The 144,179-nt window shown below is 37.5% G+C and overlaps 6 protein-coding genes across 9 annotated transcripts in view; 5 read left to right on the plus strand and 1 right to left on the minus strand.

The window, feature by feature from the left end:
* Positions 1-6,149: 6,149 nt before the first annotated feature.
* On the plus strand, positions 6,150-22,014 carry LOC148077711 (CD82 antigen-like). Its single transcript, XM_087794431.1, has 9 exons — positions 6,150-6,332; positions 14,450-14,522; positions 15,092-15,164; positions 18,041-18,162; positions 18,329-18,403; positions 19,465-19,563; positions 19,733-19,906; positions 19,986-20,069; positions 21,114-22,014. Exons 2-9 carry the CDS (start codon positions 14,460-14,462, stop codon positions 21,189-21,191), a joined length of 768 nt encoding a protein of 255 aa, XP_087650557.1. The 5' UTR covers positions 6,150-6,332; positions 14,450-14,459; the 3' UTR covers positions 21,192-22,014.
* Positions 22,015-25,144: 3,130 nt separating this feature from the next.
* Positions 25,145-29,134, plus strand: slc35c1 (solute carrier family 35 member C1). 2 transcript variants are annotated; one of them, XM_087794416.1, is made up of 3 exons: positions 25,145-25,406; positions 25,640-26,151; positions 28,264-29,134. In XM_087794416.1, the coding sequence occupies exons 2-3, from the start codon at positions 25,671-25,673 to the stop codon at positions 28,842-28,844; spliced, it is 1,062 nt and encodes a 353-aa protein (XP_087650542.1). In that variant the 5' UTR covers positions 25,145-25,406; positions 25,640-25,670; the 3' UTR covers positions 28,845-29,134. The 2 variants fall into 2 exon arrangements, with proteins under 2 accessions (XP_087650542.1, XP_087650541.1); XM_087794415.1 differs by lacking the exon at positions 25,145-25,406 and having other exon boundaries at positions 25,569-26,151.
* Positions 29,135-48,010: 18,876 nt separating this feature from the next.
* slc1a2a (solute carrier family 1 member 2a) lies at positions 48,011-54,789 on the plus strand. The gene is made up of 10 exons (XM_087794418.1): positions 48,011-48,147; positions 48,232-48,384; positions 48,725-48,975; positions 49,070-49,178; positions 50,281-50,407; positions 50,815-51,048; positions 52,174-52,368; positions 52,479-52,613; positions 53,672-53,882; positions 54,627-54,789. Exons 1-10 carry the CDS (start codon positions 48,018-48,020, stop codon positions 54,696-54,698), a joined length of 1,617 nt encoding a protein of 538 aa, XP_087650544.1. The 5' UTR covers positions 48,011-48,017; the 3' UTR covers positions 54,699-54,789.
* Positions 54,790-57,389: 2,600 nt separating this feature from the next.
* On the plus strand, positions 57,390-61,318 carry apip (APAF1 interacting protein). Of its 3 annotated transcripts, none has more exons than XM_087794419.1 (9): positions 57,390-57,632; positions 57,711-57,771; positions 58,286-58,354; positions 58,810-58,910; positions 58,985-59,033; positions 59,096-59,213; positions 59,424-59,559; positions 60,862-61,029; positions 61,093-61,318. In XM_087794419.1, exons 1-9 carry the CDS (start codon positions 57,616-57,618, stop codon positions 61,190-61,192), a joined length of 819 nt encoding a protein of 272 aa, XP_087650545.1. In that variant the 5' UTR covers positions 57,390-57,615; the 3' UTR covers positions 61,193-61,318. The 3 variants fall into 3 exon arrangements, with proteins under 3 accessions (XP_087650545.1, XP_087650546.1, XP_087650547.1); XM_087794420.1 differs by having other exon boundaries at positions 57,714-57,771; XM_087794421.1 differs by lacking the exon at positions 57,711-57,771.
* Positions 61,319-64,876: 3,558 nt separating this feature from the next.
* On the minus strand, positions 64,877-69,060 carry LOC148077715 (uncharacterized). Its single transcript, XM_087794422.1, has 5 exons — positions 68,931-69,060; positions 66,054-66,623; positions 65,906-65,950; positions 65,743-65,821; positions 64,877-65,653 (listed from the first exon to the last, which is right to left on the minus strand). Exons 1-5 carry the CDS (start codon positions 68,989-68,991, stop codon positions 65,485-65,487), a joined length of 924 nt encoding a protein of 307 aa, XP_087650548.1. The 5' UTR covers positions 68,992-69,060; the 3' UTR covers positions 64,877-65,484.
* A 32,992-nt stretch (positions 69,061-102,052) lies between these two features.
* lrrc4cb (leucine rich repeat containing 4C, genome duplicate b) overlaps positions 102,053-144,179 on the plus strand; it is a 47,017-nt gene continuing 4,890 nt past the window's right edge. The window contains exon 1 of the mRNA XM_087794423.1: positions 102,053-102,709. The gene's annotated coding sequence lies outside the window, so the exon portion shown is untranslated. The remainder of the gene's footprint in view (positions 102,710-144,179) is intronic.

Raw genomic sequence — 144,179 nt, forward strand, 5'->3', positions numbered from 1 at the left:
ATGATATCAGACGCATCATGTGAGCGCAAAAGATTGTTACGAAAATGCGTAAAATGTCGTTTTTTGAAGGCTCGAAAAAAGGTCTATTTCGACCGATTTTTTTTCTCAAACTTTAAAAAATGGCCCAAAATCGACGTGTCCGAAAATGGAAAAAAAGGTCGGAATACTTAAGTATGATATCAGACGCATCATGTGAGCGCAAAAGATTGTTAAGAAAATGCGTAAAATGTCGTTTTTTGAAGGCTCGAAAAAAGGTCTATTTCGACCGATTTTTTTTTCTCAAACTTTAAAAAATGGCCCAAAATCGACGTGTCCGAAAATGGAAAAAAAGGTTGGAATACTTAAGTATGATATCAGACGCATCATGTGAGCGCAAAAGATTGTTACGAAAATGCATAAAATGTCGTTTTTTGAAGGCTCGAAAAAAGGTCTATTTCGACCGATTTTTTTTTTCTCAAACTTTAAAAAATGGCCCAAAATCGACGTGTCCGAAAATGGAAAAAAAGGTCGGAATACTTAAGTATGATATCAGACGCATCATGTGAGCGCAAAAGATTGTTAAGAAAATGCGTAAAATGTCGTTTTTTGAAGGCTCGAAAAAAGGTCTATTTCGACCGATTTTTTTTTCTCAAACTTTAAAAAAAAGCCCAAAATCGACGTGTCCGAAAATGGAAAAAAAGGTCGGAATACTTAAGTATGATATCAGACGCATCATGTGAGCGCAAAAGATTGTTACGAAAATGCGTAAAATGTCGTTTTTTGAAGGCTCGAAAAAAAGGTCTATTTCGACCGAATTTTTTTTCATAACTTTAAAAAATGGCCCAAAATCGACGAGTCCGAAAATGGAAAAAAAGGTCGGAATACTTAAGTATGATATCAGACGCATCATGTGAGCGCAAAAGATTGTTACGAAAATGCGTAAAATGACGTTTTTTGAAGGCTCGAAAAAAGGTCTATTTCGACCGTTTTTTTTTTCTCAAACTTTAAAAAATGGCCCAAAATCGACAAGTCCGAAAATGGAAAAAAAGGTCGGAATACTTAAGTATGATATCAGACGCATCATGTGAGCGCAAAAGATTGTTACGAAAATGCGTAAAATTTCGTTTTTTGAAGGCTCGAAAAAAGGTCTATTTCGACCGATTTTTTTTTTCTCAAACTTTAAAAAATGGCCCAAAATCGACGTGTCCGAAAATGGAAAAAAAGGTCGGAATACTCAAGTATGATATCAGACGCATCATGTGAGCGCAAAAGATTGTTACGAAAATGCGTAAAATGTCGTTTTTTGAAGGCTCGAAAAAAAGGTCTATTTCGACCGATTTTTTTTTCATAACTTTAAAAAATGGCCCAAAATCGACGAGTCCGAAAATGGAAAAAAAGGTCGGAATACTTAAGTATGATATCAGACGCATCATGTGAGCGCAAAAGATCGTTACGAAAATGCGTAAAATGTCGTCTTTTGAAGGCTCGAAAAAAGGTCTATTTCGACCGATTTTTTTTTCTCAAACTTTAAAAAATGGCCCAAAATCGACGAGTCCGAAAATGGAAAAAAAGGTCGGAATACTTAAGTATGAAGCAGACGCATCATGTGAGCGCAAAAGATTGTTACGAAAATGCGTAAAATGTCGTTTTTTGAGGCTCGAAAAAAAGGTCTATTTCGACCGATTTTTTTTTCATAACTTTAAAAAATGGCCCAAAATCGACGAGTCCGAAAATGGAAAAAAAGGTCGGAATACTTAAGTATGATATCAGACGCATCATGTGAGCGCAAAAGATTGTTACGAAAATGCGTAAAATGTCGTTTTTTGAAGGCTCGAAAAAAGGTCTATTTCGACTGTTTTTTTTTTCTCAAACTTTAAAAAATGGCCCAAAATCGACGAGTCCGAAAATGGAAAAAAAGGTCGGAATACTTAAGTATGATATCAGACGCATCATGTGAGCGCAAAAGATTGTTACGAAAGTGCGTAAAATGTCGTTTTTTGAAGGCTCGAAAAAAGGTCTATTTCGACCGATTTTTTTTCTCAAACTTTAAAAAATGGCCCAAAATCGACGTGTCCGAAAATGGAAAAAAAGGTCGGAATACTTAAGTATGATATCAGACGCACCATGTGAGCGCAAAAAATAGTTGCATAAATGCTTAAAATTTTGTTTTTTGAAGGCTCGAAAAAAGGTATATTTCGACCAATTTTTTTCACTCAAACTTTAAAAAATGGCCCAAAATCGACGTGTCCGAAAATGGAAAAAAAGGTCGGAATACTTAAGTATGATATCAGACGCACCATGTGAGCGCAAAAAATAGTTGCCTAAATGCTTAAAATGTCGTTTTTTGAAGGCTCGAAAAAAGATATATTTCAACCGATTTTTTTCTTTCAAACTTTAAACAATGGGCAAAAATTGACGTGTCCGAAAATTGAAAAAAAGGTCGGAATACTTAAGTATGATATCAGACGCATCATGTGAGCGCAAAAGATTGTTACGAAAATGCGTAAAATGTCGTTTTTTGAAGGCTCGAAAAAAGGTCTATTTCGACCGATTTTTTTTTCTCAAACTTTAAAAAATGGCCCAAAATCGACATGTCCGAAAATGGAAAAAAAGGTCGGAATACTTAAGTATGATATCAGACGCATCATGTGAGCGCAAAAGATCGTTACGAAAATGCGTAAAATGTCGTCTTTTGAAGGCTCGAAAAAAGGTCTATTTCGAGCGATTTTTTTTTCTCAAACTTTAAAAAATGGCCCAAAATCGACGAGTCCGAAAATGGAAAAAAAGGTCGGAATACTTAAGTATGATATCAGACGCATCATGTGAGCGCAAAAGATTGTTACGAAAATGCGTAAAATGTCGTTTTTTGAAGGCTCGAAAAAAGGTCTATTTCGACCGATTTTTTTTCTCAAACTTTAAAAAATGGTCCAAAATCGACGTGTCCGAAAATGGGAAAAAAGGTCGGAATACTTAAGTATGATATCAGACGCATCATGTGAGCGCAAAAGATTGTTACGAAAATGCGTAAAATGTCGTTTTTTGAAGGCTCGAAAAAAGATATATTTCAACCGATTTTTTTCTTTCAAACTTTAAACAATGGGCAAAAATCGAAGTGTCCGTAAATGGAAAAAAATGTCGGAATACTTAAGTATGATATCAGACGCACCATGTGAGCGCAAAAGATTGTTACGAAAATGCGTAAAATGTCGTTTTTTGAAGGCTCGAAAAAAGGTCTATTTCGACTGTTTTTTCTTTCTCAAACTTTAAAAAATGGCCCAAAATCGACGTGTCCGAAAATGGAAAAAAAGGTCGGAATACTTAAGTATGATATCAGACACATCATGTGAGCGCAAAAGATTGTTACGAAAATGCGTAAAATGTCGTTTTTTGAAGGCTCGAAAAAAGGTCTATTTCGACTGTTTTTTCTTTCTCAAACTTTAAAAAATGGCCCAAAATCGACGTGTCCGAAAATGGAAAAAAAGGTCGGAATACTTAAGTATGATATCAGACGCATCATGTGAGTGCAAAAGATTGTTACAAAAATGCGTAAAATGTCGTTTTTTGAAGGCTCGAAAAAAAGGTCTATTTCGACCGATTTTTTTTTCATAACTTTAAAAAATGGCCCAAAATCGACATGTCCGAAAATGGAAAAAGAGGTCAGAATACTTAAGTATGATATCAGACGCATCATCTGAGCGCAAAAGATCGTTACGAAAATGCGTAAAATGTCGTCTTTTGAAGGCTCGAAAAAAGGTCTATTTCGAGCGATTTTTTTTTCTCAAACTTTAAAAAATGGCCCAAAATCGACGTGTCCGAAAATGGAAAAAAGGTCGGAATACTTAAGTATGATATCAGACGCATCATGTGAGCGCAAAAGATTGTTACGAAAATGCGTAAAATGTCGTTTTTTAAAGGCTCGAAAAAAGGTCTATTTCGACCGATTTTTTTTTCTCAAACTTTAAAAAATGGCCCAAAATCGACATGTCCGAAAATGGAAAAAAAGGTCGGAATACTTAAGTATGATATCAGACGCATCATGTGAGCGCAAAAGATTGTTACGAAAATGCTTAAAATGTCGTTTTTTGAAGGCTCGAAAAAAGGTCTATTTCGACCGATTTTTTTTTCTCAAACTTTAAAAAATGGCCCAAAATCGACGTGTCCGAAAATGGAAAAAAAGGTCGGAATACTTAAGTATGATATCAGACGCATCATGTGAGCGCAAAAGATTGTTACGAAAGTGCGTAAAATGTCGTTTTTTGAAGGCTCGAAAAAAGGTATATTTCGACCAATTTTTTTTCTCAAACTTTAAAAAATGGCCCAAAATCGACGAGTCCGAAAATGGAAAAAAAGGTCGGAATACTTAAGTATGATATCAGACGCATCATGTGAGCGCAAAAGATTGTTACGAAAATGCGTAAAATGTAGTTTTTTGAAGGCTCGAAAAAAGGTCTATTTCGAGCGATTTTTTTTTCTCAAACTTTGAAAAATGGCCCAAAATCGACTTGTCCGAAAATGGAAAAAAAGGTTGGAATACTTAAGTATAATATCAGACGCACCATGTGAGCGCAAAAAATAGTTGCATAAATGCTTAAAATGTCGTTTTTTGAAGGCTCGAAAAAAGGTATATTTCGACCAATTTTTTTCACTCAAACTTTAAAAAATGGCCCAAAATCGACGTGTCCGAAAATGGAAAAAAAGGTCGGAATACTTAAGTATGATATCAGACGCACCATGTGAGCTCAAAAAATAGTTGCCTAAATGCTTAAAATGTTGTTTTTTGAAGGCTCGAAAAAAGATATATTTCAACCGATTTTTTTCTTTCAAACTTTAAACAATGGGCAAAAATTGACGTGTCCGAAAATTGAAAAAAAGGTCGGAATACTTAAGTATGATATCAGACGCACCATGTGAGCGCAAACAATTGTTGCCCAAATGTGTAAAATGTCGTTTTTTGAAGGCTCGAAAAAAGGAATAATTCGACCAATTTTAATCACTCAAACTTTAAAAAATGGCCAAAAATCGACGTGTCCGTAAATTGAAAAAAATGTCGGAATACTTAAGTATGATATCAGACGGACCATGTGAGCGCAAAAAAATGTTGCCCGAATGTGTAAAATGTTGTTTTTTGAAGGCTCGAAAAAAGGTATAATTTCACCGATTTTAATCACTCAAACTTTAAAAAAAAGGCTAAAAATCGACGTCCGCGATAGATGGATGGATGGATGGATAGATGGATGGATGGATGGATTCATAAAAAACAAGAACAAAGTGCAATAAAAAGAATGTGCAAGATTACGCAATCTAAATCCAAAGATAAAAGATCAAAGGGAAAATAACAAAGACAAAGAATACAAAGATTAACATAGAATAGATTCATCTTTTCACTCCATTCCTGCCCCCGATCTCAGAGTTTTTAAAGTCTAATAGCACGAGGAATTAATGAGTCCCTGAGTCTATTAGTTTTGCATCTGGGGAGGAGCATTCGTGCTCCATCTGCCTCTCTGCTCACCAAAGACAGTGTTTAAAGGATGACTGTTGAAAAACCTGTTGAAAAAGTTGTTACTATTTGCCTCCTCCATTGTGTCCACTGCAGTCAGAGAGGACTTGGTCTTGTGTCCAGTGACGTTTTTAACACCATCCCAGACCTCTTTTATTTGTTTCTTAATTTGAACATTTGTTTGTACATCAAATACTCCTTATTAAAATGTATTTTTCTTGTACATAGCCATGTTCTTATTGAGAATAACCAAATTAATCATGATGTTTGTTTTTTTTCTCATGTTTTAACAAATCATTCTGGTGAAAAACACAAACATTACTAAGCACTGTACATGTAAAAAAAATGTATTCTGAAAAAATAATTGGGGGACACCCCAAAAAGAGTGCCAATCCATCCGGGTGGAAACACACGCTCACACACTTTGGTCAATACTCTCATCATCCCGAGGAATCACTTAATTATTTAATAAGAATATATAAGAATTATATAAAAATATATTTGTATATAGATTATTAAGTTTCTTATCTATTTAATCTTCAAATATTTAAATATTCCTTTTATCGAAATAATCTCGGAGCATAGTCGGACATATTTGGAGGCTGCACCGGACCAGCAGTCCATAAAGCGCCGCACCGTTGGTTCCTATAGCGACCACACGGTGGAGACGGTTGGAGTGTGTTTATAGTTCTGCTGCATCTGGAGCTTCTTCCTACAAACGTGCTGCTGCTGCTTCATTGTTCTCGCCGTGGAGACACAGGAGGCCACACCAGACTGACCTGAGACCAGTCGTCCCAGCACCAGCCGCGAAACTCACCGCAGCAAACTTTTCTCTCCTCGGACCACAATCACACAAGTAAGTTCCACAAGCGTCAAGACTCGCACTGTTGTTTTCCTCTCGGTTTAACGCTTTTTTTATATGGAAAATGATGAAACAACATGCGTACATTAGTTTAGTCTCATTTTACTGTTTCATTTATTTAAGAGGAAATGGCAGGCGATTGCTTATGTGGCGTTTTACTCTTTACTCCCTTTACTTTTTGATAGTTTCTCACTCTTTTTGTTCTCTAAATCGAGTTTGATGTAAAAAAAAAAATTAAAAAAAATGAACATTAAACCTGAAGTCTGATCGACTTGACTGAATCATCCAGTCACTGTCTCTTAAGATAAGATAATGTGATTTAATCATCATTGAAAGGTCGTTTGATTTGTGATGAAGCTCTTATCTTGGCGTTCACCTTAACTCATTTATTTCATTTAAAGTGTCTTAATAAATATAGTACATTATTTATTATTTATTAGGAGCCAAGCCAGAAGAATAGGACCCACTTTTTTAACTAGTTGCCATTTGCTACTTTTCGATTAGTATGGATTACAAATGGAGGTGATATTTTATTTGAATCTGGTTTGGAACTTCTAAGGTTAAGGTAAGGTAAAACTTTATTGATACATAAATTGTTTTTTTCCCAATAGCCACAGAAAATACAGCAATTTTTCATAAAAAAAATAAGGCTGCTTATTTACTTTAAATCCTTGCACGTATTATTTACGTTCAAAATCTTTTTTCTCACGCAAACTGTTGTTTTTAGTGATTGACCTCGTCACAAATGAACAAGGGGATCAATGCGTCCGTGACTCCTGGGGTTATTTATTGAGCTGTTAACAGACCAGTAATGGTGTTTGTGTGAACACGGTCGTGACAGATCGTCACGTGGGTCACCGGCTTCACACTCGTCCTCTTTTTCCATCTTCTTTTCAACGTGCGAGGCTGTAAATCAGCCAGTTTCCTTTCCTCGTCCATGACCTCAATTACCTTTCCATGCAGCGCGAGCAGAGATGCTGCTGAGTATCCGTCACAGCTGCTGTTAGTTAAAGTTTGGACAGTTTTCAGAAGGGCGCATGTTTTCAGAGGCGCCTACGAGAGCTTTGGACCAGTTTGACAGCATTCTGGGCCTCTGTGCTGTCAAGGACTTGTCTAAAGGGGGAAACTTCTGCCATTTTAAACATAGTTTCTACATGGCCTCCTCATGGTTGTAAATCCAACTGTTAGTCAAAATATTCTGTAAGATTTTGTGAAGTTATAGACTTTATACTTCAGGTATGATTTATGTATCACATATGGTCTACTAGTTAAAATATTTTGTCTCAAATGATTTGCTAAGTTGGTTTTTCGAGAAACGACTGTAAAAACACGAGGGTCTGTCTCATTTTAATGTTTTGAAGAAGCATTTACTCAGTTTGATCGGAAAAGTAGGCTAGACAGACTTGGAGACACACGGGATAGGATAGAGGTGCAACATTATCACATTGAAGAGGTGAACAGAAATCCAATTGAAAATAATGAAAGTCTTGAAGCAGACCCTGCAAAACTGTTTTCTTACAATTGGATTGAATTATCATGGAGGTTATTATGACAATAAACAAGGGTGTTTATCTGATTTGATGCATTTACAGCTGCCGGTTCATTATATTTCTACCACTTGCCTCAAAGCACAGTGAAGCCAGTTGTGTAGTTGCTTCTTGGTCACATGATTCCCCTTTTTTTGTTTTCATCTAATAATGAATCTAGTCAAAACGGTTAAGTGACGAGCAATGAAAGAAAAGTATGTGTATAACAAGTATGCATATTGCAATACTGTAGGAGCAAGGATATATGTGTTGTATTGTCCAAGTACTACTGATAAAAAAAAATGACATGAAGGCAAAAAGAAAAAAATCGATCCTGTGCTGTTGAATAGTGAAAAAGTATGGAAACACACCGATGTATTGACATTTTTTGTTACACCTATTATTTTTTTTTTCATTCTTGAAACTGAAATGAACGGATGAAAAGGGCAGATTAAAATCTCAATTTGGATGAAGTTAAATTACATATTCTCTTTAATAGTTTTGAATCTTGATTAAAGCTCCACATACTTCCAAATGTTGTGAATCTATTGTTATTCATATACATTTAAATCAAACTCTTTATTCAGCAAAAACATTAAATTGAGCTGATAAACGTAGAAAATACAAGAATAACATCCAAATAAATTAACTGGATGACGACATAGACGCACCTTGAAAACATGATTACACTAGTCTTGTGCATCAAACCCAATGGTTAATTATTAAGACTAGATAGACTCTATTAATCCCTCTGGGGTTCTCCTTCCGGGAATTCTATTTCCAGTTCAAAGCAAACGAAAGAAGGTACAGCAATTTTGTAAAGGCAACAACAAAGTTCAAATTAAAAGAACACATGCAAAGAGATAACAAAGTGCAAATATAAAGAGCATAGATTAAAGGAAGTAACACAAAGACTTGAAAGGATACAAACATAGAATAACAGGTCATTGGTCACCACAGACTGATGGAACATGCAGAGGAGTTTCCTGTAGATGGATAGATGTTAAATGATTATTTATCATGTGACTGTGAATCATGTGACATGAAGAAAGGGAAAGCATGGATGCAAAAAAGTGACTTTGACTAGTGACTGTGACTAAAGAGTATCTGATGTTATTAAGCATGAACATACAATTACATGGATATATTTAACAAGACTTGCAAAATTGAGGAAGTGAGATAAATGGTGATGAGACGAATTATTTAAAAAATATATTCTATTAAATTATAGTATTTTAACCCCCCCCCCCCCACACACACACACACACAAGTCACTGATTTAGTATTAGAACAATGAACAATTAAAATATTTCTTCATGGTCATCCTCAAAATGACTTTTAAATGTTAAGCACAGACAAAATCTAGAATAAAGGTCAAGTCTTGAAGGCAGGAAGTGAGGAGCTGCCTTGACATTGGTCTGCTGGCGAGTGATTTTTCATGTACACAAAATTGTGGCACAGGAAATGCATATGTGTGGGTTCAGGTGTTGAAAAGATCGAGCAGTGATTTCCAAATCCGCCTTGTTGATGGAAGAAATCCATCTTAAAGCGAAAGCTAGCTTCAACCTGCCTGTTTGAAAACAACACCTTTAGATAAATCAGCGACGTTTGAGTCACTCACTGTGATGCACAGGCTCATAACCCGTTTGCCTGGTTTGGTGGAATTAGCCTGGAGGTGATGGATCGGGTGCAAGCTGCTCATGTTACGCCTCCTCCTCCCAACGCATTTCCTTCACGACCAAACAATTCAGATGAAGCAGAGTTTACTGCAACGTTCTGTTAATGAGGATTGTGAGAATTTCAAAGAACGGGAGTTATTTAGGGTGACTCCGAGTTCAACCATGTCACAATGGACACGGTCAAGTCAAGTGTGAGTCTCGTTGTAAAATCGAAACCCTTTTGTTCTCCATGCAGCAGATTTCTGTTTACATGCCACACACTGGGAACGTCTACAAAAGCATTTTTTTCCCCTCACAAGGTTTCTCCTGTCTGTGGGCAATTGCCGTCGTCATGGAAACTTGCACAGCTTGCTCTTTATTCAACCTCTTGTGCAAGGCCTGTACGTGTTTGGCCACTGAGCGTAGGAGCCAGGGCCTCATTACGTTGATTTGCTTCTGGACTCATCTCTGGCAATCGCCCGCATACACGACATAGTTAAACGTCGCTGGCGCTTGTGGATGACGAGCGACCAGTGTTGGGTTGGAATCCTTCATCTGTGGTCTGTGCAAAAACAGTGGGTCTTCTCATCGCTATTGCAGTTTATAGGTGATTACTAATCTGGTTTTATGAAGATTTACAGCTGGTTTTGTACCGTAAAGCACCACAATCCTTGACAAATGAACTCCCCCAAACTGAAAAAAAAAACTTTAACTCCAATTACCATTTACATAAGGGTTGTAAATTACAGACTTATGTAGCTGAAGAGGACCGAAATGTAACTCGATCTCGTTTTAAAAAGATCAAATTTACTTTGACCACTTCATAATGATGATAAACATAAATAAGGCTTTGAAAAAAACAATTAATGCAAGAATTGATTCTACTGATCTACTATTCTGGATAGAGCTGGGCATCGATCAAATCAAGATCAACTTTAAACATAGAAAATGACAATATATTTGCTTTGGTAAAGTTACACACGTAAACATGACTGCATCTGTAAATGTATGAGCATGCACGTGGACTCTATTATGACAAAATAAATTCACATAAACTCTATTCAAGTCTATTAAAAGTGAAGGTAACATTTGGGACCTCTCAGACAAGGAGTCCAGGTGCCATGAGGAAAAGGCTCTGATATCCTGGGGTTCCTGGTTGTCTGCATTTCAGAGCAAATTTAAGTTTCTGAAATTACTTGATTGTATATAATTATGGATGATAAAATATACTTGTCACAGGATTGATACTTCAATAATTACCAAAAAGGCAACAACAAAATAAACACAAATAAGACAGATCAGAATCAGAGACTTGTATGGCAAGTGTTACACAATGTGTTTTTTTTTTTTTGTGTTGTCAGTACAGATTAAAACGATACAAAAGATAAAACGCAAATAAGCAACTGAAATAAAGAATCAAGATGGTTGTTGGATGAAAAGTATTTCATATAACAGGCCTAGCGGGAGTTCTGTGAAGCTAAAACTGTCTTGTTTTCTGTTGAACCCAGTTGGAAGTTTCGCTTCATGAATAGTCGCGCAAAGAAATGAAAGAAAAACTTGTTTCGGTAGTTGATGATTCAGTTGTAGACAGACAGTACATTGCATTGTCTTGTTTCCAACATAACTCTAGCTGATGACACTTGAGGATACATTTTTAGGTACTATTCTGGAACTGTACCTAAAGTCTGTGTTATAAATGTGATGGAGGATGTGTCTTTGGTGGTTGTAGAACAGAGTCGGCTAAGGAACATGCCCACATCTGTGACAAAAATGTTGGTGTTGAAAAGGGAAGGAAATAGTTTCTAGTTGAGTTTTCTGAGATGGTATCGGTAACCATGTGCTCATGAATTTTAGACTTTAAAGTTGTCAGTTGTTAAAAACAACTTGTTGGAAATTCTGTGAATATTGAGATGATTTTTCTAATCAAACCACCATGTTAGCTTTAGCTTCATGCCACGCTACATTGGTTTATTTACCGATGTTCTTGCAGACAGACAAGGCAGATGTGGATTCTGGATCTTTTTTTTCCGGTACCAAAGGACATCAGTTTTCAAACCAATTCTTCACTATCTTTGTCATTTATTTAAAATGTTACTTGAATATGTCTCAAGAAGTTACCACAAGGAATAGATCTGGATTTAAACCCTGGCTAATATGATCAGAAGGCGCGCCGGTCATCTCTGAAAAGAGGGTCCCACGGTAAAAAGGTGCATCTTTTTAAATGTCCGCCACAGCTTTATTGTGTTGAACGAGAGAGGGAGCTGCCCTGTATGTGTCAAGTTTCACCTTTTGTTGCTCGAGAGAAAATCTTCTCTGAATGCTTCTTTGTTTTGGTGGGACTGTTTGGGAGGAAAAGTTGTATTATGTAGAAGTTCTATAAAATGGGTTGAGGTCAAAACATTCTTAATGGACACAACAATAGCTCAGTTGAATTTTGACTTCTTGAATTGGCTCTGCAGTGCAGGGTTTTCCCAACTATTTTGCACCACAAACCTTCTGCATCGACTGGCCTTCGAGGTGTGACGGGATGAATGGAGCAAAAGTAAAATAATATGACCAGCTGGGAAACAAATTTAAAGTGAGAATACTCACTCAAAAATCTAGTTGCCACCAAACATGTTGAGTTTGATGACGTCTTTGCTAGTTTGAAGGTGTTTTTTTTTTTTTTTTTAAGTAATTCATCATATGACCAAGATTAGTCTTGGTTTGTTTTTTCACATCAACTTTCAGACTTTGATATTCAATTCAACATAATTGCATGAATATTTATATAAATTAATATTATTTTTGTGTGCTATCGAAGCCTGACTGACCGATACCAGATCTTGGCCTTGGGGTCTGCACTAGTGTGCCATTCAAAAAAAATAAACACTTGAACTTACTGTCACTGATCTTGTCTGGTATCAAGTCCAAGTTAAACCTTTTGATCCTGCAATTCTTGAATAGTTTTTAGTTATTTTATAACTTACTGAAACTATGTTGTGATTCAGTTTTCAAAATAATGGTTTGTGGTTTAAATGCCCTCTATTTAATAGTTTGCTGTTCCTTTAACTCATTAATGTTTTTAGTATAGTGTTGCCTCACTTTACATTTGTTCACACGAAGAAAGTCAAAGTTGTAGTTTGCTTCTGTACATGTGGAGAAGTAATTATCTTGTTAAATATCAACATTTGAGTCATGCTGGAGAGGATTCGCATAAATTAGGTTTTGAAGAAATGTGAAGACTCTCTGCCAGATGAACCATTACTGCTTCCATCTTGCGTGGCACAAATCAAAGTGGTCTGCTTGCTCATCGTGCCTACGCACAAACTTCTAGCAGCTTCTTTCTCTTCCTGCCTCAGCACATTTATGATATCAACGGCTCTCTTAATGTACTCCAGACATGATTTCTATTTCTGGTCATCAGTGTAGCCACATGTGTCCGTGGTATGAAGAAGGTTCAATGGAGCTTGTAAATGTTTAAAGCTGTTGTCGTTTCCAATATAATTTTTTCTTCAAATATTTTTTCCTCTCGTTTTTTATTCCTAGTATAAAGAATTACAATTTCCGAGATGATCTTTCTGGGAGGAATGGAGTTTGGCAAATATTCATCAGAAGCAATGTTGCCTGGAAACAAGCTGGTTTGGCAAAAGCCAAGAAAAGAATCCATGACCCAGTGTTGGCCCTGCAGGTTGATAGAAGTCCAAGAAAGTGAAGCATGTCAAGATAAAGCCACTGTGATAGAATCACAATGTCAGAAACCTAATTTCCAAATGTATTTCATTAAGGAACGGCTGTTACAAATCTCAACTCGTTTGCCCTCTTTGGTCTTTCTCATAACCAACAGTTGGCGAGCGGTCACGGCAGTAACAGTAACCCATTTACACTCCAATGTGGGTCAGTTACCCGGGAGCTGTGCTCTAACTGCAGGGCTTCTTTGGCAAGAGGACTTGGTTTCGTCAGCCATATTCCAGCCAGAGTATCATCGATTTTATTGGACATTAAGAGGCCATTAGTGTAGTTGAAGAGGTGGAGAGCAGGTGGAAAATGGGTTGTTGATGTTCAATCTAGTGGAAGTTCTGAAAGTTGCATGATAGCAGTAGAATGATGTTGAATTGACCTCCAGATGAATGGATCAATGAGGTTGTGAAATCGTATTCAACAGTGACTAAAGGCACTTCTGAGTAATTTGGCCACATATGTGATAAACAATACTTTCCTAGAATTTATTTTTTATTTATTTTTTCATTTTTAACCAGACTATGAAATGATGCTTCACACATTGATCCTAGATGAGAAAAATAATTTGTATTCTATGCCAAGGACATCCTTTGGAGGATTTTTACCGCCTCCTCACAAGCTTGCAGATAAAGAATCGGATTGTTCTGGTTGTAATCCTGGAGATTTCAGCTTGCTCATGATCAGTGTTGCGGTTAATCCCAACCCGATGAGGCTTAACTAGCAGCAGTTGAAAGCGGGAATGAGATTCACAGTTCTAAGTACCAAGGACCTGATGCTTAAAACCATATACAATATCATTAAATTCTACAGTTGTCTTCTCACCATGTGTCTTTTATAGTGACCGAGTAACATGTGTTAAGTAAGTGTACTAGTGCAATTGTGTGTGACAAACTGTTGCCTCACGAAATGGGAGCAGGGGATGCGACACATTTGGGACATCAGTGTCACTTTATTATAATTATATGATTTTTATCTCCAATTATTGAATTTAATTCACTAGATTTCCGGGTTTTTAAGATGCTTCTTGAATTGTGGCTTATGACCTCAATATTTTTTTTTGATGTGATCCTATTTAAAAAAACAAAAGACAAAAAAAACAATTGATCAAAGTGTTATTCTGGCTGCTCCGACATGTCAGTTACACATCTGGTCCAAGATGACGCCTTTCTCACGGATTCTTCACCTGCATGTTCTCTCATGTTTGCAGATAATCAAACATGGGGAAAGGCTGCATGACGGCGACCAAGTATTTCCTGTTCCTCTTCAATCTCGTCCTCTTTGTAAGTAGAACACAACATCAGCAAGAGTTATTAAAAATGTAGATCATCACACTATTACAGTTAAGACTTTAACTTATGTTCATGATCCTCATGGAGGGGGTCAAAACGATGGCTATTGTTTCTGACATGAATGCCACATTTTTTATATTTTTATATAAAGAATCTTCCTAAAATAAAACTCTTTACTGATTAAAACAACTTGAAATGTCTATGAAATTTGCACCAAATGCTTGGAAAAATGCAAAATTGAACCTTGATTGAATGTATCATAATATGACTTTTTAAATTAATGGATAAAAAAAAAAAAAAAACTTTTTTGTGTAAATGCTGAAGCGCAGGAGCTAGTTATGTGCAGTTGAGGCTTCATGAAGCAGTGCCATTTTCTTCAGGGTCCGCTAGATGGCACTATTTTCTTGATGGTCTTTTGCTTTAAACGGCTATTTATAGAAACCTAACATAATTTTAAAATAAGTGTGTACTAGCAGGAACTTTCCACTTAAACAATACATTACTACCATCTATAATTATCCACATTTGATCTGTAACCTGTGTTGTTGTATCTCCTACAGTTACTTGGTGTCCTTATCCTGGGCTTTGGACTCTGGCTTCTTCTCGACAATCAGAGCTTCATAGTGGTCCTGAGTAAGTTGGAAGATTTTTTTTGTTGTGCGTGTTTGAATTTTAGTTTTAAGATCATGTTGTTTGGCTGTTAAAGCCAATGTTTGTTGAGGGAATAAGTTCCGGAAAACTTCTGCCACCTGCTGCTCTGTTGAAGTCATGACCTTCAATCATATTTGAAAAGGTGTTGAGATAATGTTAATTAAAATGAGGGATTTAAATATTTGGCTACTTATGCTGCTAATAAAAGCTTGTCAATCGTTGCACTGCGTTATGGGAGTTTTGGTAATGATGGCTGGAGGGAGGCAGAGGGTGATGGACATTATCTAATCCCAGTAGGATAAAGGTTTATGTACAACCCTGTCACAACCATGAGGTCTTCACAACATTACAAACTAAATCTGTTTGATGCTGATGTCACTATTTTCTGCCACTTTATTCGTCATTAATCTTCACAATGATCCGTTTTGTTTGCTGACCTAGTTATTAAAACGTGCAAGCTAGCGATGTATTATCTGCCTGCTTTTAAGACCCTCTGAAGGTACTCGTCTTCTTCTTTTTAAAGGTTAAAACATGTTCAGATTTATTAAGGCCTACTTTACGTCTTACTCTTTCTTTCTTACTTCTGTTTACTATTACGCCACAGGATGTGCTAGCGAGTTGAGAAACCTTTTAAACATGCTCAGCAATTTGCAGTGCAACAGACATTTTAAAACAAAACTCAGGATAAATTCAAATATTCTGAATCAGCTCCGTTATTTGAGTGATTGAAAACGATACATTTGAGGTGCTTTTCAATCAGATGTGATACAAGTGACTAGATGAAGAGGCAAATGTATGCATCAGCGGTTGGATCAGCTGATGAGTGACGATGAGATGATGAAGGAGAAAAAAAAAAAGTGATGTCAAAAATATAGAAGCACTCAGTGTTGAAGTCGATAGACAACGCTTGTCTCGGGTCTGTGGTCTCACTGCAGGTGTCCTCCCGTCAGACACTGAGTCTTCTTTGTCTTGTCCTGCCTCAGCATTCATCACAACAGTCAAGTGCCCTCACCACACACACACACACACAGATATTCACACTACATCACCAGCTGAAGGAACAACTGAACGAAGATTGCAGCAATGCAGTCATAGAACGTCAACCTCACTTGGTCTAAGCGCACAGATTAGCTTTGTGTCGTTAAATGAAAGGCGCGTATTGATACTCGGCGTGACATTTTAATACTGACTGACTGACAGTCTGGAGTGTGAATCAGCCTCGGATGAAATCAGTTCGCTGCCTCTGAAACCTGATTGTACGTCTGGAGCTGAGTCAACAACAGTCACACCTCGTGTCTGATGAACGAGTCAAGATGACAAATGATGTCAATGCACGTAAAAGTTATTTGTCATTGATCACATGTTTTGATAAATGCATCAATATTAATTTGAGAATATTCCTTTTGACGTACATAATTTGAATACATGTATCCTCCCATTCAATGGAACAAAAACATTGAACTGAAAATCTGATTTTAATCAACTTTTAAGGCTCTATTAAAGCTGCTGGTTAAGAAAAACAAGACAAGATTAAATTAAACATATTGATGGTCGAGCAACTGCTGAAATCATAGTTGTTTTTAGAAAAGAGTAAATTCTGTTCTAAAACATCCTTAAGTAGAAGTGACTTCCCAAAATGGGCTGGAAAAAACCTGGAATCTAGAACACAAATGTTGTTTATATCTTGAGAAGCAGTTAAAAATGATAGCAGATTTACTTGAACAGTAGTCACAGTCAAACGTTATACCAACATGTACTTTCTTGACTCCTGATCATGGTTGATCATTGGATTCTCGGAGCATAAATTAGTTTTTAATGCCTAGTTACTGACGAGTCTTCCCGTCTGTTATGCTTCTCTGAATGTCTGACGTGTATCAAAACAAACCTCTGTGCACTAATGTTACCTGTAATGACTCAGGGTGAGGTAATTTTTAAGTCATATTTATCAGTCAGACTCAGAACTCTGCACATGTCTTGAGTGTAAAAAAAAAAAAATCACATAAAGGCAGGCCGGCAGGTTTTCATTTCCTGTGTCAGCAGCCCTCCCCCATCTCCAGCTCCTTTTTTCCCCTCATAAACTCCAACGTTTCTCTTTGTCTTTGCCTTGATTTGCACCAGTTCCCTGATTGCCTGACATCTCCAGAAGTCCTTTTGGGCCTCTTAGGTTGGCATGCCTATTAAGTCCTCACTTATCTTAACCCTGTAATTCAGTGATTTTGCAGATTGGATGTTTAAAAAAGAGGGCTGCTGGTGTTTATGGAGAGTTTCTTGTTGAGTTAAGAGCTACTGCAGGCGTTTATTTAAACTTGCTGCAACAGTTGTTCTCTCAACGGGAAACAAAGCACTATTGTCTGTAATAATGTTAAAAAACTCTCTATGCCACTTGTAAAAAGAATAAAGAAGCCATTCTACTGTTTGGTTTCTTATACAGTAATTGATGAGTTAAATATATTATTAAAAAAATGGGGGAACTCTCACACCACTTTATATCAATATAATTGTCTATTTAATTCAAATTACAGTTTAATTTCTCAAACTCGGACTGTTGTTTTCACTTTCTTTTTTATCCGCCCATGTTTCTGTCCATCAAAATACTGACACATTTCTTTATAAAACTGCTCATAAAATTTTAATTTTAATTTTTCCATTTAAAAGGTGCACACGTATTGTAATGTTTCAATTTAGTTCAAGAAAGTCTCTGAAGAACTGAAGTTCTTGGGAAGCACACATCTTCCACTTTATGACTCGCATGGGCACTAATAACTCAGTTTTAAAAAGACAAATAAAGATTTCATTATTTACTTTAATCATGCATCATTTGGGATTTTTTTAAAGTTATATTCTGCGTTTTTGTACAGGTAATAACCTCTCGGTGAAAATCGCCTGCTACACTCTGATCGGCGTTGGAGCGTTCTCAATGCTCATGGGCTTCATCGGATGTGTAGGCGCCATTTACGAGATCCGCTGCCTGCTTGGTCTGGTGAGTGACAGTCTTCATGTGTTCAAGCTCAACGATATCATGTCTTTTATTCTATAAAAATCATCCTCATCTCTCTTTATCGCACACTTGCAGTGTGTAGATGTTGTGTTTGGTTCCTGCTGTGGACACTGTTTAATTTGGAAAAATTCTTATGTTCCACCTTCAGTTCTTCACCTGCCTCCTCCTCATCCTCATCGCTCAGATCACAGCTGGAACACTTATCTACTTCCAGAAGAACCTGGTACGTGACGTCACGATCTCTTCACCTGTTGCACAACCACATACATAGTCAGTCAACGTTCCTTTTGAATGAACATCTGTTACACCCATTTGACTGAAGGTTCAGTTAGAATCAAACGTCTGATACAAAAGACAAAATTGAAAGCAACATACGTTTATTCTTCTTTCAGCGTTAATAAATGACATGCTAAAGCGCCCTCTGGTGTTCAGTCTTAAACCTACGCTTGTCACGACTTAATATTTTTTTCAGAACTATGAAATGTAGGGTAACACGCTGGTAATTGATTTGTGTAAAAAGCAAGTCATCATAGTATATGCTGTGTTTCACCTTTTCAACTCAACCTTTTAATTCGGGTTCAAATGTGTAGATCAGACCGTGCGTGTGTGTGTGTTTCTGAAGGAATAAAAATGCACTATTTTTTTATTTTTTTTAAATTAATCACATATATCAAACAGAAAACTGGGTTATTTAAAGTTGTTACATTTAATTTTATATAAATTGGGTTTTAAAATGTGACATAAAAACACAAAAATAATACCAAAGAAGAACCAAGAAAAAGGTCTCTAAACAAAGCTTTTTAACAAGTTAAACTACTAATAAAAGTGTTGGATAGTAATATTTAACATTCCTACGTGGTCAATTCGATAGTATTATTTTGACCTTATGCCGGCTGCATAGATGAAGGGCCACACTTTTCCTAAGTCTGGTGTAGATGTAAACTAATATATTAAACAAGTATTTAACAACAAGCATGTCATTTAAATGTTTCTTGGGTCAAAATTACATTTTTGTAATTCAAGTTGACTATTGAATACATCCAAGTCTTTAAGAAGTGTTTTGTATTATCATTAGTGGGGTTACTGTTTTGGTATCACTCAGAAATGCATTCATGTTAAGAAGATATACGATGTATAATACTATAATAATAACACTTGTGTTTGTAATGCAAACCAATTCAATGAAGGATCTCGTGAACATTCAAATGTGTTGCACATTATTTATGGGATGTACGTCATTCTCTTGATTTATTTAACGGTAGATATTTTCCTGGTTTTCCTCAGTTGAATGAAGAGATGTCCAAGATTGTGTCTCAGGTGTTGGAAGAATACCCAGGAAACAGCTCGACCACGGAGCAGGCCTGGGACTTCATCCAGAGGAATGTGAGTGTAAACACAGTCCGGCTTTTGTCCAAATATGTCGTATTTAGGACTAACACAGGCCTGATATTGATTGATTGAAATGTGACCTGTGTCGTTGACCCGCTCTTATTTAATTGGACACATTCAGTCGTGATGAGCGTTTGCTAATGTCTGGCCGCCCCCCCATCAGATGGAGTGCTGTGGCTGGAACAGTCGTCAGGACTGGAACAAGAACATGATCATCGTCAACAGCTCTCAACTGCTGTTTCCCTGCTCCTGCCAGAACGTCTCGCTCTCAACAGGAAACTTCTCCGACAGCGGATTCTGTGAAGCCCTGACACCCGACTGGCCCGTTTACGATACGGTGAGCACACGCTCTGATGTTCACTGGATGACTCTCTGCTGCCGCGTGGTGTAATGATCTTTCATCTTTCATGTTTCAGGGCTGTGCCTCCAGTGTGGAGAGCTGGCTGCTCACCAACATCGGCATCGTCCTGGGCATCTGCCTGGGAGTGGCTTTTGTTGAGGTGAGGAAAGCGTCTGATAGTGAGCTGACGTCCTTGTTTCTGACGGCTTCCTGCACAATAAAGGAAGTGAAGTGTTTAAAATGTGTGGGTTCCCTTTTGCACAACCAGATGTTGGATTTTTATACAGCGACTACAAGCAGAGGAAAGTAGTGGTTAGTTCAGCCTCAAAAGTTCAGATTCTGTCTGGTTGTGTTATCCAGGGTCAGTTCTATGGTTTGCTTAAGCATTTATTAGTTTCCACTCATACTCCAAAAACGAGGTTCAGTGGTCACTAAATATAAGCAGGGGTTAGCCATTCTTGGGGGGCCACAAGTGGCCCTTGGCCTGTATGTGTGTGACCCTGTGAGTTGCACTGATAATGTAGATATGTTTCTAAAGACAAGTAAGAGTTAAATTATTAATGCAACGTTTTGAAATGTATATTTTTAGCCAGTTCATTTATTTATTTTCTGATCATTTTTCTTTTTTTTTTTAAATGAAATGTCACACATGTTGCATTGTGTGTTTTGTCCATAGTTATTTAATGCTTTAAATAAAATAAAAATATTGAAACAAATATATATTCAGTGTATTACTATACAATCCAATAACTTTAGATTAATATGACTCGATTACATACAGTTACAACTTGCTTGATAAGCAGAAAATTGTTTAATTTCAGTTTCAAATAGTTGGAAATAGAAGATTTTACTTGTATAAACAATTAATTTTATAACAAAAATAGTACTTTTACTAAGATTACTCTTAGAAATTAACCGTAAACTGATGTCAACGAAAATATTGGATTGAAAATAAATCAACACTTAAACAGGTTTTTCCAACTTAAATATAAACCCAACTCAGAATGTCTTATCTCTCAGAGCATAGCTAGAAAGCAAGAACCTTTTACTTGTAGGGCAAAACATCAAGTCACTCTAAAAAAAAACATCTGGACCACCTTATGTTGTAAGAAATTAAGTGGGCTGTCCTATAAGTTAAATGTTATCCTCCTCCCTTACTCACTCGCTGCTTCTGTCAACACTGATGTTGTGTTTGTGTCCACAGCTGCTTGGAATGATTCTGTCCATCTGCCTGTGCAAGAACATCCAGAGAGAAGACTACACCAAAGTGCCAAAGTACTAACCCACAAGCCACCTTCAGATCCTTTATTCTCCCCAAATATGAACCTATTGCTGCCCAAATTCTTTTTTTTTTTACTTTCGGAGTGTGTTGAACCGCTCCACCTTTTAAGTTAATTTCAACCGTTATTAGCCATTTTCCTTTGAGCACTTTAGAGTGAACGTTGCTCATCGATGCTGAAAAAACGAGAGGCTTGAAACGACCTGAAGGAGTTGACTCGAGTGCGAAACAAGATTTCTTTTTTTTTTTTTTGTGACTGCATCTCAAAGGGAGAGTCCACCATGTTTGGTGTCTACTTTTAGTTTTTATTAATTTTTTAAAAAGGTTTTCAATGCTTGTATATAATTTTACCCTTTATTTGTATGAATTTAGAATTGATGTCTCACTTTGGACAAGTTTCTTCGCCTCTGACTTTGATAAAGATTTAGGAACAAACAAAACAAGTTTATCCATTCAATACAATTGGGCAACTGTTTGCTGGTAGTTTGCAGGTTGTGTACATATAAAACATCAATTATGATGATGGGAAAACATTCTAGTTTAGAGTTCAGGAACTTTATGCAAATTTTAAATGTGCATTTTTGAAATGTTGCTAATTCAAGTTTAATTGTTTTTTAACTTAATTTATAGACTGTTTAAACTCCGAGGCAAGGATTTGTGTTTTTATAATGTACAAAGATCTTTCCTTTTTTTCTGTCATGTACAGTCCTTTAAGAGAAACCACTAACCTGTTAACGACCCAAGCGGTTCGTCGGTTTGTTCAGAGATGGATTTTTGCTCACAAGATGATTTACTTCCTTTTGCCAATAAACAGATTTCAACACTTTGAATCTCTTGTTTCTATTTCTATTCCACTTGTCTTATCATTATTTTTTGGGGGGGGGTGGTGGTGGTGATGTCCTCAGAATAAGCTCTTCTAATTTCCAGCGTTTTAGAGCTTGGGTTTTTGCAGTGCAATATGGACACTGATACATGAGTGAAGAGGAATATAAAACTACAATGGCTTTTTTTATTTTGTAATTATTAAAAGACACAAAGTGCTTTAACTGTTCTTACTTTGGTAAGTATCAATTGCCAATTCTTAGTTCTACATCAGTAAAGAATAATTTAAAGAATGAGAAGTGACATTGGACTGTCAACTCTCAGGGTCAAGGTGATCTGAAGGCCTGAAAACAAATGTGTTTGTGGTATCCCTTGTGTTGTCTCTGACTTGAGGTATCACTGGGTCACCTTGACCCTGAGATAACACAAGGTTTAAGATTTTTTTTTCAAGTTGTATATATTATAATCAATCAATATTGATTTATTGTTGGTGAATAATGCCGTCTTATCTGAATTAATATCTAATTTTGAACAGTTTTCACCAATGATTTGACCTCATAATGACTAATATGTTAATAAATTATATTTTTTGCCCGGTTCTGGTCGACAGTATATATTTCAATCCTTTCTATCAACTTTACAAATGGGTCTATCTGGTAACTGTAGACTGCGTATGTACACCCACACAGAGGCTTGTAAGATGAAACCGTCGTCATAATAAGAGTAAACCAAGAGTCATGCTGTTGCTGAAGAAAGTGTTCGAGGTTCAATTTTTTTTGTCTTCAGTTGAGGCATCAGCTCAATGTGGAGGTCTGGGGATCAGACTGTGATTGCTACTGTTCTTGTCAGCGTGGTTCTGCGGTTTGTTTATGGCGAAGGTGAGTCCAGCTCGATCAGTAGGAAAAACGTATGAGTTGAAAGTCTGATTTCTGCTTAATTTATTTATAATATATAAGGATTCAAACAGTTAGAAATATGTTATTTCCATGATTACCCTCAAATTTCTAATTTGACAAGGATAAGAAATTCATGCTTTTTATTGACAGCTACAAATATGTTTTATTTATTTTTTACTTATTTTTTGGTTGGTGTTGCATGTAATTTATGATGTACGACCTTCCTGTGTCATTAGAGGAACACACGCGGTGTTGGCACTTTTGCTTTTAGTTACAACTATTCAAAAACTATATACATAACTCTTCTTTCTTTAAAAAACATATTTAACCCATGTTATCGCAGGGTCAAGGTCAGACAACACAAGCGGTAAAACAAGTACATTTGTTTTCGGGGCCTTCGGGTCACCTTGACCCTGAGATAACACAAGGGTTGAGAAATATAGACGACACACAATGAAATTGTCTTATAATGAATGTATTGATTGTGGATGAGTTAACGATGAATTGAAGAAAATTCACTGCAATTTTCTCCCTTAAAAATATGTTGTAATGATCCTCTTCCAGGCCATGATGCCACAGTGCTTTGTCGACCAGGTCAGAAGGTCACACTGCCATGCTCACGTGCCACCGAAGTGCACGCAGCGGCGCCGGAGCTGTCCGTGCAGTGGCGAGGTCCGCGGCACCAGCTGCTCTGCCACTACATCAAACACAAGGACTTCCAGAACTGCACGTCAGGCTACACCATCGCTGACACGGACAGCATCTCGCTCACCATCCTGTCCGTCAGGCTGGAAGATTACGGCCTTCACGTCTGTTCCACGAGCAAAGTTCACGAGTTCTCAGACTTCAGGATTGAGCTGGTCATGTTGGGTGAGTCTAGATTGAGGCTACCAGTGTGAGAGTTGAGTCCAACATCTTGTGATTCCACAGAACCAACAACAACACAGAGGAGCAAAGGGAGCTGCTCAGGTATGTTGGAACATTTATTGATCAAAATTAAATTCATTAGTTAGTCTGTAATCCAATCTAATCCATTCAAATTCATCTGTGTGTGAATAAATGCATCTGTGGTTTCAGGTGGCAACTGGAGGTTCACACTTCTCATGCTGACACTTCTCATGAGTCCGTGGAAGAACTATGTTTGAGACACTGAACGCCTCTTGTGCATATTTATTACATGTAATCCTGTGTTTAAATAACCCGTCAAATATACAAAGTGTTTGGTCTGAAAAGAGTCAAATTTATTTTAATCCGAGTTTTTTTTTTTTTTTTGCTATATTTAAAGATATTTCAACAAATATGAAGTAACAGACATATTGAAACGATCAGTACATTGAAACCATAGTAAATTAAAAAAAATACAGTGTCTCCTCAAATGAGGAATAGCATAGTAGCAATAGCTAAGATAACAAAGCAAAAAATAAAGTGGGATGTTCTTATATTTTCCAATAAATTGGATGAATTGTCCATATGAATATGAATATAAATATATTTTATAATATAGACTTATAATACTGACATGGATGAGATCATTTTTTATCACAAGATAAGGAACAATAAAAGCCAATAATTAAATTGAAAAAGAAAATACTGTGCAGTTTGGTAGAAACTAACTAAATGGACTTACATTTACTCAAGAAAAAATAGCAAAAATAACAAATGAAGAAATAACAAAGGAAACATTAATCATGACAAGCATTATAATCATAATACTGTAAAAAAAAAAAAAAAAAAAAAAATACAGTAGGTAGATACACAAATAATAACAGGGATAGATTATCCAAAAAGCAAATTAGACTAATGGGTATTTCTAAAAAAATTTTGAGCAGAATTTTTTTTTTATCTTGATTTAAATCTAGGTTAAAAAAAACATTTAGTAAATAACTACATATTTCATTTAATCACTGGATATCACAGTCTATTCTTAAACAATGCAGCGATTAATAAATCATAAAACCAAAATATTAAAGATGAAAATGGGAAAACGACTCAAAATTATAACAAATGGATTTTACATTTTAGATCTCATTTCGCATAAGTAGTATGAACAATAACTGACAAGTTCAATCTGTATTTTAAAATTATGTTCAATCAAATATATCACATTTATTTTAATTTGAATCAAACGAGAACACTGGGGTTAAAAGTCAAGTGTGGATTAGAGTAAAATACCAGTTTTTACAAACAGCGACACCCGATGGTGAGATTCGCTCACTACATGAAGCAGTCAGTGACAGACAGAACAAGCCGCTTGATCTGCGCTCGAGTATTTCTCCTCCTTTATTCAATTGTAATGATCCAAACTATTTCTTTTAAAGATAGTGTTCGGATTGAAACCAGCTAAACTGCGCAAAAGGCTGGATTAGTGACGGCGGACCAGGAAGTAAACCTCCCTCCACACTTCCTGTGAACCGCTTGATGTGTTTTAATCGCCATGATTAATCTAATCTAACGAACGGGAAACATAACGACATAGAAAGCGGATAAATATTCTCCACAGGTAAGACATTTGAATGCATTGTTTTTTTTACTGGATGACATTGTAATCTACGAGTAAACAGAAGGTGTAATACACTGAATAGTACGTTTAATTTCTGGAGTAGCGTCACTGCTGTGACGGCTATAAACAAACGAAGAAGAAGGTTGCGCATGCGCACTGAGCGCCGAGGGAGCTAGCGGCGGGTGTTTCTTCTGCTGATGTTTACGTTCCTCTCCCCGCGGGACCATGAACAGGACGCAGCTGAAGCGCTCCGGGATCCTGCGGATGGCTCTGGCCGGCTCGGACGCCATGGGTCACGACGGCCACGGGGAGACGTTCCTCCTCCGGGCGGCGAGGATAGCGTCGGTGGTCGCCGTGTACTGGTTCGTGTCCATCACCATGGTCTTCCTCAACAACTACCTGCTGGACTACGAGGACCTGAGCGCGCCTCTGTTCGTCACCTTCTTCCAGTGCCTGGTGACGGTGGCTCTGTGCTGGCTCATGCAGGCGCTGTCCGCCGCCTGCCCCTGGCTCATCGACTTCCCGTCGGTCAAGTTCAACCCGAAGACGTCGCGGGAGGTGCTGCCGCTGTCGGTCATCTTCATCTGCATGATCACCTTCAACAACCTGTGCCTCAAGAACGTCGGCGTGGCCTTCTACACCGTGGGTCGCTCCCTGAGCACCGTGTTCAACGTGGCCCTGTCGTACGCGGTGCTGAAGCAGAGCACGTCCCTGAAGGCGCTGCTGTGCTGCGGCGTCATCTTGGGTGAGTTGAAGAGGAGTAGCAGGAAAACTAGACAATATCGTTAAGGTGAAATGTATCGCGCTATTCTTTACCACGGTACTGTATCGATATACGACAGCACTGTATCAAGCATTTTTTGCCTTGGAAATCACATTTTATATCTTACCATAGTTTTTTTTTAATAAATAGATGGATAGATCAACTTTATAAACAAGAACAAAGTGCAAAAAAGAAGAAATAAGGGCAAGGGAAAACAAATCTAACTACAAAAAACATAGATAAAAGAAAAATAACACAAAGGGAACTATAAAAGATTAACATAGAATAGAATCATCTTTTCGCTCCACTCCTGCCCCCAAACTTGGAATAATCTATAGCCCGAGGAATGAATAAGTCCCTGAGTCTATTAGTGTTGCATCATGGGAGGAGCATTCGTGCACTCCATCTGCTTCTCTGTTCACTCATGAGTGTTCAGAGGATGACTGTCATCATCCATGATGGACAGTAGTTTGTCCAGTGATCTCCTCTCTGCAACTGTCACCAGTGAGTCCAGCTTCAGCGGTAACAGTTTGAATGGTTAAAATGGCCAAATGGTTTATAGTTTAACAATATGTGTGTAAAAGAAAATATATATTTGTATTTTTACTATAAACATGCAATTATTTATGCCGTTTGTTTGTTGTTTTTTACATTTAACTGTACTGATATTGCAACACTGGGAGATTCCGGTGAAAACTGAGCACAGGGGGATACAGTTGACTCCAGCAGCTTTTAAAGCTGATGTTTGTACATATTTTGGTTTCAAAATGAATGAAATTAGTTAGATTTTGGTCAAGAGTTAAATGGTCTGTAGATTCTGCAAGGCCAGAGTCAAGTACTCGGGCAATACTACAAATATATTGTTACTTCTACAGTATCCCAATCTATAGTATCTGTGTCCCTGTGTCGTAATGCTCATTTGTAGAACCACCTATAACTGTGGGTGTTAGCACATTACAATTTTTCCTATACATTTCTTGTAAAGGGAGAGTTCAGCCCCCATGAATAAGTCCCTGAGTCTATTAGTGTTGCATCTGGGAAGGAGCATTCGTGCTCCATCTGCTTCTCTGCTCACTGATGACAGTTTTCAGAGGATGACTATCTTCATCCAGATTTCTTAACTCTGAGGTCTGTGGATCAGAATCTACTTATGGTTCCACGCACACGGTTCAGGACCAGAGGAGAGAAACATTTTCAGGCTGTTGCTCCTAAACTTTGGAACGATCTTCCTCTCTCTTTGCGCTTGATGGAGTCTACTGACTCCTTTAACAAACAACTTAAGACATTTCTATTTGTTCAGGCTTTTCCTTGATTTTCTGGAACTCCTGTTGTGTTATCGGTTTTATCTTGATCTTTAAATTATATACTTTATTGAATATTGTTTTGATTGTTTAAGCGCTTTGTGACCCTGGTCTGGAAAAGCGCTATACAAATAAAAATGACTTACTTACTTAACTATTAACATGCAATTATTTACACCTTTGTTCATTTTTCTTTTGCAATTAAACTGTTCTGATATTGGGAGATTCCGGGGATGACTGAGGACGGGAGGATACAGTTAACTCCAGCAGCTTTTAAAGCTGATGTTTGTATATATTTTGGTTTCAAAACAAATTAGTTACGATTTTGTCAAGAGTCAAGTGGTCTGTAGATACTGCAAATATATTGTTGCTTCTACAGTATCCCAATCTATAGTATCGTCGCCCCTGTGTCGTGATGCTCATTTGTAGAACCACCTATAACTGTGGGTGTGTTATAACAATACAATTTTTTTCAATTCATTACATGTGAAGGGAGAGTTTAGCCAAAACTAAAACTAATCTTCTACCATCTTGTCGAGTAAGAGGTGGCAGTCGTTTATTTCCATATACTGGTCGTGAACACTTTTATTTGCTCAAACGAAACAAAAAACAAAAACGTCTGTTATCCTGAAGGTTTGCTGGTAAAGTTCAGCCTTTTGTCCGAAGCTAACGTTAGCGCAGTGATACCTCGAGTTATAACCATGTTGGTCATCGTGTGTGTATATTATGTTTCGCAATGACGATCTCATGCTCTTGCAATCGATATTGTTGATATATTGGCGTTTGTCTGCAGGTGGTTTCTGGCTGGGAGTGGACCAAGAGAACATGGCCGGGGCTCTGTCATGGTCCGGCGTCTTCTTCGGGGTTCTAGCAAGTGCCTGTGTGTCGCTGAACGCCATCTACACCAAGAAGGTGATGCCTGCAGTGGATGGAAACATCTGGAAACTCTCCTACTACAACAACATCAACGCCTGTGTCCTCTTCCTCCCACTCATTCTATTGTTCGGAGAGTTCGGTCGACTGGCTAGCTTCAGTCGCCTCATGGATATTGGATTCTGGTCTATGATGACACTTGGTGGAGTGTTTGGCTTTGCCATCGGGTACGTCACAGGACTTCAGATCAAGTACACGAGTCCACTGACGCACAACGTGTCGGGTACAGCCAAGGCCTGCACCCAGACTGTGATAGCAGTGATGTATAATTCTTACAGTAAGAGTCTCTTGTGGTGGACCAGTAACATGCTGGTGCTCGGGGGGTCTTCAGCCTACACCTGGGTCAAGAGTCGAGAAATGAAGAAGAATCCTCAGAAGGACACTCAAGACCAGGCCCGGGAGAAACTCCTGCCCGGTAAAAGCAGCAACATAGGAGTCTAACATTTGTTTTGGACATTTTTTTTTTAAAGCTGCAGTTGAAGTGTATTTTTGTGATGAACGTTTTTACAGTTTTCTGAAACTTTCTGCTGCTTCTTTCTCGACGGGCGACTGAGCAGTGTCTTATTTCTCCTGCTCCACTTCCATGTGAGGTAGGAAGTGGAGCAGCGGGACACTGTACACTCCAAATACAAGTGTTTGTGTGCCTCCACGCTTTTGTAGGACATGAATAAGTGAGTTTAAATAATGTGGTGACACAATATTTAATAAAAGAAGACCTTACAAAACGACAATCTTGCATTTCTTTACGATGGGTTAATAAATGTGATGTCGGTGATTGACTGGCGTTTTGCATTTCACTGCAAAAATGTCCTGTTTTATTCTTACGTTACTGGCAATAAAGCTGGTCCTTAGAATCTCACTGATCGATTCTTAAGGAGGTCCTTAGCAAGTCTTTAGATCAATGCTACTGAGGCGTCAGACTGTTTAAACCCCATTTAAATGAAAGTTTATATTCGCTAAAAACAAAAAAAGTTAAGCAAAAACCCTTTATTTTCTAGTAATTCCTGTGTGTCACAACCGATGACTCATTTGTAAATTCTAAAGTCAGCAGTTCTTTATTTAATAATGCAGCTGCAACTACTGTGTTTCTGCCACATGAGTTCACTCTAACAACTGCACATAGGCCACTGAAATATCAAAGATCGAGACTCTTACTCCTTTTATTTGTGTAAAATACACTAACTGGTTGAAAATAAAGCAGTCTGTCCGATAGAGAAGTTTGACCAGTCAAAGGCTTATAATGAAAAACCGAAGAATAAGATTCACCGTCTTCTATTATTCAGTACATGTATACACCTTGCACACAGATGGAACATAACTCTGGACACAAACCGGTTTTACTCCCCTTTGAGTCAGGGTATATTTCACCCTCCCCCACCTCCTCCTCTATTTGGTTTCTATTCTCGATTTCTGTCAAACATTGTTAAAAAAACAATGAAGCCGCAAATCTATTTGTTTAACAAAAGGAAAAACGTTTCTCGAACCAATATTGATCTGTTTGTGTTGCTCTAGCCACAAGGAATTTTCCGAAGACGATCAGGATTTTCAACAATGTTTATTTTTCCGTTTGTGTTCTTTCGCCACTTCACAATTTTATTTTCTCCAGAAGTGTTTGTTTTATGACACATGACACATCATTTTGACTGTATCTCGTGCGTTTTTAAAGAGTGCAATTCAATAAGTCGTAAATTATTTCTCATCACATATTCTATTTAAATGTCCTGGAATGCAGCAGAACTAACTCAATGACCCCGTGCGTTAAATTCTTGCATGAATTGCATGTCATTTTCCAGTGAGTTCATGTAATTCTTAATCATGATAGTCGCTTTATTGGTTTTGATTTTGTGTTGTGTTTTCATGAGGGCAAAGGTAGGTGCTGTCTCTGTGCTTTTCTCGCAGAATATTTAACCTATTGAGTCCTAGGATACCTGTGAGATTTCCCTTCATGTATTCCTATTAGCAGGAACCCAAGACCCAACCAAATATAATTAAACTTTATTTTTCCAGGAAGTCGTTTTCAAAGCAGCTTGTTTGTGAGCTCACAACTTTTTTATGACACCGCTTTCCTTCTGAATACTCATTTTCCTCAGAAGCTCCTGTAGAAGTCTTTCGTTAAAATACTTAACTTTTCAGTTAAAAGTGGTTAATGTTGTTATGCTGGTAGTAGCAGTAAGTATTTCTTAATTGAAATAAAAAAGTTACTCAAAGGCAAATATATTAAGAGGATTCAGCAAAAAAAACAATACATAAATTGGGGGACTTTTTTACAGATATTATTTTTTTATATCGAGAAATTATCCAGATTGTGGTTTAATGACACGATAGTCTGAAATATCAAATGTTGTTATTTATAAAGCTTTGATTTCATTCATTTATTTTCTACTGCTTTCTCCCTAACTGGGGTTGTGGGGAGACTGGAGCCTATCCCAGTATCTTAGGGCAAGAGGCAGGCGACACCCTGGACAGGATGCCAGTCAGTTGCAGGGCACACAAAGACAGACAACCATTCACACACACTCTCATAACTATGGACAATTTCCCCAAAGTTCTCAATCAACCTCTGTTTGTTTTTGGACTGTGGGAGAAAACTGGAGTGCCCGGAGTAAACCCATGCAACACGGGGAGAACATACAAACTCCACACAGAAAGGTTGGTTCGGCCTGGAATTGAACCAGTAACCTTCTTGCTGTGAGGCGACAGTGCGCCCGTTTATATGGAACAGATTTCTAAAAATAAAATAAAACATAAAATTGTAAAGTTAAGTTCTAGATCCCTAATGTAGAGGGTTGGAACTGAACTATATTACTCATAACTAACGTGAAACCCAACCCCCCTCACATTCAAATGTTAAAGTCTTCCTCTCCAAGATGCAGTAAGTCCCTCATCATGATGATGTTTTGAACTTATTACTTTATAAAGTTCTCCCCCGTCTAAAATCTCAGAGATTATTACCATATCATTATGGTGTTGTATGTTTAAAACTCCTCTTCCAGCCAGCTGTAATCACACCCCGCTTTGTTTATACAATGAGACCCTTGGAGGTGGAGACTTCCAGGATTTATGATGCGTTGTGACAAACCTACATGTTTAACCAATCACAGCACAGAGGGGTGGTAACGGCAAACAAGTTTTCAGTGGGCGGGGCTTAAGAACATTTTCTAACGTAAATATCTTTATTAAAAGAGAGTTTTGTGAAAACAGACACATACTGATGAGAACAATAGAGTTTCAACATCTACTTAAGATACACTTAAATAAACATAATTTGATAAAGAATTGGCATGAAACTGAGACAGAATTGTTGGTTAGTCAGTTGGGATGTTGACGCTGAGTCATAGTAAGTAAGTAAGTAAGTCATTTTTATTTGTATAGCGCTTTTCCAGACCAGAGTCACATAGCGCTTAAACAATCAAAACAATATTCAATAAAGTACATACTTTAAAGGGCAAGATAAAACTGATAACACAACAGAGTGGCACCTTTGAAAAATAAAATGATGTAGTTATAAGAAGCGAAAAATAGTTTTCTTCAGATTAAAATGTAGTTTGTAGTTGAACACTCCATTATATGCGAGTGATGCATTCGAAACAAAAATGTGTATGACTCAGAGTGTTGTACTGAATTCACTGAAACTGTTTTAAAGGATAAGATAAGATAAGATATTTCTTATCTTAGACAACACTCAACGTCTGATGTCAAGAACCTTTTTTTCTGCACAAAATGGTTTCCTGAAAAATGAAAGAGTACTATGATGTGAAAAGCATAAACCTGAGTCAACTCTTCCTCGTGTCTGGTCCTATCATGTTCCAGCAGCCCATCGGCAATATTCTCAGCGATGATTGACAGATCAAAGGCCGCTCGCATCATAGGAAGTCACTTGCGATTTTCTGTTTGTCAATTCTTGGTGCTGCTGCAGTGGAGTGCTGCAGGAGGTTGTGTCATTTAAACTGCTATTAAAGGCTTCGACCGCACGCTGCCCACTTCGTGACTGATAATGGCAGTGAGAAAGTCACGTGTTGTTGGTTATGCTACAGAATTGTTACGTTATTCTTGTTAGTTTGTTAAAGCTCTCAAATATGTCAGACAGCTTTCCCCACATCTGTGTCCTTCATTTTAAAACGACTTTTTCTGAATTAAACAATAAATACAAATTAAACAAGCATATACTTTCCAAAAATGTTTTGTTAGGGTTGAGATAGTTCATTTTAGAATTTGATCAGATAAAAATGAATTTTATCAGTAGGAACCTGTTCGTCCCATATTGAATAATACTTGTCAAAAATGACGAAAAACCCAATTTTTAAAAAGTGAAATTGACAGTCAATGACTTTGGTTTTCTGTCTATTAATTTTAATACTGATTACACCCAAAATAAAAGTGTATGCATTCTCGTCCTTGTGTTATATGACCTTGTGTTATATGAGGGTCAATGTAACCCTAAGGCCTGAAAACCAATGTGTTTGTTGTATCCTTTGTGTTGTCTGTGTATCAAGGTGAACGACCTCCCCCACTCCATATGTATTTATGGAAGCCAGGGAGGTCGTTCACCCTGACCCAGAGACAACACAAGGGATACCTCAAACACATTCATTTCCAGGCTTTCTGGTCACCTTGACCGCAAGATAACCCAAGGGTTAATTTTTTGGATATGTAAAACTTAAATGTAAAGAATATTACAGAAACAAAACTAAATTGATTTATATCAGCAAATGTGTTGAAACTATTGCATTATTTTTCTCTTTATTAGTTGATAGTGTCCAAAGAGAATCAAACTGAAAAGCTTTATTAGCCATTATGGCTCATACTTTTGTGCCTGAGGATCTTGTTGATTACTCAAGGCCTGAATACTCTTTAAAACGTTTACTTGTTTTCTGTCTTATAATATTGTTCAAATATTTAATTAATACAGATATAAAGGGTCAGACTATTAAAGTGTCTATATCCTGCTTTATTTGGATGTGTACCTTTGCTAACTTTGTAAAAGGTATTAAATATTGATGGCTTATTTCACATTATCCTGAGATAAAGGTTCCTGATCTTAATCTGTCTCAGGTTTCAGCCATTGAGCAACCTTTACTGAAGCAGTTCAGGTGTCTTTCATGCATAATGTGCCGCTGTGATCTTACCTTGCTCACTATTGAGCCCTTGAGCAAAATTCCATGAATCAAACCATGCCAACGTCTTACACCAGTCACACAGTGAGTGGTCTTTAGTTCACATCCCTTTCTTCAAATGGCCCCCCTCCCGTCGGTCCGTCCCCAGCTGGCTGGTGGTTATGGAAAAGATAAAAACCCGGAATTGAAGTCCTTGTGCACTAAATGAGCCGCAACGAGTCTGACAGCCTCATTGCTTCTGGCAAAATCTTGGGAGAATGACATCATAAACACTGACAGGGTCATTACAAGGACATCTGTTATCTGTCATCCCAGAAGTTGTTAACTTTCCATCTCCATCATCACAGCGGCGGAATCACGAGGCATCAGGAAACACATTTGTCTTCACACCCAGAAACAATGTAATGTTTAAAAGTTTCAGAGAAAAGGAAATGAGTTTGAATACATAAGTAGACACTAAGTCATTCCTTCAAGCCTCCAGTGAATTCTCGACATCATTTCACTCTTTCTTTCTGCTCGTTTCTCCTCTGCTTTGCTGTGCTATTTTTAATTCTGTTACTCACAGCTCATTCTGCAACTTTCAGAGCCTCTCAAATGAAAGGAATTTTACAGAAAAGTTACTACTAGTCCTTGTTTAACTGACTCAAGAGGAAGTACTTTGTTGTTAAATCAAACCACTCCCTGTGCCCACTATGCATATATTGTTTCGATTATAAAGTCACAAATGACACCAATCTTTTAGCAAGAGGTTCAGGTTTAAAACGCAAGACCAGTACATGACAATAGATCAGCGACAGAAGAAATTCACCACATCAACGCTTGATGGCGACAAAGTTTTGCTGTGATGAATATCCATGTTTTTTTTAAACTATATACTGTATATATATATATATATATATATATATATACAGTATATATATATATATATATATATATATATATATATATATATATATATATATATATATATGTGTGTATAAAGATAGATAGACAGATGTATAGATAGATGTATAGATAGATGTATAGATAGATGGATGGATGGATGGATAGATAGATAGATAGATAGATAGATAGATAGATAGATAGATAGATAGATAGATAGATAGATAGACAGACAGACAGACAGACAGACAGACAGACAGACAGACAGACAGACAGACAGAAAGACAGACAGACAGACAGACAGACAGACAGACAGACAGACAGACAGACAGACAGACAGACAGATAGATAGATAGATAGATAGATAGATAGATAGATAGATAGATAGATAGATAGATAGATAGATAGATAGATAGATAGATAGATAGATAGATAGATAGATAGATAGATAGATAGATAGATAGATAGATAGATAGATAGATAGAAAAAATAAAAATAAATAAATAAGACTCTTGGGCACCATTGATTTTTTGGTTATTGTTATATCTGGGTATGTATTGATAGGGCAGCGGTCAAGTGACACCCTGGAAAGCAGTCCACCTTCTCTGCATCCTTCTGAATTGTGCTGAATCTTGAGTTTTCCTTTGGTCATCCCAGAACGGCAGTTCTAGCCACTGACATACTGTGCTGCTGTGATTTGAAGACAGTCAGACACAGAGTGTTGCTCACATCTTGATGAAATGATATTTGACAAACAAACAATTAAAGCAATCCTCTCAATGAGGCTTACTTTAAAGCGACTGCAAACCAAACCTGGCACAGCGTTAATACCAACAACATGTCCTAATCCAGAGAGATCATCTCAACAATGTGTTTTATATCCATCCACTTACTGCTAATCCCAGCAGAAGAGGAAGGATTGACGGGCCTGATGACGATCATGATTGTCTTGTGATGCTTTTGAAGATCACAAACATCAGCATGACGACCAGCAGGGTGTTAATAATCATGACTGCTGCATCCTGTCGTCTTTTTTAATAATACAGAGATTATCCGCTCTGGTACTCAGCGTGGTCCTTTTCCGGCTGCGACAAAAGAGGCGTTCAGCTCTACCCCGGCTTGAATGTAAGAAATTTAAAATAAGAGCATTGTTATTGTAGTGTGGAGGAGGCCTGTGGAGCTGCCAGGGTGGCTCACCTGCAGAGACGCACAATCCCACTGAGTGAATACTTTGAAAGACTTTTATTATAGTTTCAACAATGATGAATTTCCTTTTAAATTATACTCAGCGTAGGCTACAGTAACTGTTGCTCAGTTTTTATTATTTCATTACACACAAATCACCTATAAATGCAGTTATGTAGTTAAAATTGTATTTTTTTAAATCACGCATTTTCAGGTGGTTCCAGATATGAACTTATTTATTTTCAGAATTCATTTCCAGATTTTTAATCTATAATACATTTACACCCATATATGTTTCCTAATATTCACAATAAAAAAAGTCCTAGATATTTATTAATACTTTTCTTCATCTTCACATTTATATTATAATGTTTTTTTTGTACTTTCTTTGCTATTTCCTAGTTCACTACCATATTTATGATTGTTTCCTATCTGAATTTATTTTCCTAATCTTCTTTTCTTCATGCTCCAAGGTATGTCCATGTTTATTCATATTGTAGCTTTATAAACAACTCTTAAAATCTGTCTGATGGGTTGAGAAGCACAATTAAGTCTTTTTAAAAAAACAACTACTTAGTGTTTTTTCACATCTCAAAACCTACATGGTCCACCTTTTGTGGCTGCTAGATAACTTTTTATCTTCCAAGGTCTCACACTTCAATGAGCCACAAATCCAACCAACTCTCAATCGTAATAAATCAAGAAATCTTGTTTGTTTAATTTGTCATATATAAATGGATAGTCTTCGCTTTCAAACCAGATACAGTGAAGTCGTAAAAAAATATCACTTGAGATTGAATGGAGGGTTGTTTTTTTTTTCAATTGTCCTTTAATTTATTCATCTTTATATACATACCTTCACCCGTGACCAAGAGAGGGAAAAGTACAATCTAAAATACAATAATGCACAGTGTGTCTTGTGCTGAGTCATGCATTGTTTAACAAAAGATATTAGAACAAGTGTTATTGTTGTACATAGAATATTCAATGAACAGCTAATTTCCTCATATTTTATATTTTATCTGGGAATGTTTGTACGATATTACAAAGACTTTGTGCAAGGATTTATGATTTATCATCCACATTTTCTTCCTTAATACTATCTTTGCAGCTCTAGTGTTCCATCAAGAGAAAGTGTTTGACCACCTAACATAATGGAGCTTGAAGGAAAGGTCTGTAATGTTCAGCTTGCATGTATATTAGGCTGCTGTGTTTATCTCTATGTTGTTTTGACCTTTCAAAGTATATATGTTAACTGTGTATTGTTATGATTGTTCAAGCGCTTTGTGACCCTGGTCTAGAAAGGCACTTTAAAATAACAATTACTTACTAACTTACATTAGCAAATTGAAGTGTACTATGAGAAAACTTATTATATATTAAATTGGAAGTAGTATACTTGAAGTTTACGTTTGACATACTATACTTCACAATAGTTTAACGATGTATACTTTTACGTATACTGACACTTTTTATGCAATGTACTTCAAATAGAGTATAATATTTTCTTTCTTTGGGCATTATTGTGATGATCCAGAAGTAAACTGTGCAAAGGATTATGGGAGCTGGTGATGGGTGGGAGAAAACCGACTTTTTGTGTTATTGTTAGAAACACACATTGAGCTGTTTAGTGTTGAGAATCAGAATCAGAACATACACTTTGAATCATGACTGTTTCCTTGTCTGTCTTGCCTTTGATCTTTGATGCAACTATCCTGACAAAAAAATTCTTTATTCGCCTCAACTCCAGAATCTACAGGTGAGCAGTCGTGAAGTATACTTCAAAATATACGCTAGAATGATATACCTTGGAACATTGGAAGTGTCTAGAATAGTGTACTTTGAGAATACTTCTATAAACTAAACTATAGACTTTGAGTTTATACTATTACACTGGTAGTATAGAGAGGAGTATCCTTAAAAGTACACTTCTTAAAATGTTCCAATTGTTATTTAATTTGTATTACATTACAAGTATGTATACCTTGGTACATTGACCATATATTATATTTATTCTTAAGTATACTTGATTAAAAATGAACTTTAAGTAAACTACTCTAATGGTGTTCATTCATCTGTAATTTTTTCCCTGCTCCTTTATAACAAACCAGCATTTTTCTTCAGTGAACATCACGCTAGTGTTTCTGCTCTCACAGGACGAGTGTATGCATGGTTTGTCAGATTTGTCCTGAAGGTGCGTTTGAATCATCGTCTCAGGTCTGTCTGGTCTGTGCGGTGGAAGCGACGCTGTCTGAGCTAATGGAAGAGCGTTCGACTCTCGACTCCAGCAGGTGGCCCCCGATGTTTGTTCTGTGAGATCATCTCATCATAAATTGATTGTATTTTTCCTCCCTTCTTGTCTGTCACACACACGATCAGGCAAGCACACAAGCATGCACATGTTTCCCTGAAGCCAAATTGCTCAATGGCTTCCGTTAAAGCCTCTGCTGACACAGCAGGAGGCTAACAGCGTCGGCGGAAACCAATTCTTTTATAAAACATCCACTTTTGATTCCAGAATATGTCCTTGGTTTGGATGCAAAATGAAGAATGACTTTAATTATGTTAGTTATCGACTTGAAACTCAGTTTTCAGAAGCAATTTGATGGTGGATTCACAAGGTCACGCCGGTGCTTATTCATTTTGTAATTGAACTTGCTTCAGAAGGACGTTTTCGGCCCATGAGCACAGAGGTCAAGCAGATGGGCTTCCCGGAACCTGGATCTGAGCTCCGGCTCAAGCGTGTCCACGACAGCCCACCCTTGGACAGAATGTCCATCCAGGGCGTAAGTGTGTGTGCGTCGTGTTCGCCCAGGAGTTGAGCTGCAGACTGTCCAACATGTGCCATCATCGAGAAACACACTGAGAGGATTTGCTAAACTTAGCTCCGACTCGTGAGTTGCAGACGGCCGCTGTGCTCCCTGCAGCTTTGCGCCGGACATCTTTTTAAGCTGCGACTATCAAACAAGGAGCTGCTCACTGAATAGTACATGTTCGCCAACAACTTAATGTATTTTGGATGAAGCAAATTGAATAGTACAAGAGTCTTAAAATAAAAGACGACACAAGATAGACCTAGTTTCCCCTTGTGAAGACCAGTGAACATGATTCAGTAAAATACATTTAGAACTATTTTTTTTGTTTTTTTTTCCAGAGGAAATAAAGTTTTTAGAGAGTGGATTTGTTCTGTTGAACTCTTGCTCTCTGTGGATGATGTCACGCCACTAAAAATGTTTTTACAAGGCTGCTAATCTAAAGTAGAGAACACTCCACCCACACACGCGAGCAGGTGAATCCCCACCTTTCCATCTCTCTATGTACAAAAGTGTAAGCTTCAGTGCATGTGCAGGGAGACCTGTGAAGGGGGAGGAGCAAAGAACAGTCTACCTGACAGTCAGCGCAGAGGGAGAAACTACGTCACCACCTGAGGAATATCTTTATCGAGCAACTATAATTCATAAATAAGTGGCAGATTAATTAAATTGAAAAGGGGGAGAAACACAAGACATCCACAGGTGAGTTGGTTTAGACTAGATAAGTATATTACAAAAATGTAATTTATTCTCTTGTATTAGCTGGAGCAACACATTATGAGACTTATAGTGTGATTTGTGACTGTTTTTAACAATTGTATTATAAGATCATGGACAATAATACAATTATTGTGGCTACATTTAACCTAAAAGAATATATAAGGAAATTAAAAGGTGTATCGAAAAATGAAATTAAAAAAAATATATATTTTTTACTTTAGATGAAAATTATTATATTTTTTTTTAATTAAAAAATATACCTTAATTGGCCGTTGACTCTGCTATTTAGAAATTCATAATAAGGAATTTCTAATACGTTTTTGATTGGTCATAGAAAATAAGATAAATCAAAACATTCTGAATAAACACTAATGACTAACTCGATTCCGATATGGTCAAAATGAATGTGAAATTAACCAGTTAGAACTGTTGTTTTATGACAGAAGATCTACAGGAAACTCACGTTCATGGTCAGAAAATGCATTATTATGAGTTGAGCTGGAGTCAGGATCTTTCTTATGCCAGATTTCACATTAAGTTCGATTTCATTTGAATCCACACAACAATGGATCCTATGTTATGTTGTTATTATGACTGTAGTTTCTACAAATGACATGATTGGTGTTATCAACAAATCGATTGGCCCCATAAACATCCTTCTTACTATATTGACTTGAAAGTTTAAAACGTTTTTTAATCTCCTCTTTAGCTTTAACATATAATAGCTGTGTCACTGAGTTCCTGCAGATTCACCATCAATAAGAAATGGAGCTCATGCCTTTCATGCTTGGGTGTGTCATGTGTGTCACGGCGACGTGTCTCATCTGCACTGGAGTCCTGCTGTTGTAAGTGCAAATCAGACACTTCACTGACTACCTGGAGAACTTCAAAGTGTTACATTTGTCGTCAGAGGATGTGAAATAATGTCATTTAGAGCGTGTAAGGTAAAAGCATCACCAGCAGTGACGTTCATCCCTAATGCTGTGGCAGAAGAAAATCCACTGAAGATGTATTCAGTCCTTTATGCTCTCTCTCTCTCTGTCTCTCAGTCACTCTGGCTTAAAACGCCTCAACAATGGAATCCTAGGATGGACGAATGTGCTTTAACCTAAACTTTAGAACACCTATGAAATCTCTAAATGTTTTGTCTCTTCTCAATTGATAAAAATTATATTATTTTAGATCAAACATCTTTATTAACTTCACTCCCAAATGCTGGAGATTTGAACATAAAATACTCTGACCTCAAGACGACGCCTTAACTCTGCAGTGTTAACCTGATTGTAGTGTCGATATTGTCTATTCTTAATGCACTGAAACAGTCGCAGCTTTAATTAAAGCGTGTCTTCAGTGCCAACAGTTTAATGCACTATTTAAGAGATGATATATGTTATTCCCCATCAATAGCTATTGTACTAACAAAAACAGTGTTGATTCCATGTTTTCCTTTGTATCTTTAAGTCACATGACACACACACGAAAGGGTCGTCTAATACTATTTTTAATGACTGTACCTGGAAAAGATCTGAGACGGTGTCAACCTCAACTTTAATTATTCAAGAATTGCGTCGGCTTAAAGGGACAAATTCCTTTAATAACGCAGTCGTCTATCCCCCAAGACCAACGTTTAGTGACACCAGAGATATTCCTGAGATTTCAGAACAATCTTACACACCACATTGTTTTGTTTGGTGTTTCTGCTACTTCTGCACTAACAAGTTAGGAATGAATCCACTGAGTTGCCTTCAGCCAGATATAACCTTAGCGTACATTAAGTACAGTTGTAAATAAGACATCAATTTGCATTCAAGCAACTTAGTAAACAAGTCTTTAAAAGTTTAAATACAGGTTGTTTTTGTAAATGCTCATTTTGATGTAGAAACTTCTTTCATCTTTAGAATTTCACCGCGACTGCTCAAGTATCTGTGTGTACTTGCCGTGTCTTGAAAAGTACTGCTCAGGTATGGAGTGTGAGGGGAGATTTGCTTTCATCTTCATGGAAAAAGATGGATTATGGTAATATGATGAGATCTTGGGTTCAATTTGAGTTGAAATAATCAGGACTAGGACGTTTTATTTTCAGATAAAAAGTTAAATGTGTGATGTCATCAAGACAGGATAGAACAGCACCAACTTCTTGAGAAATTCTTATATATAGGTGTGTTTTGTTCACATAGCTCCATCATGACGGAGATCTAGCACAAATATGTGGTTGATTCTTTAACATCGAGGATCCAGGTACTCTCTCTCTCTCGACTGTTGTGAAGGTAGTCTTTTCTCAGTTTAAAAATATATTCTCTCCTCAAATGGCAACTTTAAGTCTTTAAGATGACTTTGGTAATTTGCCAATGAAATGAAACCGATCTCAGTGTGATCCTCTGGATAACAAGAGTGTCCCTGGTTGTCGTCTTCTACCTCGTATGAGCTAAACATCCTTCTAGCTCCATCTCTACACATTTGTTTTGTGCATAAAGCATCTGTCAGTTTCTATTCAAACTCAAGTGACAAACTGAAAGCGAGTATACAGACTGAGCAGTTTTCTCAGTGTGTGAGGAGCAGAGAAAGGACTGTGTGGAGACCAACAGTGTGGTAGATGATGGAGAGGAGGACAAGAGACAAAATGGAGAAGATAATGAAGAACTCCTTCCACCTTCACTGTGATGAACAGAGGCTGTTAGAGCGCCAGACACCTGCAGCATCAGAGCAGGACGTGTTCTCTGTCCTGCCAGAAGCTGTAATGTAGCTGCATCAATTCCAAATAACGAAACACCTTTTTTTTCGTTGTAACGTTCGTGTTTAGCTCTTAAAAGGAGTCCGAAGAATAAATAAAGCTTTGAAAAAAGAAGAGAAAGTGTGCATTGAAGAACTTAAAATGTCAATCAATAAAACCGAAGAAGTTAATTCAACTTGTTTCTCAAAAAATAATCTTTTTACTTCATTGTAGATCTTTATCTTTTTTTAGGTACTATGAGTTCCAGACAGACATTTATCTGAAGAGCCAGGGTTGAAGAAAACCAAAATAAACTTCCTTTTAAGATTTAGCATTTTTAACTTCATTTGCTCCAACTTTAAAAAAAAGAATTGAAGTTAAAAGATTTGTTAATTATCGCACCTCAGTGTAACTATCACTGTTGTGATTCCTTATAATACATATTGTTATAATGCTGAATAGGAACTACCATTGACAAATGGATTTCAACTAAACGTGAAGAGGATTCTGGGTAACAACGTCATATTTTTCTTTATTTTTCAAACCCTGGGATGGAAAAATAAAACTAGAAGAAGTTGTACAAACTTACCAGCACACAGATGAAATGTGGAATACAGAGGCGGAAAAGGAAGAGATAATTAAATAAATAAACATCGCTAATATCAGTATTTTCTATAGTTATTCCTTTTATTTTCATATGTACTTCACAGCAGTAACGTAGTCATGAACAAAGCAGAATCAAAATTTTAAGTAGGAGAAAAGCAGAATAAGAAGCATATGTTTTGTGTTTAAGCAACTTTGACAGGATCTTACCAACACCTTTGTGACAAAAATGAAATTGTATTTAATCTAAATGTTATTATTTACTCTGAAATCCATTCAACAACTATTTGAATCAAAAGAGAGTTGCCTTGTAGCCAACTGGGGGACTGGCTGAAGTTCAACGTTATTTTCAAAGAGAAAAAGTGAGGAAATACGAAACAAATAAGCCTCATAAATTCTCTTTATTATTTTGAATCGCATACTGAAACTCAATTATGCTGCGATGAACTCTCTTCTCTGTTTCCATCCGAACTCATTAGACTCCTCTTGTTCTTATTTGTTTAGATGGATAATGTTTCCACTGTTATTTAAACACTTGATTTCTCACTTTCACCGTCATCATAATGAATTCATACTATAAAATAAAAAGACACAAACAGACTCATGTTAAATATTCACCACAAAGCTGAACATTAAATACACAAACCTTCCTAAGAAAACAGCTGATGATTAACATTTGAAAAAGTTATATTTACAATTACTTCAACAGTGTGTGTGTTACTCCCATTTATTTAGATTCATTTGTTACTCTTTAGTATTTTATTTGTTACATATGCTTTACTTTTCTCATCTATGTTGGCCATTCTGTAGTATTCGGTGAATACTAAGATTTAAACTATCAATGCTGAACAAACATTTGAGCTACTAATCTCAAATCACATTCCATATTATTCTGAAGTCAAATGATGTCAACTGAGGTTTGTATGAGGCACTTGGGGAGAAAAGTTGGAGAAAATTTATGAGTAAATGTTGCATTAATTATAACTTGTTTGTTTTGGAACCTGAGGTTGTGAAATGTCTGACCTCTGGGAAAAGTAATCTAGAACCAACAACTGTTGAAAAAATAGATAAACTTGAGGTATAGTGTCAGTAATTTACCACAATGTTTAACCTTGGAAGGATTTCTAAATTTGATGAATTGTTGACCTTATATTTTCAGTTAAGGGACATCAATGTGTGTTGATATCTGGTTTTAAAAATACCACCTCATTTTTATTCAACTCTCTTGTCCTGCTCGCTGCCACCAGGCATTTCATTAACCTTCTAAAAGCAGGGGTTCACTCATTTGCAGGAGACTGCAGTGAAAAGCTGAAGGCACACGAAGACCTTGGCATATGTCGCTCTATAATTCCCAAACTTCATTGAGAGGAAGTAACGACGAAGACCTCAGCAGATAAGCGTGACAGAGGACACAGAAACACACTCTAAACTTCACACCAGCAGGTCATTATAGGACCATTACAGGCGTTAATTCTCTTTAATAATTCTCTCTTACACAGTTTCACTCGGAGTTGGCTCTTAAATGTGGCACAGGGAAACTTATAATGGAGGTCACCCCCCTTTTCTCTGACAGAGCGACACTCCTCCACAGAATGAGCATTGACTGAATTGTGTGTCGTGTTAACACCTGCAACACATCCGTCGAGGAAGGGATTTTGTGCGTCGACTGGTATAATGTCGACTTTTATAGTAGCTTTAGCTGTTGCTTCTTAGGACCTGAAGTACAAGTGTTTTTTTTTACTGATTCTCACTTGGAACTGTGGACTCTGTGGCAATTAAGAGGTTGCAGGTTTGATTCCATTTCTTTTATTGAGATGTTTAACCTTCACATTTTTGTCGGTAGACGCTTAAATCAATTCCAACCAGTGTCAAAGTCAAGAAATGATCATACTTAAGACAGAATCAAACTTTTTATTTTACAAACACAAATCAGAATTTCATTTTTTCATTCGGAAAATAAGTTATTTAATGTCTTTTTTTTAATTTCTTTTATAGTAAAAACATCAAGACGACCTGTGAAGTTCAGATCATCAAGTCTCTACTTAAATGATAAAAATACATGTGTATAATCAACATTTAATAGTATGAATGGATCACGACTATTTCAGCATTTTCAAATTAAATTTGTATTTTTTTGTATTTTTAGGCATTTGAAATACAACCTGTGAATTTGTCAGCACATATTGTGTGTATTCAACATTGAATTTGACTGAATTATGATTTTTTAAAAGTCTGGACTCAAGTGAGGGAGGGACGAGGCCGGAGTGGAATAACCGCTGCGATCTCACAGCTGCAGACTTGTTCCTGGGTGTGTCTGATCCATCGCGGCGTGTATGTGTGCTGGATTAGGATGGCTCAGGACAGATTAGGTAATTATAGACACCTGCTGTCTAAGCGTGGTGTGTGTTGTCAGGTGTTGCAGCATGAGGTCGACCTGGTGTGGAGGGAAGAGGGGGCGGAGCCTGTGGTGGAGGACAAATGCTTTGCCATGTGCCTCCTTTTTTTTTTTTTTTTTCCTTCTTCCAATCTTCAGACACCAAACGCATCAGCGCCTTGATCCTGAACAAATCTTCATCTGACAACCACGGGTAGCAAATGGCGTCTTTCAAATGAGTCAAGGTGAGACGTGGTTGTTACAGAAGCATCTCGCCACCACCATGGAGGGAAATTGTTGCTCCAATGGGAAAGTATCGACTGTGACGCCATGGCAACAGCATCAGTTTGGCAACATGAGATTTTAAAGTGACATAATGGCTTCCATGCCGAGTTCATCCCAAGAAAATAGAAAGATGAGTTTGTGCAGATGACAAGAACTTTAATCCAGATTTTTATATTGTTTGAGTGGAAGTATAGAGTACATTTTTCTAGTTGTAACCTTTGCAAATGATACATTTTAAGCAAACATGAAGTCAAAAGTTTATCACTTTTTGTTCTCAGTTTTTGCTTGAATCCTAATTCTAAACTCTGAATATTATATATATATATATATATATATATATATATATATATATATATATATATATATATGCAAGTATAATACACACGACAGCAATAGCACCTAGACTGCTTATCTCTAACATTTCAAACTTTGTCTTCAAACTTTCCTACATGATCCTTCTGATACTATTAATTTCTCTCTCCTAATGAGGAGCTAAAAATCTTCAACGCTGACTCTTCTAACCCAGCGCCTCTGCATCAGTCTGTAAAACATCTATTAAACATTACCGTCCTTTTATACTTTCTCTTTTGCTGCCACTCTTCCGTGCCGCCTGCACTCTCTTCTTCACCTCTTAATCACAGTCCAATACTCTTTATGACTGATCCCTGATACTTGGATTTATGAACACCTCTGTGCACATTCTCCTTCATCCAGGTCGTTAAGATCCTTTTTTTTTTTTTAACGACACACTGTCTTGAACAAATTGGTTGGATTCATACCACCAGTAGAAATACATACACACTTTATCTATAACTCAATGTAAATATTGTCTTGGCATTCTTTAACAAATTGCATTGCTTTAATCATAAAGCTATAATCTCTAAACATGCATCCATGCTCAATAAAATACACAGGATGGATCTGAAGAAACGTGACGATGGTAGAAACCCATAATAGATCTCATTTGTAATCACATGACTTTCTCAGAGCAAAACCCTTATCTACCAACTGCTACAAATATTCCATTATATATTTTAAGTATTCAGCATATATGTGAGTAACAAATACAAGCTGGATTACACAATGAAATAAAACCATGCTGTCAGAAGTACATCTCAAATGAAACATTTCTTCAAAAGTTAGCGTATCACAAATGAATCCTACTCAATAATTTAGCTAAAACACCAAAACAGAGTTGGAGAAAACAGTGAAGCTTTGAAAGGGAAACCTCAAGAGGGATTTCTTTCCCCGCTAATCTCGTGTGAGTGACTCCACCCTTCTGGTCTGAGACTCTCCTGTCAGACCTTCAGGTTCTTCACATCACCTCAGCACCTTGACGCTCCACCCGCAGGCTCCCGTGGACCAGGATTTACTCTAATTTTTAATCACAAAAGTGAAACCAACATTTTTGCTTTTTCTGCAAGACCTTGGTTGTTTGCATCTGGATTGAAACTCCAGGATCTGGTTGGATTTGTTGGTGCAATAGTGATGGACGTGTAGCCATAGTTTACTGAAACACTTGAAGTTCTCACTGGTGAGTATTTTGTCCGATAAAAGTCAAAGACTATAAAAAACTTTTGTGCAAATAGAAGTTGAAGATTTCTTCAGGTTCCCATGATCGTCTTGTATATAACTAATAGATTTGTTTTTGTCCTTCTTAGAGATATTTCTGCACATTGTGTTAATGTTAGCTAATAAGCGATAATAAATGAAACCGTGTTGTTCTGCAGGCTGGCAGGTCATCCTGACCTGCTACGTAAGTCAGTGACTTGGTGCTGGAGGTGCTAATTTATCCACTTTAAGGCTTAAGACTCATTAATGCTGGAGAACAGAGACAGGTGTGAGTGACTTGGCAGATGCTCACTTCCCGTCCCGTGATGTCGGCTGATGACAAACAATTAAAAGTCAGAAGACAGACGTGATAATGTTCTTGCTCATTACTGATGTCCAGTCTGTCTTCGGCCAAAATGTTTCCCTGCTGATGGGCATGATTTGTCTCCGTACTAAAAGATACATTAGCTGATAATTACCAAAATGTTTTTTTTTTGGGTTCACCCTGTGTCAGCGATAAGGACCTTAAGGGTGGAGGTTTACGAAGGCTGAGATCTTCTCGATGACTGTTACATAAGTGTGTGCGTCTGTGATCTGGAGAGGATTTAAAGGGTGCACAGGGAGAGAGTTGATCTTTAAGTCAAAGAGGCTTTACGCCAGACCACAACAACTTTCACTTACCTGCTGCCATGATCCCCTATTGACAGCTTTAAAAGAACGTCAGATGCAACATGTAACAACTCATATACCTGTGAACTCAGTCAACTTTGATCCGCGTATCAATGCATTTTATTTGCGAGGAGTGTCCCACCACAATATAAAAATGTCCTCGGTACTTATCAGAACCATTTGTAAGGACATCATATCAATACATCTGGTTGAACAAAACTGACATAAAAAACTGACTTTAAATACATCAGGCTTCATAAGGGAGCGCTGTAAATATGTTCTGACCTGCTCCTGCAATACAAGAAACATGGTTTTCATTGTGGAGAGTTCATTTCAGGAAAATAATCAGTGAGATTTCTCTTCCATTTTTAGCTTTAAAAGACAGTTTAATTAAACATAAGCAATCCTGAATTATCTGTTTTACTGAAGGCACTAGTGTTAATGAAATACAAGTATTTGATTTAATCCTTCAATATTTTACTATATACATAAAAAATCTTTCTTTACTTAACTCCATGATATTTTAGAGTCCAATAATTCACTTGTTGTTCTGGGTTTGAACTGTTGTTGCTTTTGCTAAAAGAATCTTGGAAACGATGAAAAATCCAGCTTAAAGGCAGGAAATGTATCAGTATTGTGTAACGAGGATCACTCTTGGAATAAAACCGACTCTTTCTAAAGTAAAGCGTATGTTTCAGTGCCAACGAAATGCAGAAACAAGTGGAAGTCAGGATGGACGAGCGTCATCTGGAGCCCACGGTCGACAAAGGCGAAAGCTTTTGCAGCAGCTTTTGTAATAAAGTCATGAACAACATGGTTCTTACTCTCACCATCCTGGGTAAGTGAAGCCGCTCAAGTCTGAGGAACGATTGACATGCTCACTCTAGTTTTGACGAATCAATGTTCATAAATGGTCTTCCAGGTGTGTTTCTCGGGTCCATCTCTGGGATGCTGCTGCGACACATATCACCACTGCCTCCAGACGTCGTTTTGATCATCGCCTTCCCCGGAGAAATCCTCATGAGGATGCTAAAGATGCTGATCCTGCCACTCGTTGTGTCGAGCCTGGTCACAGGTGATAATGACCGGAAAGATTTCATTATGAAATAATTACTGCTAATAGAGATAACCTTGAGATTCAAGCGAGAAAAGTGCTTTTTATGCGTACAATACAAGCCTTTATATCTGTTGAAATATACATTACATTGTTTAAAAAAAAAGGAAATTTTTAGCCCAAATTCATCGCGACCACCAATCAAATATCCACTTTTCCACCGGCTGACTTTCCTTTGACCTTCAGCTGCACTACAATTATATAGATTTATTTTAAAGGCTCGTAAATAACCGTTTTTTTTATCTGCTGCTGGTTAAGAGCAAGATGATACTTCAGCTCTGTTTCTCTTCGCTGCCAACAGGACTGGCAGGCCTGGATGCTAAATCAAGCGGTCGTTTGGGCACCAGAGCGATGGTTTACTACATGACAACAACAGTGATTGCAGCTGTCCTGGGAGTGATACTGGTGCTGCTCATCCATCCTGGAAACCCCAAGCTGAAGGCAAATCTGGGACAGGGGAAGAAGAATGATGAGGTGTCCAGCGTGGATGCTCTCTTTGATTTAATCCGAAATCTCTTCCCAGAAAACCTGGTACAGGCCTGCTTCCAACAGGTGGGAGTTTTGAGAAAAATAGTCTCGAACATCTACACAATGTGTGAATCATCTTTTCAAAAGTGCCAACTGTTTTCTTTCCTCAAACTTTCAGATACAAACAGTGATAACCAAAGTGCAGGTGCCCACGAATAGAACCAAAGCTCCTCCGCAGTTCACTGTGAAGAGATCACTTCAGTTCAAGAGTGGGATGAACGTCCTGGGTGAGTGAAAAATGTCCGAAAGTTCCACAAGTGAAGTTTAAGAAGGTTAAAAAAGCATCTCACTTATGTAATGTTTGAGGCAGAAACGCTTTACCTTCACCAAGAAGTCTCATACACTTCAATGTGTTTATCCAATAAAGTTGTTTGTTAGAATTACTTTTATTTTTATTCTGTTAATATTGGTTTATCCTGTGAGGTTATGTTTGTTTTAATATATTTTAAAATATTCATTACAAACACCTTACTTACTTTGTTTTAGACATTATTTAGTTTGACACACAATATGAAGTTTACAATTTATACATGTGTATCCACAAATGGATAATTTTTAAGTTTTTTTTTAAGTTGTTCATTATCAACACTGCTTTTTCTTTATTCCTTACATTTGAATGATTTTTTTCTTCCGAGAGTGTTTAAGCAGTTACATATTTTGAAATTTTGTTTGATTTATTTCAATCTTTTACACACGTCAGCTATTGAGGCTTCAAGAAGCAGTGTTTTTATCTTCAAAGCCCACTAGATCGCACTATTTGCTCTATAGTCTATTGCTTTAAACAGCAATTTTATTGAAACTTCAATTAATTTTTTTAAACTAAGAGCGCCACCTGCGGGTAAAGAAAATAGGACACTGCTTCATGAAGCTTCATCAGTCCATCACTACTATTTTAATCCTATTCATGTCCTCACTTGCTGCATCCCTGAACCTATATTATCGTCTTCCTCTTGTTCTTCTACCTTGGATCTTCATCTCCAATAATCTATCCCTTGTCTCCACATGTCCAAACCATCAAACCTCTCTTACTCCCCCACCTAATTATTTATTTATTTCTGTATAAAATGTTCCTTGCCTCAGTTGCTTCCCATTTGGTTTCTTTAACTCTATATATTATCATTCATTAACTCAGATTGGCTTAACCATTCTAACATTTCATAACACACGTTAGTATGCTTATTGACATCATTGTAAGACCCTAAAATAAAACATGTTGAAATCTGCAATCCTAAGTGGCAGACAAAACGTAGCGTAGCGTTCATAATATTCATAATAACAAGAGTCTTGATTGACAGGTAATTAGGATTGCCATGGTTTTGTCTCTCTCAGGGATGATTGGATTCTTTGTTGCCTTTGGTGTCATCATGGGGAAAATGGGAGAGAAGGCCAAGCTGATGTTGGAGTTCTTCAACGTGCTGAATGAAATTATCATGCGGCTTGTTGGTGCCATTATGTGGTAAGTGGTGGTTGTCTATTGACACAACTTCACATTCAGCAGCAGGACATTTTCTCTGTTTTTCAATGTTTTAATCGAACACACACACAGACACACACACCGTTTCTCCTCTTGATGTAGAAAATATTTTATCTGTGAAATGTTAAGTGGAATGTTAATGTTCAATGGAATGTTTGATTAAGTGTTCAACAGTTATTAGAGCTGAGCCACTATTTGAATCACTTTGTTTTCTCATGTTGTGGAGTGGAACACAAGAACACACCGTTGACGTTTGTTTCCTTTTAATGCGACGCATGAGGGTCGCTGAAGTGACATAGCAACACTAATAGTATTCATGTGTATCTTTAGAGAACAAGAGCAGCTTTACGTTTCATGTTCGTCATGCGTCTCTCTCTGTGTCGCTTCAGGTACTCCCCTGTGGGTATTGCCTGCCTCATCTGCGGAAAAATCATTTCCATAGCTGACCTAGAAGTGGTTGCGAGGCAGCTTGGGATGTACATGGTCACCGTGATTGTGGGCCTCATCATCCATGGCGGCATTTTTCTTCCATTGATATACTTCGTGATAGTGAAACAAAACCCCTTCACGTTCTTCATGGGGATTTTCCAAGCCTGGGTCACAGCACTTGGAACAGCGTCCAGGTAAAGTCAACCCTAGTCTTTCTCCCAGCATTGCCTCCTGAACATGGTTTATTTATGACAAGAACATTATGACCACACCTTCACAACACACTCTTGATATTGCAATAAAATGAGAAAACAAGTCAAAATCACGATTATAGATTTCTATTTTTTATTTATTTATATGAACATATAAATATTTAAAAGTAATACTAGTTAAATATTTCCACCAATTAATGTGTCATGATGAGAAAAAAATCTTAAGATAAATATCATGAGGTTTTAAGATTTTCCTAATGACAATACAAGAAGTCAATATAATGAAATACAGGATAGATTTCTGCATCAATAAAAATCCTACACACTTTGAGACGTGTTTTTGTCTTGTACAAACTTTCCAAAAATGAATGTATGAGTAAAAAAGATTTACATTGGAGAAACAAAGGAGAAAAAAATGTAATGTAATGAAATGACACATGTAAAATGATGATCTATATATATATTTGTATTATAACTATAATTATCAATATATTACATGTGCATTCTGAGACCTGTTTGTGGCTTAATCTAGCCCAACATGGATGAACCAGAACTTCAAAATGTAGCTTTAAATTAGACAATGTTATTTCTCTCTGCACGTTTGAAAACCAGAGAACAATAATAATCATTAATGTTTTCACAATGGAATTCACTGTGTATACATTAGCGCCACAGCCTGCACACATACAATCCTTTGAAATTGACTTCATGGAAATCCTCATTGGTTTTTTTTCATCTTGATGTCTGACAAAGCCACTTTTTAATTTGTGCTCAATAATATTGGTTTTACAGCAAATTGATAATGCATGTGGTGTTTAGGACACGAGGGACACGTTTGATTTAACAGCTCAACAAATCCGTACATTTGTTGCAGCTGAATGTGTTTATTGAAAAAAACAATTAAAGTTAGACTCTTTTGTTGTCAGAAAATAACGCAAAATGTATTTAATTATATATTATTGTATAGGTATGACATTAGTGTAGCGTTATCGTTACCAATATGTTGAGACAAATTTTCACGTCAGAATAAGAGCATAGAAATATTGGTTGTAGCCACAACTGGTCGTCAGACATTGATGTTTTTTATTTTGTGTTGTTTTGCAACAGCGCTGGAACTTTGCCCGTCACTTTCCGATGCTTGGAGGAGAACTTGGGTATCGACAAGAGGGTGACTCGGTTTGTCCTTCCCGTGGGAGCGACCATCAACATGGACGGCACTGCGCTTTACGAGGCAGTGGCGGCCATCTTTATTGCCCAGATGAACGGCATTGACCTGGACTGGGGCCAGATTATTACAGTCAGGTACGACTTCACAGAGAATACCTGCACCAGATCACACTTTGATGAACATTTTAATATTTGATCTTGAAGCCTGTCGACCTGCGTTAATTGTTGTTTGTTTGTTTATGTAGCGCGACTGCCACGCTGGCCAGTGTCGGTGCTGCGAGTATTCCTAGTGCAGGACTGGTGACCATGCTGCTGATCCTCACGGCGGTGGGTCTGCCCACTCAGGACATTAGCCTGCTGGTGGCTGTCGACTGGCTGCTGTGAGTCCAACACACCTCGCAAGAAATAAAAAACATAATTTTCTGCACAACTTCGCACGAGGGCTACACCATATCGTGTTAGAGTTTAATCTTTTATTCAAGATAAACTGTCAGTTTCATAAAACAGCAATGCTAGTAAAAAAACATCCTCGTAGGCGACAAGTGTCATGTCAGAGTAAAAATGTCATGAGAGTCTTACGATGGAGTCCTTCAATTAAACCAGTGAATACTCTCCTCACACAATGTGGGATTAAAACACACTTCACAATTGCTCAGAAGTATTCTGGGGAAGAAAATGAATATTTGTCCCGACGATTGTCAAACATTAGAGCTTTTGACTATTTCTCTAAAAATTGAAGAAACTTTCAAATTGCATTGACTCTACTTAATATATTAAATTTGGTAAATGATTACTATAGATTAATTGGAGTATTTTCAAATATATATTTTTTTACAACAACTAATGTATTGCATTTTGTCTAGCATTTTCTGAACATCATTGTTTCCTTCTTCACCCTCATTAAATTGAAAAAAAGGTTTCTTTATAGTGTAAGATTCAGACAATTTGATGTAAAACTATAAAAAGAATATATATATAATTGATTATTTTTGTTATTACTTTTCTTCAGTGCCACATTCAAATTAGGATTATAAGTGTTTCCCAGCCTTTGTAGTAGTCATTGGCTTTTGAAGCTTCATGAAGCTTCTTTTTTTTAAAGCTCAGCAGGTGGCGCCCTCACTTTAAAAATGTTTAACTTGAATAGCTGTTCAAAGCAATACATTATAGAGCAAAGAGTGTCATCAAGTGGGTCCTGAAAATTAGGACATTGCTTCATGAAGCTTCACGATGCTTCATTAGCCCATCACTAGTCTGTAGAACAAGTGTGAAAATTCAAGTTCTCTCAAGTAAAGAGTTGGTTGATACATTTCCCTATAGGGTTTTGACCCATTTTCAATGTCCGATGAGTGCTCTTGACACTCTCAGGCGACACAGTTAAAACTTTGAATGTAGCAAAGCATCCATACTGCGAATAACTCGAAGCCTTCCTCATTTGCAGGGATCGGTTCCGGACCTCAGTCAATGTAGTCGGAGATTCGTACGGAGCAGGAATCGTCTACCATCTCTCTAAACACGAGCTGGACTCGTTCGATGCTCAACAGACGCGAATGGATGAATTTGAGCTCTCAAAGTCACAGTCCTACTATGAAAATAACACCAACCAGAATGTTTATTCTCACCACAACTCAATCTTGATAGACGACTGCAAGGTACATTTCACGTTAACAGACATAGAGACGTGCATGTAGAGACTTCCTCTGTGCTTGTGTTTGACCTTCCACTCGTGTTTTGAACTCCTCCATGTGACCTTTCATATGCCACACTGTAGGTATTTGAAGGACCTGCAGGTGGCGATGTTTTATACACCAAACCACTTGTGGTGAAAAAGCAGTTTTTGTGGTACCAGAAGCTTTTTGAATTTATTTCTTTTGCATTATAATTGTCTAAGACCCATAGCGACACATTATTTTGTGGACATTTGTCACAATACCGGTTTGTCTCGAGGGTTTCTGTAATAAAATTGGACATGTATTTATGGCAGCCCAGACCCAATCACTTTGCTTGTTGTCAGTGGTACGCATAAAGACTGCTGTTTCATCCAAAACATGTGGAGAAATTTACACCTATCTGTATTCACTATTCTAGTTCCTTGTGATTGCAACTTTAATTGATCCTAAAGTTGCATTTTGTCTGTTTAGATAACGCAATAATGTAATTCGGTTGGGCAGAGAATCCATAACATACATGGCCAACAAATTCCCCAAAGAAGAAAAATGTGTAAATCCTGCATTGAAAAATTGTGCTAAGAACATGAACGTTACCCATTAATGAACCGCCCTGAGTTCAGTGGCCTCCATTCAAATACACATTGGCTTCTCTGCTCCAAACCACTGATGGTTTGTTTCTGACGGTGCCTTGGTCCCACAGTTAGATGTTCTCAACAATTGTTTCAGGTCGCCATGGCCAAAAACGGCAAGACTCCCAGTTTCTCGCTTGTTGAGGAGGAACCATGGAAGTGCGGGTAAAGCAGATCCTGACGCTTCTGCTGCGCCTTATCCTGAGTTCCACCTGCTTTTACCTTTCCTTTTCAAACACAATCCAATGCATTTCAAGGCCACGGCAATACTAATGGAATCACCTGATAAGGGGGGGTCACTATCCTTGCTTTCTTTTTATTTCAATTCTTAGTTATGGCTCATCTGCACTAGTAGACCTGGCACTTTGTACGGAAGAATAGAACACTCAGTCGAGAAGACTCAGGGCCTTATGTGGTGCTTCTGTTTGTAAACGACGTTGTTCTTCTAACTTTTGCAACACAACACCTTTTTTTTGTATTGAAACATTTTCTTTATAGCGTGATATGCAATTCTATTCTGAGCATGGACCAATGGGAATTAAGAGTGGACTGAGAGTGCATGAAAAAGAGTTGGTACCGACGCCAAATTCGGTCAAACTGTCTTTCATATTTCGTCACAATTGTTTAGAAATATAAGAAAAACAACATTAGTACATACATTATTAATTAGAATATTTTCATGTTTTTTCTACATCTAAATCTTTCTTTTCCTGTACTACAAGCAAATCTTCATTTAAAGGTTTATTTGAATCAATCCTGGTGTCATGAACTTGAACATCAAGATGACGCAAGATATCGAGAGACAGCTTGACTTTTGGCTTTTTGACTAATGGGATCACACCGTGATGTCACTCCAGGGTCAAGACAAAGACGCAAGCCGTCGGGGCTTAGAGAAGAGGGTGTGGCCTCTATATATGGCGACGTGCATGTTAAGAGACTTAAGGTTGTGTATTTATCTCTTGAGTATCTTTCATAGTTTGAACATTTCTGCCTGTATTTCTAAGTCAAAGTGCTCTGGGAGCGAGAGAGGGGACGTGATTCAAGGTGAAGGCTGAATACGTTGTGTAAAGAACGGACAATTCTCCAACTCTCCCAGAACCTTTGATCTGTTTTTGTTTCAAATCGTATATATATTTCTTTGCTTTATGATAACCTTGCCTTGATGATGTCAACTGCAGAGTGCAGTCACAGGGATGACCGTCACAGATTCAGACCAAAGCAAACGATCATTTACAGGAGACTGATAAGGGAACAAGTGCGACCACGAGAGGACGGCTGGGCCCTCCTCACTCGACTGAATCTAGCTTACTATCCCAGTGGGTTTAATCAATCACAGTAGAGCTCGGCAAGTGCTCACAAGCTCCTGGGACATCCAGGACACACACACACCGAGAAGCAGTATTCTGTCAATGTTGCAGCCATGTTGTAAACACCAGCAGCGTGACTCACCGTGACGCTAACTAAACAGGCGATTTCAGAGTCTCCACATGATCTCCCCCCCTATTCACGGGGGTGCATTCTGTTTAACTGAGGGTGCTTGAGATGAATTAATATTTGCCACACATGGCTCAACTTTTACATATATACTGTACATGGATAATAAACCATGGTGTTCGCTGTTCCAATCTGGCTAGTTCTGGATAGAATCTGGTGCTTTGAATCTCTGGTTCCTTTCAACTGAAACGACAATGTTGTGTCTGTATGTCCCACTCTTGATGCTGTCGACCAGCGTGAGCTGAGATCAACTCTGTGCAACGTCTCTCTTTAGACTTTACTGAAAATAATCAATTATTCTTGTTAAACGTAAGCAGCGGCTTATGTTTTCATGATTAAAGTGCCTCCTTGCACTTTGTGTACGTACTCTCTAGTGTAAAAAATAATAGAGCTGAAATCTTTTTGTCTCTTTTTGCAATGTTTAACCTTTCTATAACATCATGTCATTCAAATAGCAAAGTGTTTTATTTTATTTTGTGAGTTAAGATCACTAGAAAACTTTTATTTTTATTTGTTGATATGCATATCAACGGGTTATATTTTATTAGCATATGATAGTCTCTAAACTTAATAACTGCTAAGGGCCCAAATCTACATTTTTCTTTTTCTTTTTGCATACAATAAAGTATGATAAAAATCCAAATTTTATTTTATTTTTTCAAGAAAATGAACATGTAAATGTATACTATAAACCAAGACAAAACGTTTTAAATAGAAAATGCTAGACCACGATAAAAGTAATTTCATGTTGATAGTGCAAAGATTATTAAAGATACATTTCAGTTTTACTATTTAATTCTGGAAGGTTGGTCCTGGAGTGAATGTATTTATTTTATTGCTGAATGAATACCAATGTTCTGTTTCAATGCAAGTTTAGGTAATTAAATCACACCAGAAGTATTTGTCAGGCAAATGACTTGAATGTTTTAATACTTGTGTATATATCCATGGAAATGAATAAACTTTTATTGTTAATGGAACTTTTTTTGTCTGTTTTCTGAACGGATGTGAATACTTTAAGCCATGACATTTTGATGTGTTGATTTCTTATTGAAGAGATATGATACATAAAATAAAACAACAAGTTGAATATAAGAGGTTTCGTAATAATATTGTAATAAAGTAGCAGGCATTATTAAAACACACGCATCAGATTAATCGTATCATACAAAATAAACATTTAAAAATGCTATATCCAATACAAATGCAACAAAACAGAAAATGCTAAAAAAAAATAAAAAAAAAAGTGAACAAAAAACTAGATAGTACTAAAGACCCAAAAGTTGAATCAAATTAAAATATACGAAGGCTCGCACGCTGGCATCATACGTCACCGAATGACGCCATCTGCGTGCGTCACAGTATTAGCATAGCATTTTAGCTCTCATCCTCGAACGTCCAAAAGTCAGTGACGTTTCAGAAAAAAAACATTGTCGTCACCCTTAACGAAACGACTCTGTTTGTGTTCACGTATTTGTTGTGAAGATCATTTACTAAGTTTTTCCTCGACGTAAATATTTGCGTCTTTTAGCTAAATGCTTTACCCTTTTTTGTCGCACGCGATGACGTTTAACTAATGGCGTTTATGATACATGCATGTGTTAGCAAGGTAAGCTTTTGCCTTCTAACATGTTTTCCTCACATGCATCTTAAATATAATGAATAACCTGCTACTTTTATGATAAAGCAGAAGATGTATCTGTAAACATCTCTTACTCCTACGGTACATCCGCAACGCTCGTTTTAAGGTGTGTTTGCTTTATTAACTTTCTAAAGTTTTAATATTGTTGCATTCAACAATAATCCATAACTCTTTAGTTATTGCATGTTTAAGCATTTCACATCATAATACATTTCTTGTAAAGTAGTCGCCTCTTCATTGTACTGCAGTTGTTTACTTCTGTAGTCACTGGGAGAGGCTCTTAAACTTAAACTCACTGTTGCTTATAAAAGTCCCAAAATTCTAATTTGAACTATTAAAGATATAAAGGGTAAAAGTGATATTTCGCCCCGGTATAAATAAAATGTAAAAAGTCATAAGGTTAAAAAAAAGAAATGTAAATACTGATGATCAAAGAATTTTTTTGCCAAAATCAAGCAGCAACACATGAAGCTGGTATTTGTTCTACCAGGTTGTTTGAGTAGTTTCCTTTGCTTTTGTTTGACATAAGAAGGTTTCCGTGAGCTATAACTGGATTAAATGTATCCACTTACACTATTAACTTAATTGATGAATCAAATGACGTCTTGTTTGTTGTAAAGGACATGTCGTCTTTGTGTGGCACTGGTGATGACTGCGTAGATGCAGATGAAAAATCCCAAAAGAAACAGGTGAGTATAAGAGGTACCTTAATGCCTTGCACATACAAAATAAGCTATTTTTTGCAGCTTTAAATGTATTTTCTCATTTGTTCTTGGTTGTCTTGAAATGTATTCTGTAGTCTTTAAAAGCTGAAATTAAAGATTTACATAATATTAATTTAATATAATGTTTTTCCCCTTTTCATTCAGCTTATGTCCATCTCAAAAATGTCAAAGTTTAGCTCTATTTGGTATTTTTATAACTTTATTTAGCAATATTATTTGTAAATACATTTTCACATTTGCCAAGTTTTTTGCTTAGTCAAAGAGCTTTAGAACATCAATACATCCTTAAGCCATTACTTAAAAAAAAAAAAAAGATATTTATTAAAATTTCAATTTAAAGTAGCTTATTAATTGTAACTGTAAACCTATTAATTAATTTTAAAAATGTCATCTGTTTCAAAGCTTTACAATGTTTCCAGGATGAGGAACATCCGCGTCTCCTAATTCCAGAGCTCTGTCGACTCTTCTACCAGCTGGGATGGGTGACGGGAACCGGTGGAGGGATCAGCTTGAGAAGAGGGTCTTATAGATCTTAAAGTTGCTCAGCCGTTCTCAATATCGCGTTCTAAATGATCTATTGATGTTTCTCTATAGAGATCAGATCTTCATCGCACCATCAGGCGTCCAGAAAGAAAGAATACAGGTTTGATAGTTTTTCCAGTTTAAGTGTTTTGAGCAAAGACTAACTACAGGCTTATTTTGCAGCCTGAAGACATGTTTGTATGCGATTTGCAAGAGCGGGACATCAGCTGTCCACCGGCGTGGAAGAAGCTAAAGAAAAGCCAGTGCACCCCTCTTTTTATGAACGCCTACCATATGAGAGGTGAGCTTTGGAAAGTAAAGTGTAACTGTTATGGTTTTTGTTGTGTATAATGCCATGTTAAAATATTAAAATTTTAAACGGTTCTTGTTTTTCAATCAAGAACATCAGTGCAGAATATTACTGAGCTATTGTTGGAGATTCGTTCATTTTTAAAACCCACTGCTTGTTTTCTCCCATCATGCCTTATTTATTTCTAAAACAAAATGACAGGGGCTCATGCTGTGATACATACCCACTCCAAGGCTGCTGTTATGGCTACTTTGCTCTACCCTGGCAAAGAGTTCATAATCACACACCAGGAGATGATCAAGGGGATTCGCAAAGGTTCTTCAGGCTCCAACTATCGGTATGTCATCCTGCAGCCAAGATGATAAACATTTATTGCAGTCAAGGTTATAATTTACTGGGCGGTATATCTGACTTGTCCTGGGGAAAATTAGGTATCCTCCAGCTTTTACAAAGTGCCCTCGTCTTTCCCTTTTCTCTGTCTCTCAAACGGGTCTATAATACCTTTTCTTTGTCTTGAATTCAAGTAAAACCTTGATGGGTGTATTGAAGAGAATCTGGTCATACGATTACAATACATGTTCATCGGTAGCTATATTGCGATATATACCCTTTGACCAATATATTCATGGTATGGTATATTTATGGTCCCAGTACTTGACTCTAGTGTTGCAGAATTTACAGACCACATTACTCTTGTCAAATATATACATATATATATATAAATATATATATATATATATAGTGATGGGCTGATGAAGCTTCATGAAGCAGTTTCCCATATTTTTTTAAATATATTTTAGTACCAGCAGGTGGTGCCCTTAGAATACAAATGATGTGTAGTTTCAATAAACTATCTGTTTGAAGCAATAGGCTATAGAGCAAATACTGCCATCTAGTGGGCTCTGAAGATAAAGACACTGCTTCATGAAGCTTCATCAGCACATCACTATATATATCTATATAACAATAAAATATTTTGTTAATATATATTGATATAATTGTTTGATGTCTTCCAGATGACCAAATCACTTTAATTTAATTTAATTAACCTTGCTAGATTTCATTGCTTCTTTGGCTGTGCCATCTAGTGGCTGGAAGTTCAATTGCAAAACAAAAATGACCAAGCACTGTGAATATTTGCATGTTCATAGTAATTCTAAATTTTTCTTTTTTTAAAAAAAAATCCAATTTTTTTTTACATATACTTCTTTAAACTATAAACCACTAATGAACTTTGATACAAATAGAATACGATTTAAAAGCAAAAATGGACACAATGCTGTTGAATATTGATACGGTATCGTGGAAAAAACATACGATAGATTATTGAGAATACACTGTTAAATCCCACTTTAAATTGTGTCTGTGTGGCGCCAGATGCTGCCCTTGTGTTGGACGTGGTATTATATATTGTCTGCCATCGTATTTCAAATGTTCATGAACCTAAAAAGTAGTTAAGTTTGTTCACTTCTTAAGTCATTTTCAAATAATTTTGTTGTTATTCAACTCTTGTCGTGTGTCACTCTGAGCCTCAGCTCTCACTGTTAACTTTCATGTCACATTATTAAGGTTAAAGGGTGAAACTTTCCTCACAGTGCTTGAAACCTTTTGACATCACATCGTCTTCCGGCGCTCACAGGTATGATGACACACTTGTGGTGCCAATTGTTGAGAACACACCAGAAGAAAAGGACTTGAAGGATCGTATGGCTCGAGCCATGAAGGAGTACCCAGAGTCTTGTGCGGTTCTGGTCCGCAGACATGGCGTGTACGTGTGGGGCGAGACTTGGGAGAAAGCTAAGACCATGTGAGTGTTTTGACCGGTCGACTGTGGCCACATACGTGTTGTAAATGTCGGCGTCGTCTTCAGGTGCGAGTGCTACGATTATCTGTTTGACATCGCCGTCCAGATGAAACAGTGTGGCCTCGATCCTTCAGCTCCGCCAACAGAAGAGAAGGGGATCGTTTGATACAATCGTTGGAGCGAGACTTGGTCTGATGTCATCGTTGCTGCAACAAAGATAAAAAACATCTTTCAAAAACATTCTGGATGATCAGAACCTTTTAGGTAATAAATTGTGTGGAAAGTTTTTCAACCCTTTTTGTTCTTTTTGACATTATTTATGCAAACTGCAGCAGCAAACTGACGGTTATCCTGCTGTGCCGGTGAGAACATGATGCATTTTTCACGACTGTGGACCATGAAAAATATAAAAAAAAGGGATGAAATTGACCCCTGGGTCACACTTTGGTTTTACCTAATTTAAATTACATTAAAAAACCCTAAATGATTTAACATGTTTTGTGGAACTCTGTGTTACTTTGTGTTAAAAAAATCATGATTATGTGCTTCTAAATTATTTTTTACTCAATATGTCTCTTGTGAACTTGCAGGGGTTTACATTATTTCCTAAGAGAAATGCGTAATACGTGAGTTGAAAAAAACCCAACAGTTTCTTGACATTTGTGGAATGTCACAGAAGCCACTCATTCCTTAATATTCTGTTAACTGTCTTTTGATCTTCTAGCAGCAGATGATTACAGTGAAACCTTTCCGATAATGAACACGCCATACGAACAACAACAACATATGTTGACCTTCTCTTCTTCGATTAACAGACTTCTGGAAATATTGATTTCTCTTTATGAGCTTCATCTTCACCCAGTGAAGGTTCAACACCATTTTCTTCAGCGAAGAATCCATGTGTTTTGTATCGACCTTCAGTGAGAAGTTAAGACTGGAGTGTATCATCGCAGATGCTTATTTTCTTGCTGGACCGTCAGGTGTCACAAGTTTTGTTGTTTGGCTCCTAATATGGGTGTTTTTTCACTTTCTGTTCTTTTGTGTGTGTACCCGTCTGTTTAAAAAATGTCAGATCATAAAGTAATTTATTGTTTTGAATGTTGAATTTGCCTGCAAATTTAGTTTCTACCAGCAGGGCTGAATATCGCTGTGATCCTTTGTCGAAACCATTAGAACAACAATAAAAAAACATTAGTACTACATGAAGGGCTGCAAAATGATCACATGAAAAACGGGTATTATACCATTTACCAGACTAATCAATGTTTAGTTCAGGATGTGACTGACCATTGTTTTAACTCTGACAACTTAAGCACAAGATCATACAAGGGGCCACATACAATCAAAAACAATGAAGTTAGAAATACTTTTTTTTATTTTTTTTTTATTAAAACCAACAATTATGACTATAAAGAATTAATCACAATTAATCACTTAATTTGACTAGTTATTTGAATACATTTAGGGGATAAAATTTCCCCTAAACTACAAAAATGGAATTTTGGAAATGTAACAAAACCAGTCAAAGAATCTCCCCCATAATATAGATAGAGGTAGATGGATAAATGGATAGATAGGTAGATAGATAGACGGATGGATAAACGGATAGACGGATGATAGACAGACGGATAGACAATAGATGGATAGATAGTTGGATGGATGGATGGATAGACGGATATACAGATGATAGACGGATAGATGGATAGACAGATCGATAGATGGATAGATGGATATATGGATAGATGGATGGATGGATGGATAGATAGATGGATAGATGGATAGATAGACGGATCGATAGATGGATAGATAGATAGACGCATGGATACTTTATTGATTCACCAGAGGAGAAATTCTTTTCAGCAATAAATACTTCAATCCAAAAAAACCTCCATAAATATATGTTAAAACAATCAAATAAATACTAAAAAATCAAGCAAATAAAAACATAAATACAATAAAAAACATAAAAAGACATAAATAAATAATAATAAAAAATAATATAGCTGAAATAAAATATAAATTAGAGTATAACATTTAAAAAGTGTTAAGGTGCCTCTTGTGAGCCGACTTATCAAACTTGAAAATAGTTTTTCTTGTAAAAAATATAATTTAAATAAATAAATATAATAATTTTTTAGCACATTTAAATAACATTTTTACGTAGATAGATATAACTTTATTGATCCCTCTGGAGAATAGTGTGTATGATTCATTGTGAAGGGACAACAATTTCATAACAGCTCAAATGACTTCAACCATATTTAGACACAAACACACATTTCCATTTAGTTGACGCACTTTTTAATTTGCTTGCTCTTTCCTGAAATTGATTGTCATCTCACGATTTTACGGTCCAGTTGGAAAGTAGTTTTTCAGTTTACTTTTTCTTTCTTCGTTTAGTCTCTAGCCGATGATAAACCCCCTCCTGAGTTCTTAAAGGGAAACTAATGTGAAAACATACTGATGAGTACAATGGAGGTCCTAGATTTGTTTGAGAGACACTTAAATCAATTAGTTGATCTTTAAGAAAACTTAAGCCTCTTGGTTTGTTTCTTCAACATTATCCTACTACTTTACTTGTAACATTTCAAAGGTCAAGTCATTGATGTCATGTCTTGATCAAAACAAACTCAGCTACAGTAACAACTGCAGCTACAGTATTTAAAACAATACTACAGTATTTAAAACACGATGTGTTCTTGAAGTATCAACTTGTCAAATAAGCAAAGTCAGAAAAAAACAACAAACATCAAGGATCAAAAGTATAAAAATATAATTGTGCATTTCGTCATGTCCTCTGCTAAACTTCAATGGTTTGATGTTTGCCAAAATCCAATGTGAATCAGCTTCTTAAGCGTACTTATCTGAGCCGCAGCAGCTCTTTGCCCTGGGCCCTCTTCTTTTTTTATGCTTTCAGACAGTCCTCACTTTGTTTTCTCTCTGCTTTGACTTTGCTGCTGGAAGTTACAGACGCACAACCAGTCTCTAAAAGCACGATGAATCCATACAATTTTCAGAGTCTGGAGTTCTATTTACAATGATGTTACCAACAGAAGTTAATAATTACGTAGATTCTCTAAATCCAAACTAGGGATTCTGGTTGACACCAGGGAGCCACTTGATGTGTTTTGGCTCTATTGGACAGAAAAGATGTCATCGCTGTTAAACATACTTGTAGTTACAACCGCCTCAGTCAAGACCACGATGCTACCAAGAACCAAGAGTGTCAAGACCAAGTCGAAAACCGAGTCAAGATCATGGTGAACACGACTTCCTTGAGTTGAAGAAAGTTTGTGTCATTTTCGAGATTACATTCTGTCAATTGAACAATTGAATGATTGATTCTTATGCTTTTCAAGAACACACCCACAATCAATGAACAGTATGTCATGCATGACTCTGTTGTATCATCAGTATGTGTCTGTTTGTAAAAAAAACTCTATTTTCAATTACATATGCTCAAGTCAATTTTATTACCCATTGTCCTCTCTCCGTTAGTCACCGCGCATCGTCAATCCTGGAAGTCTCCACCTCCAAGGGACTTGTTGTATAAACAAAGCGGGGTGTGATTACATCTGGCTGGAGGCGGAGTGAACACCATTATTTCATCATAATGGACTCGACTCTGGTAACCTCTTGTTCGACAAGATTTCAGAGAACTTAAGTTCAAAACATGGTCATGATGAGGGACTTCCTGCAACTTGGAAGGAAGACTTCAACATTTGAAACATGTGAGTGAGTCAGAAGAGTTGGGTTTTCATATTAGTTGACCTTTAACAATCTCTATAATACTTTTTGGATCCACTTTCGACACTTATTTTAAACTTAGCATGTAAAATGTTCAAGAAAATCTTGAGTCTCAGTTTTATTCAAGGGTTTGTTGAGACACAGACAAGACACAATAATAATCATCATCATCCATTATTCAGATTGCAGGAAGTAACAATACAATAAAAAATACTTGAAATGTGTGTACGGAGAAGGTACATTTAACAGTCTGACATCTGAGGAAAATAAGCTTTTTATGTTTCATTTAAAACTGTTGCAGTGCTGTGAGGAACTAATAGTTGGGCAAATAATTAAACATGGATTCTTATACACTGTTTTACTCGTATGTGGCTGATAAATGTTGAAGTAAAATAGTTCATGAATAATGACTATTGAAGCTTGTATTGCTTATTGAAGTTTATGATTCCTTAAGGTTCAACAGACCGGCTCAGCTCTACATACTTTATTTTTTTCGAAACTTGAAAAAATCAAATAATAAAAATACACAACACACAAATAAAATACTTTTACAATGAAATACTTTTTTTGTATAAAACATTTAAAAATACAAGTTTAAAAAGATTTTTTTCCCCCAGAGTGAAATGAAGATGGAAGGTGTTTGCACAGTATTGAAAGGTTTCACAAAATTCTTCTGCTTTAGGAAGGAGTCAAATGTTCACTCATGCTGCATCAGCTTGTCTCGGGCAGGTCTTCCAGAGGAATGACGGTGTACTCCTTGGCCTTCCCGTTCACTTTGGGACCCTTCTGGAGCAAGAAGGTCGTCATCTCTTGCTCCCTCTGTTGGTTTGTGGAAACAGTTTTTGTCTCCGGATGTCTCACTTGACTCGGTCCGTTCCATCTGCACAAAAGAACCGCGGAAAAAAGAGAGAATGTATGACACGCCTGTGAGCAAGAATGACTTTCCTCATTATTGGATTTGTGTCTTACTTGTCCCTTGTAGCTATGGCAACGCAGAGCATGACCAGTGCTGCTACTCCCACAATGAACCCAAGGATGATGATCCAATCTGTGGAACGAGTATAAAAGACAAGATCTTTACTGCAGTCACGGATGAGACATCAGAGAATATTATATTCATTACAAAACTCACCTGGTGTGACATGTCCTTTGCGCGGTGCTGGTTCTGTCTGTTGAACTGCAACAATGTAAAAACATTTATTGAAAATATGTTTTGGATTTAACAAAAAACAAAAAATGAGTAATGTAATGCTCATTGCAAGGAGAAACAAAAGAAATACCATGAACTCCATGTGCTAGGTTCACAAAAGATCGAACCCTGTCTGGTTCTGGTCCGGGTCCAGATCCTGACTGATCGTACTGAGTGGTCGAGATGGTATCATGACTCTCTGTTGAATTGACTGGGCCACCAGGAGTCACACTGTGAGGATTCTGGTCCATCATTTCATCATCTCCAGATCCTGAATAAAAACCTTCTGAGATGTATCCGCTAAAACTCTGGCTGGGCTTGATTGATGACGTATTGCTGAGTTCAGCCTGGGGGGTTGTGGCGGTCGGCGCATCTAAAGTCAACCCAGTAGGTGAAGATGACGTTGTAGAGGAGACGACTTTGATCGTCATTGTCTGGTTTTCACCTCCGTGAGGAACGAATGATTCACCTCCAGCTGCGCTCCCTTCAATCTCATCTCCTTGTGTGGTTGCGTTTTCCTCTTTATGAAAGGAGGGCTTGAGAGTCGTGTTTGGTTTTGTTGACTCGCCAGAGAGGGGATGTGTTTGCTGAATGATGAAACCATCCGTCTCAGCCTCTTTGAGGACTTCAGCCTCGACCTTGGTTGGGAAATGGGTCACAGCTGTAACATAAATAAAGAAGGGGAATGTATTTATCAGACAAAATTCAGCCAGAAAGTTCCCATCTTTGTACTAAATAGTGTTTGTATAATATTAAGACAAAATAAAAGGAAGTCTTCAACCAAACATTGTCACCTAGACAATCCTGTGTGGACCAGGGGGCGGTTCAACCCAAAAAACCTTTAGGTCAAGAACAGCTTCTCTTCCTTTTGCTTTCTGCTTCATAAGCAGTGACCTTGACCTCAGTTGACACACACTTTTACACCACAGTCACTGGCCCAGAAAGGTCAGCTTCAACCCCTGGGTGGACCTAAAGTACCTGAAGGCCTGTGGGACTCTTGTAACGCTTCTCACCAAATAGTTTCTGATTAAGCTGAAACCCCTCGGCCCAAATACTGATTTAATCATTTATTTTCTCATCGCTGATTTTATCCACTGGTTAAAGTGATGTCCTTAACATGAAACGAAGCCCCTTTGCCTTCACATCTCGAATTTGAGTCTGAAGTCTGACAGCCTCCTACGATCCACATTATTTTTTAACCTTTGTATTTGATTGTCATATTAGTTCGGTAACCAGCTACGACTGCTTCCAACATGTCAGACTGAAGATATTTTCATTGAATGCTATTTTCTTCACTTGTATAGCATCCAAAGAAAACCTGTTATGAAAAACCTGAACCTGCTCAACTGGCTCTGTAATAGCAAGCTTTGTATATTTTAAAAGTAACTTCGACCTTACAAAACCTCGCTCATGTGCACCCATCATATCCTTGACAACTTTCATCAGAGATGACCTTAAGTTGAAGGTGGTTGATGACCAGAGCAACAAGACTACGTCCTTAATAAATAAGGACATGTTTAAAGTTGTCTGACTTCAAATGTGAGCATGTTTTAAGCATGTTTGGAGTTCGATAAGATCCTGGAGTTTAGAAGTAATGGAAGATTACGTTAAAGTCAAGTGGAAATGTTTCTGTTGAATCACACTAAAGCCGGTCTCGTTGATCAAAGGGTGACCTAGTTGAATAAACCGTCAACAATATCTGACACAGATCTTAGGCAATAATCCAAGGGATGGAAAATCACCAAGAACACACTGCGAATTGCTGCGAATTCTTGTAAGAACTTGCTTGACCAACGTCTTTGATAAGGTGTGGTAATAGTGACTAATTATTAACCAACATGACTAATCACCTGTGAGAAGGTTTTTCTCAAAAGGAACGTTCACGTAGACACACCTGGCTCAGCTCAGCAAATGTTTTCACTTGTTAGCTGGAAAGAAGCCATTATTACCGTTTGCTCAAGGATGAGGAGAACATGGAAATGAGGTCAAGAGCCTCATCCTTTATAACTTACAGGTGAAAGTCAATATTTAGTCTAGTTGAAAAAAACCCATTAAAATAGTTAGCTAGAATTGATTTATTACCTCTTTTTCGTGTTGATTTATTATTCAAATACAGTAGCATTGAAATTGACTGATAACGTTATATCTTCTTGCTCTTAAGTCTTTCAAAGTCACATAAATCCAATTAAAATATAATTGAACATCACCTTCTGAAGAATAGTGGTGAGGTTTGGGCAAATATATAATTATATTACCAGCCTTTAGAGTCTTGCTCCAAGGCAAGGAACTGCTTGAAAGCTTTCTTAGTGAACGGGAGAAAAGAGTAGCCACCATCATTCTTTAATTTTCCTTATTTCATCAAAATAACTGGTATATTCCTGTGGGAGGAAATATGAGGGAGAACACAGAGACTCTTGTTTGCTCGACATAGATTTAATACTCTATGCAATTTGACAATGTATAAGCAAACATAAAACAATGATGTTGATTTACCAGTGTCATAACCTAGTAACACCTAAATATATAATTATATACTTCATGTCCTTGTTATAAGTTTCAACATTTCAATGGAAATCAAAGTGGTTAGACAATGTTCAAAAACAACACAAGCTCCCCACCAAAAAATCAAATCTATTTCAGAGTAAAAACTCTGAAAATGACCTTACAGATACATTGACTTAACACGTAGACTTTTTCCCTCTGAAGGGATTTATTGCATTCTTTGAATTTATGAGCTAACTTGATCTGATCCATCAAGAGCGACGCATGCCATATTTTACAAAGAGCCCACTGTGTTATCGAGAGCGGCCAGTGAAAACTGATCATCCCAGATTACACTCCAAATGTTAAGAGCATATTAGATGGTAGAGCTGAGTCATTGTGAAAGAACAAGGACCCCCCCGTCCCCTCAAAAGAACTATATTAAAGTATTGCTTCAATGATCGTCATGATTTCAAAGTTGACTTACTGGTATTGGCGTAGACCACTGACAAAAATCCGACAAGCGCCCAGACAGTAAGAATCCTCATTGTTGGGAGAGATCAGCTGATGAGCTGCACAGGTTTGATAGTGAGTCAGGAAATTGTTGCGCTGCTTTTATACACCTGAGCAGGTATGCTGGCTCGACAACAGATGAGCACAGGCACACCTTGAATCACACCCCTTTGTTACACTCTCTCAAGACACCTGTTGACGCACCTTTTGAGATCAAAAGAAACTGTAAAATGAGAAGTATTAACAATCAACAATATTTTAATACATTATTCTTAATCATATCACATCATTTAAGTGTCTCTTAGATTGATCTTGGTCTCCTATTGTATTCATCAGTATGTGTCTGTTTGTACAAAACTCTCTTTTCATTTACATATTTACATTAGAAAAATGTGCTTAAGCCCCGCCCACTGAAACACTAAGTTCTTCTGGAGAAAAATCCACAATTAGCCTTCCCACTTTGCTGTGATTGGTCAAGCATCAAGGTTTCTCACTGAACGTCATCAATCCTGGAAGTCTCCACCTCCAAGTGACTTGTTGTTAAACAAAGCAGGTGTGATTAGCTGGCTGGAGGAGTAGCGAAACCATTACTACTTTATGAGCTCTCGTAACCTCTCGCTCGCTGGGATTTCAGATGGGGGAGAACCTTATCAAGTGATAAGTTTAAAACATTGTCATGGTGAGGGACTTACTGCATCTTGGAGAGGAAGACTGAGTCAGTAGAGTTGGGTTTTTATATTAGTTGCCCTTTAATTTCAAATAAGCTAATCAATACAATTACTTGGGACAGGGGCGTCAAACTTTAACACTGATCGGATAAAAATGTTTAACTTATTTATTATCACTATCATCATATAAGTGGTTCAGCACAGACATAACACATTGGTCTCGAATTTCATTAGATTAAGTCTTCTTCCACATAATCTTTGGGGACTTTCCCAGATGAATCTTTGACATTCCTAATCTCTGCTTGCTGGTCAACAACCAGACCTCAAGCTCTTTGATTTGAGAGGGTCTCAACAATATGTCTAAGAGGTGATCTCGTTTTATTTTGCTCACTATTCAAATCGTGTTTAGTTGTCAGTCAACAATTTAAAGCTCTTAAAGGACATGTTAAATTAATTGGTGGCCAGATTTATCCACAATGCCTTGACTTTGATACAATACAGGAAGAAGGCATTCAGGTATCCTGTGGTGGAGCGACCTTTGACACATCCCTGGAGAGATGTGGCATATCCAGCTTGAAGGAAGCCTTGTCTGCACCTCTTGATTGTTTTTCTCTCCGAGCAGCCTGAAGAGCTCCATCACATGATTCGCTCTTGGCTAGCTGAGCATGTGACCATTAGAGCAAATACTAAAACTACTCTGTTTCTTTGACTGCTGACAGAGTTGGCTGCGGTGTAGTTCACCTGTGCTAGGTTTAAAATCAACAGACATCGTCCAATGAAAAGGTTATATAAACTTCACATGTTCCAGAAAGACGGTTCATAGGATTGTGTAAGACTTGTGACTTCAACATGATTTGAATATAGCGTGTTTAATGACAGTTCGAGGAGCCCTGTGGATAATTCAAGATTGGATGTGAAGATAAAGTTCAAGAAGAGCCGTTTTGGAGAAAGATCAAACACCGTTTCTTTATGTTTTCCAGGGAACAGGTCAGGATTTGTTGGATCATCTTTTTTCTTTTGCTCTTTTGTCTCAAACTGTTTATGCTCTATAAACCGTCCCTAAATTACTACAACTACTAGGTAATTGCCATGTGTTTTTGGCAAGTCATGTCAGAATTACCTGATAACATAATGTCGAAGCTGTGATTAGGCTTGGACGGAAGCAGATGACTCAGTTCAGCCTGGGGGGAATTTATTTTTTTGCGTCATCATTAGTCAGCAAGCGTAGGTGAACCGTGTTCAGACGTGCGCTCCACACCCTCTGTAGGCGCTGAACGTGGGATTTTTTTTGGAAGAAGCCGCAACTCTCCCCACCCAAATCTCTAATCTCACTTTATTATTTAAAATCTTTGCTGGCTTAATATGGGAAGTAAAAAAGATCGCTCGATGAAACTACACTTTGAACTCAGTTGACGATGACAGGTTAACTACTTTACCAGCCATGTTACAAGATTTACATTTTGACACATTAGAACCAACAGCAGCGTTCACAATTAACTTCCTTGATTTATCTGAGATTTAAAAAATATATATAAACAATTTGTATTACTCCGACGAGGAAGACACAAACTGCAGCACCTGAAGAAATATTCATTTGTGTTTGCTAAATCACATGAATTCATCTTGTGGGAAGTATTTTCATTTTCTTATCTTTACTTTTTTGAAATCCAAATATTCACTGAATTAATTATTTTAGTTTACACAAGTCCGCCTTTACTCTTTCTTCCAACGAGTGGAAAGCAATGCCTGAGAACATTCTGAGAACAACCGATAAGGATTTGTGACAAACATACTTCAAATTATGCCTCTTTTTCTTGTTCCTCTTTCAGCGCCTGACCCTGCAGGTCGCGCTGCCACTGTGATGGAGAGAGGCCATTAGTTCTGATGTCATTATGCTGTCTCTTTTATTTAGTGGCTTCACTCAGTCCATCCTCTCCTGCTCGGCCACATTATAATATAGTAATGGAGGATAATCGGAATTAAATAATACAATTGAAATGAGTTAAAGCTAAACTGATGCGTATGTAATAGAAAAGGTAGCATATAATTGCAATAATAAATGAGTGTACTTCCCATCCATTACACAAGTTATATTATCCAACAGACTGAAGCTTTAAAAAGTCAATTTAGTGAAGATGAAATAGTTAATAACAACATAAAAATGTTATTAATTTTCGTTTTTGATATTTAGAATATAATTTAGGTTAAAAATGTGTTTCTGACAACATTAAATCATTCAACTGTTGCAATGAATTCTGGATCGTGCTATGAGTGGTAGAGTTCATAGTAACAGACATTTTGCAATTTTCTTATGAAGTTACATCAGCATCCAGGTGTGGCCTTGAGTTGGACATACCTGATCTCGTCGCACAGGCAAGACAAACAAGATTTTATTTTCAAGTTACATAACAGGGGAACCATGAGAACATGTTATCCAGACACAAAGATTGTTGATTTATTTCAGTTTCAATTAGTTTTTCATGAATAGTGAGAAAGATTTAAAGGGGAAAAAATGTTTTTTTCCCCTCTGAAATGCTTCTCCCTTGAAACATGCCAGTACATGAAGAGATCAAAATCTTAATTCAACTATAAATCCTGATGATGGTTAAAATCCTGAAGGTGCAAACTGTTCCTTCCTCTTGTGTTTATCTGCGATTAAATCTGACATAAGGTATACACAGAATAATGCACCAATAGTGTTTTATCCGTCATTCCACTGCGTTCTGTTTTTATACATTTACGAAAACCTTGAAACACCTCAAAGCCACCGCAGCATTTATTGAATTATTCTACTGTGGAATTGCAGCCGCATTAGAGATTTGGCTCGGATGATACGAGTCAAACAAACAGGCAACGATAAGTCCTAAAACCAAACAGCACAAGGTTACCCACAACACATGTTTTAATAAAGATTTTTGTGTGAAATTCTTTGAACCTGTGACCATTTATTATTTAGCTGCGAGTTTTCCTGAATGCAACACAACAACAGGAGTATTAAAACCAGTTGCATGTCAGTAGATATTCATTTTCTCCTTTTATTCATTTTCTTTATTAAAAAAAGAATGAAACCTTAATATGAGAGAAAAAAAACAACAATAAATATTTAGTGTCGATGTTTGCACGTGTTGTGGTGCAAAAGAGAGTCTTTAGCCTTTTTATTTCATTTGTACTAAGTAACAGAACTCAGCACAAACCTAACAGACAAGTCAACCAGTCTATTACGGCTGTTTGTCTCTGAGAAATATTGTAATTGAAATGACTGACTAACGACAGGCCGTGATCTTACTGTATCTGCACATATCAACTGATTATGAAATTTCTGCTGCACGGTTAGAGACCGAGTCATGAATTATTCAGTTTTCTCTTTAATCTGATTCTCTTTAAGTCTAACTTGTGGTCAAGACTGTAACCATTAAAAATATGGCTGCTAACTAAAGCTGTTGTTGTCACTTGTTTTTTTTTGTACACTTTTACTGCTGTTTCTGCTGTTTCTGCTGTAGAGATCATTTTTTTCAATTCACACTCCAAGAGAGATTCATTTACATTCTCTATTTCTTCAGGCACTCTGGACGCCTATCTCACATTCTTTCTGGTGCTTTTGTTATGCAATATGTGCAACAGATCGTGGATAAATGCATTCACAACATCCATACAATACATGTAAACATGGAAAGGAAGGTTTTTAAATACATAAAGCTTCAATATATATGAGAAAAAAGCTCTGGTAGAGTAATATTAACACATCTTTGAGTTGATTGGACTGATGAAACAACCTTGTACTGCAGATGTGAAGGTACAATGTTGCTTCATTTATATTAATAAAAACACAATTATTTTCTCATATTCATATTTTAAATGAGACATTTCCTTTTCAGGGTTATTGCTGAACGTTTTTAAATATACAGTATGATTACATTATATTCCAGCCTTTTAAATAATAATATTAACAGGAAACTTAATGTTCTAACTTTTATCAAATTTGGAAAAGTATAGGGGTCTTCTGTCCCCCCTCTGTGTCTCCATTCAATTGAATGTATGAACAACACTTGTATTTCAAGGTTTTCGTCACTCAAAAACAGCCGAATTTTCAATTGGCTGCAGGGACGACAACCATGACCCGCGGATGGATTTGCGAGGGATTTAGTTCTTCTTGGCTCACGTCCACATTTCAATGAAGCAGCACATGAATGTAAGCGTTCACACTGGTGCACATTTCTGCTTTGACAGTCCAACTGTTGTGTGTTTCCTGCCCTTAACATTATGGGATACATCCTGTCTAGGTTTGGCAGCGTTCCTATTAATCCGGTTACTGGCGAACCTGAAGCCGTGTGAGCTGTGGGAGGTCACATGACACAATCTTCAACAGAAATTGCCGTTTGTTTATCTGGAATATTACAAGGTTTTCTTTGTATTCAGGGGAAGATTCATCGATAACTGTCTGTTTGAACAGGAACAGGAAGTTAAGAATAAAATAAATGGCAACCCCCTTCAACTCTCCTGCTGCTCCGGTTCTTATTTCAAGTAACTGGAAACAATTGTGGGAACAGAACCGTGGATAACTTAGTTTAAATTCCTATGAATTTATAATTTCCCTACTTAAGCTATCCTTAATTTACAGCGACTCATTTGGTCATTCTTAATCGCCTTGACCTAAAGTATTGTCATGCTCATGACTTTTTTCATTTTGTCCAATAAAAGTAAATCTGAATGTGTCATTTGTTAGGATAAGATAACACAAGAGGTTCAATCTGCTTATTTGAAGGGTTTCTTGAATGGCTTTGGACTCCCTTTAGCACTTTGATATATATTTGTTTTCATTAACCCTTGTGCTATCCATTAATACACATGCAATGGTGGAGGTCGTTCCCCTTGAACCAGAGACAACACAAGGGATACACATTTGTTTTCGAGACACCGGGACACCCTGACCCTGAGATGACACAAGGGTTAATACATTTAAAACGATAAACAAGATAAAACAATGTTCTTCACCTCTGCTCAAATGTTTAGATTTTGAGAAATTTCAAAATCTCTTGCCTGATGGTTCAGAAGTAGAATTTATTGTTTACCATTCTGCTAGAAGAAGTTTAGTATTTACTGTATAATTGACATGGTGACAGCTCACAATCCCCCCTATAACTTACAACTAACTACTTTTATATGGAACTGGACGCTTTGGCTGATGATGATGGGATTTTACATTTTTTTTAAAGCTATATTTTGTGGATGGAAGACAATATCCAATCTTCTCAGTGGTTTCGCACGACCATCTGTGCTTTACTTCGTCTTCCTTTCTTCTTCAAAAACTGGGCAGTAGTTCAGACTGACTGACTGTTTTTTATATTAGTTATTTAAATATATTAAGAAGAATGTGTTACGAATAAATATTTAGAAAATATGTTGTAAAACGTGTTCAAAAGATGACATTTGAGAAACAGATGTCTTACCCTTCCATATACACATATGCAGTGGTGGAGGTTGTTCATCTGTTGTTGTTGACCCAGAGACAACAAAAGGGATACCACAAACACATTTGTTTTTCAGGCTCTCGAGTCACCTTGACCCTGAGGAAACACAAAAATCAGAGTTTTACAAAAAAATACATCTGCATGAACCATACAAAGAAATAATATAAATAATAATAATATTTTCAACAAAAATGTCTATAATAAAATGACGTTACATATTTTAACTTTCTCAGCTTCTGTTAAGAATATGAAACCATGAAGCATGAACTTCAGCAAATCAAATACACAACGATATATTAAACAGTAAAGAAATACTTCCTCTTACTATCTGAAAAGACTGACACGGTGCTTGATGACTACATGCACGAGCTGGCAACACAAACGCCAATACCGGCGTGAGCCGAGCGCTCCAGACGCCTGCATAGTCGATGCAATAATTTAAAGGCTCCATGCGACGAGAGATCTTAGTGAGCTCTTAGGAAACCACGACGCCACCTCATCCGTCATGTCACTCTCTCTTCAGACTATCTCCTGAGCGCAGCTGGAGTGTTTCCTCTCTCCCTTTCGCCCGCATAGACAGCCACACACGCGGCCAAATATGATGGATGAGGGAAGTGTGCACACAAATCGTCCTCTTTCAACAGAGCATGACTCCATTTACACGCGCAGCATTTGTGGTGAGCACAGCGAGTTTGAGGGACCGTTGTGTTCCCCTTATCCCGGCGACTTCTATAGGGACGAGCAGGCGAACGTGTGGCATACTTCCCTCCACTTTCTCTGTCTCTGCCACTTCTGGGCGGCAGAAGATAAGAGCCATAATAATAATTAGCATAGCAGAACTATTGTGCAGATTTGCCTTCCTGTAAAACTGCTGATACACATGAGTCCAAAAATACTTAGTTTTACCTATCCTTTTAACTCCATCTGCAGGATTGATTTGTCAAACACACTGTTTTAGCGTGTTCAAACTCCAGTCATCACTTGACAGCAATTTACAAAAACACTTACATTTGGAATAAAACACAAAAAAGGAGACAAAACCAAATGCCTGTCTTTAGAACTAAATCGTAGTGTGAGGCGTGATTGACGTTAAGTGCTGTACTTTGTCCAGAGTACTTTTATTTACTGCGCCGGACGCATCTGCAGGACTGCCACGAGTGTGACAGGACTCAAGAGAATGATGTCGACGTGTTTTTTTCTTTCACCTCAATTTAGACGCACCGTTCCAATTTTTACCCAACACACAAACGCACGCTCGGCCCCTACTGCGTCGAATCTTTTGAGTTTTGAAGTGATTTGTGTCAGTGACCGTTCAGCATGAGTCTCGAAAGGTTTCTGCATCAAAGGCGGTTGTCCTCTGACACAGTCGATGCACAAATCCTGAATCTCATCCCGGGTGGATTCAGCTCTGGTAAGGCAGCACACTGTTGTCTTTGCTGACGGTCGTCGTCTCCACCGATCAGCAAATGTAATTCTTTAAATGTGAAGTTTTCATAGAAAGGGCATTCATTTACATATTAAGCCGAGTTTGCATAATATTTAGTGATTCCTAAGGTAAAAATTGAACTTATCTAATCTGACATATCGAACATATTAGCAACTGCATGAATACATTTGTGTTTCGTCCTTATTTCAAATGAGTTTTCGTCAAATATCTTCTTCTTTTGTTGACAAAGGCTTTTAGTGAACATCTTATGGATTATTATATTCATGACATTGATCTGTTTTAACTATAGATCTACGGTTTTCGACTGGATGCCTTTTTATGCTTTTGTCTACTTTTATTTTATTTTATACATTAGTGCTTGTATTCATTTTTGGACATAAATTAAATAGCTTTAAGACTATAGGTGTCTTGTACATTTCCATGCTATCTGTGCGTGAAACCTTAAAAGGCAACTAATGTGTTGAAGTGTGTCTTAAATAGATCAGCATCATATCATCTCCACCTCCAAGGGACTCGTTGTATAAAAATAGCAGCGCGTGATTACAGCTTGCTGGAGGTGATGTGAAGCCATTATTATGTCATAATGGACGCCACTCTTGTAACCTTTTGTTCGTGAACTTTGTTTCTTTGTGAACTGCATGACATTAATAGTTTTAAATATATTTTTATAACATTGTCCATGATTGGTTAAACAGATTCTGGACTTGTCTAGTTAAGACAGAATCAGAACATTTTATTATTATTTTTATTTTTTATTATTTATTGACAAATATTTCTAACATAATAGATTAAAAAGTATAGAACAATAATATATGATAAACAAGTTCAATTGAAAACTTAATAGAAAAAAAATCAAATTGTGAAAAAGCAGCTTTAGCACATGGACAGAAAACGTATTCTTAAAAATAGAGAGAGAAAAAAGAGTTTGGGGCTTTCTGCTCCTGATTACCCTCAAATTTCTGCATTTTAGGTTATTTTTGGGGGGCAAATTCAACCTTAATGTATTCTACTCTCCTACATACACAGTCGTATATACATAAAACATAGACAAACTAACACACAAACAGTAATCTATACAGTTAATCCCTCACAAAAGACAATGTTTACAAATGTGCTTTAGTGCAAAGTTTATTTTTCTCATCTTTCAACATAGGAAAGCACAGGTGCTACAGCATAATCAGTTTGAACAAATAATAAATGACAGTCAACAATTCAGGTAAAATGGACTCGGTAAGTTGCTCATAATGCCACAGCTGGAAACAGGAAATGAGCAGATTGCACTGTCAGAGAAATCCACTTTTTTTCTGTCATTAGGGCCTCTTACCCTCTCCTAATAATTGATTTCCCATTTAGTAATTACTCAGTCACCAGGGGGCCTCTGACACACGACAAAAAATAAATGCTTTTTGCTCGTTGTTTGGTGCTAATGAAATTGAAATCGATTGATAATTATCTTATAATTCCTGTAGAAATGACTTAAAACATGTTTAGTAACTCTATCATAATCAGTAACTCTGATATATATTTTACAGCTTCATCTACACGACTGAGTTATTCTAGATCTTAGTGGTGAGTGAACGTACAGTTGCAGACATTTACACATTTATGGGTTGGAAACCGTGTCAGATCGCTGGCATCACTTTGTGTTGACATAAGAGGAAGCTATTGATCATCAGCACCAGATCGAAGATTGAGAACATTTTCAAGCCACTTGTTGCCAAAAAGTGCGTTTTTCTTACTGAAGCAAAACCTCGATTAAACACAGATCTTGGCTGAATGTACGCTTTATAATCAGTCGTGACAGTTATTTATGATTTCTTATTTCCGTATTCACCAAATTGAAGTACAAGCATATTGCAAAAAGAAAGTTGAAATGCTATTGTTTCCATTAACAAAGATGACCTCCACAAAAGTAAATTAAAAACTGTTAAAAAATAAAATAAGAATTCTAGGCAGAGTGTTTCAATTTCAGCTGATGGTGTGAGAACAAGACCTCTAGAGCGCAGGGTCTGCTGGCTGTCACTAGTATTGGATTTCTGCACTCTTACAAAAGGTAATTTAGAAATAATAGCACCTTCATATTGAAGTGAATCAGCAAGGAGAATACTTGATACTTCAACTGAAAAGATGCAATAAGAGGCAGGTTTTCTATAACAGTCAAAGTAACACATTGACACAAAAACTGTGAGTTCAATGTGTTGATAACAACAGTATCTGTTTGAGGTTTGTGTTGTTTGGTTACTGGATATTTAATTATTTTAAACTCTGATTTCAAATCGGTTTGTTTGAAGGATCTGCAAGTGGGACAATGATAGGGTAAGATTGATATTTTTGAAAAGACTTACTATTAAAGTTAACATTTTTCAAAAATTCCTAAAAAGTACTCAAAGAACAAGTTTTGTATTCATGCGGTCAGGGGTGGTCCTTGAACATTTGTTAGATTTTAAAGTTTGCCCTGAGATGGAAACGTTGGAAACCATTGATTCACAAATGATTTTCAAAGTTTGAGGGTCATTAAAGGTCCTACCTGTATTTTTTTCAAATTTGAAATTTTGAAAATCCCATTTCTTCATGTGAAAACACTGTTCCCGACCCACTGCTGGAATGCTTGTTATTTGGACACTTACAGTTACTTCTTGTGTTTGTGTCTTGGCCTTTTATATTATAGAGTTTTAACTGTGTATTGTTTTAGAATGTTAAAGCGCTTTGGGACCCTGGTCTAGAAAGGCGGTTTACAAATAACTATTACTTACTTACTTACTTGTGTAGGTCAAGAAGAAAACATGCATCTTTTGGGCAGAAACCTAACCAACATGGAAACACACGTCTGTTTGAATCTGAATTGAATCTGAATTTTCAAACTTACTGATTATGAGCCTGACGTTTAAACCGAACTCTCCTGACTCACTCTCATGTTTCAAATATTGAAGTCTTCCTCTCCAAGATGCAGTTAGTCCCTCATCAAGACGATGTAATGAAATTATTACTTTATAAAGTTCTCCCCCTTCTGAAATCTTAGCGAACGATAGGTTACTAGAGCGGAGTCCATTATGACCCAATAATGGTCTTCACTTCTCCCCCAGCCATCTGTAATCACGCCCAGCTTTGTTTTTGCCCCTTGGAGGTGGAGACTTCCGGGAATGATGACATGAGGTGACACATCTCGATGTTTGACTAATCACAGCAGAGTGGGTGTGGTTAATGTAAACAAGATTTCCATCAAAATTAAAACATAAAAAAATGTAGTGTGTGCAAAAGCATATTTTCTAATGTAAATATTTCAATGAAAAGAGAGTTTTGTACAAACAGACACATACTGATGAGTACTATAGAGGTCCAACATCTATTTAAGACAAACTTATATTAGTTGCCCTTTAATAAAGACTCCCCATCAAGTGCAACACAAAAAAACGAACAAAAGAAACGATATTGACAAATCCCAGTATGTAAAAGCTGTTGGTAGAAAGCTACAATTTTCAACACACTCCTTCATTCCTGGTCTCTCTCTGGTAGGGATGTGTTATGATATTCTGTATCTTCATGTCACCAGTTACGACATGTTTATGAAATTCAATGCAGATTGTGGTGCTTGATTTGAATTTCATTTTCCTGAATTAAATCATTATTATTAATTTATATAAAACTTTCATATTATAACCTCATACCATATGGTGTCATAATCATGAACTTAAACATAACTGACTAAACATAACAGACAAAATGTGCTATTGTGGGGATTTGTCTTTCACTTAGTGGTAAAATAAAATAAATAAACGAAACAGTTTAGTGTTTTTCAGACAAAGTTTGTGTGTTTTCCGTTCTAAAAGCAGCGTTTCCTGGCACTGTCAGGGCACGGGCAGTGTTTCAAAAGTACCGGTTTGGCACTGATATCGGTGAAGACCTAAATGATAGTTGATATATATGCAACTTATAGTGATTAGCAAAAACCAGACAGAAGAATAGTCCCTCAGCAGCTGATCAATTAGTTCAGTTATTCTTCATCACAGATTTGTTTTCTTAGTGAATCAGCCAGACCGTCGCATTGTTCTTCATCTTCAACTGAACACATTTGCAATTCAGTTCCTGTAAATGCTGTAAAGTGGCGGCAGAATCTCCACTAATCATATCCGACCGACTTGTTGCGTCGGCACAGATGTTAACTGGTGACTGTTGATCCAGGATTTCACTCCTCTCTTTCAAACGGTTATTTACCTTTATTTATTTATTTCCTGCTGATCTGGGCTCCATCGATCGTGCTCTCCGCAGCAGCTTGGAGAGGTGGGTAGGTAGAGCGTGGGTGTTTTATGATCCGTCCTCATCCTCTGCCCATCCTGTAAAGTGCTTAACGACAATCAATCTTTACTCCCTCCTTTGGAGATAACATCGACCACGAGGTTGCTATTGATTGGTGAAGAGGCCTCCAGGTGGTCTTTAGTCATTCCACAAACCAAACCCACAGAGAATCCACTGATCTAGACAGAATCCAGTCCCACTGATGGATTGAGAACGTCAACATTTATAGTAACATTTGCAATAACGGAGCACGTATGACACGAGCCGGCAGATTTCACCTTTACTAATTGAATTAACCAGAATGAAGGGGGAAGATTAGCTGGTTACATAATCAATTACGTGAGCGACCTGATTGTCACTCAGATTTATGCCGAGTCACTGTTTCCCACCGAGGATATCCTTCTTCTGACACATGAGCTCCACACACAGATCCTGAGCTGGGATTATAGGAACAAAAAGAGCACAATATCAGAGTTGGTGTATCGACATCACCGCACAATAGTGCCCATGCATCATCTCAACAGATTTTGGTTCTATTCTTGTATTTCAGTGATGTTTTCGTATTTTTTTACAGGCTTCAAAGAACAAGCAAATTGCAAAAGTAATTTTGGGCAATTTAGGGGAATCTATCTCTTTCTTGATGATTATTTATGGTTTGAAGTTTTACCGTCCTATTAAAGTCAATATTTAACAGTGACTTACAGTTTTTATTCGCATCGACCTTCTATAAAACAGAACTGAAAAAGCAAGATCATAAACAAACGCAACCTAGTATAAGTGCACCTGTGTTGTTCTCGGTGTTGTCTTGATCTTTGAAGTATGTACTGTTTTGAGTATTGTTTTGATTGTTAAAGCGCTTTGTGACCCTGGTCTCGAAAAGCGCTATATAAATAAATATTACTTACTTACTTACTTACCTCACTATAATGCTGGATCTGGAGTAGTTTGTCCGAAACAAGATGGTTATAAAGTTTGTAAAAAAAATGTTTCGGGTGTAAACTTAACCAGTCTTTTTGATGTGTCAAAGTCACACTTTAATGTTACTCCAAATAATACTGTCTTTAAACAATACCTTTCATACAATAAAAAAAAATACAACATGAATTAAATAAATTATGGTTATGTCTTGTCCGGTAACAAATGGCTTACAGACCTTTATTGGGAACCTCTGATTCAATGATCCATAAATTGATCCACAATTTAGTTAAAATAATGTCCATAAAGTAGTTCAAAAATTATTTAAGTGATAGTTCACCCCCTTGTTTGTTGTCTACCTCATGTCAACTAAGGGTTGTGATTATTTTCAGAGAAATCCGTTCATTTGAGTTATAGGCTAAAGTTTTACGTTCATTTTAATGTAGTGACCGATGCTCAGTTTTCTTCATCTTCGTCCAAAAAGACATTTAACACATTCAAATACCTCCATATTGCTCATCTATATTGTCCATCTTGTTTGGAAGCCTCGATAAAAGTAATTATACTGAAAAAAAAACATGTCTGTGTATTTAAAGTTTGTTTGTAGTGGAAGCTCCAGGTCTCTGAGCTCCAAATATAAGCTTATCTATAGTCAAACATTGAGTGTCAGTGCGCATGTTCAAAATGTATGCTATAAACAAGCTTAAAATCCTTCCTTTTTTGTTCTTTTTTTGTACGATTCATCTTGTTGAGGCTATAATACAAACTGGACGTTACAGATGAGCACCATGGAGGTATTTGGAAGTTTTTAAGTTTGTCTTTTTGGATTAAGACGACGACAATTGAGCTTCAGTCGCTACATTATAATGGCCATATATTTTTGCTTATAACTCTTAAAATGACCAGATCACTCTGAAAATAATCGCAACCCTTAGTCAACATGAGGGTGAGTAGACAATGAGTGAGGTTTGGGTGAACTAATGCTTCATCAGAAAGAGATACAAGACATAACCAGAAACACAAAAACTACATGAGAGTGTTGAAGGCTACATCAAAGACCAATATTGAACATGAGAGCAGACATTCTGGTGACCCAGGTCAGTTATGAAAGTCTGATGAGAAGAACGGTCACAATCGTGGAAAGTCCAGTTAGTAGAAAAGCTGGTAAAATTAAATGTGTTCTTCTTAGAGGCACTAAATTCTTCATCATCATTTCATAATACGCCACATCTCAAGGCAACAAAGCAGGATTATTTCTGTGCAACCTTTGCCAACCAACCACCCACAAGACCATCATCCATTTGAAAAGTGGACAAATTACCAAAGGAGAGTAATCCTGTCATCACTTCCCCCCGGTTATTTTTACGAGTCTTTTCTCGGTTAAAAGATGCTCGATTACAGCGCACAGATCAAACACAACGAGCGTGGCTGTAATGAGGTTATTCTGTCGTATCTCACTGCTGTTACTCACCGTAAATTCTCTGAAAATAAACAACCTTGTTATGACACGTGAAGACTGAAGACATGATCAATTTCTTATAGCTCCTTTCCTAGTGCATGTGTTGACATCAAGAGCTTTTATCAGCCGCGTATGCATCATGTGTCACCGAGCGGCAAGACAGATGGGACTGTGCAGACATTTAGCTAATGAAAATAAAATCTCCATGAGTAAATGCATCATCATCCATTATATAACCTTAGGGGATACACTTTTCTTTGGGCAAGATTATCCACAATTCATTTTGAAATCAACATTCTGTGCACTCCAGGATGTGTGCAGTATTTCTGGAGATTTTCCCAGACTTTCTTTCTTACATCTCTCACCTGCAGGTCTACCAAACAAGGCTGCCAGGAAACCATCCAAAAAGATGCTAAACTGACCCGTTTTAAAGTTGAGAAGCAGCAGCGATGGTTGACCAGCAGGTGAAACTATTGGTTTTCCTGTATGTCTTCGTCCATAGTGAACTGCTATGACTGTTGTCATAGTGACAGCCCTGCATCCTCCTTCAATTTTCTGGTTCATTCCAACATCATTGACATCCCATTATTAAAGAGGTAAAGTAGTGACTGCCCACACCAAGTCTGGTTCTCCTAATAACTCTGCCTGAATGGGGCAGTACTTCCCTATCAATGGCTCAGTTACCCCTCAATGGTTTGTCTGTCATTATTGCTCAAGGGGATTTTGGGTTCCCACATGTGTCCATCGAACAGAAACCCAAATTGACCAGAGTTTTTACAGAGCTAGAGTCGAGGCGCAACAGGGCTACCTCAAGGAGTAATTAAAATCATTGATCTTAATGACCTGTTTTGGTGACATTATCAGCATGGCGGTACTTTTGGTAGTTTGTACTGTGAGCTGAAGTGCTTGCTTGCTGTGAGTCCCTGATGACGGTCACATTGAGTTGCCACAGTCATCTGGCCAGCCAACATTGCAAAACGTCTGAGCGGCTGGATATGTGGACGATCTGTTCGAATCAAGTAATTGACTAAGCTTCACCTTAAAGCCCTAATACTTAAGGAACTAATTGTTTCTGGCTTTCACTAGTCTCATATTACTGTAACAGCGAGTTCATGGCTTCTTTTTGTGTAGTTGTAAGTAGATCAGTGCCATCAGAATATTGAAGGGTTGAGTTTAACATTTCAAATGTTGAAAAATGATATACAAAATGTCTGATTTTCCTTTTTCTTTTTTGAAAAATTGAATACAAAAATATTTATTCCAATAATTCAAAAGTACATTTGCTTAATTATTATTATTATCTTAATTCTTTGCCTTTTAAATTCAATATAAAAATGTTGATGTAATGATATAATGATTGGCTAAAAGTATGATCAAGTTTGTTGAGTATTGTCTAGTGACACTGTGATACCAAATTGTTTATATTGGATTTAAAAGGCAAAAAATATAATAATTATTATTAAAATCTTCGAATGAAAAAAACAATCAAACAACACATGTAAAAAAAAGGTATTCAACTTAATACAATTCAAGCTCTAATTATACAAATTATTGATTACATTTATGTGAAAAAGGTTAAAAAAAAAAACATTTCAACAAAAGGTTCACATTTTCTGATGGCACTGATATACTTTCACATCTCTTTTTTCTAAGTATCTGTGCAAAAAAGCATTTACAAACTGAGATATAGGCTCTTGTTGTGTGATTTTCTCGATTTATCTTCCTACTGAGTTGAAAAATTATCTCAGTACTTCATATAAAAACACTTCACATGACACTCAGACATCGAGTTCTATTACATGACTCATGACTGTGCGAAACAAATTCAAAAATATAAAATGATCGTTGGGGTTCATGGTATATTTTTGCCACTACCCATGACGACCCAATCATACCATGTCACCGAAACATCACACGTGTCACAGAATATCATCCTGAGGGCTGCAAATTTCCCGCAGGGCCAGTTTAATGTCAGCTTTGTTTTCACAGAGCAACATTTAGATAAAAAGAGCAAAAATAAAACAACATGTCTGTTAAGTACATGAAAAACAAGTTTCACCATAACGCTGAATCAGCAGGAGCGCTGGAATGGTTTCTCTGCGACCAGATGGTCCCATATAGAGTTTGTCTCTAATTTTTGCTAGTTAACTGGCTCATTATTTGAGTAAACTCTGTCTTGACGTATGAAAAAGCACCGGCTAATGTTGAGAACACCGACACATTCTCTGGTGGAGAGAGCACTGGTCCATATACTACCATCATGTCTTCTGATCCCAGATACGTACTCGCTGGTAAATGACAGTGATCCGGAGGTTAAGTCTTTTGCTCCAGTTAACAAGTCGACATCCTTTTAAACTGAGCTCTTCCTGCCCGCAAGTGTATTTATGTTTGACACTACATTAAATGTAAAACATGTCATCCAGATTTCAAATGTGTATGTTGTACTCAACTAAATAATGAATGTTAGAATGTAAGATTTAAGAAGGCGTTGCATCTTAGTGAAATAATCATTATAAATCAATAAGTAATGCATAGTATGCTGGTGAAACTACAAGGAATGCTATTAAGGTCAGCCTGCATTAGATAGAAGTGTTCATCAGTCAAAATACCATGGAAAACTCCATCAGTTCAACATTTAATTTATTCTAAAGGCTCTACATCCGTTCCGTCAACTGTACCATACTGTTGCTTGGATCCTCTAGAACCTGCCTCAGGAACAGGAGGTGAAATGAAATCTCAACAATCTGCCAGTCAATCTCTCTGACACGAATTTCCTCCCACGGCAGTGTGGTGTCACCCCTTCAACAACGCATGTATGTTTGTGTCATGTTAGAGGGACGTCTCAGCATGTCCAGAACCCTGCTGGGAATCACACAATTTGAGCCTTTATGGCAGTGTGCTGAATCTACTCTGACAAATGTGTTCGGCCTACTTGACCCACACTCTTCCTGGATGAATGCATCATGGTTGCAATTGGTGTGTTCTCTCTAGAAGCAATTGGACGAGTGAGGGCGAGCAGTCGACCTGTGGCGCACAGAACTGCAGAGCAAAAAAAAAGAAAATGTATTGCACCTATAGATGTCCTTGATATAGAACACACAACCATGTATAATGGCGTTATTAAGGTAAGGTAAGGTAAGGTAAGGTAAAACTTTATTGATCCCTCAGGAGGTCGCCTTTGGGAAATTGTTTTTTACCAATAGCCAGCAATTTTTCATAAACAATAAAAAATAATACATAAAAAATAAAATAAGAAGAACATAAAGAGGAAGAACAAGATGACACAATCTAAGTCTAAAGACAAAGACAAAAGACATAGGTCAAGGAAAGAAAAACAACAAAGACAAAGATACAAAGACTAACATGGAACAGAACATCCAGATACTTTCACTCCACTCCTGCCCCCGAACTCAGAATTGTACAATTTAATAGCCCGAGGGATGAATGAGTCCCTGAGTCTATTTGTTTTGCACCTGGGTAGGAGCATTCGTGCACTCATTCTGCTTCTCTGCTCACTGATGACAGTGTTCAGAGGATGACTGTCATCATCCATGATGGACAGTAGTTTGTTCAATGATCTCCTCTCAGCAACTGTCACCAGTGAGTCCAGCTTCATTCCAACCACAGAACCAGCCCTCCTGATCAACCTGTCCAACCTGTTGACACTCCTTTTGGACACATTTCCACCCCAACACACCACAGCATAGAACAGGACACTGGCCACCACAGACTGGTAGAACATGCAGAGGAGCTTCTTGCAGATGTAAAATGATCGAAGCCTCCTCAGAAAGTACAGTCTACTCTGAACCTTCTTATATACATGGTCTGTGTTGCAGGTCCAGTCCAGTTTACTGTCCAGCCACACACCAAGGTACTTATAGTTGTCCACTATCTCCACCTCGTCGCCTCTGATGGACACCGGACGTGGCTTTGTCCTGGACCTCCCGAAATCCAAGACCAGCTTATTATTATGAATTATGAATTATTATTATGAATTATTATTATTATGAATTATGGGTTCAGTCTGAAAAGCTGCTAAATTGGTCATTGGTCAAGGAAAGGTGGAACCTATTTTCTTCATTATTTTTTTTAATCTATAACTATTAAGGGCACTTGAGTCAGCTCGGTTCTCTTACGGGTGCTACAATGATCGTCTGTGTCTGGACTATTATTCGTCTGTAAAGGCCAAACAAGCTGAAAACATTAATACCCTAACACCTCCCTTATTATAAGTTCCAATTGTGTGAATGGACTATTTAAAATAAAATAAATTATTAGCTCAAATATTAAGCAAGTTACAGTATTTAAATGTTTTTGACCTTCTTAATATGGTGTTTTTCCCTTGTCATCACAGTTTTGTATCTTCGTATAAAAATCCCTGTTTACATTCCAAGTAGGTGATGAGGAATTTATCTGCAAAAAACATTACCAAACAAATTGATAATGGGACTAGGAGAAAGATGATATTTGGTGGTTTCATGTTCTCACTGCAGCACAAGCCTTTACAACTCTTCTTCGCCTACTGTGTAAAACAGGGGTCCACAACCCTTTTTGTACCACAGACTAGTTAAAGGTCTGCATTATATCCTCAAACCGACATCACTACATTTAAGTGAAAGAAAATACCTTCTCACCATAACGCTGAATTGTCAGCTATGGTTACAACAAGACGTTTGTGTGTTTGCATGTGTATATATATTGTATGCTGACGATGGTGTTCTGTACGTGTGTGTCTTCTAGCTTTAAGAGTTTTGTGCCAATGCATGAGTTTGTGTTTAAGCATTATTTTAATGATGAAGTTTAGTTTCTGGAGTTTGTGTTTTACTCATTTTCACTAGTCAAGAGTCACACACTAATGTTATTACAGAGAATATCTGTTTTATTTTTCTAAAAGAAACACATTTTAGGCAGTAATAATAAATAGAACATATTTCTTTTTTCTTTATGTGCAGCCCGGTATTAAATGTCTCACGGGGCGGTATCGGTCCCTGGACCGGGGATTGGTGACTTGGTGTGTAAAGAAGGGATAGTTGTCTTTGAATAACCAAAATTCAAACTTGGGGGTTGGGATTCTTTTCAGAGTAATCAGTTCATTTTTAGAGTTGAAGACAAAAATGCATGTCCATATGATGGTAGACTTAAATATAGACTTGTTCCATTTTGTCTCATGCCAGGCATGCAACAATTACTCGAGGCTTCAATACAAGATGGACGTTACAGACGAGCGCCACGGAAGTATTTGGATGTTTTTAAGTGTCTTTCTGGACCAAGACAAACACACCTGAGCTCCAGTTGCTTCATTAAAATGAACTTACATTAAACTAATATATTTCCAAAAATGAACCGAATACTCTGAGTCTGAGTAGACAATAAGCGAAGTTTGAATTTTGGGTGAACTTTTCCTTAACAGCTGTAGCTTCCCTCTGTCCACGCTCACAGCATATTAATGATTTTTTATATTTCAACATTACACAGATAAACTTATTGTAACAATATTATTGGTTTTAGAAACATAACAATATCCGTGGAATTGAGCAGCAAGGTTTTCAAATGTTTACCTGTGAAATATTCTCTTAGAAATGTAGAATATAAAATGCACTTTAACTATTTTTTTTAATGGCAATTTGGGATTAATTAAAGGTAGTTGTTAAAAGGGGAAAACAGTGAAAGCTTTAACAAGCTTTTATAAACTGTTTTTTACGTCTTTTGTGGCACGTTGATTGGTTCAGTCCATGCCTTTGTCTCAAGACATCCTGAGGTTCAAACAGACATATGTACTCTGCAGTGTCTTCAGCTCAGCGTTGGCTGGAAACATCTGCATTACACATATCTAAGCAAATGCCCTATAGCCACGTGCTGAGGCCCTGTACGCCTCTGGAGGACCTGTGTGAGAGGGAAAAAAAGGGAAAAAGGGAAGCCTGAGTGAAGCCGATGGAAAATAATTGATTGTAAAAAATGAGCATACTTTCTATAAAACAGTTCCAGTCAAAACATGAGGGATTTGTCTGCTTCACAGGGGAAATATGCAAACAATTGTAGCTTATCAAAGGATCTTTTTCTATAGAAGAACATTCAACAGAGACTTAGGCGATGGGCTGAGAAAAGATAAGGATGGTGAAAAGAAGAGAAAATATCACCACTAGTAAAACTATATTGTGGACAATTGCCATGCTATACAATAAGTATTGGGCTAAGATTTATTACCATTATTCACATTAGAGGAAATGTGTATATTTAAAGGATACATGTAAAGCTATAGATGGTGCATAATAATCATGTTTGGACATTTGTTCCTGACTGGTAAAGAAATAAAATCCGTTTTTTTTTCTAACAGAATTTAAACCTTTTGAAACACAACTTGCCAGAGAAAGTAGTGCTGGTGAGCCAAAGCATTTATTCTCTGTCAAACCAACCATTAACACCTGTAATTTATATTTATAAAAAATAATCTGATTGAGTAAAACTCAACATTAATTGTTATCAATATTGAGTTTACAGTTTGCATAAACATTTCAAATGAAAGCTATGACGTCATGATTTTCATCCATTGTATGCCACTTATTACTAGTTTTCAAGGTACATGAGATATTCTTGGATGAAGACAAACGTCTTGAATCATGGAATCTGTGCTTGAGAGTCATGCAATCAATGCACTTAAAACAAAGAGTCGTTCTCAGAAAGAAAAAAAAAAAGTCTGAACTTTTTGTGACACAGAGCGGGCAGAAATCTTTTCCTTTCCCAAAGGACAATGTTCTCTGTCCAATATCTTCCGGTGTAACCTGAAAGCTAAGACACTAGTGACTGTGGACGAACAAATGAATACAATACAATGAATACTTCATGAAAAAATCGTGAACAACAAAATGTTGAACCACAATCAAAACTGTCATTTCTAGACGCGTTTGACTGAAGGAAGAACATTGAACCGTAGAACATCCTTCTCTTAGATGTCAGACTGAAGAACGGATGGTCCTCCTTTGTAGACCATATTTTCAACTTGCTTCCTACAAGCGAGTCAAAGTATAATGTAACTAAAATAAATGTCATTATTTTAAACAGAATTATTAGTATTAGCATTATTAGTGCTATTATTATTATTCTTGCTAACTTTTTTATCAACCTTTTATGCTTCAGTCTCTCTTTCTCTCTGGGCTCCAGTTACTCGTAGAAGTTGAACAATTATAAATATGTTTGTTTTCAATTTTAATTTCCTATTTTTATTTAGTTACCGTCATTGCCAGAACTATTGGTGCCCTTGCACTCCTCTCTTTTTACACAAACCAGGAGTTTTTACAAAATAAATGTAATGGATTTTTTTGGAGGCACTAGAAAATCAGATTTTTTTTCCATCTGACCATAGTCACCCCAGTAGATGATCCAGGAAAACTCCACATTTGACTGCAAGGCATACAATAACCAGAATGTTGTTTGCCCGAACTTATGTTCCCGAAACTCAGTTGATCTGGTGACAGATGAGAGAAAATGTTTTTCTTGGTGAAGCACATCACGGTACTTGTCACATAATCTTTTCAAGGACCAGGTCCTGTCAGTCCAAGATTGTGAAATTTCAAGGAGGTTTTAGGAGGTAGCTGTTAATAGAAGCCTGCATTGTTTGTCTCAATTAACAATGATGCTTAAAGGCCGGGCGAAAAGTAGTGTAACAGCAATGTCGATAGTTCTCAGTACTTGAAACCACTGTCTCTGATTCACTAATGTAAATAGGCTATTTGGTCACATGTTACTCACTCCCTCTCCAGGTAGGCTGCCCAGACTAAGTTACACAGTGAAGAACATCACTAAAAGAATAGCTTGAGAGATTTATTGCATGACTTTTCAGATTTAGATGAAGATTTACAGAAAATATGAAAAAAACAAAAACTTCAAAATGTTGTGTATTGTTGCTTAAATACTTACTTAAATATTCACATTTCTCATTATTATTATTTGAATTAAGAATGTGATCCACTTCATTCTAAAAACAATTAACCTCACAACCTAAGTTTGACCTAAAATAAATAGTAACAAAAAATAAAACAGTAGTTTCTTCACATATTTATTGACACAAACAAAGGCTCAATAATCATGAATCGTGATGTATAAACATAATTTAATATTAAAAATATAAAAAGCAACGTTCAGTTTTAACATGAATTCATGTTTGTCCAAGTTCATCTGCCGCCAACAGACAGTACAGGCCTCTTATCACTATGCATGTAGTTACCGATGTGAGAGAACACGCTTTAGTCCATCATCACTCTTCATATCTGCGCCGATGCTTCTTCAAAGCCCATTTATACCAGGAGTTATTTTAGTTACCATAGCAACCTAAGTCCTCTAACCTTTTGGTTTTTATTCGCCGTTCACATTTCAAACAAAGGCCTGCACGAAATGATGTTCGCTTTAGTATCCGCTGCATGTGAATCAACATGTGGGCATGAGACTGATGGTTTGATCAGATGACGGCGACAAGGAGAGAAATCTAAAAATGTGTGTCCGACGTGCCGCAATGTTCTATCGAGTATTCTCTCTACCCCCAGAAGAAGAAGAAAAAAAAAGGTTGAACAGTCCTTCAGTTCGTCTCTATGCAGAATTAGGCCAAACGTGAGAGGAATGCTTCCCTCTTTTCAAAGTCAAGCACGCGGTTGCATAGATAGTCTCCTGTTCATCAACTGCTGCGACTGAAGCTGCAGAGTCAAGAACACTCAGCCTTTGCTCTCTGCGTGGGCTTCATCTTCTGGATGCACGTCTCTTAGGGGATGAACATTTTAATATTCAAAACCAAGCAGAGAGAACAAGTGCAGAGGGACAGTAGCCACTTGAATAATTGAAGAGGGTCTGGTGCTGGAGGATCCTCTCTCTCTCTCTCTCTCTCTCTCCTCCTTTCGCCATCTTACTCTCTCCAGCGTTTTTCTCCTCATTCCATCTCTTTCCCCTCCTTCTTGAAGTTTGTCCCAGAAAGCAGTCTTCCACAGCAGCAGATCCAACGATCCCAACAGGCTGACAAAAGAGAGTAGGACATGAAGTAGATGGGGAAATAAGTCAGACTAGCGAGAGATACGTTTTGGCTGGAAAGTGTTGACAGATCAAAATGAGATATAAAAAAGAAAATCGACCGAAACCATCTCTGCACATGATTTGTTAAACACTTTCCTGTGGCAGTTTCTTCTCATGAAACCATGTTCTTAAAGTCCTTTCAATTGCTACAAGTGTATTTAGCGGCAACTTTGAAACATGAGTGGAAGGCAGCATGAGAATAGTTGGAACAAAGGTTAAAATATGTGTCATTATTCATATTAAAAATAAAAGCCTGGAACTATCATGGAGCATTCGTGTGCCATTTCTGGAAGTCTTGGCTAGTGACCTCTATAGGGTATTAGCAAGAATCTGGTGATACGATACGTTTCATGACTTGGGGGCAACAATACACTATAATGCAAAACTTTGCAAACATCGATACATTTGTAGTTTTCTCTGAGCGCTTGACTCGGAAATTGCAGAATTTAGACTGCATAACTATTGAAGAGGTCGTAACTGCTCTCATTTGTTTTTAAATGCCAGAGTCGACTGTATCCTCTCGTTCTCAGTCTTCGCAGTGATCTTGCTAGATTTCAATGTTCATTTAGTTGCAGAGGACATAATGACTGCTGCCATCCAGTGGCCGGAAGTATACTTGCAAAAGGACAATGTACAAACAACTTCAATATTTCCAACTTATGTGTAAAAAATGAAATTATTTAATTTTACACACACATTATTGAACCATAACAAACTATGGTAACAAATAAAATATGAATTGAAAGCCATACATATAAAAAATATTCTATTCTATCTATTTATATACTGTATTTATTTATAAATATTTTTCAGATAATTGATACAGTGCTTTTGAATGTCAAAATTATTGTAAAGAGTATCACAATAAATCACCATATAACAGCCCTAGTGTAGTAGTAATAGTTCAAATCCGAGTGATAAACTTGAAAGAGCCTAAATTTCCAATCCACATTTTGCATTTAGGTTGTTTAATGACGCTTTAGCTGTTGGTGTTGAAAAGTTAAAATGTAGCAGAAAAAGCAGAAAAAAAGTGTGGAGGCTTTTATGTTTTGTCACGGAAGAATATCTGGACAATGACTTGTGATGGTTGAGGCAGTTAAATCCACCTCACAATAACAAAATAAATGACATGCACACCACAAACACATCATCATGACCACATGCTTGTGTAGTGGAGCACTTTCATTTTTTACTATTTTCACCCTTTAGTACATCAAATGTGTTAATGTATTCATTGGTTCACTATGAAGCACATTCAATTAATGTAGTCGCCACATGATCCATTTCTGCAAGTGCTTTTACTTTACAACCTACATATATTTTCAATCTCTGTCCTGGTGTGGAACCGGAGGATGGAATAAAACTGAAGTATAGAAATAAATTTAATTATTTTTGCAATCATTCTATGATAATAGATGGAGCACCAAGTACAAAGATTTGGATTCGTTTTTTCCACTGCTTTAAAAGCAGTTTTTAGCAGTGTTTTCATGATTTAGCTACCAATTACCACAATTGAGACGGTGCAATAATCATAAATCTAAAATTAAGATCTTAAAACTACATCTAAATAATAAAAATTGATCTAAATCTCAGTCTTTCATCAAAACGAACATCTGAAAGGAAACATTTTAACACTGTTTATTTCCAAAGCTTCTGTTCATTCCGTTCAACAATTAAGGAGACAAGACGACCAAAAATATGTCCTCTTTTTGTTGATTAAAACACTTTGTCCGTTTTATAAAATCCTTCTTTTGAAGCTTGTAAATGCTGCTGCCTCTAAGTCTTCACTCTAAAAACGACGATTTAAAATTTGGATTTATTTTATATTTTGGAGTGACTTTTTATACATATTAAATATTAAATAGTTTCTAAATTTGTAAAAATAAATTCAAAAATGCTTCTAAATCATGGAAAAAAAGTTGAAAAGAGGCAACTGTATTATGAGGTTTGCAATGAATGGAACTGTTTGTTGGTTATCACAAGGTTTTACTTGAAAGAGAAGCAGAGATTGCTTTGACTTGTGATTAATTCATCTTTCTTTTTACTAGACGCCTCTCTTTAAGTAAGAAAGATTGTCTCTGTGTCAGTGAGCATTGGATTATTCCCTTCAATTTCAGGTGGCTCAGAATATCTCACGAACACCACTTATTTCACTTGGTTAGATTTGGAGGTTTTCAAAGTCTGTCCAGTAAGAGGGCCACGATCGGGTCAAGAAATTGCATCTCCACGCAGGTTTTAAAAAGAGCTGGACGGGGCGACAGAGGGAAAGAGTTTCCTAATAAACTCGCCACCCCGGCGGCCCTGCAGTCATTAGTAGTTTGAAATAAACGATCGGCCATAACAAGTGTGATCAAGCGGAAGGAAATTAGCTAATAAAACACAATTTAGAAATTTAACGTTAACACGTGATTTAAAAAGAGGAGGATGTCGCTCTTTTGAATTTGTCCCGTGTTTTGAAGAACTTCCTTTCATGTCATTCAAAATTCCTTCATTATTTATTAAATAAATGGTCACATTCAAAGAGTTTATTAGACTCATAATACCGTTAGTATAAACTATCATGATAAGATGAACAACAAACAAAAATATCAACAAAATGATAAAAAAAAAACATCTTATTGTTGGAGCTGTGATGGCATCTGTTCATCCTTCCCTCCATTTATTCAAACTACTTTCTCTTTTCTGTGGTCAGAATCCCAAATGATCATATCTCCATAAAATCCCATTTGGGTCATATAGGTGAAGTGTTATAAAACAGGACCCCAGACTGCCGTCCAAGAAATAAAAACCCACGGAACTTCTCACGAGGGAGGCATCCAGCCAGAGATGGAAACCCAGAAACTGCTCTTAACTCTGCTCTTCACAGGACAGATTATTACACGGATAAATACTGTATGTTCCATTGAACCGCCTCTGAATATCTCAAATGGAACACCTCTGAGTACCCTGAGTACTAAATACTTGTGACTCAACTATTTTTTCTTCTGTACAGAGACATTGAACTTAACTTGACTGGCTCATTAGATGGCAAAACGTATCATCCTGCAACAGTAAAACCAGGATAAAACAGTGGAAAGTGTTAGTGGAAAATTGCCAAGGTGGGACCACATAGTAGAGGAACGATGGAGAAACACAGATGTTATGTTCCAAAAACACATCTTGTTCGGCAAACTCCAGTGAACTCTTGACACCCCGGCTGAGGGAAAAGAAATGGTCCCCCCTTACTTAGTCTGCTCATGATAATAATATCAGAGATAGCACAATTTAGCGAAACTAAATGCGTTGAAATATTTCACATGGAAAACACCATTTGCAATTTCTGGTATTTCCGCATTTTCTCACTATTTAAGTAGCCTCTAGTTTTTCCACAAAACATAACAATGCCGTGTTCTTTTTCAATGTTTTAGCCAACTTTCTACAGCTCAGATAATTGGAAATTGGTTTGCGAGGAGGGTTTGGAGAGGTCACAAGAGCATTCACAAGGGCTCTTGAACAAAAATATTTCAGAGCACAATGAACTAATTGTGAAAAAAAAAAAAAAATCAATGCTTTTTATGAGAATAAATCATGGCAATGGATGACATTTAGACACAAATGATCCACACTACAATTGGAAGTGTGTCCCCAAAAGCTGTCCACATGTTTGAGATGTTCAATTCAATTCAATTTTATTTAGAGTGTCTTATCATAACAAAGTTCTCAAGACACTTTACAGTTGAAGTAAGACTATAGTTGAGAAAGGAAAAACTGATCCCTGCAATTCAAAAATGAGCAAATCACTGTGCAGTGAGCTGTGGCGAGGAAAAACTTCCTTTTAGAAGAGCAGAAACCTAGAGCGGAACCTGACTCATTGTTGACGGCCTCCTGCTATGGCCGGCTGGGAGGAAGGATGAGGGGTAAGACAGATGGACGGAGATAAGAGTGAGGGAGGATACAGTGAGAGAAAAGAGGAAAGTATGGGAGAGTCCATGGAGGTGCTGGAGAGAACTCTGGAGGAGTGGTGGAGATCCTGGATCAGCAGCAGCTCTGGAGGTGGGAGCCCTGGGGCTCTGGGAGAGAAATAAAAAGTGTTGGTTTAAACTGCACAGGTGATAAATGTAATGCAGAAAAGAAGGATATACAACCTACAGCAGCTAAGATACATAGAAAGGTTTTATTATTGGCTTTATCGAAAAGTAAGGTTTTAAGATTGTTTTTAAACATAGAGAGGGTGTCTGCCCTCCGGACTGAAGCCGGTAGTTGGTTCCACAGAAGAGGGGCTTGAAAACTGAAGGCCCTGGCTCCAAATCTACATTTAGAGATGTGTCTAATATATCTGAGTTTAAGGATCGTAAGGTCCTAGAGGGTTGATAAATTTGGATTAGATCTTTAATGTATGTTGGTGCTAGGCCATTTAAGGCTCAATAGGTTAGGAGAAGGATTTTAGATTTTATTCTAAATTCTACAGGATGTCAATGTAAAGAAGACAGCACAGGGGAAATGTGTTCGCGCCTCCTTGTCTTAGTCAGGACACATGCTGCAGAGTTCTGAATGAGCTGAAGAGTTCTGAGAGACTTCTTAGAACATCCTGACAGAAGAGAGTTACAATAGTCCAGCCTGGAGGTAACAAAAGCATGGATGAGTTTCTATGCAGTATCCAAAGGAAGGAAGTGCCTGATTTTTTTAATGTTACGAAGGTGGAAGTAGGCAGTCCGTTAGATTTGTTTTATGTGTGAGTTGAATGATAAGTCCATGTCAAAGCAGACACCCAGATTCTTAACAGTGGTGCTAGTAGCAGGAGCAAGTCCATTCTGGAAAGCTAGATCATTAGTTAATGATTGTCTGAGATGTTGTGGACCAACTAGTAGAATCTCATTTTTTTCCTAGTTGAGTAAAAGGAAGTTTTTGGTCATCCAGGACTCGATATCTGTAATACAGGACTATAGTTGTGTTAGCTTAATGGAGTCTACTGACTCTTTCAAGAAACATCTTAAGACATTTTTATTTGTTCAGGCTTTTCCTTGATTTTCTGGAACTCCTGTTGTGTTATCAGTTTTATCTTGATCTTTAAAGTATATACTTTATTGAATATTGTTTAAGCGCTTTGTGACCCTGTTCTGGAAAAGCGCTATATAAATAAAAATTTCTTACTTACTTAAGCTAATTTCTTAAAGAAGCCTATGATTTGTTCTAGAATGTATTGAAACTCAGGAAAATACGTCTGGAAAACCTAATTTGAAACTACTGCAAGTGAAATGTGAATATATTTTTTGCTGCAAATGAATGTACATGAAGGGAATCATTTCTATATTTTGGGCAGTATTAGAGAGGGAAAACAACCTGAAAAAAATTAAACAACATAAAACAATATTTTTTGTGGAACATTTTTTCTTTATTTGCAGTACAATGGTTTTAAATAAAGCTCATAATGATTGGATGGTGATTCGTCCATTAAACTTAACTGCCAATTGTCCAAACCAATCGTGCAATTTCTCAGTCTCCCTGCAATCATCTATTCTCATAATTTCCACCTCGGAAATGGCTTTCCAACATAACCTACCCACCTTTAATCAATTAATCCCAAACAATTTATTCCCATAAAATAATGTTGGTGAAAATTCATATATTCCTTTTCTTTCCGTTATTCTTTTTGCATTCAATGATTCCTTTTTATTCTGATGAACAGACCTAAATTCATCCTCATACCTTCAAGGTGCTCGTCTGTAACGTCTATCTTGTATGGAAGTCTCGACAAGAAGAATGGTGTAACATTACATTTAGAATTAGTTTGAAGTATAAGTTATCATTCTCTCAGTTTCTTCCTGACTTTCCTCATTGAAACACAAACAAAATGTAGGCTGTTAGCTTAGCGTCCGATCAGAACAAGCTAAACATATAAACTTCTTTAATTTTTCCAGAACAATTCCTTATGTCTAGCCTTCAATACATGATGTGTGTTACAGACGAGCAATATGAAGGTATTTTGTTTTAAAGTGTCTTTTTGGAGGAAGATCAAACTTAGCTCCTGTCGCTACATTAATATGAATATACTTTTTTCTCTCTAACTCTAAAAAGGAACAGATTACTCTGAAAATAGTCCCAACCCTTAGTCGACATGATGATGAGTTGAAAATTAGTAAAGTTTAACTTCTGGGTGAAGTTACCCTCTAACTACTAGTCCATGCCACTTGAGGATATTCAGCAAATCCATGCTGACATTGGGCAAACGCTGGAGTAGGTACCAGACTGACACATGCGGCTAGAGAGACGGACAGTAACACACACTCACATGAACTATGTCCTTGTGTCTTGCCAAGCATGATTTTCTCCTGCTGGAGAATACACTCCCAGATGGACTGCACGGCCGATCAATTCCCCTCATAGGACCTCTCTGCCTTCTGCAACACTCCTCTGCTCTGTTTTCATTTTAAAAGCATCACTGTAACCACCATATGGAATACACACTCAACAGCTATTCCACGTTGTTTGTTGGATCAACCAGGTATCAAACTGGTCTTCTCTTAAGCCGCTCACATCATAGCTGCGTATCCACAATATCCACCTTGGATCGAAAATATGGTTCAATCTCAGCCAGAGGAGAAGAGTATCCCGGAGTATAAAAGGAAGTGAAACATTTTCTTTGTGTTGCTGTTGTTTATGGAGCTTCATTCGTTTGTATCAGAAAAGTTTTGTCCAGACTACAAAACGCTGGTATAATGGGGAGCAGAGACAGCCAAATCCCCCGCCAGGTTTATTCCCACAGTCTGCTCCTATTCAGTCCGACTTCCTCAATCTCATAAAGCAGCGTGGCCTTAGTGACCTGGAACCACTCTGTCATGCAGCCAGCCTGCAGTCCTTTGTGTCATCTAATGAGACAAGCTGTTCACCTCGTATCAAATAAATGTGCTCTCAACATGATATCAGCGGGTCCTCTAGTCTCCGGAACCTGTCCTGCTCTGCCGCGCTGGACCGTTCCACGCAGGTGGCTTGTAGTCTCTGTGCAAGTAGCGTCAAAGTTTGAGGTTTTTTACCCATGAGGAGAAACTCTGTGAATTTGTTAGCGTTAAAGAAGATCAAGAAAAATGCTTGGTTAGGAAAACCAGATTCACATCAGTCAATATGTTTAACATTTTTGCATTCTTTTTTTTTTTTATTAATTCCAAATATTCTTATTTATATTTAGTAATTCACCAAAACAAAGCATACAAGAAGGCAAACCAAAGAAATATGAATAAAATAAAGCATCCAAGATAAGCTATTTGATCGCCGAAGCTTCTCCTAAGTGACCCCCGGGGAATTCCAGCTACTTGTGGTGTGACATTTTCACGGTCCACACAGTGTAATGCAGTTGGGTTTGAAGAATAAATATACATAAAATACATAAAATAGAACGAATGACCTTTCCAAAGTAGCCTCTCGATGGACCAGCTGCTAAATGCGGGGACACACAAGACCAACAAACAAAAAAATATTTTTGATTTACAATGTTACTTCTTCGTGTTTACACTTTTTTTTCTTCTTTCAACTGTGGAGACTGATGAAGTGGTGAACCCTTAACTGATCTCTGATCTCAAGATAATAACAAATACAAATTATAAAATTGAGAAAACATTATTTTTTTCAAATAAAAAAACAATTTTAGGTACATAGAAGCAATGGAAAACAAAGAGATTTCTTAATGCAAAACACAGAAACATGAATTAATTCAATTTATTATCTATCTTCAAAATTATTCATTTGTATAATGTTTAATGTTCAGCAATTTGATTTAAGAAAAAAAAGCAATTTTTGAAATCAAATATTTTTTACTTAAAAAAATAAATATAAATATCCATGTTTATATTCATTTTGCTAAAATTGGATTCAGCGTATGCAAAGTTATGGTAATAATAACAACAATTGTTTGCATCTAGATCCGCCCAAACCTTGGAGTGAATCATTTTTCACAGACAGTACACATAAGAACTGATTTACTGGATTCATTTTTACATTCCCCAGCTATGGAGATACATTTCTTAAAGTTAGAGCTCATGTTTAACATATGTTGCTGGATGATCACTGTGGTGTAATTGAACTGATTTATTTATTTTGTCTTTGCACAAACCAAAGACAACCAAGTGCGCTACATTTTTTTCCCCTTCTCACTGCAATCACTGCAGCTATTTGTGCACAATAACTAATACACACTAAAATATGGGTAATTAAATTTCCTTCAGAGGCAGATTATATACTGTTGAGAAATATTTATCATTTAAAGGTGTTAAAAAGTAATAATATTTTTTATTTTGAAGGACAGGAAGTCACTAAAATGAAAAGAGGAGCAGAAACAGATTTAAAAAAAATGTATGAAATGGAAATGTTTGGAGTTAAATACAACAGTGTTGAGTTTTTGACCTCGTGAGGGCCACATTTATATACTCAAGGGGCCAGTGGTTTCATTAGAACAGATGTTCAAAACAAAGAAGATGGTGCAGAGACCGCCATCTAGTGGGCTCTGAAAGTAATGACACTGCTTCATGAAGCTTCTTGAGACCATTACTTATAGAAACATCTACAAAATACTAATTTCAAACATTGCTTTCTATGATTTAAAACTATTGTATATGCATACTCCTTGAATCTCCTGAAATGTGCGGCATCAATACACGTGGCCCTCTGTCTGTATTTATGCGGCCCTTATGAAATTACAGATCATGTACTAATGTTTCTGATGACTCACAATTTTATCATTAAAGATTTTTATTTTAGTTTCTTTCTTTCTCGCTACCTTCTTTTGTTTCTGATTTTGGGAAAATGTTTGGAAGATAAAGTGTTTTTGATAATAATTCTAAATGTATTTAACCCTTGTGTTATCTGTAGGTCAAATTGACCACCAAAACAAACGTGTTCATGGTATCCCTTCTTCCTTCCTATCAGAGCTCCTTTAATTTTTTTCTTTATTTCTCATGGCTCGATGTCAACGGTATATAATGTGGGCCCTGATGTTATTGAAGTGCAAACCTCATTCTTTCTCCAAGATAACATTATTTTGTATTAATTTCTTACTATGATTACAGTAAACAGAAAAAAAAGACTATACTATTTTAAGAAGGTTGTGTAACAAGCAGGACAAAGCTCTGCTTTTCAAGCTCTCTGTGGACAAAATGTATTGTACACGTTGTCAAAATTGCATCCATAAGAAAAGAACTTGAGGGTGAATGTTCTCACCACCACTGTACTGGAGTTTTTCTTTTTCTCGCTGCATTATTTCAAGCTTCTAATTCTCCCTATAGCGAGAATCAATAACTAATTCATTTGCTGTATGTATCTGCTCGAACTTGGGAATACTAAGCAACACTACTTGTGTTTCCAAGATTGATCGGATGAACGCCTGCTTCTCTGAACTCTGAAACATGGGTTAATGTAGGACACGCCGCTCAGGGGGGATTCACTTGGCTCCAAGTCCTGGCCCCTGGACCAACATAGACACCAGCGCCTGTAGGTGGCAACCACACCTCACCATCAACAGTGAGAACACACACACACACGCACGCTCACACACACACACACACGCCTTAAGACCGGGGCTTTATGCGTTAATGCTATTGATCCCTGATAATTAACGAGCGCCGGCTGATTTAAATGGGCAGATGGACAGACAGGCAAAGTGGTCCGAGTTAAAGTGGTCCCTGGACGACACCGGAACATGCGCACACCCCACCCCTCGTTTAAACACACACGCACGCACAGGCGCACACGCGCGCTCTCTCTCTCTCTCTCACAGACACACACGTGACTCCCGCAGATGTGTGCGTTGAGACTCCGCTATTCAAGGCATGGACTGCAGCAGGGCGAGCGTTTAGGAGCCGGTTTTTATTATTTACAACACCCGGATTCTGCCGGACCCTCCTCCCCCGGGGGCGAGCACGAGACCTGATCGATACGTGCCTTGGTTGTCGCGGCGTGTATGCGCGCGCGTATGGTAGCGACTATCGGTTCCGTTCCGTCACGAGAGATAATGGTCGCCGCGGGACGGAGATCTTTAATTTCTAATAGATGTTCGCTTCGTTTCTTCTCTCACTCCCTGCGACCCGAGCAGACACACATCTCATAATTTGACGGATGTATCCCTGGAAAATGCCCCTTTAATTTGGGATTTATTCCGCTTTTTTTTTTTTCCATTCACGCTGGACTTTGCCAGAGACTAACTCAAAGCTGGATTTTTTTTCCACCCCCGGAATATATCTTCCAGTTCAACAAGGGGATGAATGGTGGTCGCAGCGCAACTCTTTTTTTTTTTTTTTTTTTTTTTTTTTTGAATGTTTGATTTTGACTTGACTGCAGCATTCTTCCGTTCCTCTTTCTCATGGAGATTTGAGGCTCGATCTGACTGCAAACCTTGACACACACACACAAAAAAGAAACCGGACCAGGCCCTGCTGATACTGCCTGATGCTCCTCAACTCGATCCTCTTCATTCGAGAAAAATGCGTAAGTCCTCCCAATAAATCCTTCATATTTAGTCCAACCGCCTCTGGCGCCATCGCCATCTGAATCTGACTCATCGATTAAAAAAAAGACTTTAGTTAGCTTCTCATCTTCAAGTGTTTTTTTTTTTGGGATGTCTGTCGCATTCTAAGAGGTGGACGAGAAGAAGGAGAAGAGCTGGTGCAACAAATAGTGAGCTTTAGCGTTCGGTGTGATACCAGTCAAGACATTACTGTTAGAAAAAAAGGGCCTACGTCATGTGTTCATTCAAATTCAGTTCAGGTATCGTCAGGGGTACACGTTTGCAGCAAAAAAAAAAACACAACGCATGGCTTGTCCAGGTGAGCGCGCTCCCAGCTCCAGCCCTGGCGTCACAATTCCATTGCAAAGGGTTTTCTTCATCCCCTCAAACAAATTGTTCCTCAGCAGTCAACCTTGATATTACACCGCGAGAGTGAGACGAGGCTGACATGACATCCCAAAGCACGTCTGAGGCGGTTAACCAGAAGTGTATGGGGTACGTTTTTAAAATTTCAAAAGCGTTCATGGAAAAAAAAAAGAAAAAAAAAGAAAAAAGGAAGGGATCTGGAGAGGAGCTGTCAGCATGGGGTGGTGCTGAAAAGGTCCTTCGATGATGGAGGTAGTGATGTGGGGGTTTGGTGGGAGCTGCGTCTGAGATCAGACTTGTCACTGCAGCCCAAATCACTGGTTGTCCCTGGATGTTCCACAGCCACAGCTGCCGTCGCCGACAAGTTTCTCGGAACGTGTCGGACGCTGTAGCATTTACACAATTAACGGGACAATTAAACGCGGGGTTAAAAATAGAAAGACATTTCAACCGGATATTTGGACACTGGCACGAGGATCACGACCAGCTGGTGCACATCCAGACCTCCGATCCTCTAAATGTCAAATGTTACCGCCATTTTCCTCCTGATTTATTGAAATATAAAACCCTCCCGTTGGTTAGTGTTTCTTATTATTTATCGCGTTGTAACCTTCGAAATTGGCGCGTGCAATTTATTCCCATGAGCGACAACACACAATACAACGAATGTTTTAGCAGGCTGGCATTGGTGGGCTGGAATTCTACGTGGTTCTTTTAATCCCAAAGTAGCGCTAGCATGACCTGGATTCAGAGTACCTCATGCATACAAAGATTTCATTCATCTCATCCAGGTTTGGGGGTAAGACTGTCAACAGGATACACAAGCACAATCATATGATACATCAAACCTGGCATACCTTTTCTTCTGGGTATCAATACCTATAATCTCATCTAATCTCACTCTAATCTGTTTCAAGGTGATAAGCATCATCAGAAGAAAACATCTCATGCTACGGTTTCTCCAGGCCAGTTCCACAAACTGGAGATTTATCAAGAAAACATGAAGATATTCTATCCCAAACCCTCCACATTTGTAGTTACCTTTTAGTGCTACCTGGATTTCACAATCCTTTTCCTTCGACTGCCAACAATTGATTGGAAGATTGGAAGCTCTGTCTCCTTTATTCAGTCCAACTGTTCTACTTTCTGTTAGAAATCTACCGTCATCTGAGAATTTGAAATGACTTTGATCTTGCTGCTCGGTGCCGAGCTGGGATTTCTTTACTCCGGACAATCCATGGGTTTTTTTTGTTGTTGAAAACAAAGCAAAAAGAATTGATTTGTTATATTCGCTCCAGGTCAGCCAACATAAAAGTTGAATCCAGCTTTTGTACCTTCACGTCTGTACTTTCTTGCTCAAATAGTCTCCAGAACTTCAGCTGTCAACCTTGGCAGCAGCATGCAACAGAAAAAGGAGGCCAATATGACTCACCAGTGTATCTGAAACAGTTAACCAGGAATACAGGGTGTATTTTAAAGTCTCCTGTGCTTTCAAGCATTTTATGGAAAAAAAACAAATGTGAAGAGGAGCTGTCAGCATCAGGTGGTGCTGAAAATGTTCCAGATGCTAGAAGTGCTCGTGTTGTATCTGCTGAGAGCTGTGTTTCACATTAGATTTGTCACTGCAGCCCAAACACTGGTTGTCCTTAAATGTTTCCCCATCCAGGAATCCTGGAGCTGACAGAGACACAGATTCAGAGTGTGCTGTGGTCACTTGTGAAATGTTTTGCTCACTCGAATTACCGGGAACACGTTTCACACAGAGAGGACGGACAACACTTTCCTTAATACATCACATGATGATAAAACGGTAAAATATGAAGCGTTCTTCCTACATCCGTAGCCTTTTTAAATACCCACTGATTGTCCATTTTGTCCAAAGAAAAGAGCAGATAACATCCTACATTTTATTTAATTTCTGAGCGATGTATATAACACATTTTCAATAATCCAAACCAAACTCACACCTTGTTTTATTTCATGCTTTTTACCCTAATATTTTGCTGGTATTTCAGGAAAGTCTTTGAGTTATGTTGGACTTTCTTCCAGCACAAACAAAGAATGAATTGACAATTAAAAGCAACAAGCACAATTAAATGGCATCTATCATCTCCCTTTTTAATTGATTGATTAATTGATTGACACCTTTAATCGTCCAACATTGTGGAAATTTGAGTAGTTCACAGCAGTTCATAAAAAATAATAAACATACGTACACATAATATGAGGATATACAGTGCACATATTTAACAAAAAAATAAAAATAAAATAACAAACGGTTAATAAAAAACAATAAAATACTAATAAATTATAATGGAAAAATCAAATTAAAGATATACTGTATATAAAACACAAAAAACAGAAGTACACGTACCCTCTATTATATTATATTACATATGAAAGTAAGAAATATATACATCAGCTTTAAAAGTTTGACATTGTAAACAATAAAAAAAACAAGGATGATAAACATTTTTCAACAATAAAATATTATACTTGGATGAAGTATATCAGATCACACAAAAAGGTAGTGGAGGCTCATACATGAACCTGCTGAGAGACAAAACGTAGACGCAGACAATCACCAGCCATTAGGAGCTGCTGATGTGGGAAAGAGCAAACGAACAAATGCATCCATTTGATGCGAGGCTTCGGCCGCAACCGGCTCTGAGCATAATGAGCAGCGGTTCATCCGTATTACACAAAAGTGTGATATAATTCTACTGGCGTAACACGGCGCTTCTGACACCGTTCACAGCCGACTCACCGCACGCTCTGCTTTGTACTGCGGGAAGAAAAAGGTTGCACAACAAACACAACAAGTGAATTCTATACATCCACACTCCCCCAGGTGGTTATTCAATATGTTTCATTTCAGAATCACCTCAGGTGCATTTTTAGACACAGTCAGATTGAACAAAATGATTGACAATCACAGCGGAGACACTACCTCGAGAGATATTTGACATCATCCATGCCATGTTGAGGTAAACGTCCCCGTGTTCATAATGAAAACACAGCATGCTCTGATAATTGTGACGCAAATAAGATGATGACTCATTCATTGAGTTGAATGGTGCTGATGTCAAACCTCTTCCAGGTCTCGTCGGTGTGGATTCTGTTCCGTGTTTATTTTACTCAGTTGAATAGGATGCACTACGAGTCACCCCAAGATCCCCTGAAATTGAAGTCTGTATTATCGTCCTTCAGAATCTCCAGCCAGATGATCGGACTATCAATTATTTAGTTGCTAATCATTTACTGCACACATCGAGCAGTCTGGGACCAATAATGAAGTAATAATAGTGCTCAAGATGATGATGACGATCATGCTTTATTCATACACACCTTCAGGTCACATGGTTGGTTTCAGAAGGCATTTCACAATAAAATGCAGAATAAGAAACAGCAGTTGACATTAAAGACATGCCTCTTTTACCCCTGAGCTATCTTCATCATCCTACCTTATCATAACCTGATGAACCTCATCTCCTGCTTTAACGCCATATATGCTTTTCTGACATTCATCATCCGCATGATTCTTGTCTCGCTGCTTCAATTGTCGTCACTAAGTTTGTCTCTCGACTCTCTTCACTGAGCATCTTCAACTCTGACTCTTCTGACTCCGTCCCTCATCTTAGCTCCTGTCTCTAAACCACACAATGTTTCAGCTTTGATTCCTGACCATTAAATCTTCCCTTTGAACTGGCGCCTCGACTGATCATCCCCGTCGATCATCTCTAGCTGTTCCGCCCTGTTTTCTGATCTTAAGTGCTAACTGATTTATCTGCACCTCCTACCTACTCTCGCTGAAATCATTACACCACATGTTTCATCAGTTTTTGTCAGGATCAAGGTATTCATGGCAAAATTGTTCAACCACCTTTGTCGACTTGGGATCTGGTTCCTATGGAAACTACCCACCTTTTTTACCTTTGGGATAATTCTGTAAAGAGATTGTCCACCGACTACTCCTCATTTTCGGAAACAGCGGGCTTAACTTATTCTTGCAGGGAAAATACATGGATCTCTTTGTATCATTATTGTTCCATTTTACTGACTTTGTTCACTGAACATAGCCACATACTGTGATCACATCAGTTTTCACAAAGAGAGTTTATTAACTTTATCATGAAGTGACCACACTTAAGAGTCCGCCTCTTGTGTTGCCCTCTTTGTGGTGAGCTGAACCGTAACGTCCTACACGACACAAACAGCCGCCTGGCCTTCAAAGGATCGACTCATTTTTCATCGTTTGCAAGCGTTTCCGACACGGCAAGATTAATTATTTCATCAAAACGAATAATAATCAGGAGATTAGTAGGAAGTGAACATAATTATTTGTTGTCTTTCTCAATGAGAGACAGCTGATTCTGTGAGTCGATGACTTGCTCACTCGCTGCTAATATTTGTGTCAAGTTCTGTTGTTTATGCCCATCACTTTGGGCTAATTGGGAACTGACGACAACACCCGCGATGCTGCGAAGACATTGTTTTTTTGTTGGTGCCATTCACACTTTCAGATCAGCATTTGCTAGTTTACAGCTTTTCATGGAACTTGTGATAGAGCGCAGACCCCCAGTAAGAAGGACATTTGCCTGATGTTTTTGCTCAACCTTTATTTATGTAATGCCTCTATTGTCTTAGAATTTTATTAATATTTCTGATAGCAATTTAAGTGGATAGAAGGTGCTTATAGTGTGACTCACTTGCACAACACACACAATAGGTGAGCAGGAACATGGGCCTGTTCTAAGTCCATAGAACCAACCTTTAATTATCTGTCCCTTATCAAGAAATCCAATGAGGTAAACAATACAAATACCAGCGGCACATTTACTCTTGACAACACTCCTATTAAGAAACATCAATATGGTCATGTCATTGAGCGACAGCAGCTCAATTTCCCAGCTTGAAAAGCAACACAGTTTAGATCAAAGACTGTCGATAGTCTCAAGTTTAATTGCAACAGTAATTACAGATACACATCTGTGAGATTCAAAACATCACCTGTGTATTTGTAATTTTCACTAAAATGTGTCTTAAAAAAAACATTTAAATGGCTGCCATGACAATAGCTCCGATTTTCCTACTCATGACTCAGAGTTGAATAAGCAAACAGGTCCAGAGGCCAAAGTAGGTCGATGTTTCCAACCCCAAGCTAACAGTTTTATGTAACGTATGAGTACTCACCCTCTGTATTCAAAACCTTTTTTTGCCACTCTTTGCACATGTATCATTAAAATGACATTAAATTAAAATTAACCTGATATCTCTTCAGTCTGGTGACTCCTCTGCAACGGAAGAGAAATCTATTCATCCCTAACTGTAACAGCCTTGTGTTTGCCTGAGAAGTTGAACATCCTTTTCTTCCCACCTTTATCCCTTGTTAAGCGTGACTCAACGAATAATGCCACAAAATAAACAAGCTGAACGTCATCTACTTGCACATCTGGTTCACAGCAGCAATACTTATGATGATGATACTTTTCTCCCAAAATTATATCGAATATTCAACGACTTTGGAAACATTTTGGCTTCCAAGTAGAAACTAGGAGCACAAACAGTGAGTTTCTGGAAAGGAACTGACTTTGCAAGCTTCGTCTTTCTATCGTGAGATATAGCAGTACTAGTGATGGACTGATGAAACTTCGTGACAAGCTCTTCTATTTTATAGTTTAGAAGGCGGCGACCCAATAAGATACAATTGCAATTTAGTGTGTCATGTTAATAAAGGAACTGCTTCATGGAGCTTCATCAACTCATCACTACAGAACAACAAGATTGTATGCAGTTAACCGCACAATATGTTGGTGATATACTTGTTATACTATCATATACTGACCCGAGTATCGTGATGTGTATCGCATTGTTTCTTGCCAATACTCACCCCTGGTGTGGTAGCTAAACATACATATATGTTAAGAAATATGCCTGTGTGCTTGTTTGATAAAGAAAAGTTCAAGTAGTTTTACTTCTACTTCTTTTAGGATTTGATCTGTGTGCTTGTCAGTGCTTTAAAGTAAACTATTTTGTTGTTTCATCATTTCTCATCGTCGTCTTGCCCTCTACATTCTTCTGTGATTTGAGGATTGCTCGGAGGCGTGTTGATAATTTATAGCTGAGGTTTTTCTCTGGATGAAGTGAAAAACAGCACTGTCCCTTCCGGGCTGTATTTATTATCTTAAGTGCACACACTTGTCTACACTTCCGTACGTATGTGTCTGTGGAACAAGTAAGCATGTGGGATGCAGCTTGAGATTAGCCTGACATCCAGCCGTCCCTGGAATGATAGATGGAGCCGTGTACCTTTCACCGCCTACACAAAACATGTGTTTGTGACAATACAGGAGGCAGGACAATTTAAAAGGTTGGGGTTGCTTGAGGGTGAAGAATATCAATGTACACGAGGCTAAAGAGATTTAACATTCACTGTGGCAGTTTATGCCTTTGTGCACCGGAAAGGGGATTATTCAGCAAATCCTGCTGTGTGTCATTTACTAGTCTGCATTTTTACATCAAGATATGTAAATGTGCTGCTACAAAGAAGGCAACTTTCAGCCCTTCTTCATTCCGCGCCGCTTAGTGTGTTTTATGTAATGTGACAGAGAAGATACTTTAAACAAATAAAAGACACAAGATCGTGTTTTGACTTCAGATTCTTTGTCTGTATTGGCCTGCAACCACTTCCACCTTCTACCATGACCTTTTTAAGGGTGTCCAACAACATCTCCACTCCTCCTCAGATAAATATGTACTAGCTATGAAAGGCACCAATGTACAAATGCAATAAAAGCTGACATGTTTTCTCAAGAGTCGTTTATTAAGCTAATAAGATTTAAGGGCTTTAATATTTCAGTTTTATTTAGAGTTGTAATCGCAAGTAAACATGTGTTTTTGAATGAGAAACTTGAGAAAGCATTAGGTAAACACAATAGCTTCTTCCTCAAAACTTAATCTAATAAGAAACAGATGTTGATTGCTAATTTGCCACTCAAACAGAAATACTAATCTTTAAAAATAAACTTTAAGGAGGCTTTTTATTAACTGGCTAATTCATTTCTGTTGGAATATACATTTTTCATCTCAACTTTCCAACAACAAATAAAGTCTCCTTCAACTAGTTAGCCTGGAACCAGCAACAAAGTTATAATTCAGGTGCTTCTGTTCTGACTTTTATTTTTATTTTATTACCAAGTATGTATTTACAATTTCTATCCTAAATATCTTATGACACGTTTGACACACTGTTCTGAGCTGACTTGAAGGTGTTTTACTTAAACAAAGACTAGAAATCCGACCTGGTTTTAAGTCACACATTTGACTTGTATACAAGTGAGAAAGCAGAACAGTTTACTTGTCTGTCTGTATTCCTTCTGAAGCACTGAGCTATTAGGTTGCTGTTTTATCTTCGTCCCAGTTTCACAAGCCATTAATTATCTTACTCCAAAGGTTTCCACCAAACACAAACTTAAATGAGTTATTATCCTCAAGGTCAGGGTTAGTGTTTACTCCTTCAGAGACCTGGCACGAAGACATCTACTCTAACATTCCTTTCTCACACAAGCAGTGATGAAAACATACAGTCAGTGAGATCATCTTAAGGTTGGTTAAGTAGATTTGATAAACTTACTTTAGCTCAGGACTTTAGCAGCAGACACATGTCCAAAAGAGTGGCATTTGAGTGAGATATGAGAACTTGTCTTTTATCTGATCTATCTATGGCCATATCTGCAGTGGAACAGTCTTGAAAACATCCGGTTTTAAGAAGATGAAACCATAATTACTGACACATCATAAGGTTTTTAAGCTGCTGTGTTACTTTATCTTGTTTAAAGGCATTACATCTGAATTATTTAAAAAACACAAATCAACTATGTACTCACAATTTATAATATCTCTTACTATACTTCTCTTAACCCTTGTGTTAATCTTGACCCAGAGATAACACGGGGGGCTAAGTGCACTGTGGTTATTGTTATGACATTTAATTTGTTGTTGATCTTGCACGGCTTATATATTGATTTTGTTGTATTTTTGTTGACTTATTTTTCAGTGAGCTGATGTCTTTAAACTATCATTTGTGTGTTATTTGGCCCTTTTCTCACACCAAGAGTTCAGAAAGCACTTAATATAATGATACAGTTTATCAGATTAGTTCACCACCTTCAACATGATCCAAAAGGTGATGAGAGCTTAAAAAAATGTTTAAAAAAGGTGGCTTCATAGAAAGTCATACTAAAATCCAATGACTTTAATTTTTACCACTTGAGTGGCAGTTTTGTTGTGGGAATGATCAGTGTTTTGTTCAATACAAGACATTTATAAAGGACTTATTATACCCAGTAAAAGCATTTAAAATTTAAACATTTAGTTCCATTATTTACATTCCAATCGACAATAAAACTACAGTAATGTGATTACATATGATCTATGACGATGTTTTTCAAATCACGGCTTACAATTATTTGCATCTGGGGAACTCTACACATTTAATTCGATTCAAACATCTATGTCATATACCTTAACTGTAAATTGTGAAATTAAAACCAGGATCTGATATGAATTATAAACCTTTAGTTGGATATTTGCTTCCCAGTTGCTTGTAACATATGATGATTTCTGTCTTTCTCTTACCATCCATCTGCTTGGATTAGTACCTGCAACTAATAACCCTGCTTTTATCTGTTTTTCACTGAACGACATAAAATGTTTCACCCCAAAGTGCAACTCTCTTGCTTGAATACGGTTGTTATCCAAAGGCTGCCGAGAATCAGAAGCGGAAATGCCAGAAATGTTTTAGCCCAAAACAGTTTATCTTATTTTCTATAATCCACAGAGAAACTTTTTTTCTCTTTCTCCTTAAAAACAATCCATTTGAGACAACTGTCATTTTAATGTGCAATGTGTAATCTGAATGTAAGAGTCCATCACACAAGTCATGACAATCATTTTGAAATATTGAGATATTTGTCATGATGACAGAACACAAAGGGTCGGCAGTGATAAGATGGAGGACTTACTTAACTTACTCAACTTCATTTTAAAAGGGCCATATTTTGCACTCGAATGTGATATAAATCCAAAAATGTTTTGATGTATCCCGTTTGTCCCTTAAATTGTGAGTAGATATGACTCTTTGATGAAATGCTTTGGAGCAACTGTTGGTTGTGGCTGTTGGACTTTCTTATCTATATAGCGATTGGATTGTTTTTCTCCCCCAGCTGGAAGAGTCTGGAAAACAAAAAGACTTTCGTGACTGCAACAGTGAGTCCTCATTGATTAAGAGCTTGGGTAAAAGAGTAAAAAGCAATTTACTACATCAATACAGTGTACAATCTTCTGAGCTGGGCTTCAGAGTGTCTGCTGCTGAGTAAAGTGCAGCGAGATTGATTCGTAGAATTAAAGAAACAAATGTAGCAAAAGGTCAAATCCAAAATGTTGTTGACTCATCCGCCTTCTTGTCCTTTTTTTTGAGCACTTACTGATATTACTCTTTTTCTTTGTCAGAAGGACATAAATAAAATATGTCAAGCCTACATTAACCTCCTGCTGTTAGTTGAACAAAGTAACAGCAACAGATTGTAAATATATTCATTAAAATGGAAAATACGTCCCAGAGATCAGTGTAAAAGATATGGGGACATTATGAAAATGCTTCTTCTCTTCCTGTATAAAATGAATTGAATGAATCAATTTAAGAAATCAAATCATACGTTATTATCATTAAGGACAACATCTTATGTTCTAGATATAATTCATGCATATTAGTTGCAAACTACATTTGTGATTATATTTAACATGGTGACAGTTTTACGTCAACACTCCCCTGCTCATCATTTTAATCCACAAACACGTATAATTCGTATGTGACGTGACTGCGAGAGTTGACCATAAACTCAGTGAGAAAGAGATGCATATAGATGTCCACAGCCAAGAGCTAAGTCATCGTTATGGGAGTCATTGCTCATACTCAACCCTCTGTAAGTGCTACTCTCAATCTGTCATACTTCTTGCAACACCATCTGTACCATACATTCAGAGTACCTTCATGCCTGAGCTTCACAATCTCTTACCCTACGAAGGGATTCCGAATTCCTAAAGTTCCTTCATATTCATCAAACAGGTACATTTTTAATACGTCAGATCATCCAACTTTTAACATGAAAATCGGCCATTATGGTATGGCAGTCACGGCTGGACTATAGTTGAGATGAATACTAATACTTCACTAGCTGAAATAACTGGCCACAAACACACACAACACTGGCAAAAAATCACACTTATGTTAGTTTTCTCGGAACAATTCCTCATGTCGAGGCTTCAATACAAGACGTTACAGACGAGCACCATAGAGGTATTTGGATGTTTTTTAAGTGTCTTTTTGGATGAAGATTAAGACAACTGAGCTTCAGTCGCTACGTTAAAATGAAAATACATGTTTGCCTAAACTCTAAAAAAGAACAGCTTACTCTGAAAAAAATCAAGTCAACATGAAGGTGAGTAGAAAAGGTGTGAAATTATAATTTTTGGTGAACTATCACTTTAAAGTTAACAAAATGTGCTGACATTCTGGAAGTAGTATTATGTATTATGCAATTTATATGGTTTGAATGTTCTTAATTGGGACATATATTATTTTAATGCGGTCGTCTGCCCTCCTTGCCCACCCTTTCCCTTGATGGATTCCCTCCCCCTTAAAACCTTCACTGAGAGGTCAATAGTCTGCTTATTCTAAAGCATAATGTCGAGCAGGTCGGTTGTCTAAGAAACTTGCACACATTTATAAAGATATGAGATTATTTTTTTAAATACAAAATACAGACTCCTTTACTAAGTTCACGGCACATGTATCGTATGACCTCATCTTGACATCAACACAATGCGAGTGTGGACATACAGGCTCAGAAGGGTGAAAAGCAACGTGTCAAGTTCAAACCCAGTGTAGGAGCCCTTGGAAGAGCTTTGCTTCTCGATTCCATTGTGTGCTTATCAGTCACCATTTCACCCCGTCTTACTAAGATATTCCCTCAGAGTATTAGGGATAATAAGGAAAGTGATGACTGTCATGATGAGTCTTTATGTCTTTCATGTTCTCGACCCTCTCCTCTCTCTCCCGAACATCCTTCCAGTTATCTAATTCCCAACATACTAATATACATTTGATCTTCGGCCAGTTCGTTAAGCTCGGATGTCTTTGATCACAACATCTCAACGTTATTTAGAGACACTGACTTTCATGTAACGGCGCCATGTGAAGACACAACGTTTCATGACGTTAGATCTCACTGCAGGAAAGAAACTAGTTTGTTAACGCTTTGGCAAACATGGCTGTTGCATGATTCCTGTCAATTGATCTCATTCGCAAAGATGAAACCATGCGACTGATTCGAAGTCAAGCGCTACAAAAAAAACAGGCTGGGATTCTTGTTCGGCTGACAAAATTGTCTCTTTAGTGTGAAGCTCTAAGTCGTCTCCGCTGCATTTTCCACTCACAATTCTTCAAATCAAAGTGTTTTTGTGTGAATGAAACGTTGTTTGAACGTATCTTTCCCATGTTGCCATGCACTAATGCATTATTGGTAAACTACAATGGCGTGCCTGGAGAGCGCTTCCCCCTCTCGAATAAAAGACTTGAAAGAAAAGTATTTGTTGAACACTCTACAGCGTTCCTCTGAAACTAAATCCACAAATGCATTCATATTTATTTCAAGATAAAACACACTAATGGTACAATGAACAAGCCTCACTTCGATGTTTCTTCCACATATTCAAGTATGACAAATTTAAAACCGGTACCTTTTTTTTTAAAATCGTGAGTGGTGATGATATGTAGACTAGGTATCATGATTCATTTAATGTAGCGTTGAGCAGCTAAGCTAAGGGGCATATGGCAGTGTTGGAGCACAGCCATGCGGCTTGAGGCTTGGTAAATGGATGAGACTGCTGGTGCATCAGCTGCTCCACGTTTCATTTCTACAGTGAACACACTGTTTATATTGCAATAGAACATAGCAATCCCATTTTTTCCTGAAAGCTGGAGAAAGGTGGCGTGCCTGGGAATTAGGGTTAGCCCATTGTAAACAGTGTTTGTTTGGATATGCAGGAGAGGGATTCAGAGAATAAAATACAGTCAGCAGTCGAGGAAAACAGCTTGTGATCCCCACCAAACCATGAAAAGAATATTGAGGATATCACCGACAGTCAGTCAAAAATCGGACGCTGTAATTGGCCGATGGCTTCAGAGAAAACGTTGCCGCAGAGGTGGAGAGTGGAAGATGGACTGTGCGTCGACTGTTGATCACGGAGAGAGCCGGAGCCTCCATCTATGTCATATTTATGAGCCAAATGGTGCACATTGTAATATTTATGAACAAATTAGACGTTCAGAAACATAGCTGTGCAGCTGTCTGCAGAATGTTGACACACTAAACGTGCTTTTAAATTCAATCTTGACCTCTTTTTTTCCGAAATCAAATGCAGCCCATTTCTCATCCAGCAAAAAAAGAAAGCAGCTTTGGAGTCACAGGCAGCTGAATTTATTCCGAGCGACGGACTTGATAGCGAAGATGGAATATTGTATTAAACATATTTATACATACAGTTTAGTGTACAGGAGCTTAAGAGCTGACTTGTTTCTCCCATGGAGCGGCTTTGTTCTGCTTCTGTGATCCGCTGGCATAAATGTTGTCAGGACCGAGGCAGCGATGTAACCAATCAAGCTGAGCCCAGTTTAAAAAGGCCCTGCAGTCTTTGGGCAGAGGCCGCATTTATGCCCCAAAATCGAGGAGACAAGCCTGGCTGCCTTCCAAGATCAGCCCATGTGTTCCAGCACATCCAGAGAGTAAAAGTGCAGACTAAACATGGGCCTAAATGTGCAGTCGATCGAGCACAATTTGATTTTTCTGGCTGATTCAAATCAACTATTTATCTTGTGTTTATCACACTGTAGCTGTTCTGTATCAATTCTCTGACACATCCCATGATGACTTGACTGATCCTTTTAATGTGTGTACATAATTGTGTGTCACTGTCACAGGCAAGAGCAAAAAATAACAAAACTAATCAGCGAGTAGTCGGTAAGAAATCCTCCCTAAATAAGATCAAACCAGAGAGAAATGGGGGAAAACATAGAATTAAGGGTTTGGTTTTAACAGTTTTCAGTTCATTCAAGAAAAAGATTCACTATTATAATCCTGAGCACATCTGAACATATAACAGACATCTCTCTCCCAGTTCTATTCTAAACCGTTTTTTAAAGGACACTTTTCCCTCTTTCTCATTCATCGTCACCTGGTTTCGGTTTTGTGTTGTTTGGTGTGCTGTCGTATAAACTACCTTAAAAAAATTTAAAATTATAATGAGAATTAAAGTAATTAAATCGTTATTTAGTGAGCTAAGACACAAATACATGTTCCCGTATCAACTAAATGAGCATGAATTAACGCGTTATATACGATTGTTTCTGTAAGTACAAATCAGTATGTCGAGATTATATACATTCAGTATGTTTTTTGAGTTTCGAATGACTTGGTTTCTACCCAAGGTCTGTGACCATAGATGAGAGATGGCTTATAGATGATGCATATAAACAATTTTAGCATATTCCAAATGCACACACTGTGTTTGTTATTGTGCAAATGTGTAGTATCTGTGGTGTGAAGGATACGATGAAAGACGAGTGTAAATACTAAGCAATCCGCCCTCCTAACAACTATGATCTCCACTCAAGTAAATGGCTCTCCTGCTCGAGTGTATCCTTGCTAATTACATTTGTTTTGGATCCTGGCAAGTGCTGTTCATTTACAGCTTAGACCGTTCAAACTCTGTTTCAAAAGGTGAGTCGATTTAACATTTAGCACACGTAATCGCTCACCATCCTTGGTCACCCTGAGTCAAATTCTGCCCCACGATCTGCATTTTTCAAGATCCCACTTGCAAAAATTCCGTTTGTAGTGCAGAACATATTCATGTGCAAAGTGCGGAAGACTCCCAATTAAAATCCAAGAGCAAGTTTGGAGGATCAAACTTTGTCAAGACTGATATACCATTATTATTCTCAACAAACTAGTTTCAGGATATTTCGCTTTTAAATGTTTGATTTCAATTGTGTCAGTTTAAAGCATACAGTACCTTATTATGAATTAACCAAATACAATTTTACAATATGTATATAACATTTTCTAGAACACCTAACCTTAAAGACATGTTTAACTGTTTGAACTTGAACAGTACATTTCCAGGTCTACTATCATTGAAGTAGTAAAACTACTTGAAGACTGGGTGGTTGTAGCACTTGTTTCCTTCAAGGTTGAATAGGCTTCCTGGGTGCAGGAGAGATAGATACAACAGACTCAACTAATTGACTTTCTAATTAACACTTTCTTACATCCAGAGATGGAAATCACATTTAAAATATGTGAGCCACTAAGTTTCCCAATGAGGATTAGGACTTAGGTCCTTCCCCAAGTTTTAAAAACTCAATGGGATCTTTGCAGATGTTGTACTAAAATCAATTCTCAAATAGTTACATAAAATGGGTTCATTGATATGGTGGTTTACTATGTTTCATAAATCAATTTAAATTGTTTTCAAGTTCTTATAAGAGCACAAAAAGAGCACAGGTGAAAATCGAGATTCCTATCCAGATGTGTACGTCAGCTAATGTAAACTTCCGATTTATGTTGTTTGTAAACAAATTGGAAAAGAAAGATTTTTGGAACTGATATTTTCAGATCTCTGCAATGAAAAGTGTTTTTGTGAGTCCGTCTTCGGCAGTGAACAATCTGTTTTAACAATTGAACTGAATACCCCTTTTAAGAGAAAACAGCGTTCGGCTGTTTTGTTCACAAATCATAAACCTGCACCTGCTGCCTTTGGTTTAACACCTTTTCAGGGAACACTGAAGCTTCATTTGAAGCAGAACTGTTACGATCCCATTAAACCTATACTTGCATTAGTCGCTATTTCAATGTACACTGTTGTCTATGTGGTGAGTCATTTAACAGCTTACTGAAGTGAATACATGGCAACACGAAAACGTTATTTTTTTAATTATTAAAAAAACGAAAAAGGACAAGCAAGTGAAAGTAACAGGAGGATTATTGATTTGAAGGGGAAAATGAGAGAAACACGCCGAATTCATCACGGTTATTGTGCGTCGGAGCATTTTTTCTATTACATATTGCACTGGAGACTTCCTTAAGGCAGCTTCAAGGATTCCAATTTTCTGTATGAGCTACTGCCCATGCCCTTTTCACTGACATCGCAGCAAAAGGGTAACAAATGCAACACATTTACTGGAAAAATAAGTGAAATGAAACGTAATAATAATAAAATAAATCCTTGGTGCCATTGGTTGCAAAATAAGTGTTTGCCATGGAGAAGTTGTTGCACTGGCTATTCCAGACAGCAGCATGTTAGAGAGTCTCAGCCGTTTAGAGGATTGCTCTTGTAATGCCATCTGTATTCAGGGGATGAACACCCACTTTTACACCAGTGCAGAGAAAGAGAGAGGGAAGGGGGTGCAGCAGTGATTTCAGCCATCTGGCTATTCTTCTTCTTCCTCCCTTCAGCCGTCCTCACCTCACTTTCATCCACTTATGGTGATGAGACAAGAGCAGAGACGTCTAAAATACAACTGCTGCAATGAAGATTTAAAGGTTACAATTAAACACAGGCTTTATAAACGTTGAGTTCCATCATCTGCATGCAGAAGCCTTTTATTGTACCACTAGAATATGCATTTAAAAGATGATCAGAGATGACAAATAATGGAATAACTTGAAAATTATCTTTCACTTTATATCTTTTATGGTCTATAATAACATTAAAGAAGCTGGAACCAAAAATTACTATTTTAAGGCTACAGGGTTGAGTGCTTTTACTCAAACTCACACTAGCCGCGGTAACATGTGCATTCCTTTCGGCGCCCTGAACGAATGTATTATGATATCGGATCCAATCTTCTGTGTTTCATGACACAAAAGGGTACGTTTCGATTCGGATGCGTGTGTCCACGCTTCAAACATCTAATCAGACTCTGACGTGCACAGTCTCGTCACACTGACTGAAAATAGCCTTAAGCATAAGAGGCGTTTCCTCGGTTTACATGGACGCCCACCCGATGTAAGATCGGTGTAATTCGCCCCTCTTGATGTGAATTAAATGGCATCTAGATGCAACTACTGTTGCTCGATTCAAGGTCCATATGAAGCGATATGATGACAGTAGTTTACACCTGCCCCTACCTGGACTCTCAATCTGGTAATCTGTGGAAAATCATCGGCCAATCACTGTCACTTTTCTGAAACATCTGCATTTCCCCCTTTGTTCTAAACCCTTCATCATCTGTAGGGTACTTCCATGCTTCATAATGTCTTCTTCTGTTGTATCACATAGTGGGTCTTATTCATGAGGCGCAAGTAAATCCCTGTACAGATTTTCACGTCATAGTCTTGGCTAAGAAAAAACCTACTCCAGATTCATGAACCAGACCGAAGATTTGATCATAGACACGTGAGTTTTTAATAAATCTATTAGAAGATAAATGTATTCAATATCCAATTGGATCCCTGGAAGACAAAGCGCTGTAGCTAACAAGGCTTTTGGAAGATAGAATATTCAGTATCAAACTAATTTTATTGTGGTCAATTCATCTTGCCTCTGCTATCACAGCTGACACGTAAATAATTTGACATGAAACTTGAGGCAAAAATACTGACAGCCCAAAATATCGCCTGCTGACAAGAACATGATCGCATTATTGAGGAAACATTTCTGTCAGGAATACCTGACCAAGTTTGTGTACCTACTCCACTATAACAATGGGGTTCTAGCATCTACAGAGGCATTCAGTTAGTCACAAAAGCATCTGTACCTATGAAAGGTCACTCAAATACTTTGTAAATAAATGCTTCACATTGGTTGACATTGTCATCCCACTGCAGTCACCAATTGTTACCTACTCAACCTCGTTACTCCATCACTTTGCGTCCACGCAAACAAAAAAGACAGCTGGCCTGTTCGCTGCAGCAATAACCCAAGACTCCACCGTGCTTCCTAATTAAGATCACAAGAGCTGGGAATTGTCTAATTTATAAAAAAAAAAAGAAAAAAAATCGCTTTAGTGAAAACAAACGTAATCACACGTGTTTACAACACTAATGAACAAAATGTCATTTACTTTATTGAAAATCCAATTCGAACCTTGGAGCGACTGAATCTAATTTGTTGATGTGGAGTCTCAATTATATTAAGAATGCTCGCAGTGAACCAGCGCACAGCTATGGGACTTGTTTGCTGTTTAGATGGAGACGATTGTACTTCTATGGAGATGACACGCTGGATTTTACTCAACCCTGAAGATGCGGCAAGAGATAAGAATATATAAGAGCGAGAGGAAAAACGAGTTATTGGATTTCTTTTAATGCTTAAATTTTAGAAACATATTTCTGCATTTCCCTATAAACAGGTGAAGTACATTAATAATGAGCGGAAACGTTTAACTCAACGTAACTTTGTTCGACAACTGTGCGTTGTAAAATAACAAAGGGTTATTGGTGTTTATGTATCTTTTTACAGATTATAACTATTAGGTTTTTCTTAATAAAATGATTGGGCAAAGAGTGCAAGATATGTATATTGGTGCTTCAGAAGGGTTTAAATAATAAAAATCATCATCACATTTTCAGAAAATACATTTCAATAATGCTGATAATAGATAGTGATAATCTGATTGTTTTATATCAATTAATATTATTTATGCATTAACAAGTAATTTAATGTTTCCATATTTAGAAAAGAAGAGAATAATTTGCTATAAAAAAAGGATTTTAATTTGTTGAGTTTGAGGTAAAGTAGAAAATCTTAACGTAGAAGGAGATTATTTAATGAAAGCTGGTGGCACAGTGAGGATTCACACTCCAGGAGCTTGATTTCTGCTAATTTACTCGGATTGTTGGAGGCTCACAAACGACATCTGGTACAAGAGCTAAGATCTGAGTAGAGAGGGATTCTTTTGTTACCTCAAATGTTTCTCCAGCGAGTTGGCTGTATACGAAGGACGATAGCGACATCTGCTATCACAGGAGAACTTGAAAAATGGAAGTTTATAGATCTCAGCAGCCATTGTTGTCTTTTGAGTTATAATGAAATTGATGTGTGATGAAAAGTTGGGAAACTTCTTCTAAGTTGACACTTGCCCCCTTTGCAACATCAGAGAAGGCAAAAAGTGCCAAGTCGGCACTGCATTGTTGCTCCAACAACAAAAAAAAGGATAAATAAAGGTGGCGTTGACTGAGCAATGGTGACTTTAATAAGCAAAAATCAATTTAAACATGTTGTTCTTAAGGCAGCTACACTCCACTGTCCTCCCAATGTGAGCACATTCCTCTGATGTACTGACCTCAGAGCAGCTTTTAAAGCCGTGGCTCGTTGCTCGGTGCGCCGTTAATTTCTCTGTAAATAGCTGCAAGGAGTATTTAAAAGCTGCGCACCTGCTGCAACCGAGGACACCTGGAACCGACACTCGGAGCATTAACAATTTGTTATTTAATTGCAGCTTTTCATCGGAATGTCAGTGTTAACAGGTGAGTGATCATGTGGAGGTTTGTCACTCTGTGGACCCGACTGTCTTTTCAAAAGACATTTTAGATACAATATATGAGGAACAACATCCAGTCTCTTTCCTAGCAACATATTTACCTGCTCCTCACACCAGCTCTTTGACTCTGACGCAGCCTCTTGGATAAGAGGCTGAAAGGCCCAGTAGGCGCCGAATAACCTTAATCTACACAGACAACCTCACAGATGTTTATTTTGAACACAAAAAAAAAAAAATCAAGTTGGTGTAAACAATATTATGCATGTTGCTTTCTCGAAAATGTCAATCTCTCCGAGACTAAATAGGTAGAAAACATCTTTTCTCAAATTGAAATGCCCTTCACTGAAATCCGTCGCTCTGTCAGTCACAGTTTTTTTTTACTCGCCAATGCACTTAAAAGACTTACATTTCCTGCTCTCTGGTCTCTCTGTGTTTCTCTTGGTTGTAGATCCTTTAGGTCGGTGTGGGGACCGAAGATGGACCTGGTTAATGGATAGAAGGTGAAGGATAGAATGAGTGAATAGGGGTGAAGGACAGAGAGAGAGAGAGTGTGTTGAAAGGTTCTGAAAATGATGTGTGGGTGATGGACAGCAAGAAGTTAGTGAGGCTACTTGAAAAATATTCAGTGCTGAAATATTTTATTTTTACTGTGCATAAAAATGAAAAGTCAAGTTTTAATACTTAAAATGGGCTGTTTAAGATATATATATATATATATATATATATATATATATATATATATATATATATATACATATATATATATATATATATATATACATATATAGATTTAGTTAATGTTAGTTAAAGGTCTTCTTAAACAGCCCATTTTAAGTATTAAAACTTGAATTTTCATTTTATATATATATATATTTAAATTTAGTTAAAATGCAAATTAACTACATCCTACATGTTAAAAAAAAATGAAATTTACAAACACAAAAACATGCCCGAATGCCATGTCAAGTGTCAAAAATATGTCGATTTTTTTTCACTGAAAATGCATGCAAGGTACATTTTTCGTTATTATTGATGGTGATGAAGATGATGACGATGGCATGTGAAGCACTACTTTACAGCAGAACCAACATATTACTAACATTACAAATATTAAATAAAACAACAGTGTTAAACCTGATTTTTATCATCTCCAATGATCTGCATTGCAAATAAACCAGCGCTCTAGATAGAAAGTCGATCAAGCTCTACCTTTTTCATCTCCTGTCTACTTTCCTCGGAACTCACTTCTTCAAAAGAAATCATTTTCTTCGGCAGCACACTGTAGCTCAAGCACCATGCCATGCACCATTCACTAAAGTGGGACATTTGAGTGATCGTTCATTTCAGATTCGTTGTTGCAAATTGGGGTGACAAAAGAGGGTGGCAAAAATGTCTTACCCTGAGCCACCCTGGTTGATCCCTCCCTGTCCTCCTCTTCCTTTTTCTTCTTTCTTTTCTGGCTTCCTGATGAATGATTGCGCCTCATGATGATCATTAAAGTTTTCTATTGAAACATGGTTTCCTGGCCGCCGTAAGCGACCAATGAGAGGGCCCCCCTTGAAGGGGATCCTGATAACAGTGTCATTGCACTTTACTTCATTGACTTAACAAGGGATTCAGGTGGTTTGTTGTTCATTTTATTCATAACCAGTTGTTGTCTTGGGGTCCCAGGCCAGCTCGGAGTTCCAAGAAATTGCTTGGTTTGCTTGACGGGACTGGACATCCGTCACAGATAGGACCTGGATAAAAATATATATATTTATTTTAAGTAATGCACTAATGGCAACCCTGGGTCTCAAGACAAGCCTTCATTTTTAACTGGAACACTGTCAAACTGGATGGCATTTTTACTAGATCTTCTCCATGCCTGTCTGCCTTTCATTTGTCTATTTTTCCTCGCTCCGGAGCACTTCCTCTTCCTTTCAAACCATTTCCTGGGTAGGCTCTTTCTATATTATCTTATCATTAACAACTAGAGTGGGTTAAGACCTTCAGACAGATTTGGAAAAACAACTGTTGCCATCACTTAGTCAATTGTCATTCAGTAAACAACATCTGTACTTGGAAAAAAAAAATCACTTAACCCTTCAAATTCGATTATATTAGAGAATATATTAGATCCTTCCTTCAGAGATCAATGATATTGAGAATATCTATCCGATGCCTATCCCACTAATGATATCATTTGTCAAATAGTGAAAACTATCGTCGCTTTTAGAAATATAGCTCATATTTTTAATGAAATAGATCCTTAACATTACTTTAAAATGTGACACCTGACTCATAAGGTTTTCCATGTCAAATGAATGAGGAGGTGCAGTCGTCTAGTTGAGACTAGTAATGGTTTCATAACGTAGAAATGAAATAGCTCAGTTGGTTTGACTTGAAAGAGATGCTGCTAGATCTTTGAATAGCTGGGGGAAAACCCAAGAGCTCGAGACTCTAGCTTGCAGGACAGAATCAAAACATTCTTTTTAGGACAACCAAAAAGATGATACAATGTCTGGGCATCCCTGAAAGCATCTGTTAACCGCAATAGATGAGATTTGCTACATTCCTTACAATGACCTTATATTTCAATAAAACATGCTGTGTTGTGAGTAAAGTCGAGCGTAACATTTTTCCAAGAATTTAATGTCCATTAGATCCCAGACTGGCATTCTCTTCGGCATGGACAGACACAACTCAGGCAGATCTAAAGGCAAAATTTCTGCTCCAAGTCTATCTGCATGGGTTGCTGTGGTAACAAGCTAGGCATGAGCGATGTGACTATTTTTTTTAGCATGTGGAGGCACAGGAATTGGGGATCCGTCATATTGCCCTTCAAACAGTAACGACAGCACTGACAAGTCACAGAGCATCACTCTACCGTCACAACAGGCGCACGGACGGCTGATCTCATTGTCCACCAGACAGCAGGGACCGCACTCCGGGTTTGCTGCTTGGATGACCAGCCTTTCTCAACCATTTCTTTATCTCCACCATGCATGCTTTGTCGTTTAGAGACAGTAACCCACATTTTCTGCTCTTGTGACCAGAACTCATAGGCTTATTTTTTTCTACTTGTTGCATTTCCTACATTTTAATGAGACATTCATTTATTCCATCTAAACCAGCTGTCAAACATATGACTATAGACTAGTACTCGATAATCCAACATATATATGAGTATCATCACTAGGGATTTGGTCAACTAATGCAGCAACTATGAGACGGACTATCTCACTTTAATCAGTCTGGGTCAGTTGAACCCAGTGATAAGGTGGCAGATGATAGAATATTTATCTATTTATTAAGAGTAACAAGTTGCACTCGAATATACATTTCAACACAGTTTCTCTCCGTATAGAGCGATTGCACTCCGAGCTCACACATGCCTGGGATTGCTCATGTCTGCCTCACAGATCACATGGTTCACCGACCCGACGAGTCAGACCAGCTTGTTAAGCGGCGGAGCTCAACTGTGTTAGTGACTCAAGTCTCATTTAGCCTGATTATTTTAGCGATTGACTCCGGGTTAAAGTTAGAGACCCCTGTACCGACTCTACTTTCTGATATCTATGGGGAACCAGAGGCTGTTTTGATTTCATGAGCATTTAAGATTTTTTTTTTAATGGAATTATTTAAGAATCCATTGACTGAGAAGTTACAAAAAAATCCATGATAGTTCAATATTCAAACAGGGATTTAGTGTAGTTTAGGGGTTTCAAACTTAAAGGGCCGGGGGCTGCAGGCTATTTCAGCACTTATTGGATGGTTTGTGGAATGTTATGTAGTTTCAAATGCATTTTCTTAGGGATATTTATATCGTAGCTTTATTATCAAAGCCATATAACTGATACAAATGTAATGAGAGGTAGTTTATTGAAATAACTACAAAACAAGCACCTACTCTTTTTTGTATTTAATAAAATTGTGTAAGATCATTCATTTATAATCAAGGCATGAATCCAAACCACATATTCAACGGGTGAGGAGACATTTTATTTGAACTGCTCATTTTAAAAGAGGTGCCCTTGGAGTTTATGTACATTATTTATAAATCCATTTTACCCATGTTCGGCAGAATACCTCAATAATATCCATTGAAAGCCGGTCTACCTTCAGCCCCATTTTAATTATACTCGGTGAATTAGCAAATATATAATGAATGGCCTCCTAACACTAAGTGCCTGGACTGCTAATGCGCATGTGATTTTCTCGCTCAACAACCCCTCACTTAATGTCAGCGTTGCTTTTGGATTCTCTCTTTTTTTTTTCCAACCTCCGCATCTCTGCTGAGACTGATTGGCACACACCCATCCCTGCTTTTTTTTTCTCTCCTCTCATCACACTCAATCAGATTTGATAAAATTTTCCTCCTGTCAGGAATTATTTAGTGGAGAAGGGGGAGGAGGCAAAAGAGAAGGGCTTTAGGAGGAATGAGGTGTGTTGCAGCTCGGCGTGGAAGGATGGAGAAGCATAAAGATGCTTTTGTGGAGAAGCAAAATGAGGAAAGATTTGTAAAGAGCATTGTGTTCTTTGTACAAAGCGTTCCAAGCATGCATACAAATTAAAAAACATATAGAAGGACTGGAGCAGATTTCTGGATGTATAGAATTCTGGCTGTGTTTCAGACTGGAAGAGTGACTCGGGTGTTTTCGCATTCTCTTTACTGCAGCTGCTCCAGTTTTCTCCTGCAGCACAAAGTCATGCAGGAAATGTGGAGTGGAGACTCCAGAGTGCCAGTTGGTGTGAATGTGTTTCCCTGCCTGCATTTGTTCACACGTTCAAAGACTGCTGACCTGTCCTGTCCCTCCGGGGACAGCGAAAGAGGTGTTCACAGTGAGGACAACCTTCATAACAAGTCTGTTTCTATGAAGCTCCCTTAGATAGTGTACGACATATAGAGCAGCCAAGCATTCAAGCACTGGTTTGTGGCTGCAGTTGATCCTGGGAGTTTTGTTTAATTCACTACTAAGAATTATAAACCTTGGTTTTTATACTGCGTGTCTTTTCAAGGCACCTCATTGCTACTAATATGTAACCATCACACTACTGTGATATTTGTTGGATATTTTATGAAATGAAAATAATATGATCATCAATATAAAATAAAAAGTAAAGTAGCATTTTCCATCTAGTTATTCTGTATAATTATCACTTTTAGGTTGATCGGTTAGACTGTAATTATGAAAAAAGGTGTTTCAAATATAACTTTTGCAATATATTTTAAATTAATCTAAAAAAAGGAGGAACATTTGGGAAAATAATCAAATTAAAAAAGATATTTTTAATACAATGTTACTCAATTGGGTTCTTTATGTATCCTACACATTAGTGGACTTTAGTTAGTATATATTCAACCAAAGTAGATAACCGATATTCCTCAGGAATCACATTATAACACAGGCAATAAGATCGCGAATGTTAAAGTGAAAAAACAGCCATAGCTATAGATAATCCCTCATAATGTATCTTGATAAAACAACACAGACTAAAGATCGTAAAATAAAAAAGTGAAGCTACAAAGAGGTGTGTAATCTATAAAATGACTTTAAATCAAGACAACCAGGTGGTTTTTCGTAATTATTATATATCTATAAACAAAATACATGTTTGTTTGTAGCTCTGCTTTTTCCTGTTTTTAGCCACCATTGATTTCAGTCTTGATGCGCAAGGGATTCTGGGATAAACTTAATACCAAGGGAGGTCCCAATGAATCTTAAAACAGGAAAGCTACAGCCTTCATACTCATTGCTCATTCCTTAACCTTTGACAACTGGGAAAGCCTTCGCTCGCCGCGAGAGCGCGGATTTTGAGGTTGAGGAACAAGTTTCAGGAATAAGGAGATTAATGGGACGGACCCTTAAACGTTTCACTAAAGTGTGCTAAAATCCTTAATTTTAAGTATTAATAACATGTAAATGCTGCTAATCTTGAATTTAGATTAGCCTTTATGTTTTGGTGCTATTTTCCCTTCTAAAGATATTTTGCCTAAAGTATTCAACATGTATTCAGGATTATACTGACTGTTGCTTCCCATGTAAGACAGAATGTATTTTGGTGCCATGTTGAAATCTGAGCACCAGGTTGAAGCTCGTAATTAAAACATTTAACTGTCTAATGAATCTGTGCCCATCTGCTCACCATTACACTGATACGTAAAAACCTAGCTGTTACCCAATAATGTAATTTATTCAGTAAAAAGAAACCCTTAGGCTTCCTTGCTCTATTTTCAGTTGGTGGCCAAAATCCACTTTGACAGTAAAGAATGCATAAACACATGAATGCATTTTTTGCACCGTTTCACAATCATCGTTCACCAAAGGTTAAAGAAGTCTCTGAGGTCGAGGACGTGGTTAGCAAGTCCTAATGTGAGAGGTCAAGAGCGCTGTCATGTGCTATAAATGCAGCTGAAGTAAACACTTTCGTGCTCCTTTCAAACTCGACAGAAAAGAAGAAGATGGATACATTATTTTCCTCTCAATGGCTTCTATAGTCGGCACTTTTAAGATCCCAATACATCCATTTACATCAGAGTGTGAAGTGCAAGATCGGGGATTATCACCTTTAATTTCAAGGCCATGGTCCTCAGAGGGAAGGAGCACTCGGGTCCAGAGTTCGGTTTGTCCCTCTGGAGACGAGGGCTGGAAGGTAATTTCACCGCCGGAGAAATCGAAGCTCATGACCTCAAAGTGCTCTCTTTTTCTCAGTGGTATCTTCTTCTTCTACATCTTAAAGGAAGGCAAGAGTTGTTGTTCTGCGTAATGATGTGTCAGGGATTGTGTATTCAACACGCACAAGCTGGAAATAATGATTGGGAGGAGGATTGTATTCTTTATTGAAGAAATGTTCCGAATTAAAGTAGGAATGATTCATTCTACATTTGATGTGAAGAAACGATAAAGGAAAAAAAAAAAGGGATTTGATGAGACGGATGGGTCGACTGATTCCAGTTTCCTTTCTTTAAATCCTGAAAAAAGAAGAAAGATGATGATGAATGACATTGAGCTCCTGTTATATCAGGTGTTCCATTTAATTCAGGGCGAATTGATGATGATGAATTCAACTTACAAAATTAGAATCACGGTTCACAGTTCAGGCGCCACATTGTTATTCATGTCCCATCCAGCACAAATCAGTCTCCTCTCTCCAAATCATTTCCACCCTGTCGTCTTGGCACAGGCCAGCGAACATGTCTGACGGAAGTTTAGGTAATCGAGAAAGGGAGGACTGCTCCAGAAGACACGGAATTGCTCTTGTTTTGTTCGTCCCTTAAGAGTAGAGAGCTCAATTCATCTCATCCACTCACCCGTCCATAATTTCTGATACCAACAGAGAAACTTACAAGGACAAGAGAAGGGCGTAGTAGCACAATATATGATATAAGGGAGATCATTTTTGGCACGGCACCAGTCCAGTTCGTATCTCATTAGCATGCAACATGATGCTCTCCAACATGAAGAAACAACACATGGATAAGATGGACTACCTACTGTACACTGTCAGGTCTGGCTACACAAAATCAATCACCCCTACGCTTGTAAGAAAACTCATAACTACCAGTTGGCCTGCTCGGCATCTGGCTTCGCCCGATAAAACATCTCCAAAATAACACGCACACACACACACACACACGACAAAAACGTCACCTCCAGCACAGTGACAGTGATGTTGAACGTCGCCATCAGTGTCTAATGCAAAGTTAAGAGCGCACATAATGTTTGCTTTGTGAAACAAAACACAAGCTGCAGGCCTCGCCAGTGACCTTGAGTGCGAGGAACATTTATATGGTTTCAGATAATGATTTGCGGCCCTAAGTCATCACGAGAGAGTGTGGGTGCAGTTTGCGAATTAATGATGAGTAGGAGATTTGCGTAGAAACAAGTGACAAGAAAACTTGATAACATGTCGATGAAGTTTTAGAAATGCTTTTCTATAAGAAAAAAAGTTAAACTAAACTAATCTTGTGTTTATTCACTGTTTGTTTTAAAGTAACTTTACTTAAAATAGTTTTATCGTTAATCAATAATTCACATTTATTGTTCTTTAATTAAAGCTTTATGTCATAGTCAATGATTTATGCAGACAAATTAAAGTTGTTTTCAATGATATGGGTGATGTGATGTGTGTCTCATAGAAAAATACTCACAAACTTTATTAATAAAGTTTTTAGTATTTTTACCATGTACTTTATCGTGATGGGCTGATGAAGTTTCATGGAGCAGGGTCCTCTATTTCACCAGCTGGTGGCGCCCATGGAAAAATGATGTCAAGTTTCAACAAAATAGCTGTTTAAAGGAATAGATTATGGAGTTAATAGTGCCATCTAGTGGGCTCTGAAGATAAAGGAACTGCTGAATGAAGCCTCATCAGCACATCACTCATATCATATTTTGAAACATTTAGCTTGAAGCTGAACACTCATAAGTATAATAAGAACTGTTCTTCTCTCTGCTTCTTTTTATTCTCTAATATGTTTGATCAGATAAAAACTGTATGATTACAGTTGTAATATATTTCATTACTGTGATAATTACATAAGAGCCGGACCCAAATGTGAAAAGTGAAGCAAACAAACAAAAGACAAAAATTGAAAATAAAAAGACAAAGGGTTTATTTGCAATGTTGAGTTTCATGAGTATCAATAATGCAGTTGGTGAACTCAAAGCCACAAACTGGGTTTCAAGCAAACTCAACTGTAAACCAAAAAAAACAAAAAACAAATAGCAGGGACAGGCACTAGGTAAGAACGACAAAAATATAATCCAAAATGATCTTGCACGATATACCGCACAAGGAAAGTTGAAATCTGGTGACTGTTGCTGGAGGTGGTTTTAAGTAGCACAGCAACAGGAGCACTGGTCCTGATCAAAGGCTGGAAACAAAACAAGACATGACAATTATGGCAAAACATTGTTTCATTACAGTTGAAAATTGTTTTATTACTGTATATAATGGTTGATCACAGTTGAAAATGTTTCTACTATTGTGTTTGATCCCATGATTCTAAGTGAACAAATCTATAAAAAAAAAATGCAAACTAAAGAAAAATCAATGTGAGATTGAAATAAAATACAAAATAAATAAAGGAAGTATTGGTGATTATCAATGCTCTACTGGGGGTTGACGGTTTACATTCTGCTTGAATTTACATTCCTCCCGCAGACCAAAGAGACCAGAGATTGATGGCTTATTAAAAATTACCGTTAAGGGACCACATGGAGAAAGGATCCACATTAGATCTTATTTAACATCATTATGAGTTGGTTTTCTCGGTGAAAAAAAAAGAAGATTACAAATTAAATAATTGTGTCATGGGGTTTTTATAAGTAGATAGGACAACTGTTGAACGCTAACATGTTTTCTCCGTCATATTTATTTCATATATGTTGAGAATATAATGACTCGAATTGCTGCTTATTTACGCCGCATGATAAGGAACGTCAGTGAGGAAGTGCTTTAGAGTCCTTGAGATGGATTAATGAGGCGACAAATGGATCTGTGATTTAAGGATCAGTTGCGTGAAGATAATGACTTTGATTAAACATCAACGGGCCAACTCTAAATCTGTGATAGAAAAGATTGAGGAATAAAAGGTCTTTGAAATGGTCAGTGAAATATTTTTGCTCCTTAAATTACATTTTCTTTCACTTGTTTGAATCGTGATCTTGATTTATTTCAATGTCAGCTGACAAGCAAATGAACAAAAGTATTCATGTGAAAGAGAAAACATTTATGGTGCCAGAAGTTAAATTAATTAAAAACACACAAAAGGAGGTCAAAAGACTAGCTCTTACCGAACCATTTTTTATTTTAATTAATTTCTGTGTATAGAGGTTTGAAAAAGGCTGTTTAAACACAACAACCACATTATATAATTGTTAAATAAGGGAAACAATAACAAATCAATGTATTTAGTTTCTTTTTTTAATATTTACATACATGAACTTGAAACTAAAGTATTTTCCTTTGTAATTGTTTAATTATGTATTTTCCATTTTAATAGTATGATAAATAATCTATAAGGTCAGTGAAGATCTGTGTGGTCGAGAGAGAAACCTTTTTAAGGCAAAAATATTTTTTGGGTTTTGTGAGTATGAATAAAAAATATCTTCAGAAGTTCAAAAACTTGAGTTTCACAGAAAGACAGACTTTCAAAAAGCAACACACCAAAAGAATCGATTCAATCCCTTCTGGGCTACAAAAATCACCCAAACTACAAAAATGGAATGCGGTTAAGTATAGAATATTCAGTCACATAAATCCAAACAGTGGAGAAGAGCCAGTTGGATTCTTCAGCGCAAAGAATGAGGTTGTCTTTTACGACTTTATCTTACGTCTGGCTCTAAACACACGCTTGCAATACAGGTTGTACGGCTCATTACCTTTAGACAAACCTCTGCCTCGGTGTTGCTCACTTTGCCTGGCAACACTTTGAAGGGCCCTTATTCGGAAATGTTCATCGCTGGAGAGAGAGAAAAAGAGAGACCAACACTCTTACAATCACTTCACCTCTTTTTCCAGCTGGTTCGAGACACTTCCACAATATACTTTATTATACTTTCTACCTTATTTTCAGAAGAAAAAAACGATCAAACGTAAAACGTATGACTAGCCTGAAAGGTGGCTTTGGTCGCTTTAGTGAGTTCAACTGTGTCCTGGCGTAGAACCATGCAGTGATCACTATCTTATTGTTGCTCAGAATCCTGACTCTGTTGGCTCAAGCAACACTAAATCCTTTTATCTGGCAAGTGAACGTAAATTATCACTTCCACGGACTTTAAAGATGTCACCACTTGTCTCTTCACGAAGACTCCAGATCATGATTCATCGAGCTAATCCTGAAAGGTCAGGCGACATCATAGCAGAGTCACTGTGGTCAATGACCAACCACCAGTGAGTCAGATCAACTTCCTCTTCCTCTAAAATGTGGTATTTTGCTCTACAGTGTATTCTTATTTCTCTTTTCGAGCATCACAACCAACCATACAAGAGAAAATATATATAAAAGGATATTATTTTAAAGGATAGAATCAAAGTGACCAAATGAAAAACAGTCAAAGTGTCCTCTGTGTTGAACAGATAGTATCACACCATCCCCTCCTGAATAGCTGCCACTTAAACAATTATCCCTGCTTTGAATTCTAAATGACTTTAGAATGACCCCCCTCGGAGTGTCATGCCGGGTCTGCTAAATTACAAAAGCAAATTAAATGAAAAAATAAACGAGGAAACATAGCGGGAGTGAGAACTATTGTTAAACAATTTAACAATTAAAACAATCTGAAATGAGAGAAACCGTTTAGAAAGAAATATGAAACGGATTTAGGAAGGCAGTTTAACTTAAGAAAGTTTTGATATGCTGAGATGCTAGTTGTCACTTATATGATCATGGTTATGTTACCATGAAATAGAAATAAAGTCATGTTTCAAATGTTGGAGTCTTCCTCCCCAAAGATGCAGTAAGTCCCTCATCAGAAACTATTAGAAGAAGAGGAACTATTTTTAGACATTAGCCCACAGAGTAAACTCTATAAAAAGCCTTGGAGACTTAACTTGTATTTTGATGCGTTGCTAATATCTGTTGCGTGTCTTGTGACACATATCTCAAGGGTTTATGTCTAGATTTTGTGTTTCTTCTCCGTCACCTTCCTGCTCTTTTGGGAAATAAACATGAGCAGTGAGGATGTAAAACGGAGCATCTGGCGACTGGCTTACTTCCAAAGGATTTTCAGGGCTGTCTAAGCGAAATACTTCAAATAAAACCAAGAAAATGTTATTTCATGAATAAAAGCATTCCTGAAAAAATGCACATCAACCCAAAACTAAATAATCTAAAATGATTAAACAAAGGGTTATACAAAGGGGACCGAGGGGTAACTTTTAAAAACATACAACAGAGATGACATATAACACTTTAACAATAACAGTCGGTCTTATTATCCAGGCCTAGTGAGAGTGTTTTTTGACAGCTGTTTGTAATTGCGAGCCTGAAAAGTAATTATGTATAGAGCTGTCATGCAGGGGGTTGCTCCATGTGACTGTCATTAGAGTGAAAAACAAGTAAAGATGTCAACTGACAAATCCAGCCATTCAAGATATCACAGATGTTTTGCTTTTCCAACATAAACGAATGTGATGACCAATTATAGCTGTTACATGTGCAAGATGTTGAAGCGCAAATTTCCCACTTATACGGCAACGTGTGGTTAAAGCGACTGTTAATAACTCGTCGTCTGACCACCTCCGTCCTGTTTATTGTAAACATATGACACAACACTCATCTCAGCTTCTATAGCGTTATTCCATCGCCTATTTTAATTTATTATTATTTATTTATTCTGGTGTTTGATTCTACATTGAAAAATAAATGGAAACAAATCTCAGCTTCAGATCTCAACTCTTGTTGAGACTGAGACACTACCTGGGGTCTCAGTGGAACATATAACACTGTTAAAACGTGCATGTTCGTAATGATTGTTCTGGGATACATCAAGCAAACAATCGGAGGAACATTCTGAGCAAGTGGACGTCAAGTTATTGTGCTTGTTTGCCACTTTTTTGAAAACATCTAACCTGCCTTTAAATGTATCTCATGTCGCTTTGTATTCAACCTGGTGTCGCTCCAGCCACCGACGCTCACCGGACACTGTTGCTCCTCTGTTCAATACTGATTAAAGAGTCAATTATTTAAAATTAGATTTGCCTTAGAAAGTCATCATATTATATCTCATGAGCATAAAGTCATTACATTAGTACTTCAGCACACAATGGCACATACAGGCCTCTATTTATGTAGTTAAAAACATTGACATTGTACTTTAGCAAATTGCTTATATGCAAAGTAGCCTCTCGCAGCTATTCTGACAGTTAAATGTGTTTGTTATAATGATGTGTTGCAGAGATTTAGAAGCATTCGCACACTGGCAGGTCGCCAAAAAACTAAGTAGAAAGGGCACAAATGGGGGCTTTTATTTTGTCTTGCTGTTGTTGTCCCAACATGAAGAACCAGCTTTAAAGAGCTCTGCCTCCATCTTCTTCTCTCAGTCTGTAATAGTTTCATTTCATTTCTCTGACAAATAGCCAGTAGTGAGCCCTCGCAGGGTTCTGCGGTTCTCAGTGATCCTGTCAACACTGGCCTGCACTGTTATTGTGTCGTTTTTATTAAACCCTTCTTGTCTTTATTCATCTTATCAGTGGCACTATATGGCTGTTGTAATGCGATATGGGGTTGAAGTCTAAATGGGACACGTAAACAGAAAAATAAGCTCAACAGTTATGGCTGAGTGCATGAACATTTCATATTTAGAGTGTTGAATTATTTAACTATATTCTATTGGCCCATTTTCGCAATGGCTAAACTTCGCATTCATCTCATTTGCTGCGAGCCGAGTTTCAACAGCTACACGTAGAATGGAAAAAAACGGGGATCACTGTGATGTGAAACCGGTTAAATGAAAGGTTTAATAATTCATGCCTCAAACCGAACGACTGTCACAAATTGTTTCAGAAATTGCCTGCCTGAATCAGAAGCATCGGTATTTATCTGCTCCTGCTTGTTTACTCATCCTTGTCTTGAAACTGTGGTGTGTTTAACTCCTGTCAGGGAGAGAGCTCATTATTGTGCCACGGCATCTGGACGCGTGAACTCATCATACCTGCCACCTGCTATTTCAATGCTCGCACTCAAAGCCAAGGGTGAAAGCAGTTTTCACTCTCTGCATGTAATTGTTTCAGAATCAAGAAAACATATTTTCCATCATTAAATCTGATGACTTGCTGGAATCCTGCGGATGAATACGTGTATAACGTTTAGGAGCACACTCATGGCAGTGGATCGGTGCTCCCGAGAACAAGTGACAAGAATACTAAGGATGCCCTCATATTCAGCAAGTCTGCCACCCAGGGCATCCTGTCTTAATCCCTTTGCAGAGAGCAGAGACAGACTTGGCAGAGTGCATCTCCACGCCAAGGCCCCTGCAGATTATTTAGCCCTTCCAATTATTTAAATGGTGGCAGCTTACGTGTTTTGGAATTAAATTATGTCTTGAAAGGTGCCTCCTCCTTTTTTTTTCTGTTTGGTGTTTTGGTTTACAAGAATTAAATCAGTTCAGTTGTGCTGAGGATCTCTTGTATACATATGTTTCGATAGTTGCAGGAAGAAAAAAAGATCTTTCTTAACATGAGGGATAGAACGTTATTAACATCTTCAGATCATATTTAACCTATTGATTCATGTATGTAACATGGTTTTGTATTAGGACTGTCTACAGGGTTTTAACCCTTGGGTTATCTTAGGGTCGCGGTGACTCGAAAGCTCGAAAAACATTTTAATAGCTTTATTCACTGATGGTTCCGCGCACACGCTTCCAAACCAGAGAAGAGAAATAATTCCAGGCTGTTGCTCCTAAGCTTTGGAACGATCTTCCTCTCCCTCTGTGTTTGATGGATCTACTGACTCCTTCAAGAAACATCTTAAAACATTATTATTTGTGCAGGCTTTTCCTTACATTTCTTGTGGATGTTACTTTTAAAGTATGTATTTTAACTGTGCATTGTTTTTGATTGTTTAAGCCCCTTGTGACCCTGGTCTTGAAAGGCGCTTTACAAATAATAATTACTTACTTACTTCCCTGTGTTGCTTTTGGGTCGAGATAAATGTACTTCACCACTCTCGGGCCTTCGGGTCATTGTTAAAAACAACTATATTAATCTTACCGGATTGATTGTTGTTCTAGAACTCCATTTTTTATGATAAACTCTGGGGTTTTACAGATCTAAAAAAAAAGTTCTGTAACTGCTTTGTTAACGAATAATTTGATTAGTTGTAGCAGGAACTGAGTTGCTAGATGTTTGCGATTGTCAGCCATTTTAGTAGTCAACACAACTGTTTTCAGAAATACAGCCACATTTACGAACATCTGATTTGATGAATACCAATATTTAATATGTTTTTTTCTCAAAAAGCTTATCTATGAGTGTGTAAGATTTGTTTCCAAAAGAAAAGGGCAAAATAGGTCTACTATATTACCAAAGAATATATTTAAATCTCCACTCTTCATGTAGTGAAATAGTGTCATCAAAGGATTCATCTATTCTAATACGATTGTTATTTTCAGAGAAATTACTTGACACATAGCTGCCAGGTCACCGGGCAACAGTTTCATCAGTGACCCCCAAACCTCTGTTTCTGGGCCAACGTAGACTGCGGTGAATGATGGATTGCTCGACATAACCACGACAGAGGGGAGCTGTAACCATTCTATCTGGCCCCGTGTCTGGTGTGTGATCTTATCCCTGCTGGACGTGTCAGGAAAAAACCTCCTTAATAAGGGAAACCTGACTCAGTGTAGTGTAAGTCCCTGCTTGATGAGACTTTATAAGGTCTCAGTCTCAGTCCTCTTGCCTCTAAGACTTATAATGGAATTGCTACTGCCCTTCATATATTTTCACAGCTGAGATCATTAATCAAATAAAAATAAACGATATATATTATAAATTACTATGAGCATTAAAGCATTTTCTTATTGAATTTTATTGTGTTGTTTGTACAGTTCTTACGGTCTTTCTGGTCTTAAACAAATGCTTTGTGTCAGTGATGGATCGACAAATCTTCATGAAGTCCGGCTATTTTGAGCTCAATAGAGAAAGTAGTTGTTCAAAGCTTCAAAGCTTCATGAAGCATCATCGACCCATTACTACTTTGGAAACCTTGTCATGAAACCAGAAAGGTTCAACCAGCCAACTAAATGTTCCAATCGAGTCTTTATTAACCCCTTTAATACATTAAAGTACATGAAAGTCAGCTCAGTAAGTGGAGGAAGGAGATACTGTTTTCATTTCACGGACTAATGTGTTGTTGTCCTTGAGCAAGACTCTAAAGTCAGTACTTTTCCTGAAGACATTATTTGGCTTCTTTGATAAATACCCCCCTCCCCCGTCCAATATGTATAAATTCTGCCTTGCCAGTTCGTTCATGGAATATGGCAGAATTAACATTTTTCTTTTAGCTTCTATAGATGGCGTGATCTAATTTGTGAAGTAAAAACTGATGGATTTTTTCCAATTGAGGCAAATAAAACTTTTTTTATTTTTAGCCTGTAAATGATGCCTAAATGTTACAAATAATGCTATAAACAATGCTTCGCATTTGTACAATATCAGTCTGCCTTATGTTGTGTCAATACCTTCGATTTATAAAATCAAGCTACTACACAATGATAAGAGGTTAACAATAAAGTAAAAAAAAAAGTTTTACTGGACAGTTTGGATGACATTGTGTTGATAAAACAAAACTCTTCTCTCTGGCTGGTACATCACAATCCCGGCCGGCTGAAGTGGTTGCTGAGCTGATAATCCATCGATAATTCCCATCGAAAAACTAGAGATTAATCAAAGTTAATGTGTTCTGAATAATGCCACAGCATATTGCTCGGCAGCAAATTCAAATGTAGGCTTTTTTTGTCCTTTTTGTGTGTCCCACAATGATTGCAGATGGCCACATCATTTGCCATTTTCTTAATTGAATCTCTTCTATCACAGTATTGAGGAAATGAGCTCTGTCGACTGAAATCACGATTATTTTCAATGTGATCGCGCAATCTGTTGAAGCATCTGTCCTGGCGGTCGGGCAAAGGGTAAGCTCGGTTTGTAAGGTTAATTTACTGTTTTTTTTGCACAATTTTTAATGGATATCGGTGAAAATATGTCGCGCTTTCTTCTTCTCTGAGAAGATAAAAAGTATTTGGTGATGCTTATTAAACATAAGAGTTGATTTAAAAGCTCTATTTTTATCTGCTGATCCCAGATTTATTTTATTAATTACACTTCAGAGGATATGAGCGATATGTCTGCTGCCTTCACTGAATCTGATTCGCTCACAGCATATTGGAGCCAATCCCATCTGACATTGGTCGAGGTACAGGGATCACCCTTGACAGGCTGCCAGGGTTCACAGAGGCAGCCACTTACATCCGCATCCACTATTGCCTGACATGGACCTGGAAAACATACAAACCACACACACAAATGTGTCAGAGGAAATTTAATTTTGCAACATTTTCATAATCATTTGGTTTGTATTTTATATATGCATTAAGCCGTTAGCTTGGATTCAGATAGTGAGTCCCTACAGCTGCAGGTATTATTGTCCTCAACATGCTGGAGAGATTCATGACAAGGATATGATCTGCTTCATACTGAATGCAACGAGGCAGCTCCGTGACACTATTGAAAAAATATTTGTCGGAAGGAAGACCATCAGAAAGAAAAATGTTAAAGGAGCAACACCATGTCCTGGAAACGGCCATCATTTTTGCTTCTGTTAAAAGAATGGAGGTTGGTTGATTAGTCAGCAGTGGGCTGCCACAGCTTTCTAGATTTATTTTCACAACACCAGCAGCACTAGCAGCAGAATGGGGGAGGAGGTGTGTGTCTCTCTGTGTGTGTGTGTGTGTGTGTGTGTGTGTGTGTGTGTGTGTGTGTGTGTGTGTGTGTGTGTGTGTGTGTGTGTGTGTGTGTGTGTGTGTGTGTGTTGTTTTCAGGTGGATATGAGCCAGAGACTGAAGCGTTCTCTGGTGCGGATTATGATGGGCCTCAGTGCAGGACTCCAAACAAGGATGTGCGAGGAACTGTCGTCTCCTATGACTATTACATTTGTCTCTTGTAAACAGCTTTTCATTTTGAGGCACCAACTGCCGTGAGTCTGCATTTATAACTGGAAGAAAATGAGGATTATATATTCAGGACTCTAGGTAGAATCCCTTAAACCTTGTGTTATTTCTGGGTCATGGTGACCAAAGGGCCCGAAAACAAATATGTTTGACGTATCCCTTGCGTTGCCTTTGGGTCAAGGTGTACATTTGTTTTTGGGCCGAAACAAAACAAATGTTAAAAATAAGTTGATTTTGAACAGTCCCTCAATTAAAACCCTGTCCTTCACACTATGTGTTTGTTTTGTTGAGGCCTGACTGATAATACACTTGTTTACAGACTTTAAAATAGACAATACACCCCTCTGATAATATATCTTGGACAGATATTGAATGCCGGTCTCTTTTTTTAGTCTTCATTTCCGGCTGAGCTTTGCAGCGACATCTAAACTGCCTTCATGGCTTGTTGATATGAAGCTGGTCAGGGGGAAACATATGAGCAGAAAAGATAGAATCTTGAAAGTGTCATGGTTTTATTGTATACCCTGATTGAGTATGGCTTGTGTATGAGAGCGACAATTAAGAATTGAGTGAGAACTAGATGAAGTACCTGGTGTTGCCTGGCTATTTTTTTACAAGATGTAAATTATTTGAGCCCTTGTGTTATCTCAAGGTCAAGGTGAACTGAAGCCCTGAAGACAAATGTAATCGTTTCATCTTTTGTGTTGCTTTCGTGTCAAGGTGAACAAACTCTGTGGCTTCCAGAAAGTTAAATGTAATGGTGGAGGTCGTTCATCTTGACCCAACGACAACACAAAGGATAAAACAATTACATTTGTTTTCATGCCTTCAGACCACCTTGACCCTGAGAAGGGGTATATCAATTGCTTAAGGCTAAATAATAACAAAAACGTTGGAGGAAATGCAGCATTTGAAAGGCTGTAACCTGCTTAATAATGGATATACATAGCTCTAGTTTTGGTTCAAAACCTTCCTTGGAATAAGATAAAGAAGCCAATTAGCCTATTCTTTGCTATTGCTAGTAATAAGCGACTAATTACCACTCAAAGGTTTCAGCCCTTTTGTCCTTTGTGGACGAATAAGGCCAAAAACTAAAAACAAGGCTTAGTCTTTAGCTCTTAAGCTCTGTAGGAACCCTGTAACACCGACCACTGAAAGGGTGACCAAGCTGACTTAAGTGCGCTTTAAAGATTTAAAAAACGTAGTCCAGACAAGTGAAACTAGTAATAACTAAAACAAAAACATTAGAAAAGAGTTTCTGAAAGAACCACCATGATGATTGACTTATGTGTAAGTAAGTAAGTAAGTTATATTTATTTATATAGCGCTTTTCGAGACCAGGGTCACAAAGCGCTTAAACAATCAAAACAATACTCAAAAAAGTACATACTTTAAAGATAAAGATAATACTGAGAACAACACAGGAGTTCGAGAAATTCAAGGAAAAGCCTGAACAAATAGAAACGTCTTAAGATGTTTCTTAAAGGAGTCAGTAGACTCCATCAAGCGCAAAGAGAGAGGAAGATCGTTCCAAAGCTTAGGAGCAACAGCCTGAAAAGATTTCTCTCCTCTGGTCCTGAGCCGTGTGCGTGGAACCATAAGTAGATTCTGATCCACAGACCTCAGAGCCCGAGCTGGGGTGTAAGGCTGGATCAGATCAGTGATGTAAGGAGGAGCCTGACCATGAATAGCTCTGAAAGTAAGAACCAGAATTTTAAAGTTGATCCTGAAAGAAACTGGAAGCTAGTGAAGAGTTTTAAGGACTGGAGAGATGTGAGTTCTTCTACTTGAGCGGGTCAGAATTCTCGCTGCAGAGTTCTGAATCAACTGCAGGCGAGACAGCTCCTTCTTGTTAAGACATGAAAACAAACTGTTACAATAGTCCAGACGAGAAGAAACAAACGCATGGATTACAAGCTCCAGATCATGTTCCGACAACATTTTCCTAAGTTTAGAGATTTTTCTCAGTTGAAGGAAACAGTTTCTGGTCAGTTTTCTACAGTGTCGAACAAGAGACATGTCTTTATCAAATACAACACCCAGGTTTCTCAGGCTCATTTTGACAGACTGACCTAAGTCACCCAAGTACTGACTCAACCCTGGAATCTTGTCATCAGGAGCAATCACCAGTGTTTCAGTTTTGTCCACATTTAGCTGTGTCTTTGTGTTGGACGGTCATGTCAATGATTGCACCATGCCTTTGAAAACGTTTGTGTCGATGAAGTGAATTGTGATTCTTGACCCTGAAAAACTGTAGCTCACTTTAAAAGGAATAATAACTATTTCGTTATGTATTTAAGAACATGGGTCAGATTCTATTTAATGGTTTTCAAAAAGATGTTTTCCACACATACATTTTTATATTCTAACACTATTAACCCTCCACCCACCCATGAAGTTGCTCGGTCTCTCTCCCTTTAGCACCATGATCACGCTGATCTGCTGTGATGTTCTTAATGTTTTAAAAACCACCACATTTGCCCCCACTAGGCATCTTCTGGTTCAAGTTCCTAAATCCATGCCGTCCACTTGTTTCTAGCAATATATTAAAAACAACAGTTCAATTTAAACTATCTTGAAAGGCTTTCAAACTATCCAGATGGCCTGGTGTGCTCTCAAAATCCACACTAACATAGTATTTCAACCCAGATGTGACAAATCCATTTAAATGAAATAGAGTTGACAGATCGGACAGACTGTTTGGTCGAGTCGGGGCTCCTTTCAGCAGTGTGAAGCGTGGCTTGTCAGATTTCAAAACGCCATTTCAGTTTATCAGTTTCACACTTTGACTGGCTGCAGTCTGTGATTGTCACCTTCCAGCCAAAGCCATTTATTATATTCACAAAACGTGGTGGATATGGATGTGAAAGTTTTACGATCAAATAATTACGTTTAACTACATTTCAGACGACGCAGGACGAGATCTTCGTTTAATCAGGCCTTCATTCCTTTGTCACACCGACGACCCAGACTGAGACATCCAATAATCAACTTCATTTTATAATTCCTTTTTTCCCATTCTGTTGAGATCTAAATCCTGAAGAACATACCACGATTTAATTCAAGGTGTTTGGCAAGTAAAGTCTATTACTCCTCTTTCAAAGTGTTTCTCCTTCAAGCACATAAATGATTCAGAATCCATTTACCCAATGAACTCATATCATCTTTCCTGAAAAGAAATAGGTCAACTACAGTTTTGACAAATGCTAGTTAGTGTGCGTCAAAACACATGTAACTGTTTGCACTGAATTATTTCATTCTAATCATTAATTAATTTAATTTTCTTTCAACTTACCATGCAGTGTCTTTTTTTCATGGTCTTTATTCTGTCCATGAAAGGTTAATAATAATGATTCTTATTTGTGACTGACTCTGTGATATTTGTACTTAAAGGGCAACTAATGTGAAAACCTAACTTTACTGACTCACTCACATGTTTCAAATATTGAAGTCCCTACTCGAGACATGATTTAACTTTATAAAGTTTCCCCCTGAAATCTCAGCAAATGATAGGTTACGAGAGCTGAGTCCATTATGATGTAATAACGGCTTCACTCCTCCTCCAGCCAGCTGTAATTACGCCCCGTTTTGTTTATGCAACGAGTCCCTTGGAGGTGGAGACTTCCGGGATTGATGACCTTTGGTGACAAACCCCAACTCTTAACCAATCACAGCAGAGTTGGTGTGGTTATGGTTAACAGAATGAAATGTAAAAAACTGTATTTTCAGTGAAGAAAAAATGCATTACGTTAAACTGAATGGAAAATAAATAAAGATGTGATTTTTCCTAACCATTTTAAAGTATTTTTTGGCTAGTCTCAGTCACATTATGAATGCCGAAGAGATGCAGTTTTCTTTGGTGATTTACTTATCTCGGGTGGAAAAAGTCATGTTCGTGAGCAAAAGAGAAGATTGGAAAAAACCCCGAACATAATGCAGCTGACAATTAAAAGTCGCTTCTGGTGCAAGTTTTGACTCTATTAGCTGCATCCTCGCATCCCCACTCTCGGTGTAGACGCGCTGCCAGTGTTACGTGCTAGTGCATTACTGCTAATTAAGTTGGCCACCCAGCCTTACTGAGAACAATTCCACCTCAGTTAGCAATTCCTACAGTTTAGAAAGCACCTGTCACAATGAGCACAGTGTTTCTCGCTAACTGGGACAACAAAGAGTCTATAAAATTTAGTAGAAGGCGTTGAAAAGGATACGAAAGCACTTAAAACCCAAGATCCATTAGCAAAGAATGCTATAAAGCAGCCAGGAAAGCTTTTGTCGCGGGCAGTAGCATTAACCAAAGATTGTGTCTGATGGTGTAATAGCAGGGTTTCACACATATGTGCCGTGATTACAACAATTTTGTTAATTATTTTGTCCATTATGTGTTTTCTTTCCTTGAAATCAGTGAGATATTTGTTGGCCTGTAGATAATTCTGTTTATCTTTTCTTGTCTGCTTTTATAAAATGTTTTCTGAATAAAGTTGGACAGAATTATTGTTGTCAGAAGTTTGTAATACATGTTTCTCATATGAGTTTAACTACAAACATAGAGATATATCCAATATCTAAACTATTTACATTTAAACTCAAGTGTTTCAAAATATATGTGGTATATTACTCATAAACTACTACTACTACTATATCTACTAATAAAAATGGGTTTCCCTTATAATTGATAATGAAAATGAATTAATAAAAAATGTGGATTTATATCAAGGTTTAAAAGGGAAGGTAAAAAGGCAGGAAAAATGGGGGCAGAAAAAAAGACTTTTAAATACATTAAATGATGATACATTTTAAATAATGTGTACTAAATACTAACTTTCC

The sequence above is a fragment of the Callionymus lyra genome, chromosome 6, assembly GCF_982586985.1.
Source record: "Callionymus lyra chromosome 6, fCalLyr1.hap1.1, whole genome shotgun sequence".
NCBI lineage: Eukaryota > Metazoa > Chordata > Actinopteri > Syngnathiformes > Callionymidae > Callionymus > Callionymus lyra.

Bases quoted from the DNA above. Each gene is read 5' to 3' on its own strand.
- slc35c1 (XM_087794415.1), top strand. From the start codon at position 25,632: ATGAACAGGACGCAGCTGAAGCGCTCCGGGATCCTGCGGATGGCTCTG. The intron at 26,152-28,263 runs GTGAGTTGAAGA...GTTTGTCTGCAG, and splicing joins GTGCTGCGGCGTCATCTTGG to GTGGTTTCTGGCTGGGAGTG.
- slc1a2a (XM_087794418.1), top strand. From the start codon at position 48,018: ATGCAGAAACAAGTGGAAGTCAGGATGGACGAGCGTCATCTGGAGCCC. The intron at 52,614-53,671 runs GTGAGTCCAACA...CCTCATTTGCAG, and splicing joins GTGGCTGTCGACTGGCTGCT to GGATCGGTTCCGGACCTCAG. The intron at 53,883-54,626 runs GTACATTTCACG...CAATTGTTTCAG, and splicing joins TCTTGATAGACGACTGCAAG to GTCGCCATGGCCAAAAACGG.
- LOC148077711 (XM_087794431.1), top strand. From the start codon at position 14,460: ATGGGGAAAGGCTGCATGACGGCGACCAAGTATTTCCTGTTCCTCTTC. The intron at 15,165-18,040 runs GTAAGTTGGAAG...GTTTTTGTACAG, and splicing joins GAGCTTCATAGTGGTCCTGA to GTAATAACCTCTCGGTGAAA. The intron at 20,070-21,113 runs GTGAGGAAAGCG...TTGTGTCCACAG, and splicing joins TGGGAGTGGCTTTTGTTGAG to CTGCTTGGAATGATTCTGTC.
- LOC148077715 (XM_087794422.1), bottom strand. From the start codon at position 68,991: ATGAGGATTCTTACTGTCTGGGCGCTTGTCGGATTTTTGTCAGTGGTC. The intron at 65,822-65,905 runs GTGAGTTTTGTA...CTCGTTCCACAG, and splicing joins CAAAGGACATGTCACACCAG to ATTGGATCATCATCCTTGGG. The intron at 65,654-65,742 runs GTAAGACACAAA...TCTTTTGTGCAG, and splicing joins GCCATAGCTACAAGGGACAA to ATGGAACGGACCGAGTCAAG.
- apip (XM_087794419.1), top strand. The intron at 58,355-58,809 runs GTGAGTATAAGA...CAATGTTTCCAG, and splicing joins AAAAATCCCAAAAGAAACAG to GATGAGGAACATCCGCGTCT. The intron at 61,030-61,092 runs GTGAGTGTTTTG...CGTCGTCTTCAG, and splicing joins TGGGAGAAAGCTAAGACCAT to GTGCGAGTGCTACGATTATC.